This window comes from Phoxinus phoxinus, assembly GCF_949152265.1.
Source record: "Phoxinus phoxinus genome assembly, chromosome: 22".
Lineage (NCBI taxonomy): Eukaryota > Metazoa > Chordata > Actinopteri > Cypriniformes > Leuciscidae > Phoxinus > Phoxinus phoxinus.
The window spans coordinates 22582069-22726247 of record NC_136897.1 but is presented as its reverse complement, the minus strand read 5'-3'; the positions used below and the strand labels follow the sequence as shown (position 1 = coordinate 22726247).

The 144179-nt window shown below is 38.4% G+C and overlaps 2 long non-coding RNA genes across 2 annotated transcripts; one reads left to right on the top strand and one right to left on the bottom strand.

Moving 5' to 3' along the window:
* The first annotated feature begins 63862 nt into the window (after nucleotides 1-63862).
* Nucleotides 63863-112699, top strand: LOC306990479. The gene is made up of 4 exons (XR_013795875.1): nucleotides 63863-64128; nucleotides 64708-64771; nucleotides 73493-73596; nucleotides 112001-112699. It is a non-coding gene; the product is annotated as an uncharacterized lncRNA (long non-coding RNA).
* Nucleotides 112700-117981: 5282 nt separating this feature from the next.
* Nucleotides 117982-118930, bottom strand: LOC306991102. The gene is made up of 3 exons (XR_013796036.1): nucleotides 118862-118930; nucleotides 118299-118409; nucleotides 117982-118095 (listed from the first exon to the last, which is right to left on the bottom strand). It is a non-coding gene; the product is annotated as an uncharacterized lncRNA (long non-coding RNA).
* Nucleotides 118931-144179: the final 25249 nt, after the last annotated feature.

The following is a 144179-nucleotide window of genomic DNA, read 5'->3' as shown; positions in this document are numbered from 1 at the left end:
AATCTTTGGGTGGCTGGAGCACTGTTACCCTTGACACTTAATGTGATTTACCTGTGTAGGACATGTTCCCGGATCAATATCCTTGTCGGTCCTGGAACTGCATTCTAATCAACCAATCAGGCTGTAGGGTTAAGGATGTTTGCTTATCATTTCCATCTGATTTTAGGGGAAGTTGTAGGTTTTGGTCTGTGATTGTTTGATAGGATTGTTCTGAGAAAGAAATTGAAGGAATCAGTCAAGCTGACTGCTTGCATCAAGTGTTCGAATCCTGCTGTGATTTAATTAGCGATTTGACATAATTGCTGAAAATGTATTAAAGGAAATGTTACCCCTGCTGCACAACTCATAACCCCCTGACCAACAACTTTTATCCACCCTTTTAATATGATGTTTTGGTGCAGAATAAACATTTCTTCTTATTATAAATGTTAAAAACAGCTGCACTGCTTGATATTTTTTGGGAAACTGTGATAACCCCCCCCCCCCCCCCCAAGAATTCTTTTGATTATAGAAAGTTCAAAAGAACAGCATTTATGTGAAACTGAACACTTTTTTTAACACTATAAAAGTATATTTTGATCAATTTAAAATATATTTGCTGAATGAAGGTATTAATTGCTTTAAAAAAAGACTCCAAACTTTTGAACGGTAGTATATATTCTCAGCAAATTTGTAGAAATAACTAAAATATACAACTAAACTGAAGTTAGCTAAACTTAATATTTTAAGTCAAACACGAACACATACTTTTTTAAGTTGAAACAACACATTATTTCTTATTCTAATGTTACATCTTAAGTTATAATCACAGCAATAATTTTTTCACAGTGGTCATTTTCTTTCCCTACATTTTGCAAATAATCACATTGTGTTTTATTGTTAAAGACATAAATGAGATTTGTTGAATTGATGTGGCATAATAAATGGTAGAAGCGATTATCTCCAGTATTTCTAGAAAATAAAATATGCGAATGTCGTGAAATAGTCCAGAAACTGCGTAACTTGTATGTCTTTCAGAAAATTGGAATATAAACCTTAATCTGAAAATTACGTTTGCCTAGATAGGAATAAACACTAGCGCACTGTACATGCATTTCATAACACCGAATCTAATAGGACATTCGCACAGCAGCAAAAAAGGCACTAAGACCTCATTATAGTTAACCAGGCCATTATAGCTCCCTGTCCAACAGAGCTGTAGTATCAGTACTGGATCCCAAAATCACAAAGGTCAAGGAGCTTCACAAACAAGAAGGACTCATTAGTTCATTGTCCCATTAGCTTTGGCGCTAAGTGTTTTATTTCTGGTCTTTTGGGGTGAGTATGTGTTCGAGAAGGAGAGTCATAAATCATAACATCATCCTGTATATCCAAGGCTCATTAGTATCCTAACTGTTCTGAATAACTATAATGTGTTTTGAGCAATCTGTGATGTAGCCATTTTTTATCTCCTAATCACACCTATGCTTCGCTCTTATGCCTCATAAAAATAAAACACAATTAAACTGACAAATAAAATACCATTCGAATCGTTCACAGATCAAACATCAGCCTTGGAAACTGCAACTTTATTTGAAAGAATAGATTCTGTCATTATGTATTATAGCCCTCAATGTTGTTACATGCCAGTATACAGTTTTTTTCTCTCTCTCCGTGGATCACAAAAGAAGACGTTTTTAATATTGATGCAGCGCTACATACTGTAGTTTTCATCAAGTTTGTTCTTTTACATGATAATTAATAGTGCCCACTGCTACCGGGAAAGTATCATAAAGGTAGTAAATAAGATGTGCGCGGTGTTTTGAGTCTTCTGAAGCCAAGATATAAGGAACAGACAGAAATGTATGTTGTTATTTTCAGAAAATCTTTCCGTTAGCAACTGTTCTGGGGTGCGTTTCCCATACAACTAAGTAACTCGCTGCTACACTACCATAGTACGATGCATCGTTGGAGAAATCAACTAGCTAGTCACGACTGTTTCCCCAAACCATGCTGTCGCAAAGTGGTCGTTCAACCATCTTGGTTTATGACTTCACGCACGTGGAGGAGTAATAACTTTTTTTAAGGAAACTTTTTGAGATCGAATTAACGCTAAATGTTTTGATATACATTCCAGACACGGCATCTGAGGACTATCTCATTTATCTCAGTTATTTTGCTTTATTTCCAGTTTCAATCATAGGCTCGTTCTTACGTAGTAGAGCACATGCGCACTCTTCAAAAAAACTATGCTTTAAATCTCTTGACAAACTAAAAGACGTAAATGACATTTGTATGTATTCTAAATTAATGATACAGATTGTACTGAATGTCAGCTTGCTTATTTGGCTCAAGATAAGGATTTATTAAGTCCACGTGTCATGCAAACTAGAAACTATGCTTTTAACCACAGGTCGAGAGCTGTCGTCCCAACCACACAAGTTTGCGATGCTGTTTGCGAATGTTCGCTGGAACGATGGTTTCGGGAAACACCGACTCGTTGAACTACGCTGATAACGTGGAACGTGCGAACATAACGATGCTTTTGGGAAACGCACCCCTGTTCGTTTAAACTATTTTTCTCACTTATAATAATGTTCAGAATTAGGTTTGCCTCAGTTCTGATTTGCAGTCAGCACAGTTTGTAATTATTACTGCATAATTTAACAGTTTCTTCAAAGATAGATAGAAATGCAAAGCAATGTCAAAAGTCCAATGTGTTCCAGCCCCATATGAATATAACATCCAATCAGTTTTTATAATTTCATGACCACGTTTGACTGAAAATCAATTATTTACAATTTTATTTGTTTTATTCAACTACATCTTAAAACATAAATGTAATTTTAAATGACAATTTATTTATTTAATAAAATGATTTATGTATTGGTTTATTTGAACTACTTTTAAAACATTAAATAAGTAAAGAGTTTAAAATGTCTATTAATTTGTCCATTCAAAATGCATTTTTTTTATTTCCATTTTAATGTTTGAATTATTAAACTCATTCCTTCATTTTACTTGTGTCACCCCTAGTCTATGCACAGAGATTCCCTGTCCATTTAACAAGATTAAGTTTATTTTTATGAGAACACACTTTGGTCTATTTTTATTGTGCTTTTACAGCTGTTTCTCTCCTTTTTGTAGACAGTCAAAAAAAAATAATCGATGTCTCATTTTATATTCCCCATAAAAATAACCCAATACAGGATGAGTAAATAATGATTTGTTCACTTTTGATTGAACCATTCCTTTAAGCTAAAGAAGCATGACTGTTGAACACGTTCTGAATGTAATGAAGAGATGAATAAAAAGCCAGTCTGCCCTGTCTGCCTTCCGCCTGCAGGTCTCAATCTGCGAGACAGCGAACCCACCCCGAGGAGAGACAGACAGCTCCACTCAGGCAGAGATCTGAGCTCACCGTGGCTGCAGAATGTGTGGTGATTAGAGTAATGTGGGTTTTTTCGGAGCCGGTCGGCAGCCGTGGCAGGTCGGGGAGCAGAACAGGCAGATAAGAGCCAGCGGTGAGGAGGTTTAATTAAATAACGGGACATTATACGGCTGGATTATCCGAGTCTCTAGCGTGAGGACGCAGAGCGGTAGGACGACCGGACAATGGGAATGCTGAGCAGAGCAAGACTGGACATGGGCCAAAAGAAGAGAGAGAGAGAGAGAGAGAGAGAGAGAGAGAGAGAGAGAGAGAGAGAGAGAGAGAGAGAGAGAGAGAGAGAGAGAGAGAGAGAGAGAGAGAGAGAGAGAGAGAGAGAGAGAGAGAGAGAGAGAGAGAGAGAGAGAGGATGAAATCCAGTGGTTGTGTATGTGTGGGTGCAACAGACAGTGAAAGGGAAGACACAAACCACAGACTTGCATGCACACACACACACAACACTGAACCGAGCTGGTGCAGCAGAGCTCTAATGAGGCTGAACAGAAGATCTGGACTTGAGGTTAAATCAATGATGTGTGTGTCTGAGCCAGCGACACACTAAATGCCAGTTACTGCACACACACAGGTGAAATAATTAGCCTCTCCGCTACACACCGTTATCAAAGAAATGGCATCATTACATGAGCACTTTTTCCCCCCCTATGCTACCCATTCCTGCAGCTAGACAAACAAAAGTCCGGCCCTCAACAGGGTTTGGACAAGAGTTTACTTCATTTACATTTTTACTATGCTTTCTCATCGAAGCGACTTAATAAGGTGCACAAGTCACAACAATGCCACCAGGACAGGTAGCTGAGAATGCAAATGCAGCGCCTCGAACAGCAAGAAGCAGCTCGACGCAAGTGTAAATACATTGAACTTCTAATCCTGTTGCCGATAAATGAATACAAAGCTGGGCTGCTACTGTACAAGTGCTGACTTAGAAGATACAAATGAGTCCCTAAAGACGAGTCAAGACAAGGAAAGCGAGGCATTTGCAATGCAAGTATAGAGGTGATTACATTTTATTAACAACACTGAGCTGGACAGAGCAACATCAGTGGTGTGTTAGGGGCCGTCCCGGCCCCATCTCGTGAGAAAACATTTTGCAAGGTGGCGATTTTGAATGCGTTTCGTACAGAAATGTACGCGTTTTAAGAAAAAAAAAAAGCATAGGTTCATCCACCTAACTGTCAGTGATGTGTAAGATCAGGAAATCGTATGGATAAGATTGTACAAATTCATATGAATTAGCCACCAATTAAATGTATGATTAAATTATTTTTACATAGTGCCATGTTGTCTGTTCTCACATCTTGTTTTTCGATGTAGAAATGCATAGACGGACATGTTACGACATCTTTTGTAACGTCTCGTACATGATACAGCTTTCTAAAAACACAGGGCTCAAGTTAAAAGTTCAGCTTTTAAAATCGTGTCTCTAGACCTTTCGTGTTTTTGCATTGATCGGAAATGGAAAAAAGGTCTCTCTTGTTTTAAACGTTCAGCAACACCGTGGTACGCCTGAAGAATGCCTGTTTTAAAGCATGTATCAATAGATATGGGTCATAAATACCCCATTCCACTTAATCCTATATTGGTGTACATGGTTATTTTATGCCACTAGCACAGAGGCAACGGTCTCATGTTTGACATTTATAGACGATGCGTAAGGATTCAAAACTCATCTCATATACAGCTTTGTCTAGAGGCAAATAAAACCAGATTAAGAGGTTACAGGATGTAGTCCAATCTGACGATGGCAAAACATTTACATTATGTGTAGCACTCTATGTTATATTCAATTACTCTTTCAATAGCTTAGTTTTCTCTGAGATAAGATATGTTAAAACTTTGGGTGTTAATGCACCAAGTGTACATTTCAATTCCCTCCGATTTTGCTTTCCTATAGTTTTTCTTGGTTCTCTTGCGTCTGGCCTGGTTCGAGTGCTGAATTCTAGGAATCCAGGGCTGTTGCTGTTCACAGCATGATTGATTATCCATAAAACATGCTTGGCACTGCTGAGTTATGGTTGAAAAACAGCCAATAAATTGTTTTAGATGGCTTATTACAACAATGTTACTGGACTGGCATATTAAATTATCGTGGACTTGTAAACCAGGGTGCTTTTTTTTGGAACGAGCTCATTAAATTGGTGATAATTATGTTCCTTAGTCTCTCTAAATATTACCACTGCTGTCAGTGTGTATTTTTTAGGCTGATGTAAATATTGTCATCTATCAGATATGATTATAATGTGGCTTAGTTAAACACAACCACAAAGCTTTTATATCTGATCTCTGTTAAAAGCCAGTGAACTTAACACTTCTTTCAAAAAGAAGTTTCTAATGTAATTAGTAAAAGTGCACATATTATTAATGGACTAATTATTAATTAATGGAACTGTATGTGACAGTAGAACTAACTTGTTAAGCGGTCGTAACGTAATTACATATTCAAAACAAGTACCTATAGAGAATTTGAGCCGAAGATACAACATTAAATGGCTTCGTTTGGAACTAGTAACATGCCATTAAACTGGTACTCTTTTAACTTCTGGTTAATTTAACTTTCGTGTAAAATCAGTGTCTTGCTGTCTGAATATGAGATATTAAACTACAGCACTCATGTTCGTGTGATAGTGCTTAACTATTTTTTGAGTTGTGTCTGTGAAATGATACTTTTTGAGAGAGAGAGAAAAAAGTTGATTATTATTTATTGTTTCGCAGTGACTTCCAAATCTATTTTTGTAATATGAGTTGCATCAGATAAAACTACTCATGTAAAAACAAAACAAAGTTGCTTACTTTACATGTCCGCCAGACAGTGTCTTCTTGTTATTTGGCTTAGAACAAGCTGCAGTCTGGAACAAGGAACAACAACCCCTTCCTTCTCAAATTATCTCCCCTTCAAACTAATTTGAAAAGAGCAACTGCGTGCGTTTGTGTTTGCGTGTGTACATGTGTGCCTTTGACCCTCCTTCACCCGGTCTGTCCCATGATGAGTCCACAAAGAGGAGGGGTCTTCACCTCCAAAACCGTCAACAGCCCGGCTCTCCCGGGACTATCCTGCAACTCCGTGAAAAAGACATGTCGAGTTTGAAAAATAGAGACGGCATGTAGAGGAGAAAGGGACAGGTGGACAGAAAGAGAGCAAAGGCAAACTGAGAAAAATAGCTGGAGAGGAGAACATTTCAAATAAGACAGCAGAAATGAAAAAAAGCATAGGCCCACATGACAAAGACCAAAAGAAAGAAGCTGACGAAGATTGTGTGGGATGTTGTGGAGGACAAAAATGAGGGAGGGTAGAAAAGGGCGAGAAGGTTACATACCTGGAAATAAAGGGGACCGTGAGCTGAGAAGAAGTGAGTCATACTGTAAGTAACATAGGTACAACGGCTGATTCGCCGATTTCAGCCTTGAGACTTCAAGCAATGAACTTTACCTGCTGTCAGACGTGTTCACAGATAATCTATGCCTTGATCAAAATTCTGCGCATTGTGAACTAAAGCCAATGTCAAACTGAGCAATTGAAATTCATAAATTCGGCTGATGTAAGATTCAGAAATCTGAAAAATGTTCACCATATAAATAAACCCAGACTGACAATGACTTGTGTTCTAACTGCAACAAAAGTATGTTTTAATTGCGTTTTGGATTCAAATCTACCTTTACAAAAAGTACTGTGGTCATGCAGTTATGGTATCAGATTATAATACTATGGTACCATACTTCCAAAAATGCATATTAAAAAACATTGTACTGCCATGTTACCATGTCCTAAAACATAAAAAAAGCATGATACTGTAAGTGTTCAAAAATATAATATTGCTACTGTATCATCATTTATGTTGTTTTGTTAACTGTTTATATTACAAATAAACAGTTTGGTATTAAAGCAAGTGTACTTTTCCCCCTATCCTATCGATGCATCTCTAATTTGAATTCTGAACATTTTCTCTTAGGTTTTGTGCAGCAGAGGAGAGAAGGACATTGTTAAAAAGAAGAGATAGGAAAATCTGGACATGACTGGGGAGAAGTCCACCCTGGGAAGGAAAGGTGAGGAAAGGGCGGAAATGAAAGATAAACAGACAAATTGGAAAGTCAAAAAAGGGAAAAAGTTAAGACTTTTTAAACTGACATGAAATAAGAAATGTTGAGCATTGTTAGAAGATATTGTGGTGAATATTTAACTGGTTAGACGTGCTGATACCTGCTAAACACTAATACTATATTACACAACTTTTTTTTTCTCTTTTTTGTGGTGTTGTAATAGTTAGGCCCGCCCACAGTGAAATCTCATTGGTCCAAGCATAGCAACAAGCTATCAACCACACGATACAATGGGCTTTATTAAAGGGGCCCTATTATGCCCTTTTACAAAGTCTTGATTTTGTTTTTGGTAATCATATTTTACATTATTACAGCACCTCTCTACCCAGTCTGTCTCGAGAGTGCCATCTAGGTCCTGTTTCGATGAAGCCCCTCCCTCTGAAATATGAACTGTGCTGTGATTGGTTAGCTGGCCTAGTGTGTTGTGATGTGTTCTGGAAATGTCCCGCCCCTAACTGCGAGTTCTTCTCTAGGAAGATTCTCTGTAAATATTAAGGATGGTGTCAATTTCAAAGCAATTCGAGTCTGATTCAGACCCTGACAATGTTAACAAACAAGAGTTTATAGAATACATTATAGATACGTTGCTATCCACCAATTAATCGTGATATTTGTCAGAAAACTAAGGTAATTCAACCAGTAATCGGTAACAAAACCATGGTTCATTTTCCTAAGAAACAGTGAACCATCAAACGCGAGAGCTTAGAAAAGTAACAGAAAACAAGCTGTTCTTTATAAAATGTGCAGCGCACAGATACATGTTGGGTTTACAATGTTCAGGAACAGTGTTAAAAAATATATTTTAAACACTCTAAGTTTGTCCGCCTTAAGAAGACCAAACAAAGGGTTTTGCGTTGTAGTTCAAATGAGCCGTTCGTTGTATTTCTTGGAAAGTGGATTCTGTTAACTAAAGCTGAAAAAGTGAAAAAGCATATTAGGACCCACTTTCTTTCTTTCTTTGACAGAGAGAGAACATTTCACGGCGGTTGGAATCGGTGGACATGAGTGAACGGCATACAGTAGAAACATCACTCCTGTCATCAACAACACACATGCACTCAGATAGGAGCACATGACATGTAAAGCTGCAGGGACGTAATGTCATTTGTTCATAGTTCAATTTTGTACTGCTCTGCACAAAAAGGTCGAGGGATGAACGAACACACAGAGTGTTTGATAATGCCGCTCAGAGGCGCATTCGATGTCTGAACACATGTGACAGGCAAACAGGGGGGCCGCCCGTTTGATCCCGTGCCCGCCCGGCACATATCACTCAGTCTGAGCTAAAGCAGATCCCCTGTGGCTTGAATCTCTCTGTGAGCTTACCCTGCTCTGGGGGGCAGAGAGATAATAACTAGGAATGAAAGGCAGATAAAGAGAAAGATCCGTCTATTTTACACATATGTTAAGCATGGCCTGATACGCGGACGTGTCACATTGCAGCCGCATTAGTGTCTTTTGTGCATGTGTGGGAGATGGGAAGAAAGCTGCTACAATGAGACAGTTTAACCATGTCAAATAAAATCCTCCGCTTTGAGTTAAAGAGGGGGAAGAGAAAACCCGCAATAAAACCTCAAAGAACAATGTTTTGTGATCTGCTGTTTTGTGAAGGATATGAATAGCTGTAGGCGAAGAAATGGAAGCATTTTCTTATAAACATTATATAATTATGCTCTCTCTGGAGTATTGTGCTTTTTTTAAGTGTAAATGTTGAAGATGGGAAGCTGAGGGAACAGAGTGAGTCAGTGTAACTTATTTTAAACTTTCTAAGAGAACTAAAAGTACGTAGTATGTGGTAAAATAGGTTGCGAGCAGCCGAGCAGGTTGACTTTAAAGGGTAAATTGAAGATGTGAAGCTATTCTGAATATGCCAGTGTAACTTATTTTGAACTTAGTAAGAAAACTGAATACATTTTCTTTCAGTGTTGGTAACGCTTGCCTTTAAAGTGATTTGCAGTCTTAAAGCCTTAGTTCATCCACAAATGAAAATTAATTTATCAAAGATATCTTAGTGTTTTGTTGTTGTTTTTGTACATACCCTGTTGTTTGGACCCCATTGACTTACAAAATATCTTCTTTTGTCTTCCACAGAACAAAGAAAGTCATACCAGTTTGAAACTATATGAGGGTGAGTAAATGATGAGAGTGTTTTGGCTGAACTATCACTTTAATAGGCATTCACATTACTGGTGTATACACCCATGTTTTTGTTTTCATAGCATTTTATGAAAATGTTATAATTTGCTTCACCTTTTAAACAACTTTTCATTTGACATAATTGATCTCTCCTGTTTCAACCGCCTATCAAATTATCATGGTCCAATCAATACCTTAAGTATTTCCTCATATTTTTTTATGTGTCATAAAAATGTGTCGTATTATTAAAGTAAATTTTTTTTTTGCTGCGATCAAGGGAATAGAAAAAAAAATTGCTGTTAATTTACTTCCACATCCAAGATGTAGGTGACTTTTTTCTTTAGCAGTAAATATTTGTAGCTGAAACCATGGTCCTTGGTGATTCGTATAATGCAAATCAATGGCTACCATCGTTTTGAGTTTCAACGAATACATAGTCAAAACAGAATTAATACCCGTGGCCCAGCCTGTGTTGATAGATTGAGTTCTTATAAAGCGAAACATCAGTCCGTGCAGGACACTAAACATTTCTTACAACATTACCTGTAATCCACAGCCTCTAACAAATAAAAAAATGTCAAATTCACATCATTTCATATTTACATGCAATGCTGGGATTCCCCAACTTTTTTGTCAGCTGGACCTCTTTGATCGAATATATTTACTTGAAGTACCCCTTGAAATGTTAAGTTAAAACAACCGTCAGAATGGCATGTATCTATTGGGAATTTATTGGATGGTAAAAAGTGGGTATAATAAATCATAATCATACAATAAATTATGTAACAATACCATTCAATGAAAAAATAAGTTTGCTCTTTGAAATAATGTGCACTAATGAAATGGTTAAAATAAGGCAACAAATAAATAAACATGAATTAATGACGTAAATATTGTCAATTTAGATTTCATGATTTAATTGTTTAATAAATCTGCTGTTAATTTACTCACCCTCAGACCCCTTATTATTATTATTATTATTATTGCCTTAATTTTAATATTGGCCTAACTTATTAAAGAAGCTTCTTATGTTTACCAAGATTGCTGCATTTATTTGATCAAAGATACAGTAATATTGTCAAACATTACAATTCTTTTTTTTATATATTCTATTTTCATTTATTTTAAGTCTGAGTCAGATCCTTCAGAAATTATTCTAATATGCTGATTTGGTGCTCAAGAAACATTTATTCTTATCAACGTTGAAAAAAGTTGTGCTCCTGAATATTTTTGTAGCTACAAACCGTGATCATTTTTTCTTTTTCAGGTTTCCTTATAGAATTCAAGATGGGAAGTTAGCAAGTAAGTGCAACTTGCTGTGAACTTCCTAAAATAAATCTACTTTTCAGTTTATTAAATGCACCCCCCTTAGTACTGAATGAGTGAGCGAGGTCAGATGGATGCCGGTCGATGTGGCAGTTGTAATATCCTGCTGGAGGCTGCACTCAAACTCAGGGTGAGATGGGAAGATGGTGATTGTGGGATAGCACGATGATAGTCATCTTCCTCCACTCGTAGGTGACAGGGCTGGGGTCACGAGGTCAGGGGAAGTGAGGATGCTCCCTGTGTAGACACATTGACTGCTTTATTTGTAAAGAAATCAGAAAGGCACGACCCATTTACAGCTCTGCCTGTGGATACGCACTCCCATCCTGATAAGACTAGCACTTCACATGCTGGAGATGCCTGTCTAATGCGGCGGCTGGGGAAACAAATAAAAACAAGACAGGAGAAGCACCTGTGAAATTAAAAAAGAACAAAAGAGAGATAGAAAGAATGAGATCCAGAGCTCAGTGGAGTGTGACGGAGGGACTGGCACTCAGTACAGGACTAAATAAAAACTCTCTCTCTCTTCCCTTTGAAAGAGCCAAACCTATTTTATTGAGAGATATTTCACTTCATTTTTCCTTTCAGAAATTTGAATATTCCCACACAGAGGCAGAGCTATGGCCTAATTACAATTGAAAATAAATCAGTTCAGTTTTTTTTATTGTTATTATTATTTTGTTGTGCAAAAAAAAAAAAAAAAAGTTTTGGGATTATTTAGGGGGGTTTTCTTTGGAAGATTATTTCCGCCACTGAATAAATAAAAAAGGTAATTGCGACTTTTTATCTCATAATTCTGCGATTTTTCATTTTACATTTTGCAATTCTTTTTTCTCGATATTGCATGATATAAAGTTGGAATTGTGAGTTACTAAGGCAGAGTTGTGAGTTTATATCCCACAATTCTGACATTATAACTAGCAATTGTGAGTTTATATCTGTTTACATCTGAGATTATAATAAAACTGATAATAAACTATACCACCGGACAGGAAGTTACAGGCAATAATTGTGTTGTTTCATGTTAACCTGCTTCAGTTTGTCACATTAACTTAGCATTTCCAGCAAACACAATCAGTTTATTGCTTCTGACTTACTGTAGTTTAGTTTTTTTTAAACACTGTTCTTACTGACACAATCCATATATGTGTGGTTTTTGTGTGTGGGCACAGTGTGCGAACAGCTCAGATGTACATGTTTTATGGCAGTACTAAAAACAGCCATGGACCGTCTGTTCAGAAAACCCAAGGTCAGGATGTTTATGGCCATGAAACACAATAAACCAGTGGACATCGCCGGTCTATCAACTTTGACGCTCACCGTCCCTGAGGAGAAAATCAGACCCTTCAAATCTCACACTGCTGTGCACAGTCACTATGGTGACCGTTACTAATGTTGCTAAAACTGCTGCTATCACCTCAGATATATATTCAATGTCATACTGAAATTTTACTTCTACAACATTTATTTAATCATCTGGGCTGCATTTTACAAATTTAGAATCGTTGATGAAACGGTACTGGTGTTTTTAGCTATTCCCTGATGGTTTGTTGGTCTCCTAACCTGGCCAAGCAGGTATTAAACTGGTTTGACAGCTGTTTTCCTAGACTGACCATTTACAAGTGTTCATGTACTGTAACTGGTCCTACGCGATTTGCTCCGAGCGGGATTCGGACCGGGGTCTCCGATGTGGGAGGTGCTGCTAGCGCATCTTTAGGCCAGGGGAGTGAGGTTTACACGCACAGCTCTTACTGGCCTACATCCCTTATACTCACACCCCTATACCTCACTCCCATCCGGGTCACGGCACCAAATGCAGCCATTCCTACTCGACCCGCTCCGAGCGGGAGTCGAACCGGGATCTCCGGCATAGGAGGCGGGCATACTAACAAGGACACTAAAGACCGCAGGCGATGGCGCGCCTCTTGAGGCCAGGGGAGTGAGGTTTACACGCACAGCTCTTACTGGCCGACAGTTCCACTCCCCCCCTAAACCTCACTCACATCCGGGTCATGGTACGAAATGCAACCAGTCCTACTCGACCCGTTCTGAGCGGGACTTGAACCGGGGTCTCTGGCGTAGAATGTGGGCGTGCTAACAGTGTCGCTAAAGTGATCGCAGCCATCCCTCTTGAGGCCGGGGACATTCAGCACCTGTCTCAAACCATCAACCTAGACTATCTAGGCCATTTTTGTTATTATGGAGGGTTAGTATATGCAGTGTTTTGCTAACATAATTTTGTTTGAAATCTTTAGAAATACATCATCATTAATCAACACCGATTTTCACAGTTAGAATTTTTAATTTATTTTATAACATTTGTAAAAAAAACATGTATTTATCATCTCTACATCTCATTAAAAACAGAAACATCTAATTCCTCATTCATGCCATTAGGAGCCAGTGGTTTTCATTTATTAATCCAAAATGCTTCTGCTTTCAATAATTCTTTATTTATATTACCTCCTGTGATCCTAAGACTTCCTTTCCACCTTATTCCTGACGATCTCACTGTGTTTTGAATTATGGGTGGCACTTCCGGTTTGGGGAACTTCCATTCAAAAAGGCTGAAACTAATCATTTCAAATCATAAGTTTGCCAAACAAATAAAGCTTATCTGTTAGTTTGACTGGATGAGCTGTCAATTTCCCTTCATGGTTTATTTTCAGGCATCATGAGAATAATTGTGACATGTTATAACAAGAATATCTAAGGCAAGAGCTCTTTTCAGTCGCTGCTTTCTTTTCCTCGTGATCATTTTCTTTTTTCCTTTTGCAATCCGCTGTAAAAGTATGAAAAAGGACAACATATACTGCACATTTGTGGTAGCCTATGTTCTCCCGAATTTAATTTACGATATATTCCATTAATAATTCACTGGAATGCATGAATAATCTCTCTGGTTATTCTCATCAAATCCTCACGTCTCTTTCCAGGTTTGTTTTCACAGGTAAATGGGATTTATAATCTGTCAAAATGACGGAAAAGTTACAGATATATTACAGTGATATTTAACCAAAGACTCGCGCTTTTGGGGTTATTTGGTCAGTTGAAATTACCTTGTTGATGCTTTTACACTTTTAAATTTCTTTTTAATGTTCGATGTTTGAACGGTGAGTAGATTAACGTCGTTTTATGGTGACACTTTCTTAAATTGCGTTCATAGAGCGAGCCTTTTCACTGATTGTTTACAGCTTAACGGAAGTTACACCCATAATTCGCGCAAAGCGTCATGGGGTGCGTGCAGGAATAGTGTGGAACTGTGGATATTATAATATTATAAAATTACATCCCAGCTCATTGGAATATCTAGCTACTGGAGAAGTTATGCCGTCTAAAACTTGATCTATGTTCATTAATCCATGATTGATAATAATTGTCGTGATGATTTTCCAATAAATATCTTTTGGCAAGGACACTTTAGCATATAGATCACATTGTGAGTACAGGTGATACAATATTTGATTTTGATATTTTCCAATGATTACTTTTTGTCATTGGATATATAAATTGATTACATTTTTATCAATTCCTGCCACACGGCACCACTTACATTTTATATTTTACATATCAAATTACATTGTATCAAGTTACCAATTTTTTAATTTGATGTACAATGAAGCATCATGCAAATATCATAATTGTGTGTATGTAATTATTTATTTGGCAAGGACACATTAAACTGATAGAATGTGACTGTAAATACATTTATAATGTTACTAAATTATTAAATAAAACAATAGTATTTTATTTCAAGTAAATACTATTCTTCTGAAAGTACTATTTTTTTAAACGTATTTAAACGTGCCATTTTTTTTACTTTTCTAAATTAAGAATTGTATCTAATTAAGTAAAAATAAAACCACAATGGGTCTCAGTCAGATTATGAGCATTTGGACTTGTGTATCTGTATATTTCTCTCCATGGATATTTTTTTTTTTTAAAGACGACTGTACGCAAATATCTTTCTTTGTGTTTCCCACACAACTAGGTGTGTGCCGACAGGATCAAAGTGTGTTTTACAGTTCAGAGCAGACGAACTTAAGACAAACGTCTGATAAAAAGATCAACAGAGCCCCCTCCGCCGAGGTCACCGCCTGCACCTGCAGTGCTCCACTTTTTGCACTCTTTGGAACCCTTTAAAATAATGAGCCAAAGAGTTGACAAAACTTCAAATCAGACGCTTTCCTTTTCACCCCTTTCTCAACTGAGATCAAAGGAGAGTTTGAGAAAGAGTGCCGTGTCTTATGACTGTGACAGATATAAACAACGGCTTGTTTTCGTCTGCCTTTGTGGCTTTTTGTGTGTTAGGAAGAGTGATGGGGAGAAAAATGGACTTCTACAAAAAAAGTGCCATAGTATTTTTGGACATGAAGCATGGTATTATTTGTAGTACTTTGACATATTTGTACATCAACCTTGCAAAGTACCACCATGGTACAGATTACCATCTGATACAATCAATGTATTACATTATAGCCACATTTCTTTTGTAGGGGAACTTCACAAGTTTGTATTATCATATAAATCACATAGAGATAAACAGAGAGATGTGTTAGAATAAAATCACACCGCATGTGTTGAGTTTGTGTTTTCAGTGGTTGTTTGGCCTGGATCCCTTGTCCCGTATGTAAGCTGCACTGAGGAAAGCAGTTGATTTATTTGGCTATAATTACCCAATTCAACTGGTGTACGTTCACTCAGAGAGACTCGTCCCCTAGTTCACTGTCTCCCTCAGTGGAACAGTCCACCAATGTAACGCTGTCAAATCCAAATAGCGCCTGCTGTGATTGATCACCTCCTCTCCCGCTTTACTTTCCGGACAACAAACCGTTATTTCAACTGAAACCTGGGGAGTTTAAGCAGGAGCTGTTGAGAGGAATGTATGAGTCCCTGATGAAAAAGCTTCAGTATGTGTTGATGCAGCCTGTCCAATCAGAATGCCTGAAGGTCATTTATAATAATAATTTAAAAAATCATATTTGGTGCAAAAAAAAATAATTTCGTGTGTGTGTGTGTCTGTGTTTTACATGGACTTTCCATGGACGTAATGGTTTTTATACTGTACAAACTGCATATTCTACCCCTTTACACTAACGCTATCTAAACCCATCGCAGAAAACTTTCTGCATTTTTACATTTTCAAAAAAACATCACTTAGCATAATTTATAAGCTGTTGTCCTCATGGGGAGCCAAAAATGTCCCCACAAGGACAAGGATTTTGGATATTGCCATATTTGTGGGGACATTTTGTTCTCATAATGTAGGGTTGACTCAACTTTAGGTGCTTTTTAGGGCACTTTATGGGAACACAATATAAAATCGTTTTCATGATTTATCATCACAACTTTTCACAAATATTTTTTTTCAAATCAGCTTAGGTTCACAAACGGCTTTCAGATGACATAATATTTAGAGTTTAATAAACTAATCTCTTTCTTTGTATCAACTCAATTTTTTTAAGGCAACCAGGTTCTACTTTTAGTTAAACCAACAAATAATTTTTACTGTGCAAATAAAAATCTCAGAGTCAATACAATCATTAAAATATTTATGAATTTGACCGTGCTATTCTTTAAAGCACCTTATGTATAAATTATATGTCAGCATACCATGGTTTTACCATTTGAAGCTGTACCCATCATAGTATGTTTTTGTAAATGTTTCAGGACAGGTCCATTGCCATCTGATGTGTTTCCAACAGCATACCCAGATATTGAGATTTGAAGCCCTTGCACTGGGATTGCATGTTTATTCAACTCCACCTGAGGCTAAAAAGAAAAGGTGGAGGTGAGGGAAAATGAGTGAGTCACGAGATAGCCAGATCTCAGTAGTGATTTCTCTTGAGCTCTGTGCTATACCTTCTGTCTTTACCCAACTTCCTATGCCCCTCATTTACATTTCATTATTTAGCCTGGAGTGCTGTTTTGCAGCATGGGCTGCATCTGCCTCCATAGCAACAGTGAAGCGCTGTGTTTGGCAAAGTGACTGCAGGAATCAGGAGCATTATTCAGCCTCCCATCTGTCAGTCAACCGCGTATGCCTGACTCTCTTATGGACTCGTGTGTGTAGACCTCCATTTCTCTTTGAGCAACATCCCTCTGAGGGCGCGACGTAACGAACAACACAAAGCCATGAATCTTCATCAAGTTGAACAAATAAAAAAGGTACACATCACAGTTTTACTATAATATAATATTTGTTCGCTACTCAAAATAGCAGTTAAGTGAATCAATTCCAAACTAAAAGAAATCATCATATTACATTGTAACATTATTACATCATAACATTATTTTCAGAACAATTAAGCACATTTTACCCCAAAATTCTTAGTGCATATGTTATTTTTAATGATGACTCTCATTACTCTAATTGTTTTACAGTAAAAATAAGATTTTACAAAAATAAAATAAAATTATATTCAAGACTTTACAACAAATGTTGTGTAAATAGTTCAAGTTGTTATATTAGACTATGTACTGTAAATACATACTTTCTTTGTGTGTGTGTGTGTGTGTGTGTGTGTGTGTGTGTGTGTGTGTGTGTGTGTGTGTGTGTGTGTGTGTGTGTGTGTGTGTGTGTGTGTGTGTGTGTGTGTGTGTGTGTGTGTGTGTGTGTGTAGCCTATATATATAAAAATATCCTTTTGAAATTTGGGGTAAAAGGTGAACTGGACTACTGAACTGTATATTCACACGTTATATTCACACGTTCACATGTCAATATAATTCTTAAATAGAATGATTTGAATTGCTGTCCATCATGGATTGAAGAAACGACACTGTAAAAATGTTGTTGGTTTAACTTAATTTAAGTAACCTGGTTGCCTTCAAATTTTGAGTTCAGTGAAGTTCATTTTGAGTTAACACAATGAAGGAGACTGGTTCAATCAACAGAAACTCAAAATATTATGTTATCTGGACCACATAAATGATCTCATTGCATTAACTACATTTTTAAATTTCTTTCAACTCAAAGTTTTAAGGCATAACATACTTTTTTAAGTTAAACCAACAATATTTTTTCACAATGGCAAACACATTGGTTGAGAAATAGATGTGTTTAGTAGTATGAACAAGTACTTCCCAGTCCATTGAAATTATGGTTTTAACTTTTCTTCAAATTAGAGAATTAAATGTTATAAAATGTGCCACACAGATTTTAAACTGAATGATAACTACATTTGAGTTACATGAAAAACAGTTGTGCATTTATTAAAGTGACTTTTTAATCCATTTCTTCACCTCACAAATACAGCAGTTCTCGCACTTTATTTTATTGTTTTAGCACATCTGTGTTCATGCAGCATATTTTCATGGGTTTAAATCACACCTTTATTTCAACGATTTGTCACACTGACTGGCTGCCGTCTGTCGCCTGGATCTCAGGAGAGTGTATTAGAGTGAGTATGAATGATATTTCTGTCTGACGAGTACATCTCATAAACTTCAGTGGAAATGAGCCTTTCGTAAACCAGGTTACGTGCCTTTAGAGGGTTAGTAGAGCTACAATTGAGAGAACAACAGAAAGGTACTTAATATTAATTTTATGATATATTGTTTTGATAAAAATAAAACGACATTTAAAACGCCATTCTTTGAACCTAAAATTGACACTCTTAAATGACCAAACAAACAACTGCAGTGTCTAGGAAGTCAGCCTGCGTAGAAAAAATCACCTAGTTTTTTTCTTCTTCCAGGTTTTGACAACTGAACATAAAATGTTTGTTAATGTCATCGAACATCTACTGCTGTGCATGTGCAAGTTTCTCAGAAACCCTGACGTTCCTCTTTCAGCATCATCCTTTTCCTGAGTCACACGCTCATCTCCTCCTTCTCAGAAGGATCTCAGCCAGTCAGAAGATGAATTTATGCAATGTGAAGTTCAACATGCCAGCCTTTGCGTGCATGTTCGCAAGTTCTTATGCAAAACCATAGCCTGCCAAGCTGATTGAGTGCTTTTCACAATAAATTAGCAATTGTAATCTTGAGCATTTTAGAGGAACAAGCTGTTGCTTCCTCTTCATTTCTCTCTCTCTCACACACACTTTCCAATCTCTTTTTTCTTTTTTCCCTCTCTCTCTCCTCCACTTAACTCTGGGTCTTCATACATAATTAGGGCACGCCAAGTCACATTACCTGTCTGGTTTTTCAGCCCTCATTTTCTTTTTCTGTCGTTGACGTGTCAGGGAATATTCGTCAAAGTACCCTACTAATGGAATCGAGGGAAAGCTCAAAATTAAAAAAGATTTATGACATTTTGCTCCTGAACTTTTTTTCAGTCGTCTTTCTTGTCCCCCCCACCCCACCCCCTCTTCCAGCCAACTCCATTAATTCCCTCTGTATTTGATAAGAATATAAGGGCTGTATTGCGAACCATTCGCCACAAGGTTGAGTTGTTCTCGCCTGGAGTGTCAGTGTGTTACTGCTATTCATTCGAGAAAGTCTCAAAATGGCCACCAGTACTGACTGACTTATCATTTTAGAGCCCAGCGGGACTCATGTTTTGTGTCTTAGTCACAAAGGTGCAGTGCTATTAAAACACTACTCAGAAGCACAGTATGAAATGAATGCTCAGAGACTCTTAAATATATAGGCATTTTAAACTCAAAAGAGTTTGTCTTGTGTGCAAGGACTTTCAAACAGCCCTGGATATTTCTGACCTGTCTTAGTCAAACATACTATCTATAACAATACCGCATTTTATAGGACAAAACAGGCCAATGGTAATTTATTCACTTTCAAATCACACCAAAATATTGATCAACATCAATTATGGTGACGCGAACTTCAGACAAACCTCATTGGTTCTCGCATGTCACATGACCTAAAGTAATGAAGTTTGAGGTTTGTTGGAATATTTGATGCTGTCAGGTTTTATTATTGATATTTTTGTTCATTGAAACATAGCGGAAATAAAATTAATTTGAAGAAATTCTTTAAATTAGCTTAAGTTGAAGTGCTAAAATAGTAATGTTTAAAAATTATATATATATGTATGTATATATATATATATATATATATATATATATATATATATATATAAGATAAGATAAGATAAGATAAGTACCATGAGATATATATAAAATAGTACCATGCCATATAAATGAACACTGGCATGTTTGTGTGTGTGTGGATCAGTGTTTGGATATTAGTGAAAAAAGGCTTTAATTACAGTACAAAGTGATTGTATTGCTTCAGAAGGCTTTTTCTTCCATTTTGGTTCTCATTGTCATTCATAATATGGACAAAACCAGCTGGAACCTTCTTTTGTGTTTTGCAGAATAAAGAAAGCCATACGAGTTTAAAAAGACATGAGAGTAATTTATTAAATAATACATTTTTAGTTTTGGAGTTTTGGATGAACTGTCCCTGCATGCCACCAATGCACAAGTTATAAAACATAACATGCTTCATTACAGGAAAAGCAACATCAATATATTTGCTAACTGTCACCATTATGTTCAATCAGTTGTATTCAGTTCAAGGACTTTTAGTTTGTTGTCATTCCTGTCTCGTGTTCCTTGTTCCATTTTGCCGCCACTCATCCGTCACCATGGACACTGACACAATCATCACACCTGTTCATCGTTTAGTTAATCTTCTCTGTGTATTTAAGTTCCTGCCTGTGTTCTGTTCATTGTCCTGTATCGTCTATGTTAAGTGTGCAGATTATTGTTAATAAAACTTTGTGATCGATTATATTCATCTCCCTCGCCTGTTTGCCAGCAACCTCTGTGACACTAACATTGACAACAGGTTAAGAGGACACAAGCCTTGTCTGTAATGTTATGAAAAATCTGTTCATTTAATTTGTTCCCTCCATTTTTTTTGGTCCTTTTTGTATTTTCCTCTTGAGTGCTGCAGACTTAGTTTTACCTCCAGAGAGAGAGAGAGAGAGAGAGAGAGAGAGAGAGAGAGAGGTGCAAAGAGAATATTTCTCATGTCTGCCATCGCTTTGAGACAAAGCCTGTGTGTGTGCAGATAGACCTCTCTCTCCTCACCGATCTCATACACAGACGTGTGTGCGAGCACGCAGGAGAAAGCTGATAGGACAGGGGAATGATGTGGGCCAGTGGCCATTGTAATGCTGTGTGCTGCGTGTGGCAGTAACAGCTTCACCTCAAGGTCAACTTCCTGTGAGGAGAATACACATCAGACCAGTTGGGCTAGAGCCCACCTTCTCTCCTTCTCTCTTTATCTTTCCAATACTAAAGATGAGCTGTGCGCGCAGGTAGTCGGAATAGAGTGTAAACTATGGATTAAGAGTTCATGTTAGGAAGGGAGAATTTATTGCACATTATTATGTACGGTGACTGAACATTATCCCTGTTTTTACACCAAAAAGGTTCTTAGAAATTTATACTTTAACTCTGAAAAAAATGCATTGATCATTGATTATTTGTGTACGTATCAAAGTTCACACACACACACACACACACACACACACACACACACACACACACACACACACACACACACACACACTGTTAATAAGAAATGTTACTGGAGCACCAAACCAGCATACCAGAATGATTTCTGAAAGATCATGTGACACTGAAGACTAGAGTAATGATGCTGAAAATTCAGCTTTGCACCACAGGAATAAATTACATTTGAACATAAACAGTTATTTTAATGTATTTTTACTGTATTTACACTCTTGTTGAGCATAAGACGCTTCTTTAAAAAACTTAAAAAATCTAACCGACCCGAAACCTTTGAACGGTAGTGCAATTAAACATGAAATATTGTTCATGGATGTTATCGGATAGCTTTCCACAAGGTGTTTTCAACTCTTTGGCTTTGCATGTCTCTCGTAAAAATAATAATAATGGTAAAAAGGAAATAATTAAACTCAGTTAAACAGTTTGCAACACGAAGGTCATGGGTTCATTTTCCAAGTAATGTGCAAGCTAAAATGCATAACTCGAATGCAATGTTGGTCACTTTGAATGAAAGCATCTGCCAAATGCATACATGTAGCAATTTGAGATAAGTTGTATTATATATATTTTTTTATATGAGAAGACAAATTACTGCATATAGAAATTCTACATGGAGAAAGCTATATCGCATGTGCTTTCATCTCAATCATAATAGCTTGGAAAGGAGTCACCTGGAAATACGCAATAGTTTCACTCTTGGTATTGAAACATTTTTTGAAACTTATCACTCTAAAGGCTCAGGAAAATGAAGGCATGCTCACCAGCCAAACCTCGACATCTTGCTTAGGACAACAAGTTTAAATTTAGAGGTCGTTGTAATTAAATTTACCACCAAAGCGATTGACCAATCAGAATCAAATATTTTACAGACTTGTAATGAAAAATGGAAATGGCTTCTTTTACCCTTTTCTCTTGTGCTTGTTCGAACCAGGAAAAGGTTACTTTTGTTTTCTGATATGTACATTTAAAGAAGCCCATAATAACCTGGCTCCAGCTGGTGACTCTGTGTCGCACCGGGGCCACTAGACCACCTGAAACCTTAATTTGTTGTGATAGTAATTTTCTCTGCTCCATGCTGGCCTAAGATACAGTCTGTACCTAAACTACCGTGAACATACAAAGAGAATGAGGGGAATAAAAATAAATAGAAAAAATATTTATGTAACATGGGTTATCACAATCTGAGTAATGCTACACACAATCTGAGTTATTAAAAAATGTCCTGGTTCTTCCAAGCTTTATAATGGGAGTGAATAATTTTTTTGCATCCCATCATTTGCATCCATCCATCATAAAAGTAATCCATACGGCTCCAGGGGGTTAATAAAGGCCTTCTGGAGCGAAGCGACGTGTTTTTTTTAGAAAAGTATCCATATTTATAACATTGTAAACTATAATAACTGGCTTCCGTTAACAGCCGTACGCGAGTCTAGGTCCGGGGGAAGAGTGACCTCTGACCCGACGTATGACTTTGAGCCATGATATATTTCAATATAACTCCGGTTATGTTTGGCTGAAGAAAGTCATATAATGTTACACCTATAATGGCTTGAGGGTGAGTCAATTATGGGATAAAAAAAAATCACGACCAAAAAAAAAAAAAGGTTTTAAAAAGTTGAAAAGACTTCAGAGAACATTCTGAAAACAAAGTTTCCATAACTTAATGGGAATATTAACGAAATGTTCTTAGACCATATTTTTGTGAGCTGAGTTGTAGAAGATAATAGATATCTTTGCAGATTTTAAAGGAATAGTTCATATAATAAAATAACGTTCTACCATCTTGTTGGCACTTTCATTTCATTTCATTCCAAACCTGTGAGATTAACTTTTTTTTCTCTGAAGCATTCAAAACAAACAGATTTGATAAATGTTCACACTGTTCCATAAATGCAAGAATATGGACCAGAGGCTGTTAGTTAGGACAAATAAGCATAAAAAAAGGGAGTCGATTTGGACAAATATGTCTGCTAAATGAAGTAATGTAAATGTAAATATGACTCAAATGCTTTTTCTTTTTTTTTTCAAATCTTCTGAAGCCGTGCGATAGCTCTGTGTGGGGAACGGACTAAAATTAATGTCATTAATCACTGACAACTGCACTTCTGCATATTCGAACAGGTTGCAAGACATGAGAACACGCAGCGTTTGGTGTCACCAGGAATATGAAAATGTTATTGGAGAGGTAAGATTGTACCATGACATTTTTCAAGTGCCTTGCTAATGATATATGTCGAAATACCATCCTGTTATTATCTGATAGCATCACTGTACCGTGGTATCTCTGCAGTGCTCTTTTGCGACGAATTGTATAGTCCTTATGCTTCATATAGGCATTCCATCTTTCATCTTTTTCCTCAATGAGGATTGACAGCTTCACATAGCCCAAGGTAATTTCCCCCTGTCTGCACTGTAGGTGTGCATTTGGCATGATAATAACCAAGCAATGTTGTTAAGGGCTTATATGTTACGGCTGAAATATGGGCCCTTGAAAGCTCACAAAGAACCCAGGAGAAAAAACTAAACACATTAAATAATGGTTGAATCTGCTTTCACACATTCTCTCTTGTATAGCTCTTGATTTAGATGACCTCATGAAGACATTTTGATGTGTAAAAGCTACGTAGAGTATGTCAAAAGTCAGATTATCTAACCAAAAACATACCTGAGTAAAAGTACTAGTGTAAAGATTTGACATTTAGACCGACCGTGGTCACACACAGTCAAGTTAGTCCATCTCAAGCAATATCTAAAGCATTGCTTTAGGTCAAAGACTGTTGTAACTGTTGTGTTCCTGTTGAGTCTTGTTAGTCACATGTCTTTTGTTTTCCCGCCACTCATCCGTTGCCATGTCTACATCATTAGTTCATTATCATCACCTGTGTCTTGTCAATCTTCTTCATCTGTGTCACCAGTTTTATGTTCATCAGTGTCTGTATTTAGATCCTTCTGTTCAGTCACTCCTTGTCCATGTAACATTGTTATTTGTGTGTATCCTGCCTATCACTAAAGTTATATTTGTAAGTAAACACTTTTGTATTGGAGCTTTCTCCCTTCCTCGTGTCTTTGAGATGTCTCTTAGTCTTCACAAGAACCACTGACCTTGTTATTGTCCAAATACAGCTTTTTAAAGTTGTATTAATATTAGTATTATTATAAAATAATTGAATTTGCAAATTTACAAGTGTCATTTTATGGAATTTGATAAATGTACAAATTTAATTAAAAACATAATTATTAATATAAACGCATATTTGCATTTGTAAATGTACTATATTGTATTGCAAGTTCTTGTAGGTTGAGTAATGCTTGGAAAACTATTGATTCTGAGTCTGACCTCACTAACCTTGAAGTAGGCCTTAAAATGTAGCTCAAAAAATTCACCATGTTCAATTTTTCATCCCTTTTAAAGTAAAGAACCCATCCAATAGCGCATGAATATATTGGACGGTCTCTTAGAGGAGATTAGATACTCTCTGTCGCTCTCATCCTGAGCCTCTCTGTATGTCAGCGGGCCCAAAGCTTTTGTGTCCCGTTCTGAATTGAACTGGCGTGCACATAGAGCTTCAGTCTGGCCACAAGAGGGCAGGACGTCTCTCCAAATGCCCATGCAGGTCTCAGAAAGTTCCTAATCCAACAAACGTCTGTTATTCGCTGCCTCTGACGGACAACCTGTCCCCAACAGTCAAGACGGCTCTCTAATTAGAGACTTTGTAGAAGATTGGTAATTCAAATTCAGAAAGATTTTAATTGCTGACATGTTGGTGGTTTAACAAGCAGATTCAGTGCCTGACTAATGCGCGGCCATGAACACACACCCTCTCGCATGCGGACGACGTGCTCACAAACCCACGCACTTGCAAATGCTAAAAGGATGCAAATCTACTGTGAGAAGCCCACTGACCACTACAAGCCCCCTACACAAACACGAGCAACTCTTACCATGTCAAGATAATGACATTAGAGGAAAGAAAACATCAGACAGGCTCTCTGATCATTTTTCCTTCCATGACTGAGCACACGGTGCTGAACACTTCATATGACTCGATGTTTTTCATTGGAACCCCGGTGCTTCAAGTGAACTGGAAATCAGAGAGGTCCGGTAATTATTCCTGAGTCCTAGCAGCTCCCATGCTGTCTTTAGTATCAAATGAGAAGCTTATTCTGGCCATTAATCATCCATTCTAATATGAAGAGACCACATGACTGACATTATAAACCAATCACACTTTACTTGATTTGATTTTTTTTTTTTTTTTTTTTTTTTACAATTGATATAAATTGTATTTATGTACAGAAACAAAATATTAAGCAGCCTATAATACATTTAATAATTTAGCATCATTTGCAAACAAAAATGTTACTATTAATCAATTCTTTCTCACTTTGAGTGCTCATTGTCTGCCTTTCTGTTATTTCACTTCCTCTGAACTGTGCTGAACGGAAACTTCTCTCATTCGGTAAGGTTGTGCCAAAGCTAACTCTCATCCAGGGAATCCAATGACCTTTTCCTGACCATTTATTCATTGGAATGAGCCTCATAAAAGTGGATAGAGGCAGAAACATGGCAGAGAGGTGCTAAAAATGTCAGGCCTTAGAGTGAATTTTCTCTCCTCGTTGCTCTGTTTCTCAAAACTTTACCCTGTAATGATTTTTTGGAAGGTAGACTGCTGCGTTTGGGCCAGAGGGGTGCAAGTGAGATCAGAAGGTGTGTGATAGGATGTGATGGCTAACTTTTCCTCTCATTATTTACTGCTCTGTTTCTTTAAAGGGTTTTGAACTCTTATAGAATAACAGCTTTGAACTTTCACTTTAGGGCAGACTATAAACAAGAGTGTGGATTTTATGGTATTCATAACTTTGTACTGGCTTCCTGTAACTCACAATGCATGAACAGAAACCTGCCATCACATAATTTATAAAACTGCTTTATGTTCTAATTGTCTCTCTTTTCATGTCCTAGATGCTGAAGCTAAGCTGAAAAACATGCATATAGACCAGATAAAATAGTTTAGCTAAACTGGTGACTAGTTTGAATGACCAGCAAACCGTTAAAATATATGTTGGACACTTTCGGGTTTGTTTTAGCATGGCTTCACTGTCCAGTGTTTGTTTACCTGCAAGAATAGCATGCAAACTAACTCAGTCACACTTTTTTAGAAGGGATGCTAACGTGTCTTCATATGCTATCTTCACAAACATAATAAATATCAATATCACTATCATGTCTGAAACCAGCCTAAACTAATATTGAAACTTTATGCCGTGATTATATTGATTTAGACCACCAAATAATCTCTAGAGTTCCCACTCCCTCTGAACCAGTGTTAGCGCTATGCTAACTTCTGAGTTAACCCAATTCTCCAGTTGAAGGCGGTTTTGACTGATGTTTCTCATCATTAGTGTCCTCTCATGGGGCCGGATAAATCGCAGGCATTATGAAATCCATGCAGAGAGTGAACCTAATCAGAATGTATTTCAGATTTAATTTCATGAGGTAAAATATTATTCTCCATTTGCGTCTCATTTTGTCATATTAAGCAGGCGCGATAGCTAAAACAGATTGACTTCAATTAGAGGGACGGGATACAAATGTTCAGCAAAACGGTTAATAGAAGAACAAAATGTATTAGGGATCATTATGACATAAATATGCCACCTCTTCAAAGTCTTTTGTCTAAAAACAGTTATCTACTTAGCTGGGGCTCCACTATACAGTATAACAACATGTGAGGCTAAACCCATAGCGCCATAATAATCATAAGCTGCTACACATGTAAATTATTCAAGGCAGACTTTTTATCTGAATTTTTAATGTGCCTATTAATGATGTCGAGAAGGTATGCTAGAAAAGATTAAATGATTTTTACTTAATTACATTTTAATTTATTTTGATCTCGACCAAGTAAAAGTGCAACTGTATGGTAGTCGCATGACTTATATACTTTAATAAGTATAACTATAATTCATTTATTTTGTGATTTTATAATCTTATTTAAATAGATCAAATAAAATGGTCATTTATGTAATTTGAATGTTTTTAAATGATTTTTTATACATATTAATCAGGTTTAGATGCACCCCTGCTTGTCAGTGAAAGCCAAGGCGAACGATGATACCAGGAGAATACAAAAATGTGAGCGCAACACTGACAGACGAAAACAACATCAGCATTCATGCTTTGGGTATTATGGCTACATGGGAGAACAGGAAGTCCTCCCGGGCAGAAAATCCCTCCTTTAGCATCCTCCTTCTCCAGGATCCATGGCAGAGCCTGAAGTGTACCTGCAGGCTTATTGGCAGTTCTAATCAAGTTAAATATCTTCCAGGCTCTTGAAAAAAAAAAAAAACACATTGCTGATTTTGGATTCGTGCTCAAGTGTAAGTCAGCCAACAGCATCTCTCCTTGCAGCAACCAGAAGGCCATTTATGTTCCTTTTGTGCGAGTTGGCTGCAATTAAGGGTCAATTCCATATTGACAGTTTGACTTACTCTCTCTTAAGCTGCAGGTTTGTTCACTGCCCTGCCTCTCAAGGATGGAGTTTGTCAGATGGAGGACTGTCGTGCCAAGTGAGGGCAAAGGCTCGAATGTGGAGGAGGCAATCGGAAGTTCACGTTCAGATAAAACCATCAATATCCTCCTCTGCATTACCTGTCTACCAAACACTGCAGAGGAGGCAGGAGAGGAAGACAGAAAAAGAGCAGCCACTTCATTACAGAGAAAAGATCAGTGGTCAGAGCAAAGATCATCGACCCGAGCAAAGATTGGTAAGTCAGAGCAAAGATCACATTTTGTGTGATGTGCATGTGTGTTAAAAACATGGTAAATGTTGCCTTTGGATACATAAATGAACATTTCAAGGGGTGTGACACTTGGCCTTTAAGTTACGGCCTCGTGAATACAAATATAAGGAGTATCAGCTTCACTAAAGATATGTAAAAGAGATCTAAAAGGGCTTCGCACTTCTCTATGACTCTAGACTTGCATCAGCATCTAGAGGTGACAGCAGCCATAATATTATCATGTCAAAATTCAAGTTTGGGTTCACCTCGTGTCAACCTACGACATCCTGCGTGACTCGCTTAAAGTGTTTATGATTTACTTCTAGAGGTGGCAAGGCCACAGTCGAGCATGAAGTGAAAATTACTCAGCGCCATTAGCAAGAAAAAAAAAATGGAGGAATATTTCAGGTTTGTGACAAAATTACACTCCCCCAGTTCTCATGGCATTACACAGCACTGCATATAAAAAGCGCTCTAAGACTGCGACTATTTAACATTTTCGTACAGCTGCACTCGCAGACCTGTCAGCATTGTTGCATCCAGGGCTGAGGTAAGCAATAAAATCCAAACTGCCTATAAAGCTTGGTTCGAAAGGGGGGAAAAGTCTGGATTTCCTTCTCACATTAGCATATAAACCTCATTAATGACCATGTTATTGTTCGGTTCAATTTAAATTGCCAGGCTAAATCCAGTGAATGCGCAAACTGCCCTAAATGATAAATGTACTCTAAAACTGTGGTTCTCAAATGTTTTTGCTACAAGACCCTTCAAGAGGTTTTGCATCGGACAGCGTTGAAGTGGTCCAACAAAATACCAAACCTATAACCTATAGAATCTGTATGGAAAATAAAACAGGAAGGGTGTTAAGAGTTGAGAGTTTAAAATAAATGTATTTTATTTAATTTTGTTTATAACATACCCTTGTTGGCATCTATTTTATAGTATTATTACTATTATTATTATTATTAATAATCTGCCCATGGTGACATGTTTTATCAATCTGCCCATTTTTACTTTTTATTTAGGTTATTTTTTTATTATTAACCTGCCCATTTTGACACATTTTATTTATCTGCCAATGTTGACATAAGTTTTTTTTTTTTTTTTTTTTTACCTGCATGTTGGGACGTTTTATTATTGTGCCTCTTTTAATTTTTAAATAATATTTAATTTTTATTTTATTAACCTGTCTGAGTTGACATGTTTAGTATTTTTTTTCCCTTTTTTTATTTTATTTTATCATCTACCTAATTTGACTAACTTCATAAATACAGTTTGAATAGTCAATGAAGTTGATCAACTTCACAGATCGTCAACATATCGTTGATTTTTCTTTCAAATAAAATACACAATTACATGTTTAGTTGCATTGTATTATATGCATTGACATTTTTTCCCTCTCTTCAACAGCCCTGTTGATGTAGGAACCGTTAGGTAGGAACCACTGATTTAAAAAGTTTGTTAGCTATTTGTGCATGTGAAGGATGACATTTAACTTCACCATCATGTCATCAAGCTACACAAGCAAACCCAAACAAATGAAAATGCCTGTGACTTTCATTATTTAAGCCTCATCTCACATCAAGTACATCTCAGTTTTATATGCGTTCCATCACTGAGCTTCAGTCTTTGTGACATTGTGACATCTTTTGTCTTGAACTAATTAAAGAAGAAACAGCAATGACAGCTCTCCCCCTCCCTTACGTAGCTATTAGCATCCGCAGAGACCCAGGGAGAAAGGTTTCCCTTCATTAACAACAGTGGAATTGTTAATGTCTAATAAAGGAAAAAGAGGAAGCTCTGTTAAATGCAACAGCCAGAGGGACAGAAAGCAAGGAGAGTGTTTTGGAGACACGCTCCCAGCTCTGCTTGCATGGCACATTAATACATCCCCTCCTCTGCGTTCGGTTGCCAGGTCCTCGTGTACAGAACTAAGTCAAAAGGAGGCAAATCATATGTTCCCATGTAATCAATTATTGAAGCCCTGCAAATGTGATTTGGCTTTTATAAAGGAGCAGCCCGGGAAGAGGAGGATGGAGTGATGAAGTCCTGTCTGTGGAGAGGAGCTTCCGTGTGGGAACAGTCAACACCGAGCACAGCGGTGTAATCCCAACATTACACGCTCCGTAATGGCTGATGTTAGCGCCACAGGCTGGAACGGTGCGGTCCGTTGGGGAAAGACCTGTGAGGCAGGAGCCGAATAATGGATGGATGATGAGGTGATGAAGAGAGGAACGGATTGATGGATGGATAGCACACGAATGGATGCGTGTACTGGAAGCCTAAGTGCGTTTTAATGCATGGCTGGTCACTTGAGTCCCGCAAGACAGTGTTAAAAATGCACAGCATCCCACACCTTTTTCTTTTTTTCTCTCCATTTCACTCTCTTTCGCCCTTTTATGCATCCAGACCTAGTGGTAGAGCAACGAAAGGCAGGTTTGACCTCGTCTCGCGTCTCTCAAAGCAGCCCGGACCCCGCTTACGATATCTGAACTTGGGGAAAGTGCCGTCTATCCGCAAACCAAACAGACCTCTGGCCTCTGGCTGAACGAAATGATTTCATTTCTTACAATTAATAAAAACAATCGTTTAATAAGGGAGCTAATGCATTTTTTGATCTGTTGAAATATTCATTCAAGACAAAAAAATAAAAATACCACTGTGATAATGGTGGCTAACTTAAATGCATCATGGGATACTTAAACCTTAAATGTTCCACAATGACCATCTATGTTGCCTCCAGCCAAACAGCTGGACATCAGAGCATAATCATTTGCCAGCAATATTCAGATTATGCATCTTGAATAGGACTATTATCTTCATGGGCTGTGATCCAAAACATTGAGAGCTGCCTGAGCTCAGGATGCAAATTCTTCATTATATAATTATTTTTATCATTATATATATTAAATAGTAAGTGTTTTTTAATTTTATGAATTACAATAAAAATATTAATAATGTTTAAAATATATTTTTATACATTTCAGTACATCTTAATTCGACATTATTACTACTAATAATGTTAATAAAAAAATTATATTAACAGAAAATATATAAGTGTAAACTACACAGTGTCAGCATCATTGAAAGTAAATATTTTACTTATATTTCACAGTAAGGCAGCATCATATGTACCTTTTAAGAAAAAGCCTATCCCACAATGCACCGTGACATGGTCAAGGTTTTAGAAAAGAGCTGTAGAGTCTTAAATTCATATTAATTGGTCTTAAATAATGAATGTGCAAATGTATGAAAAAAGGGTGGCAATTTACTACAATAAAGTGTCTGATATTTACATAAGGAAGCAAAAATATCTTTAGCCTCGTTCACAGCACCTTTGTCGCTTGTCATCGTTCCTAGTGTTTTCGCTCTAATGTTATTGGGAGAGAGTTGTTTTATAAACTACAGTAGTGCTAGTGTATTACCAAGATGAACAATCAATCAAAATACAATTTAAACTCACTCATTCCAAAAAAATTCCAAAACATCTTTAAAAAAAAAAAAAAAAAAAAAAAAAAGTTTTCTTGTCCATAATAAAGAAGATTATGCAGAAGAAACTGTTTTGAACTGCATCAGTGCTAAATTGCTCATAACATCATATGATCAACAAGAACTATCAATGTATGAGGCAAACTTACTGAGACTGCCGTCACTGCCACGAGACTGCCATCACTGCCACGAGACTGCTTTTTCACACTTCTTTTTATATAACAATGTAATGCGTTTACAGACAATACATACAGAACAGATACATTTCTCCATAAATTATCTGTTCTGTCTTGCTTGCACTCGAGATGGGTAACGTGTGACTGACAGTCTTCACTTCTATTAGTTGTCGCCCCCGAAAGTCGCTCTTCATTTGCATAGAGTTAAACATTTATCAACTTTGTTGCCTCGTTGGACACGCCATCATCCTGTTGCCAACGGTCACTATTATTTGTGTCACCGGAAATCAGCTCTCCATTGAAATGTATGAGATCTTGACACTGGCTGCATCCGAAATCGCATTCTTCCCTATACTGTATAGAAGGTGAAAAACTGTGTGTGACAAGAGTAGTATGTCTTCACAGCACTCATAAAAGAGCAGACGAAAAGTACCCAGGTGACTTGAAGATTCTGAAGTGTGCATACGATGCACACCTTACTATCCCGTGAGGCCACGAGAGAGGATTTGTGAATGGCAGTGAAGCGACAAAGCTGATGCCGTTGGTCCAACGCTATCTCACGACCAATTCGGACAAATTTGTACGAGTGATTAAAAGGTGGCTAATTCGTACAATTTGTCCAAATCCACGTGATGGGTAGGTTTACGGGCGGGGTCAGGGGTAGGTCATTCGTATGAATTCATACGAATTTGGCAACTCGTAAAATATGTACGATTTACCACAAATCGTGCAAATTCGTACGACTGAGGTCGTATGAATTGGTACGAATTAGCCACCTCGTAAAATTCGTACGAATTGCCGTGAGATTGGGTTGGTAGGTCAAATGACAGTGTCAACATGGCGAATATATGTCCGATTTCCTTTATACTACACACATATAGAACAGTCAACAAGTAAGTATTTAAAATGATTAACAACTTAAAGATATCTTCATTTGTGTTCCGACGATGAAAGAACGGATTTGAAAGGACATGATGACAAATTTTCTGGTGAACTTATCCTCTAAGCAATTCAAAAAGCTATTTTCAAAAATATGCGTGAATGTGTCAAGACATCTTAAATATGAATAATACATTATAAAACAAGCAATCACCTGTTTACATGTGTTTTGCCAATGAGTTGCGTTTACTCATTGAGTGCCCATTTAAGTAAAACTTATTTGTAAGTAATTATTCTTTGTAAGAAGTCAGGGTGTTGTTTTGGGTGTCTTGCCACAAAACACAATTACAAGCATATATTGCCACATGTTGTCAGAGTGAAAATGAAGTCTTATCAGCTGTGTGCGTGTGGAGGTGAGATCTTGTTCTGAAGTGATTATTATTCATTACAGGAAACACCCACTGTGTCTATCAAAACACCGTTGAGAGCAAATGAATACAAGTCAAGTGTCAACACATGGAGGAGAAGGGTGAAGGAAAGAAATTAAGAAAAAAGAAAGTTGGTAAACTGCACATGTATTACTCAACAAAAGTTATTATAAAACAGAATACATGTAGAATAAATGTTCAGTGGTTTCATCAAGAAATCACTGCAATAAGAGTGGACATTCAGCCAAGCACATGTTCTTCAAGGGTTCTTTGCAATACCATAGATTCAAGGTTTCATCTTATCAAGAAACATTTTCTCTGTGCAACAGTCCGGAAGTAAAAATCCCATTATATTTTCTAGAGGAATTGATTTTGAACGATAACTACGCAATTGTTGATCAACTTTTGTAGAAGCCATCAGCCCGCATGATTTCAACTTATAACTTAGCACTTAGCCACTTATTTATTTTAAGTATTTCCTCCATAATTTTAGTTTTATGTCATTTGTAGCGTTTCATTGGATTGTAGCTCTTTCCTTCATTAAATTTGTTAAGTACAAAGTAGTGTGCCTTTGTCTTTTTGTCCGATTTTCGAATATTTTTTTGCTTCAAATCAAACTTTTTAATGTTGTGATTCACCTTGTAGCTAGTTGGTTTGGTTATGGCTTGTTACTCTTTAAAAAAAAATTGGTAAAACATGTTTTTCTTATGGGCACTAATGCACTCTATTCAAATTGTTTTTATGCTTCTTTTGATATTCAAAGGTTTTTTTTGTCACATGCAATTGACCCTTCGCAGGGAGTTTGATTGACAGGTGATCTGACCAATCAAACATTTTGCCATCCGACAAAGAAGTCAGGAGAGTAGATTAACAAGGGAGGATTTGAACTTGAAAAAAACGGAGTGTACTGACACCTTTCCACGGTTAAAACAACATTCCTTCTTATGTTCATTCATGTTTAGTAGATGCTATAAATTAACTAGAAGGAAAAGATGATTTAACTGAGTCTGTCAGACACATTAAAGAGCCACAAAACGGTATTTATTGTTTACATTTCTTTTAAAAAATTACCAAATTTGAAAGGTGAGACTGTTTAATATCAAAAGTAAGCTGGTCTGTCCTGTCTGTCAGCACGTTGTCAGTGTCCTCTCTGCTCCGCGATGTGTTTTTCACTGCGCGAGAACATGGTGGGGCGTGAGAGCGGCGTAGCTTGTCACACATAGCAACAGTAACTAAAGGGGGCGGGTCTTTGCGAACGGACAATTGTTGCTAATGTTAGTTCCTGTAATCTGATAAACCAAACACCATTTAAAAAGTTACAATATTAGTAGGTCCATTGTTTATATTGTATATGCCTACTAATTTAATTGAATCACTTCACTTCTTTAAGTTTGCAGCGCTCTAGACCAAATGTGAATTGTGCAGATCAAAGACATGCTTTTGCCTGTGAGAAGTGCCAGACTGGTTTGTTTGTTTCTGGGTTCTTTAAAGCACCAGTACTTGGTGCTTTAAATATGGTTATACAAACTGATTCTAATTCTTAAAAATCTCTAATGTGTCTTCTACTACCGGTAAGTGCTAAACCTGCAGTCCCCATTGAACTTCATTCATCTGATTCTCATGATCACTCAACGCTGCGTTTCATCTCTACGCGAGACACCTCTTCCAGTTTGAGAGGTTTTGCTCTCTCAGATAGGAGTCTTTGTTCGTTTCCTGACTTTTCTTTTCACAGCTTGGCATTAAAAGAATAAAGAGAGAATTCATTACTTTGATAGAAGCATAATTAGGTGACAGAAAGCATTCGGAACAATTAGCAAACTGGTGAAACACAGAGAACTGACGTCCGTCTCTCTCCTCCCCACCGATCTGAGCAACAGCCTGGTGAGCAGCTGGTACACCCGTCCACTGAATTTGGACTGACAGCAAAGTGACTGAGAGACAGAGCTATCATACGGCAGAGAATAATATGTATTGTGAACGCTATGAGGAGGTGATGTTTGACTGATTCAGGCGAAAGAATCAATGTTACACGGCACATTCGGTCAAAAACGGACCGTGGTAATGTGCCCTTATAAGACAGACGAACAAAACGGGGATGTAGACTTAATCGGTTTATCTGTAATAACACATTTGTGAAACTTGTTACTGTACATACGTACTGTTCTGCCAAAGATCCTGATTGATTTTTGTTAGAGGAAGATTTGAAATGGCATCCACAGGGGGTCATTTTGATGAACAGATGCAGAGGAATCAGACTGGTGTTGAAGACAGATTGGTTCTGCTTTCATTCTTGGTCTCTGATCTACATGCAATAAAAAAGGAAACAAACTGACAAAAAATTGAATCACGGACTGTCAAACCACATCAGTCAATCGTATTAACAGACCTAAAATTCCTTGCACTCATGTGGAGAAAAGCAGTACCTTCTTTAAGGGCATTGTCGCTGGAAATCAAACTTAACAAAGCTGACATTCTGAGAAAGACTAAACCGTTTTTCTATCATCAGGTGAAGACAATCCCTCTGTTATTGTCTGTCTGGACTGTGGGCCAATCAGATGTGAAGAGGAGCAAGAGGCCAGAGCGAGATTTGGTCTGACTCGTTCCAGTGAACTTTACCAGACAAGAGGTACAAAGGGAGAGACAAAGCAATCAATTACAACAGTGCACACACACACAACACTTTGTTATTTCCATATATGATTTTAGACATGAATACACGTTGATGAGTTCAAAAACAGACCAGTGAACTGTTAAATCCTCTTGCAGACCTCATTCATAAGCTCTGTTCCCAAACGTAGGGAGTTGTCTCAATGTGCACTTCTTAGACAGCAAATAAAACGTATTATTTTGTACTTTTGACTGGTTTGGCAGTTACAAGAATGAAACAAGACATATGTGTTTGAGAAGCAACGCTGCATGTGCTTAAAACTTTAATAATGTATCTTTAATACGAGTGTTTTTTGCTGCACTTCTCTGGCAGAAGTTTTTCACTTGTTTTAAGAGTAAACGATTTAAAAACAAGTGAAAAAATCTGCCAGTCAAGTAAAAAAAGATACACTTATGTTCAAGACACAATCTTTGTAAACCTGTCCAGTGTGGAGCACCATAAGCATTGCATTTTTTATGCTAAATCAAGTTAAAAAATAATTCAACACAAAACACATCTCGAGGCACCTGTATTTTGTTCCATGTCATTGCACTCTTTTGTTAAATACAAGAATACCTCATGTGAGAGCGGCCCCTCACTGTCTAGATAGGCAGACAGACCAAGAATAGCTAAAAAACTGTTTTTAAAAATCGTATGACTGAATATTTTTTTTTTTTTTTTTTTTTTACCAAACTCTCACCAAGCTTAGAAAACTATTCGAAAAGAAACAACTCTCTGTGTAGCTGTCCTACGGATGCTTCTGAGTTTAGAAGTGCGGTACAAGGATTTTCCATTGAGGCGGGTTGGTGGCAACAGCGGATATCATGGTGATAAAATCTAGCTGACTTACAATCATGTTCTTTACTTTTCCTGAGAGGTGCACACTTTGTTCCTTTCACATCTACAGGAGAGGCTTAGAATGATCTCTTGATCGCCTTCACTCCTCTCTTCTAAGAACCCGTGTTGAAGCAATACACCTGCCAAAACCTACAGCCTCCCATAAGTGAGAAATGCTTTGAAACCAGAAAGTGCAAGAAACGACATTTGGAATGAAATATGCAGCTTGCCGGAGAGAGTGAAAAGCTGTCAACAATTGTATCGCACCACATGATGAGAAATTAAAATCCGACGTGAAGGTCAGAACAAAAAAGCGGCATAAATATTGAGAGGGGGCGGCTTGTTTTCAGAGGGCTTTATAGTGGTTTTGTTTGGAAAATTGAAATAAGTTTTTCACATACCTGTAGCATGGACTATTCCTCAGTTTGGGCTTACATTGAGCAGATGCCGATAACAAATCAGGGCTCTGTGGTAGACGGTGAAGGTCAACTGTCAAAGAAAAAGATGTGGAAGACAGGATGGACAAGCAGCTAGAATCAGTAATAAGTCTGGAGATTTCAGTCAACCAATCCCAGGAAGAGGTAATTGAAAGAAGGATAGATGGATGGACAGATGACCATGCGTATGAAGATTGATTGGCCATGGAATAGCCGTGGAAGATTGATAACCCTGCTCGCATCCACACGTACACATGGTACAAAAGAGCAGAGGTCAAGGCCATTCAGTCTCGATGATGAGTGGCAACTGTGCGTGTGTTGTAAACCAAAGGAGACTAATCATGAACTTGAAGCATATTAAATCAAGACTAGAGGTAAAGAGACTAGATCACCATGTGCCATGAGACTTGAACTATGATAGATAATTGATAGGCTACTAGGTAGTTGCAAAGATGTTCTGGAGGGTTGCAAAAGTATTGTTAAGGCAGTTGCCAGGTGGTTGCAAGGGTACTCTGGATATTTGATAGGGTGTTATAGACCATATATAGCCCCGCTCCTTTTTCAGCGCTGCTCTCTTTGTGTTCTGTTTTCCAGTTTGTATTTCCATAGCATGAAGGCATGATCTTTTGGATTAATGAATGAACCGCTTGTTTTAAAATCTTCCCAGTCTACTGATGTTAGGACACCCGCTTCGAACATTACAAAGCTCAGGAGAACTTTCATTAACTCTACAATAAGTAAATCTACTTCATCATGCTAATTATCGACAGAGATGCCATAGAAATATACAGAGCTACCGCAAAACGGAAGTTCAAAGACAAAATTCTAAAGATGGCTGCACGCTTGTTTGTCTGGCTCATAAGGTCTATTTGTTGCTGTAAGAATGTTGATAAGAGCTGCCAGGTAGTTGCTATGTTGTTTTGGGTGTTGCAAGGGTGTTACGATTAATAATGAATGAATTTGTTGCATTTATATAGCGCTTTTCTCTGAACTCAAAGTGCTTTAAATATGGAAGGGGATAATCTTCTCAACCATGACCAATGTACAGCATCCACATGGTTGATGCGACGGCAGCCATATTGGGCCAGAACGTCCACCACACACCAGCTTATTGGTGGAAAGGAGAGAGAGTGATGAACCAATCAATATATGGGGATGATTAGGAGCCCATGATGATGGACAGAGGGCAATGGGCAAAATTGCTTACACCCCTACTCTTTTCCGAAGGACATCATGGAACCTCGGTTTAATGTCTCATCCGAAGGACGGTGTTTTTTGACAGTATAGTGTCCCAATCACTGTATGGAGCATTAGGACCCACACATCCCACAGGATGAGCACCCCCCTACTGGCCTTACTAACACCTCTTCCAGCAGCAACCTAGGTTTCCCAGGAGGTGCCAGGCTCAACCCTGCTTAGCTTCAGAGGGCAACCAGTCTTGGTCTACAGGGTGATAGCTGCCGGATAGATTAGTAACTAGGGACATTTTCAGAATGATTCTTATTGGTTGCTGAAGTGCTTTTAGAAAAATAGACAGACGGACAGAGCAAGTGGGAGAGAGATCACAAGTTCAAAGAAATGCCAGGATCCATTAACATGTGTTAGAGACATGTCCCCTGTGATTCTCTCTCACTTTAACTATAGCCTTCAGATGAATGTGGCTTCACTTTGTGGTGTATCTTGACATTCTCTTGCTTTTTTTTTGTCATTTTGAGCTCTGCTTTAATAATTGTATGCCCAAGGCAGTACAATGAACACATTGAAATGGCACTCGTAATGATTTCTGGCAATTATAACATATCTTTCTTCTGTAAATAATGTACTGGTTGCTCTTTTTCACGCAGTGAATGCATGGGGACTGACACTTTTGAAATTAAAATGGAGTGTAGAAGCATCATACAAGGATCATGAACGTAGAGAAAGAAAGTTACCAGTTTGGAACGACTTTTAATTTTTTATGTGAACTGTTCCTTTAAATGATGATGGTACACAAACTCAGATAAATAGTATTAAAAGTAGTTTGTCTTCATCACTCAAGTAAACATATGTTTGATCTAAAGTTTGTTCTTCGGATACAACAGCTGTATGTATGCTTGGATGAGTTCTCATTGATGAAATGAAAAACATCTGTCTGCCATTTCTGATTGGTTTTCTGTCAGACCATAGTGTTGTGCTATGGTACGAGCTTCCAGCTGTTCAACATATGGCCACCAAAGTACATATGTAGAGATAATCCCACATTATAGACCACAAGTGATCAGACTTCAGTCTAAATGCAACTCTGCTCTCCAACCAAAACCGTTTTTTACCAGAACGCATGCAACAAAAGTGAGTGATGTATTGATTTGGTCTGTTTCAGAGAGTTGTTAAGTGTTAAGTCTCAATGCGTTGTAGCTTTAGTTTTCCTGTCTGGTGCCTTTAAAGTCACAGGTCAGGGGTGCGTTTCCCGTACAACTATATAGCTCGCTGCTTAACTACCATAGTACAATGCATCGTTGGACAAATCAACTAGCTAGTCACGACTGTTTCCCGAAAGCGTATGTCGTAAAGTATCGTTCAACCACGTTGGTTTATGACGTCTCGCACGTGGTGGACTAATAACTTATTTTAATTAATCTGTTTGAGATCGAATTAACGCTAGATTTTGTCATATAAGTTACAGACATGGCATCTGAAGACCATTTCTAATTTTTCTCAGTTATTTTGCTTTATTACCAGACTCAATATTTGGCTCGTTCTTACATAGTAGAGCACGTTCGCACATGCGCAGTCTTCGAAAACGGTGCTTTAAATCTCTTGACAAACTAAAAGACGTAAATTACATTTGTATGTATTCTAAATAAATAACACGGGTTGTACTGAATGGCAGCTTGCTTATTTTGCTAAAGATAATGATTTATTCCGTCTACATCTCATGTAAACTAGAAACTATGCTTCTAAACACAGCTCGAGAGCTGTCGTTCCCTTTCGTTGTCACTTCGAGTTACGTCGAAATGACGACGAATGGGGTTCGCTTAGAAGCCTATCATCTTCGAACAGTAATAAAACGAGCCAATGGCAAGCAAATGCCATGGGTCTGCTGAATTTGCATAGCATAACTCCGCCCCACCCTGTGGGTATAAAGGAAGTGAGCTGGCAACATGCAGATATGTTTTCGCTTTCGGAGCCAAGAGCATTCTTCACTCCACAAGCCATTCTGAGATCATCTCTCTTCACTCTTCGAGACGAGCTACTCTTCAGAAGTGTTGGTGTGACGGCGAATTCCAGCGAGCTTCATATTGCCTGCCGATCTGCGCAGTGGTCTGCCAGTCGTGTGTCTCTCCCTGGGCGCTTCAACACTGCTGTTTGAGTTTTATCTCTCTAAAAGAGCTGCACGCGGCGCGTCTTTTTAAAGACGGTTCGCCCGTGCGTTTCTGGGTGCGATACACAGATTAAATCAGCTGATGGGCACGGACGCTGTCTGATGTGTTTGGGCAAACGCACAGACAGCGTTCGTGGATGCGTCATGTTCTCATTGCGGGGACATGACCATCGCAATGTAACGATCGAGACTCGATGACCTCCTCGAGAGAGAGTCCCCTCATCCACACCCCGATCTATTCTCTTCACAAGAGGGAATACTTCGGCTGGTGGCCAGGGTGATCAGAGGCTGCTGTGTGGAACCAACCCGACGATCTATCCTCGGTCCACACACTCCTCTTCACATTGCAACCCGTGTGGTATCCGGATGAGATCGCTGACCAGTCCCGGCCAGAGGTTGCGGGCTGGTCCAGCATTTCATTCGATGCCCCGGCAGATGAAATCTTGTCTATCGCCGCATCACAAGGTGGGCGTGAGTACGCTGGAGAAGACTCGGCTGTGCTGCCTCCTCCGGGTGTGCCAGCATTGCCCGAGTCTGAACCAGAACTCTGCCATGCTTCCCCGGGCAGTCGCGAGCATTTGGGCTTGTGTGGAACCCTCCGCCATGTCCCAGGTGCTTAAAGCTGATGATCGGTTTTTGGGGACGCACCGGCACACGTCGGCCCGCCCCCAATTCCTTTCTTCCTGGACGTGCATGAAGAGGTCATGAGATTACTCAGCGGCCTCTTCCGCCTTCTCTGCCCTCGATGAGGTCGCGGCCAGTGGGTACACTGGGGTTCCCCCTATGGAGTGTTCTGTGGCAACACAACTGTGTCCCCACAGCGCCTCCACTGGCGTGGCGGCCCTAAGCACCCACCCACCCCAAAGCATGTAGGTTTTTGTCTACTCCGGTGGCAGAGATCTATAGAGCTGCGGGGCTGGCTGCCACCTCACTGCATGCTATGCCCATCCTTCCGGTCTACCAGGCCAGGGGTGCTCATTGCTAATGCACGAGGGTAGGGCTGGTCCAGGGCTCTTGCAAGAGCTGCGTGCCGCCACCGACCTCGCTCTACGGGCGACGAAGGTGACCACACGCTCCCTGGGTCAGGTGATGTCCACATATGTGGTCCAGAGACAAAAACTGGCTTAGTCTGGTTGATATGGGCGAGGTTGAGCGAACCCGCTTCCTCAACTCCCCATATCCCAGACTGGCCTCCTCGGCGGCGCAGTCGAGGACTCTGCCCAGAGTTCTCGGCTGCCCAGAGCAGACTGAGGCTCTGATCCCGCGGCCAGCTGCTCAGCCGCCGGCTCAGCTGCCTCATTCCGCTCGCCGCCGAGGGCGCCCTCCTGCAACACTCCCTGCCGGCCCTAGCAGCACCCTTCACCCAGGCCGTGCCGTGGAGGTAGTCGCAGGAAGGCGCCCCAGCCCGTACCAGCCCCGCAGCAATGCGGTGCTCCCGTTACGGGCAGCTCAGAAATGGGTTGCAGTTCTTTCTAGGAGGTGGTTGCAGGGCCACTCCTTCCCCCGGTGGAGGGCCGGGGGAAAAACCTCTTTTTCCAAAGAACTGTCTCTCCCATCTCTGAGCACACAGAGTTCTCGGACGACAGTGCGCGCCACCCTCGGGTCCCGCCACTCTCGCCCTCCTCTGTCACAGAGTTCTCGGATGACAGTGCGCACGCTCACGGGCCTCGCCACTCTCGTCCCCCTCTGTCGCCAGACCCCTGCCAGAGCACGCCCCTGTGGAACGCTGGTCCTTCCCTGGCCTCCTCTGGCAGGACGCGGCTAATGACCGTGCCCCCACACCGGGCCGCTATGCCACCCACGTCTGGGCCGGTCATTCCGCTTCGCTGCACCCCCGGGGGGACGTCTGTCGTTCGCATGACCCCGCTGGCACAGTCCGTGGGAGCCTGGTTAGAGCTTCCCCCCTGTCCCGCTGGCTTGCGCGAACCATCAGGCTCGGCTTGCGATTCAGTTCGCACGGTCTCCTCCCCGCTTCAGGGGAGTCCGCTTCACTATGGTCGGTGGCTATGCCCCTGTCATGAGAGCGGAGGTCGCCACCCTGCTGGCGAAGGGTGCGATCGAGACTGTCCCTCCAGCCGCAATGAGGTCCGGCTTCTACAGCCCTACTTCATTGTCCCCAGGATATCCGGTGGGTTACGGCCAATCCTGGATCTGCGCGTCTTGAACCGTTCCCTTCACAGGCTTCCGTTCAAGAGGCTCATGGCCAAGCGCATTTTCGAATGTGTGCAGCCACAGGATTGGTTTGCAGCGATCGACCTGAAGGACGCCTACTTCATGTCTCCATTTTTTCTCGACACAGACCGTTCTTGCGGTTTGCTTTCGAGGGGCAGGCATACCAGTACGCAGTTCTCCCATTCGGGTTGGCCCTGTCTCCTCGCGTCTTCACGAAGGTCGTCGAGGCAGCCCTTGTGCCGCTACGGCAGCACGGGGTTCGCATCCTGAATTATCCCGATGACTGGCTAATCCTAGCTCACTCTCGGACCAGGGTTGCGAACACAGGGACCTAGTGCTCCGGCACCTAGCCCGTCTGGGCCTTCGGGTCAACTGGGAGAAGAGCAAACTTTGCCCCGTGCAGAGGATCTCTTTTCTCGGTAGGAAATTCGACTCGGTCGCCATGTGCGCGCAGCTTACGAGCGCGCGCGCGCAGTCACTGCTGACTTGCCTGAGACAATCTGAGGGCAAGAGTGTGGTTCCACTGAAACTTTTTCAGAGGCTCCTGGGGCATATGGCATCTGCAGCCGCGGCAACGCCGCTCGGATTGCTTCATATGAGACCGCTTCAGCACTGGCTTTGCGATCGAGTCCCGAGGTGGGCATGGCGTCAGGGCACGTTCCGAGTACCAGTTACTCCGACCTGCCATCAGACCTTATCCCCGTGGACGAATCTCAGCTTTCTCGGGCCGGAGTGCCCTTAGAACGAGTTTCCAGGCATGTTGTTGTCTCAACGGATGTCTCCTCCACGGGCTGGGCCGCCATGTGCAATGGACATGCTGCCGCGGGCTCCTGGACAGGTCCCCACCGCCTATGGCATGTCAATTGCCTCGAGTTGCTGGCAGTACGTCTCGCTCTGCACCGCTTCCGGGCGCTGCTCAAGAACCAGCACGTACTAGTCCCATCAGACAATACCGCGACAGTAGCGTACATCAACCGACAAGGTGGTCTACGCTCCCGCCGTATGTCGCAACTCGCCCGCCACCTCCTCATATGGAGTCAGAAGCATCTGAGGTCGCTTCAAGCCATTTATATTCCGGGAGACCTGAACTGTGCAGCCGACGAGCTCTCACGGCTTCAGCCTCTTCCGAGAGAATGGAGACTCCATCCCCAGGCGGTCCAGCTGATTGGGATCAGTTCGGGGACGCACAGGTAGACCTGTTTGCCTCCCACGACTCGTCCCACTGCGCCCAGTTTTACTCCCTGACCGAGGGCACGCTCGGCACGGACGCTCTGGCGCACAGCTGGCCCCGGGGCCTCCGCAAGTATGCGTTCCCCCAGTGAGCCTTCTTGCACAGACCTGTGCAAGATCAGGGAGGACGAGGAGCAGGTCATATTGGTTGCGCCGCACTGGCCCACCCGAACCTGGTTCTCAGAACTTGTACTCCTCGCGACAGCACCTCCCTGGCCAATTCCTCTGAGGAAGGACCTCCTTTCTCAGGGACGGGGCACCCTTTGGCACCCTCGTCCCGATCTTTGGAACCTCCACGTGTGGCTCCTGGACGGGACGAGGCAGGTTTGAGTACCCTACCACCAGCGGTGGTGGCTACCATCACTTCCGCTAGAGCGTCGTCCACTAGACATGCCTACGCGTTGAAGTGGAACCTCTTCGTCTCTTGGTGCTCTTCTCACTCAGAAGACCCCAGATCATGCCCGATCAGTGTCGTGCTTTCCTTCCTGCAGGATGGGTTGGAGCGAAGGCTGTCTCCCTCCAACCTGAAAGTATATGTTGCCGCTATCGCCGCACATCACGATGCAGTTGATGGTAAGTCCGTGGGAAAGCACGACCTGGTCATCAGGTTCCTGAGAGGAGCGAGGAGAACACAGCCTCCTCGCCCTCCTCTCGTTCCCTCTTGGGACCTCTCAGTGGTACTAAATGCCCTGCAGAGTGCTCCCTTTGAGCCTCTGCAATCAGTGGAGCTTAAGTTCCTGTCAGTTAAGACAGGGCTCCTGGTTGCTTTGGCCTCCATAAAGAGGGTAGGGGACCTGCACGCATTTTCTGTAGACGAAGCGTGCCCGGAATTCGGGCCGGCCTTTTCTCACGTGATCCTGAGACCCCGGCCTGAATATGTGCCCAAGGTTCCCACCACTCCCTTCCGGGACCAGGTGGTGAACCTGCAAGCGCTGCCCCTGGAGGAGGCAGACCCAGCCTTGGCATTGCTCTGTCCAGTACGCGCACTCCGTGCTTACTTAGACAGAACGCAGTGTTTCAGGACCTCAGACCAGCTCTTTGTCTGTTATGGTGGGAAGCTGAAGGGAAAGGCTCTCTCCAAGCAAAGGTTGTCTCACTGGATAGTGGACGCCATTGCTTTGGCTTACAACAGCAGCAAGGTCGACCGTGCCCCCTTGGTGTGACGGCCCACTCCACCCGGAGTGTGGCCTCCTCTTGGGCTCTAGCGCATGGCGCCTCGCTAACAGACATCTGCAGAGCTGCAGGCTGGGCGACACCCTACACATTCGCCAGATTATAGCTATAATCTCCGAGTGGAGCCAGTGTCCTCCCGTGTACTCGCTTCAACCAGCCGGTGCTAGGACCCGCTCAGGTGTCTTCGCTTGCTCGCCATTCCACTCCACGGACTGGATACGTGCGATATTTCCTCAGGTGAGCCTGATAAGCCCTGAGTTCCTCCAGCGCTGTTGACGTCAACGCCAGAGTTATGCCTCCGGCAGCTTTCGCGTTGGCTAGGTGCCACCATGTGCATGGTTCCCCCTCTGGGCGACCCCCACGTGTGTATTCCACTGTAAGCCTCTCTCGAGCATGTGTCTTCCCTTGGCAAGCCAGTCTGCCACCCCTGGGGTTGAAATACTCCACCCTACGGGCTGGACACCCCAGTGTTTTCCGTATGCACCCCCCTCCGGGTCATATGTTATTCTTAAGTCCCCCCTTCGGGCGGGCACTGATTGCATATTCCACTGAGATATGCTCCCAGTGTACCTTGGTATTCCTGTGTTAAGTAGGAGTCCTTCGTCCGTGCTAGTCACGACAGGGAGCTCAGACTTACGCAGGGCACTGGAAGACAGCCGAGGTGGCGTGATTGGACTGGTAACCCCATTCGTCGTCATTTCGACGTAACTCGAAGTGACAACGAAAGGGAACGTCTCGGTTACGGATGTAACCCTCGTTCCCTGAGTAGGGAACGGAGACGTTACGTCTTCCTGCCACTTCCGCTGTACCGCTGGAACAGCCGAGTTCAGCCTTGGCTCCTTCAGCGAAGAAACATATCTGCATGTTGCCAGCTCACTTCCTTTATACCCACAGGGTGGGGCGGAGTTATGCTATGCAAATTCAGCAGACCCATGGCATTTGCTTGCCATTGGCTCGTTTTATTACTGTTCGAAGATGATAGGCTTCTAAGCGAACCCCATTCGTCGTCATTTCGACGTAACGTCTCCGTTCCCTACTCAGGGAACGAGGGTTACATCCGTAACCGAGACGTTCCAACCACACAAGTTTGCGATGCTGTTTGCGAACGTTCGTTGGAACGATGGTTTCGGGAAACACCAAATCGTTGAACTATGCTGATAACGACGGAACTTGCGACCATGGTTGGCTAACGATGCTTTCGGGAAACGCACCCCAGGATAGTCACTAGAGGTTTGGGACACATTTGTATGGTGCCATCAAGGAATCAGCATTGTCATGAAGTCAACCATCACATGACATTTAAAGCTCAGCTGATCCAGGTCTTTGTTGAATATACCCAGAAATGTGTCTTCATAGATATAAAATTGGTTGCAAAGTTTCATAGTGACTTTACATTTTATCATTTTATATTTGCATATATTTATATATTTTTTTATAATATTTCATAATTTATATATCAATTTATTACATAATTATATAAAATGTATATTTTATTATTAATGTAATTTTTAGGTTTTATTAAAAGACTACATTTTTAAATAAACTGAAATGTCACAGAATTTAAGTTAATTCATTTAATTTAATTTGAAATTAGTTTTGATTTTATAATATAATATAATATAATATAATATAATATAATATAATATAACATAACATAATACTGCCTCTATACATTTTCAGTTCTCTGATCACTGTTCTCTCTTTCTAACTCTTGTAAAAACATTTAAATAAATTCATGTAAATAATTTAAATGAATACATTTAAATTCCATTAATTAAATTTTAATTTTAATGAAGTTCTCAGTTTCAATAATATAGTATAATATAATATAATATAGTATAATATAATATAATATAATATAATATAATATAATATATGAATTACTAATAGAATAATTATTGTCTCTGTACATTTTAGTCTGTGCTCTGCTAACCTCTCTTTCCCTTTCTAAGTCTTATTTTGTAAATACATTTAAATGAATATTTTTTTTTATAATTTAAATGAATACATTTAAATGTCATTAATTAAATTTAAATTTGAATGAGGTTCTCATGAGGTTCTTTATTTTATATTTATTTTATACATTATTGTTGAATTAATTTGCCTATGACTGTGCAGTTTCTTTCTAGTTCCTCTTATTTTGCTCCTTCACTTCCCATCTCATAAATGAGGCAAATTTTCCGTCCTGCGGTACCCGCTGCTCATGTTTGGGTTGCTAAGGGACTCACTGCATACGCCGAAATTGTCCTGACAGCCCAAGGTCATATTTTTTTATTTTTCACATCCTCTCTCTCCTCAGCAACAGCCGTAATGAAACTGTCCCCATTACAGGGCTCTTTTATGGGCCTAAAATTGGAATATTGCCAGTGTCGGACCCGGTGATGGTCTTGTCAGGCCCAGTGTGTGTTCGGTGTGTGTTTAGCTGAGAACACCGCGGAGTGATCATTTTTAATGGGAGCGCAATAGTCCACACCGACTCATCCGGCAGGATCCATGAGCACGGGAAAGGTGATGACAGATTATGACAGAGAGAGAGAGAGGATGTATAAAAGTCGTATAAATGAAAAAAAGAACGATTTTATTTACTTACTGTTGGAGGTTGTGGGAATGTGTTGGGCATTTACCTTCTTTTGATTAGTTCTCCTGAGGAAATCTGTGCCGGAAGCTTCGGCCCTGTTCCAGTGTTTGCTTTCAATGGCATTTTCAAGCTAAACATTTAGTTAAAATCAGAATTATTGCAGCTTTACATCGTGTACTAATTAACAAGACAGGACGAGACAGGTTTCCAGGCAATTTGTCTATCCACGCTGAGCGAGAAACTGCTGTGCGACGTGACACAATCACAGCCAAAGATATTTAAGGTTTAATTACAGTTATGTGCAGTGAGATTGTTGACCAATGAGATTACGCTAATAAGGGCAAACACAACAGAAATAGAAAAGAAACGATTGAGAGAATGATTTTTATCTCTCTCTGTCTCTCTGTCTCTGTCTCTCTCTCTCTCTCTCTCTCTCTCTCTCTCTCTCTCTCTCTCTTTTCAGGTACAGTGCAAGCCGGGACCGACTTAAACAAATGCCACATTTATGTGATCTCAACTCTCAAGACAATAAACCAGGTCTACACACTGTAATGACGGCCAAATTGAAGAGGATAATCCAGTAAGACGATGTTACATTGACATTTATCTCTAAACAAGCATGAACGGAAGTTTGTTCTCTCTCTCAGTTTTAATAAACATTCAAACTTCCCTCAAATAGCTGATTGAAAATACATACTGACAGGGCACCACTTAGCACCACGTGGGCATTAGCAATAAATGGATAAGGTAATTGGATTTGTCTTTCACTCCGTTAATTCTTTCGCAGATTATACAAGACAACCGGTTTGTTTATTAAAGCAGAAAGACAGAGGAAGTGATTTAGATGCTTATAGCGAGCTAAACACACGTCCCCCTGAGCTCTCAGTAGATCCAGGCGAGCTTTTGAGCGGCTTTGTCTGAAGCCTCACACTCCTAATTGGTTTTGAAAGTTTTCGAGGGCTAATGTCTGTTCTTGAACTTCCTGTCACCATGATTTCCCACAGAGCAGCATCAATCAGCTATACTTTCCAGAGGATGGCTAACATCAAAGTCCTGCCCTTTTTTACTCCCATCATGCTTTAAAACGGACCCCATTTACTTCCTTAAAGGGATAGTTCACCTTAAAATGAAAGTTCTGTCTTCATTTACTTCATGTCATTCCCAAACCTGTCTGTGTATCTTTCTTCTGTAGAACATAAAAGAAAAGTGTTTTTTTTTTTTGTCCATACAACGTTAGAACCACAACTGTTTGGTTACCAACATTCTTTGTGTTCCGCAAGAAAGATAAACATACAGGTTTGGAACAACAAGAGGGTCAGTAAATAATGACTGAATTTTTATTTTTGCGTCTATGCCTTTAATATACATTCCTAGCCTTGAGGTGAATGCAGTTGTTGTGCAATTGTTCTGTCCTTTTTGATAGTTGCATTTTGATGACGTTTTGACAGCATTTGGCTCTGTGTTTTGCATCATCCATTATGCCATGTTCTGAAGTCCTCATTGACAAGTGTCATTTAAATGGTACTAAGCCAAGCAGGTCCTTCTGCTAGTCTGAAGGATGTTGATGAAAGAGATCATTTGTGCACCCTTTATTCAGTTATTTAGCACTATTTCAACTTTTATCAAAATTTACACTGTACTTATTTCCCTCTCTTTCCCAGGACTTCAACCTCAAATCACATTCAAGACAATTAATCACCCACTAATGAGCATGTAGGTGATCAAAAACTAACGAAACCACCTGACTGTATTCTCGTAAGTAACGCCCACATTTCACAATCCAATTGATTCCTTTGTTGTTGTTTTTAAATCAAGCCATACTCTAAAATGGGTTATGAATACCATTCTGTAGTGATTTTAAGGGAGGCATCTTACACACGATCAATCTCAACCTTTTCTAATACACAAATGAGTAAAAGATTGGGGTCATTTTTTTTTTTTTTTTGATTTTCGTATATTTTTTGAAAGAAGTCTGTTATGCTCACCAAAAAGGCTGCATTTATTTGACCAAAAATACAACATTGTGAAATATTATTATAATTAACTATTTTTTATTTGAATATATTTTAAGCATTAGTTTTCAGTGTCACACGATCCTTCAAAAATCATTCTAATATGCTGATTTGCTGTTCAAGAAACATTTCTTGTTTCATCAATGTTGAAAACAGTTGTGCTGCTTACATTTTTTTGTGGAAACTGATACATTTTTCAATATTCATTGATGAATAGAGAGTTCAAAAGAACAGCATTTATTTACAAAAAAAAAAAATGTTAACATTTTATCTTTACTGTCATTTCTGGATCAGTTTAATGCATCCTTGCTGAATAAAAATATTCATGTCTTTGAAAAAAAAGGGTCTTCCTGACCCCAAAGTTTTGACCGGTAGGCCTACTGCATGTTGAAATCAAAGGCATCTCAGTTGTTCAAATAGACTATTCCACTCCTCTACTGGTTAAATTTGTTCTTCTATCTCTCAGGAAAAGCAGCCTTTTGTTACTTTTCAAGGACCTATATGTTTTGGGCATTCAACAAAAATAGGAATAAATATTTGATATGCAGTGTTATGTTACCGTCTAGGCAGCGGTTGACCAGCTTTCATGGTGTTTCAGATGTCAAATTGCTCTCGTCGAGGCGAGTATGATATTGCAGTAATTGCTCAGTTAGGGAGTTTTGTTCCTATGAATTAATACAGACCGGGGTGTATTCCTGACTGAATAGACAATGCTACATCTCAATGTCTTCACCCTCAGGCTCATGTTGACATAAAATCAAAACCATAGCACAAACTGTAAATATAGCGAAACGCACACACACGTACACAGATTCACAAATAACAGAGAAATAGGCAGACACTATGTGACATATTTTATTCATTTGCCAAATCGTCTACGGCTCAACTCTGCAGAGGCCTCAAAGCATCAGAGATTTCAATAAATGAGAACAACAAAAACAAACACGGGGGGAAAAAATAATACACTGAAGTAAAAAAAAAAAAAAACGTTTCAAAAGATAAAGGTGGGCAAACCGGAGGCGAGGCAGGAGGGCTGAGCGGAAGAAGAAAGCAGAATAGTGAGCTCCTCGATTCGGCCGACGACGCCATTATCACAGAACACCACTGTGGATGTCACACCCCGCTTCGGCTGTGAACATGACACCTTCCCGCTCCTCTCCTAATCTCTTTCTCTTTCTCTCTCCCTCGCACACACGTATACTCTATATTTAGTTTTCCCTTCATTTCCTATTCACTCTTATATTGGCTTTCTCTTATTTGTCTCTGTCATTTTTTTAGTGCTTGTCTCAACGGCTCGTTCCCACTCTTCTCCTTACCTCTCCTCATCCCGCACCGCGCTGGAATATTAATACTGTTTTTTCATCTCGTTTCCTACATCTTTGTGGACTTGACATTTCTTCCACGTTTTTTTATGCATTATCACTGAGCTACGTTTTTCTCGAGTGTCCCGTCAGGCAGGTCGTCAAACTTTCCTTCTCCTCCTCGATGACCTCAGTGGTCTGGCTGGGATCCAGAGAATTATTTATTTATTTATTTATTATGATAAACAGAAATGACTTCTGCCGGAGAATGGTCTGTTCCGGGTTATTTACAGGCTCGTAAACGCAAAACGGAGAGTGGGAATTCAGTGGCTTGTAGAGAAACTGTGCCGCATTGGGAGTGAAACATGTTCCCAGCAGCACACAACGTTTGTACAACATTTACAACTTTGCAGTTTGGTTATTAGTTAGGTAACTGTTCTACCTCATCTAAAAAAAAAAACCTCAATGTAACCAAAATACATTCTTTGGATTTTACTTAGAAGAGCATAATGTGTAGCCTACACTGTTCAAGCATTTGGGTCTGTAAGATTATTTATAGTTTATTAAAAAGTCTCTTCCGCCCACAAAGGCTGCATTTATTCAATAAAAAAAAAATACAGTAAAATCAGTAATATTGTGAATTTTCAGCATCATTACTTCAGTCTTCAGTATGATGCTGCAGAAATCATTTTAATATGCTGATTTGCCGCTCAAGGAACATTTTGTATTATTATCAATGTTGAAAACAGTAGTGCTGCGTAATGTTTTTGATGGGACCGTGATACGTTTTTGTTCCCCTAGGATTCTTCGTTTTTTTTTTTTTTAATGGACAATTTTCTGTAACAATGTAAAGGTCACCATTGATCAAGTTAATACATCCTTTCTAAATATAAGTACACTCTAAAAAATAAAACATTGGGTCAACAAAAACGCATTTCTAAGTAACATGAACTTAATAATTTTCAACATGAATGCAAGTAATTAAGTTGATCCAACATAATGTTTTAAGTTAGGTGAAGAAGTTTTTTCCTACCGAAGCTTCGAAGCTCAAAAATGGTATTCGGACCAGCCCTAATTTTAAATAACACAAATGAAATGACTGACTTTTATAAGGAATTATGTATATTTTTAAACAGCTTTCCAATCACTATTTATCTTTTTAGCACCATTTTTAAATTGTAATATATTTCTCTTTTAAACATACATGTAACATTCATCTTTTAATATATTTCCCTTTCAAAACATTTAAATGAACTATAATATTAATATATAATAATATTAACATAATTAAAGAAGTCGTTTGACATACGTTATAACGAGTCATTAATGTCCTTTAAATTATATGTTTCATATAATAGAACAGAAGCTATATATTGTGAATTTAAACATTTCTCGAGTCGTTTACCAGCGGCAGACGTCAGGAGGACCAGCCGAGGTAAAGGCTGTTCCAGGCGGGTTACATGAGCTCGAGCACCCGGTGATCCCCTGGGTCTCACACAACCCGAAAACGTCCGATCAAATGTTTTAAATAGGCGCTATCTTTATAAATAAACCACAGATTGCTTTAAACAACTACATTCTCGACTGAACAACTCTTAAAACTACATTTCGTGACACAATAACAGTAGTATTTTTAAATTTCCCGCAGTACTTGCCTCTCCCAGAAGAAGCGGATTTCGCCTCGGACGCGCGTCAATTTCGCTCCAAACGCTTGCTTTTTATACGCGTCCATTTCGCTTTGGACGCGCGAATGCATTCAAAATGTTCAAGCGTCAAATTAGACGCGGCAGGCGCGAATTTTACGCGCTATTCGCGTCCGGTGTGAACGCACAGTTATACTATCAACACTCAACTCAAATTTCAGAATAAGGACTTTGAGATTTCGGTATTCGGTTACTATACAGTAGGCTATCACCAACAGAATCCTGAGCGAATGCAAATGTGTAATTAAACATAAAATTACTAACCATTCACCAGATTGAGTTTCAACTGTGTGGTCCCACTCGTCGTCTGGCCTTGAACATGCATGCGCGCGGAAACTGTGGGCCGTTTACACGTCATCAAATTGTATTTTACATTAGCAGAACTTAAAATTAAATTATTTTTGATTGACTGAAAATGTTAAACTCTGACAAGTCATGATAGTATATTGAATCAATAGGCATAATTTGTGTGTCATCCAAGCTCAATAAAATTCATACTGTCATGATTTCTTACTTGTGTTGTGTGGACTTTAATGTTATTTCCTGTTCTGCGCCATGTTTTGTAGTCCTTTGTAGTTTTTCTTGATTAGTTCTTCGATTATTTCCAGGTGTATCTTCTTTGCCAGTTACCCCATATGTATTTAAAACCCATGCTGCGTCTCAATTCGCCTATACGTATACTACGCTCTAAAAGTACTCTTTTTGTGAAGAAAAAGTACTTACTTTTGAGTAGAAGAGTAGACAAGCGTTGAGACATACTATCACGTCATAAAATAGCGTTGCTATAACGATTGCTCTCTGTCACTTAGTTACATGCATCCTGTCACGTAAACTGACCTGTCAATCATCTTGTCAAAAAATAAAAATCCTCCACATTTAATTTCATTGAATTTCCCAATGTATCGGAGAGAAATGCAGAAGCACATTGATCTGCCAGTCACGGGTCTTTCATGCGAAGACTCTCCTCATATTCATGCATAAAGATGCATTTAAAATGTAATGGCCAAACGGATCTTCATAAAAGTTACATTAACATTAATGTAACATTACATACATATTTTAATCAGCTTAAAAGTGGATTATTAGTCACTCAAACCCCTTTATAACCTCTCTACATCTCTACGTTTTCTGAACAATTTTAACTGTTCTTTGTTGTTCTGAACTGAATCCTCTTCCAAAGCGCAATGGGTTGTGTGGGCAATACTAGCCGTTATAGTGAGCATGGATGCACACTTCAGAAATAGTATACATCCGGGGACTTCTGGCTTACTCTTTTCAACATACTATGCTTTGGGACACACTTAGGCCTATTTTAATCTCACACACTGTTGAGGATGGATAGTATGGATGTTGAGACACAGGGCCAGTGTTTCTCATTTTCCATGTTTTATCCATGTTCAAACGATTTGCACAGTAGCTAGTTTACACTGTATGTTTAAACTGCCCGTTCGTCGATTATAAGGATGTTTCATTCACATTCTGCTCAGCCTCACCTGCCTTTTAAGCTTCAATAGCTTTGTCCCCTTCAGATCTTTTTAATACTCTGCACAGAGGGTCTGATGAAAAGGTCAGTCTAGCTGAATTAGAGGGCCAGCTGTCTCCGGTTAGGGTTTGTTGAGCAATCATTTCCATATCTGGTTAACTTGGTCATTCGTCTCTCAGGTGAATGCCTTGTCAGAGAATGAAAGCTGTAAATCTGGAATGAATTCTCACGGGGACAAGCAAGGCATGCTGGGATACTTTAACCTTGACGATGAAAGGCTACGCATAAAAAAAAACGCTGCAATATTTCCATCATTTATGGCGCTATTAAAAAACAGTATTTTGAAACCTGGACATTATGTGGTGTAAATATTAAAAAGTTCCCAAGAAGATCTTTCTCTTTCATCTTTTGAAAAAGGGTGGAATGAACTTTAATGAACCACAGTTATCACAACAAAAGCTAACCTTGCTTGTCACGCCAACCGAGAGGAATTTGCTGAAGCCCCGCTATGAACGAACTAAGCTAAACATCTCTGAAGCACAACGTTGACAGCTGGATATAAAAGTTCCCAGAAACGGTTTTTAAGCATTCTTTACAATATATATGTATAAATGTATGTTAATAGCATTGGCTTTGCATGTTGGTGTCAAAAGGACAAAAGGTGTCCCTAAGGACAAAAATGTCCCCATTGAAACCCATTATAACGGCTATTTTTTATCCCAGGGCCATTTAACTATACAATGATGCAATCTTTGTTAATAGGTTTTCATTCTGTTGGCAAGAAAGAAAAAAAATAATTTGTTCAATTATTATTATTTTTTTTTACAAGATGGTGACATTTTCTCAGGTTTGGCCTACAAAGCAAATACTTGCTTTATTCCTGTTTTTTGCTTCTGCATATTATAGAGATAATTTAATAAATAATGCAGATATAATTGTGTGGGTGTGTTGGATGTCAGAGTGTGTTTGTATGTGTGTAATAAAAAAACCCCGCTGTGTGCACCAGTAAAGTTTTTCCGGCATCAAATGGGGAAAATTTGGTCCTGTGGCCAAACAAAATCTTACTGAAAGCACATTTTTTGAGATATCAACCTCAAATTTGGATCACAACTTGTCTCTTTCTGCGCCTCGATCCTCCTACCCTTCGGCTTCCCCATCATCCTCCCTCCCTCCATCGCTGCCCCGTTCTCCGCCTCGTTCCTGTGAGGCTCCAGCTCCACCTTGGGCTTTCCGTCGCCCTGGTCCATCAGCTTCTTCGCTCTGCCGGTTTCTCCACGCACCCTGGCTCTGCCTCAGTCAGTCGGTCTCTGGGTTCCACCATAGCTCCACACTGGCTCCTCCCGCCGTCGGCTCCACTGTCGTGTCTCTCACTGCCTCCTTCTCCTGGTCCTTGTCCATCAGCTGCTCAGCACCCTCCTCCAAAGCCCCTCCCTCTCTCCCTCCACACTCTCCCTTATGTTTAGTTTATTGGCTCTTATTTTCATATGCTGTTCTGTTTCCCTTAGTTCCTATTTCCCTGCTCTGTTTAGTTTCGGTTTCTGATCATAATAATAATAATAATTCATTACATTTATATAGCGCTTTACATGGAAGGGGAAATCTCCTCAACCACCACCAATGTGCAGCATCCACCTGGCTGATGCGACGGCAGCCATAATGCGCCAGAACGCCCACCACACACAAGCTTACTGGTGGAGAGGAGACCGTGATGAAGCCAATTAGTATATATATATATGGGGATGATTAGGAGGCCATGATGGACAGAGGCCACTGGGCAAACTTGGCCAGGATGCTGGGGTTACACCCCTACTCTTTCGAAAGACATCCTGGGATTTTTTCATCCTGGTGACCACAGAGAGTCAGGACCTCGATTTAACGTCTCATCCGCAGGACGGTGCTCTTTGACAGTATAGTGTCCCCGTCACTATACTGGGGCGTTAGGACCCACACAGACAATAGGGTGAGCGCCCCCTGTTGGCCTCAATAACACCTCTTCCAGCAGCAACCTAGTTTTCTCAGAAGGTCTCCCATCCAGGCACTACCAGGCTCAGCCCTGCTTAGCTTCAGTGGGCAACCAGTCTTGATCTACAGGGCGATATGGCTGCTGGCTTGTTTCATGGGCCTGTTTGTTTCAATGGTCACTTATAATTATCAACTGTGTCTTATATAGTTCATTGTTATCTCCTACATATATACGCCCTGTTCAGTTCAGTCCTCTGTCGGTTATTGTCTTTTTGTAATGTATTTATATCCTGTCTATCTTCTACGTTTATTATTAAAGTCAGTTTCGAATATTCCTATTTTGTGCGTGAAGCCTTAACGACATGTGACGTTATTCTTCACGTTATTTCACTATAGCGGCTAATGAATCAAAAGTCTTGCACATTTACAGAAAACCTTTTACTTCCACAAGTAAAAAAATGAAGTGGATATTGAAACTGACTTTTAAAGATGAACCCATTCTGAAATGTTCCCGTAGCTTTGGTTACATGTTTATGTTTGAGAGTGCTGATGGGTGAACTCATGTGCGAATCTTAATGTTCCACCATTAAGGAAGAGCGGCCTGAAGTCCAATAATGTGATAGTCAAGGTTGAACTGAAGCTTCCAGGGCATTGCAGGATGTTAATGCGATTCCCCCGCGACATTCAGGCCTTGACTGTTTAACATTTATTTTCAAGCATCCTTTTCTTGGAGATACAGTGATAAATCTTCAGCAAATGCCTCTGAATCCGTTCTGAGACCCCTACCAGGCTGATGAAAGAAGGGAAGAAATAAAAAAAAGAACACAAAATGCTTTAATTGGGGGAAATCTCTACGCTGTGTTCTGAGAGCGGTCCCATGATCACAATTATAACTTTATCTTGACAAATTCAATGTAGAGGAGAGTGATAGGGCTCTTTTGGGTTCTCCCATTCCAGTGAACCATTCAGCTAATAACCTAACCGCTTTCAGATTTCAGTATCTGCACTGTGAATCGGTTTCTATTGGTTTAGCTTTCATTTTTTTAAGCCTTAATTATAGCAAGTTTGTTTTCCTTTCCAATCCAATCCAACACACACACATTCTCATCATTGTTCCTGCTAATTTATACGGTGAACAGAATGTGATGCAAAAATCTTGCTCGATCATCTTGGTAGACCTACACGATAAAACCTTCAGAGGTCAAAGGAGTTCTTGAGTCATCAAAACAGGACAGGCAATCAACTGACAGGTGGCAGTGTTTGATGATGTAATTTCCTGCACCTGTCATTCTCGCAGGAAGGTGCCGCTTCTACATTTCATTATGATGGCTCGCTTCATTCGTATTGCGAAGGTCAGGGAGTTTGGGGTATTAAGTCCATGTGATGCATCTTAAATTGAGCGCTTTAAATTTGCAGAGTTTGCCACCGGACCCGGTAATTCAATTTATTCACAGTCCAAACTAGGGCTGTTTTATTTCTTTATTTTGCAAATACTTCATCTAACCTCATTCCTCTATAACTAATGAGCCGTGTGCAGAAACGTGGTAACAGAACAAGAACATAGCATCCTGTGTTGCATGGGGAGATTTATCAGAGGGCATTTTAAGCACAGGAAGTAAATGATCCAACAAAATACATTAACCTTATTTACTAGATAGAGAGGCTTATTAGATCGCTCACCACAATGAGCTCAGCTTGGTGTCTCTGTCATTTCCAGCACATTAAGAAACACACAAATCAGGCGTTTGCTAAAGTTTATTACATTATTTAGCCGAGAGAATGACCTTGGCGTTTCCTTGGAACATTTAACCAACCCCAAGGTAGACATTATAGTGATGAATACACAGGAACACTGACAGCAGCCAAATCTTATCTATTTACAGAGCATGAGGAAGAACCTCTCTCCCTCTCTCTTCCTCTCTCTCTCTCGTTTGCTCATTTGGACCTCATGCTGTGGCCTCTTCACTCATTTGTCATTACACCCTGCTCATCCACTGTCAGCTCAGCAGTGAGTGTCGAAACCCGCCAAGGCTGCTCATTCTCTCCATCTCTCTTTCTCTCTCTCACACGCCCCTCCTTTTCCTCTATCAATAACCAGTTTCCAGGGCCATCGCGGTAATGTTTAATGCGTTCAATCGTAGTCGGAGCGTTTATTAGTCTCTGGCTGGTGGGCTGAGCGCACGCTCGTAAGCCTGATAATTAAACTCCAGGTAAGAGCTCGGTTAAACCTCTATAAAATCCGAACTAATATAACTGAGGTGTTGTGCTTAGACCGTGTTTGTATTACAATCTACAAACTGCAAGGCAAAACCTTAATTATGATGTTTGTAAATCTGTAAGGGGACTGAAAAAGTTGATATTGTTACTGTGGAGTTATGGAGTTGTAACCAAGGCTTAGGTCTGTATTGACCTGCTGAAAACACCAGTTTAGCAGGTAGATTAACATAGCTGTGCTGTTCATGACCACAATATTGCGCTCAACCAGCAAAGTCTTTCTGATGAAGTGGGTTGACCAAGGAAGACATGGAGCCAGTTGCACATTAGCCTCTGTGTTAAAAGCCCATTCACACCAAGAATGATAACTAAAGAGAAATATAACAATAAGTAGCCTATATAAGCGTCCATACTTTTGTTCTGAAAGTGATTCCAACAATATTGTTTCTCTGTGTTGTCATCATTATAGTTGTGGTGTGGAATGTATTTGTTTACCCATGTCCCCATAAGGTCAAAATGAACTGTTATTACTATCATACTATTATCATTATTACTGTTATCACACAATTTGTCCCAGGAACTTTTTTCCCAGCGCCACATTTATAATAAGTATGGAGGAGATTCAAACTGTGCTGCAGTTGTTTGTGATGTATTGGTTTACTAATGAGGTAATTAACAAAACGGCAGAAAAGAGACGAGCACTGATACTAAAGCGTGTTCAGAAAGCTCGTAATGCTAGATATAAAATCCGCTATTGCGGACATTGACCGTGAGACGGCTGGGACGAACGCGCAGAAAATTTCCTCTTCCACAAATACGCTTAATAAAGCCTGAACCTCGTCGTCGGTCCAGCTGTGTTTAAAAAAAAAAAATGAATTACATATTTGCAGACAGACAACTCTCACTGCAGGAAGCCACGAACCGCAATAGGTTTTAAAAAATGGCGGTTAAAATAGAATGCTGCGTGGAGTCATCCAATCAAAATGCGGCGTGAACACAACCAATCAGCATGTTCAGCGCACAAGTCCCATCCCCGAAAGTTCCTGAACTTTGAAAAAGTACTACCTCGCCAGCAGGGACTTTCGGAGGGGGAAATATTTACCCGGAACTTCATTTAGACCCTGGTTCCTGCGTTGTAAACACACAGAGTACCACGCCAATGTTCCTAGTTCCTGGGGAAAGTTCCTGTGGTGGCAACGCGGCTATTGTGAGGACATCTGGTCCATAACCTAGGGAATACACACACACACACACACACACACATATTTCAGGCTTATATTGCACTTTTTAGATCTTGACAAGTTTGGATTTTTGATATTCACAATGAAAGAGATTGTGGCCAATCAAAGAACGATGTCATAGATCAGTCGAAAGGCTAGCAAACCGCACACCACAGAACTTTTGCAATAGGTATTAATGTTTGTTATTCACACGGAAAGTCCTTGACTTTGTTATTATAGACTTCACACGGACATATTGCGTTGTAATTTTAGATTTGCTGATTGCTTTAGATCGCTCATCAGTTCAACAAAAATGTTCATAGTATTTGAAAGCATTTGCTATTATAGTCATTATTCATGATTTTTCTGCATAATGTATTCAGGCATAACACTAATAGCTGTTTAGGTCAGAACAACATTATATTACAACATTTTCTGTTTTTGTGATTCTCACAGGTGGTGTGACACTCATTCTCAGTTCAATTAAAACATTAACTCAAATTAGTACTGACATCTGTCACAATTTTTTAGTGTTTTCCCATATTCAATACTGCACTTGTAACCCATCATAAAATATCTACTTAACTAGTAACTATTTCTCACGGGAGGGTCAGGAAGGCAGAAGTGTGTTTATTTACAGATACCCTTCATTGATTCACACTCACAGGGATGGAGAAACCCCCTCTGCAAATACACAGTCTCTTCATCATCTCAGCTATGTTTTTGTGATCGCCACCCTCGCTTAAACTCACACTGGGATGCGTAACATGTCTCTGACCTCCTTCACCTTGTGTGAGGGAGCCCCCCTCCGCCCCGTTACCTCCATCCTGACTTCAGCGCACACCTTCTCCTGATCAATACGCAATCAGCCGTTCTGTTCCTCAGCTACCCGGTCATCAAAACTGTTTACAAAGCTAACAATTACTTTCTGAGATAGCGCTCTAAATTACTGGCACGAACTGCGATGCTACTTCCAAAGTGCATTAGGATTAAAAATAAACGTGTCTGGTATCTAAGATTTGGTTAGCAGGTTTTTTTGTTTGTTTTTGTTTATTGTGTATATTAAATTAGTTTATTATCCTGCTTTTCATGTTGATTAATTGCTGAGAACTATGGGATTATTTAAAGGAACAGTTCACAAAATGTACTGATTATGTCATTCCTAACCTGTTCATTTCTTTCTTAGACGCAAGCAACTGTACAATTAATATACACTCAAATACATATCTTTTTATTTATTTATTAAAATACACTGAAAGGTATTGTTACAAGGTCAGGTATGCATACCATTTGAAAGTTTGGAGTTGGTAAGAGTTTTTAAAAATGTTTTTAAAAGAAGTGCTGAGAGGTTTCATTTTAAAAATTAAAAATACAGTAAAAACAGTAATATCGTGAAATATTATTACAATTTAAAATAACTGTTTTCTGTTTCTGATATATTTCAAAATGTAATTTATTCGTATGATGGCAAAGCTGAATTTTCAGCAGTCCTTACTCCAATCTTCAGTGTCACATGATCCTTCAGGAATCATTCTAATACTGAATTTGCTGCTCAAGAAACTCAAGAAATGTATTATTATGTTGAAAACAGTGGTGCTGCTTCATATTTTTGTGAAAACTGTGGCACACTTGGATTCTTTGAAGAATAGAAGGTTAAACAAAACAGCATTTATTTGACATTATTTATTTGTAACATTATAAATGCAATTACTGTCGTTTTTTTTTCTTACCAATTTAGTCCTTGCTGAATAAAGGTCCGTTCACACCAAAGATGATAACTATAATGATAACGATTAAGACATAACAGTAACTTCACAGAGAAATTATGTCAGTGAAATCACTTTCATAACGATTTTTTTCCATTTGATGAATGATAAAAAAATTGACAGCCAATCAGAATCCATCCTGCTTTAAAGAGCTTGAGCATTTAAAGTGGCAATGCTTAAAATAAACACGTTATCATCTGCTGTTGTGGATGATACAGTAGTTATTGTTATACTGTAGTTCCGTTCACAGGACTTCAAAGTATTACTTTTTTTTTTTGTATCGTACTGACCTCAAATTTTTTAACAGTATAGCGCCCATTATGTCGGAAAGAAGGAAAAAACTTTATGGTTTTAAAATCCCAATATTTATAGTATATTACTGTTGGACTATATTTGCACAATGATTACAGCTATAACAAATCATCCACTTGACAAGACCTTGAAGTTTACAACAGTTTGGAGTACAACTGTTTTATACAGACAGACAGGCAGAGATAAATCGATAGATTCAAGTTAAAATTTGAGTTTTTTAGATATTAACTTACTTTCCGGTATTAAACGGGAGACATCGCTGGTAGGAATGAATGAAAGCTATGTCAGATATAGCCTAATGTAAAAAGATCACTGCGTTCTAGCTAGATATTGCAGCATTAATACTCTTAAAGAGCTGAATTTTATACGTTGAGGTATAGATTTAATTTCGTTCTCTGTGTTTTGAAGCGAAGGTATTTAATTGCTAGTCATTTCAGAAAGTTTTTATTGATTTTAAAGAGTGGAAGCTAATGCAGCTTCTTTACACTGTCCTGACCTCGTGCACTTTTTTGTTTTTTTGCTGGCTTTACTGTTTGAGTTTAAGTGTTTACCACACTCACCACTTTAAATGAAGGAATATTTCTTAAATGACTGAGTAACAATATCCTACACTAATAATGGATGACATCTCCTAATGCCTAATAATCTCAAATGAGGCAGCTCTATGCAAATTATTTTCGTTGGTGGCAATTTGTGGATGGTTAATTGCCCATTAATATCCATTAGTTGGGTAGCTTATATAATTCATTATGTGTTGTGTATGCTCTTAGTGGATGCATGCATTTCCCTTCAGACCGACTTTATATAATCCATTTGTATGAGCCCAGCTATTCTTATTCTTAAAGCTATTTTCAATGAAGAGTAAACTATTATAATCAGCATCATTGCATGGTTGCATACTATAACTGCACAACACACTGGCAATCATATGAGATGGGTTTTATATAAATGCATGGAATATAGGTCCATAAAAATCAACATTTGAAAAGCAGCCAGAATCATGCAGCTGTCAGCATGGTGGCGTTTGCAGTTACAAGGCTCTAAAGGGTTGTGTTTTGGAAGCACACTTCAAAGATCATGTTCTTTGAAATGTATCTTATTTTCAGATGTTCTGGGAATGACTGAGAAAAGGGAAGGGTGGAATTCTTGTTTATTAGAATAGCCTGTTAATTTGTGGAAGCAAATAATGAGTTTGAGAAGGAACCTGAATCTGAAAGATGCAAACTTTTCTCCTCGTCTTAAGACTCTTCCAATGGAGGGAGGTTGGATTGTATTTTTCTTCCCCTTCACTTTTCTCCATTCATTTTCATCCTCACTTTGGAGAAAATATAAAACTGAGAAAGATACTGAAATTGGATGGGCCTAATTAAATTAGATGAGGGAAAAGTGGAAAATGCATTTCAGTCATTACACTCCTCAGGTCAGGGTCACCAGATCAACACAATCTGCCAGCATTTTACAGATCTCACTGTTCAGAATGAAGTAATTGCAATTCCATTCAAAGTTAATGGCAATTTTTCTGTTTTAAGCACCTCAGCAAGGTTGTAGGTTTGGTTTCCAACTGTGGTCGGGACATTTAAAGTCAAACTAATAGGATTTTTCACATTACCATTTGTAAATGTAAGTTGTATCATATTTTACACTGTTCACACTGTATCCTGGGTTAATAATTAATCTATAGACCTATTGATTAAAATATATTTAGGTTTCGTAATGTAATGTTATAGCCTACACAAACCCTGATTTAACATTTGTATAATTATCAGCTCAGTTAAGAATATTTTTTTGTTTAATATCTGTTGAAATGTCATAAATTATAACAAAATTTAAAAAAAAAACTCTTTGTGTTTGGTGGCGTGCCACCGTTTAGTATTTTCATATCAGGCCAACTGGGTCTGTGATTCTGCAACTTTACAACGCACATGAATAATGAGGTAAGATGATTCGATGCCACTCACTGAATGTGATGATGTCATGTTTGATAACTTGCCAAAATGGAAATGACTCTGCTAAGTTGTAATTTGGAAAACGCATATAATATTAAACTGTTTGTGGAGACTCACATCCTCTGTGTCCCAATTCTGAATCTGCATCCTTCAAAGGACAGGACAACTGACTCACTTGTTGTTGCCACATTGCCTAATGGCGCAACAATGCATGAGTCGAAAGAATCAACGAATTAATAGTTATGGTGAACAGATTCAAATGATTCGAATCATTAAGATGAATCAAACTCCACCACCAATCAATCACCGCTCAGTCGCACTCGCAACCATTTGAGAAAACTGTCAAACGCTGGTGTATACTTAATTTTCCGCTATCCGCTCCGTCTCCTGCAAAGTTGAGAACTCGAGCCTTTCAAAGTGTAGCCTACTCCTTTGGCCATGAGCGTGGAAAGACGCATTCGGCGTGGACTTTGTTTTAAAACGCTCAAGTCACTCGCACTGTCTCACATGCGCTGCACTGTTGTTGTCCGTGCAAAAATTGCGATGGAATGACGGATATTACGTCGCATCCATATCCACTTTGGGCTTAAGGTAAGATGTAAACATTATCTGAATTAAGGACCTCTGTTGTATAGATTTTTTTATAACAGCTTCTCCAACTTTTAAACACATTGTTGTTGTTATTTTGGCAAGAGAAGTAGTATCAGTAGAACTTAAAAAACGGGAGTCTATTGATTGAATCACTTGTTGGAATGTGAATTCAACATGTGTTTTGTGGATAGTCCTTGTCTACAGACAGCATGGAATCCATTTAAGCAGGACAACTTTACTTTTTGAAAGTCCAGGGAGGATAAAGTCGTGAGGCAGGATAACTTCAGTCTGTCTGCAACATGAAGCAGCTCTAGTCTATTTCTCATGCTTCCCTCAGTCAGTCCTGTAAGTGTAAACAATCACATTCCCCAGACCCAATTCACAAACGGAAAACAAAGGTTGATCACATCAAATGGCAGGAGAAAGTGAACAAAACAGAAAAATGCTCTGTTTCAGAAACTAGTGAGCTGCCTGTAGGCAAGGAAGGTTCCAACAGGTAGAGTAGGCAATCTAATCATGCTGCCTTCTTAGCCTTGTTTTTGCCAAATACTAAGGCAGCAACGCATGTGTCTTTCACAGAGAAAGCAGAATGCGGTTCAACATGCAGTGGGGACAAATAAATAAATTGAAGATGATGGACGAGGTGAGCCAGGTGTCCATTAAACATATATATTTTTCTTTTGACACATTTAATGCATTTGGCTGGCTAGACTTGCTAGTGACATGCTCTCCATGTACTGTACTACATAAATGCATGTTCACTACCATTCAAAAGTTTGGAGTCAGTATATTTTTTAACACAGTGTTATTCAGCTAGGATTAAAATTTATCAAAAGTGACAGTAAAGACATTTAGAATGTTACGAAATATATATATTTTTTTCAAATAAATGCTGAATGTTCTATTCATCAAAGGATCCTGAAAAAAAAAAGTAGGCTATCTTGATTTCGACAAAAATATTAAACACTGCAACTAAGTAACGGCTGCTTAAAATTCAGCACAGGAATAAGTCACATAAGATTAGGCTATATCAAATCTTTAAATCGCATAGCAACATACTAATGTCAAACTTATTTGAAATCTATTGTATCATCTCACATGCCCTTTGCATGAGGTTACAGAAATGATAAATCAGTCACTTATGAGGTTTAGTGCTGGTTACATTAGAAAGCAGGTTCCTATTTAGGCAGCAAGGCTGCTATCTAGGTTTTGGAACGGAACTAAAATCGGAGATGAAAAGACATGGTCAGAGAAGTGTATTTATCCAAGTAGAAAGAACGTGTCACTCTATTGAGAGCAGATGGCGTAATCCCCTTCAAACTCAGCAGAAAATATGATGGAATTAAAACATGTCAGTGTGTGCTTTCAGAACAGGAGAGTTGGGGATTTATGAACCAAATATCACCAAGAGCAAGGACTTGTGTTGGGCGATTGGTGGGTTTGTGAGTGTCTGGTCCTGTCATATGTTTAGGAATGTATTGGGTTTATTCACCCAATGGCGGTTTATTCACTCAATAGTCTGCGGCGCTTCAAGCCCTGGCGTTGCTCTGTAAATCATCCTTTATTTCTCCAGCTGCCCGCGCTAGTCCCCTCCAGTGCGCTTCTGCTATTTACTGTTCCCGATCCGTAGCCGTCCAATCTCTGCAGCATAGCAAATAATGTGAAAAAGGGACACGGGGAGAGATTTTGAAGGTAAAAACGTGGGGGCTGGTTTTTTTATGAGATTTTGTATAAATCTAATTCATACATAGCGGAGGTAATGGAAGGTAGAAGAGACACCTGCTCGGATTCAGAGCTGTCATCTCCACATCTCCCAGAACAGATTGGATGATGGCATGGAAATGTTTGCTGCAATTTTCCTTTGCCGTACCACTCCCTCTCTCTCTTTCTCTCTTATCGGTCTCTCCCCCACTCGTCCTAGCCGCCGCTCGCTCTCCCTCTCTTTTGATAACAGTTCAGTGTGACTTGTACCATTTATCAAAACACCTTGCAGAGGCACAGAAACTCAATAAATTATTCTGACAAATTATGGCATCAGCGGAGATGTGTCTCTGCTGTTTTCTGGGTTTGCAAAGATCTGTGGTCAATGTCTAGAAACCTGGATAATATTGCTTAGCAGCGGGATCTGTCGAATCACGTTGAACATCGTTGGGGAGTAACTAAATAAAGTAGCAACTTTACTAACTTAAAGTTCCATCAAATGGAAATGCACCCTATCTATTTTCTAAGTGCATGTAATTGATCTTTCTGTGAATAATTGATCCATGTATACTGTGTATTTTTCATTTTTTTGTCAGCGTAATTTTTAATGTAAATGATGTAATTTGGAACTATTGATTCATCCACAATAATCCCACCCTTTTTTTTTGTAATCGACTGCCAGTTTACATTCAAATCTGCCTCGATCCAATCAACAGTCTCCCCCCTATATTTGTATTTTTTTGACAACCTGCTTCCCTCAGATGTGTGTCACAATACGGAAGAAAGGATCTGTTGCTATTTCCGTTACATCTTGACCATAGTAGCCCTTCTATTTTAAAAACAGCATAGTTTTTTCGCTATAAGTTTCACCAAATTTTCATGGCCCCCAGAATATTTTGTTTTATATATTATGAATATCTGAACATGCAATATATCAAAAGAAAGAACAGACCCTCTGCTTTAAAAAAAAAAAAAATGTATATATATTAGCTTAATGCATTATTTTTTTATCAACACTTGAATGTAAGTTTCATAAAAATACAAATAAAAAAATAAAAACAAAAATTGAGCAAAAAAACGGAGAAAATCACGTTTTTGTAAAAACGACATCAAGATCATATTCAGACCGATGATCAAAACATAGATGGAGTAGATCGAGTCCATCAACCCCTAATGCATGCACAGTCCTATAGCTCATCCTGCGTTGACACTTCATTCAGTAACATTAGGCAGTTTCGATTTATATGCTGTTTAATGTTCATGATCGCGTTATTTTACATATGTATATGATCACACATAAGATCGCTTGTTCCTGCATTTTCTTCGCCTGTGTTTTGATCAGGAGATTCAGTACTCTTTCAGAAGATGTGTCATAGCGCCCCCTATCGTATAATAGTGAAAACATGGAAAGCCAGAAATTTCAGTCAATGGCGGGGACGCATTTTCTCACAAATTTCGGAAATTTCCGTCATTGGCGGGGAAAGAGTTAAGTGGACTAAATGATTGAAGAAGTCCTTTAATTTCACTGGAAGTTTGAGTTTTTTTTTTTTTATTTCGTGGTGACTTCAAATGTTGTGAGTAGCTTGTTACTTAGCATGCTTGTTTGAAAATAGCTAACACTTGTTAAGAGTTATGCCTCATTTAGCAACCCGTTACTTTAGCCTATTAGCCATTTGCCAGAAAGTTTGAGTTTAAGTGTGACAATCTCTTTTCCTTTGTAATCAACTATATTGTTAGCCCAGTTTCTTGGAAAAGGAGGGCCAGTGCTACAGATGATGACAAATGAGCAAAAATAGTGTGGGTGTACACACATACAAACTAGATTTGGCATAAGTGTTTTCAAGCGCTTTTGGCTGGAAAATGTGCATGGAGCAGAGGCGTTGCTGCATCAACCCCCCGGAGTTACAGGAGAAATTATGTGAGGAAGGGATTGATATTGAGCAAAAAAGAAGTGACAGTCTCATCTTTGGGAAGAATGAGAGAGGGGAAAAAAACGAATAACTCTAGTCATGTACACAGACAGCGAGAAAACTGTGAGGGGCCAGGTTTTTTTTTCTTTTTTTTTTTTTTTACACGTAAAGATTTTTATCCATACTGACAGCAGCAAAACGATTAAGGGAGTTCTTAAATTAGTGAGTCTTTCTAACTCAGGTTGTCTATTTTTTATTCATTTACTTATTTTCATCTCTTGCCAGCCTCACGTGATATCTCTCAAATTTGTGGAATGTATTTTGAGATAAGTGCATCCAAACACAGAGGCAAATTATGTTTCTAATTAATTCATTTACTCCGATACCAGCTGAAACATAAAAGCGTGCATTTCAAATATTGCACTGCATGGCTAAAAGTTTATCTTAATCATCACTCTTGAAGGAATTCTCATTGTCATTCAGAGAAATCAGGCACCAATTAATATGCTAATGAGAGATGTTTCAAGGACCCTTAAATGGTCAATTATCACATTTTCTAATACCTGAAAATCCTCTAATGGATAAATAAGATGCACATAATAAGGCATATATTTGTTTCTTTCTTTCTTCCTGGCATCCATGGGACATTAACAACATTAACATCCATGGGAATAATTATTTTTTGAGTCTGTTTGTCATTTAGTCCTAACCCAGGCATTAATTTGGCTTTGATGCAATGTATCTAACATTGCTTGCTTTTATAGATTATATAAACGCAGTAATGAACCTAAAAATAGTACATTAATTGAAGGGCAGCTTTTCATATTGAATTCCTATAGTCCTTCAGTAACTAAAGTAAACTAATTTTTTTTTCATTTTCTGAACAAAAGGAGAATGTTGGATTTTTGCTATCTGGTTTTTTAACATGTTATGTGGTTGCTAGGGTGTTCTGATTGGTTGCTAGGGAATTGCTTGGAGGTTTCAATGGTGTTCTGATTGGTTGCTAGGGAATTGCTTGGAGGTTTCAATGGTGTTCTGGATGGATTAAAAATAATTGTAAATGTATCTCTCAGTTAAATTCATATTTAATATTTGTTTATACTTAATTTTTTAACAGCCCAAGCATACAGGCCAATATAATTGTGTATAAAATTAATTCATATGGAAAAAAATAAAAATAAAAAATAAATCAGCTTCATAGCAGATTCCAAGTGACCAAGGGCTTAAGGTGTTCAATTTAAACACATTGCAAGGGCTCCACCTGTAGTGGGCACATCCGAGTGAACGAGACTGAGGGAAGTTAGCGAGGCAAGGGCATTAAAAATTTGGCTTAAACGCAACCTGGTGTCATGACAAATCGGGTCCTCCCTCGAAATCGGGTCTCTATCAACTATCAGTCAATGATACTACGAATGCTATTAATTTAAAATATGTATACAGTAGGTTACTTACTAGTGCACAATCAAACAAATTAAACGTTTATTTATCTTGAAAAACTGATTTATAATTATAAATAAAATATATAATTATAGCCCATTAAGTGAATACATGATTATCATAACATTCTTTGTATAACTGAAATATTTGGACATTTAACATGTAATTATTAAAGATGATTGTTAATACACGTAGGCCAAGAGCAAATGTGTGTATAAACTAAGCTATCAAGGGAATCTGTATGCTAAGCTAGGACATAAGCTAGCTAATACAGACATTATTACGTAGTTCAAACAACATTTATCATAACATGATTTTGTAGGAATTGTAATCAGGTGCTAAAGAGTACTACCTATTAAAATAGATTTGAGCCAATGGGATCGCTTGGGGTCCTAACAGAGACCTGATCTGCAACCTTAGTTAGACATACTAATTTCTATTTATAAAACAGACTTCAGCAGATTTTGCTAAACTAACAATAAAACAGGATGAAGGCATCAGCTAACACAACATTAAAAAGTTATCATGATAAATGTAAAAACATTAAAAGTACCATAGTAAAAACATGTAATATTGAGTTAGTACATATAAAAACACAAACCAACGCATTCTCACCTGTGAAAGGTTATCACATTTATTTGGGAATTTAAATCTTGCCAGTTTCACGACCAGAAGCTGTTCAATGTTGTGGCACGATACACTGACAATTGCAAGATGGCGGGTGGACCGACGTCCCTTGAGCGGTTGAATGTGGAATCTACATATGCATATCTATGACTCAGCACGTTTGAGTATCGGCTAGAATCAATGATTTTTTTTTTTTTTTTTTGCATCAAGCAAGTACGGTTGAGCTTTTTTTGTTCGCTGATCAATGTTTACATGTGAATAAAAGCCCAAATTTAATCTGTTAATCATATAAAGCGATCATGTCTCCAGAAAATTTGACAAAATACTTTTTGAAGCGCTAAAGTGGTAGTTGTGTATAGCTGTCAATGGAGGGACAGAAAAAAAATGTGTGACCTGAAGATGAATTAAAGTCTTACGGGTGAGTAAATGACAGAACTTTCATTTTTGGGTGAACTAACCCAAAGGGTGAGGGTGTGCAGACTTGAGAGTTTGACGCTTTTAACATGTTGACATTACACATTTTATAGGTTTTACATCAGAAAAACATGGGATTTGCAACTCTAATTTGTTTTAAAGTGTATCATGTTTGTGTAAAAATGCATTTTATGTGTGCATTTTATGATTAAAAGTAATTCACATTTCATAATGTCTGTGACAACAAGTCCCATATGTTGGATAAAATGTAATGGGTTTTTTGACTGTGCACAGGCTAATTTTTTCCCCTTATTTTATTATTACATGTATATTTCATGCTAGTTTCCTTTCACTGTTCTTTAATATTGCTGTGAGCAGCATAGCCTATTTGCAGCTGCTTTGGGTATACAAATGTAGCAGTACCGGTATTTGTCTTTCCAAAAAAGCAGAGTGAAACCGAAAGAGAGGGAGAGGGAGAGGGGAATGAAGTGTAGTGAGTAGTGATATTACTGCAGTAATCAGTAAGCCTCTCTGTCCTGTGGGATAAGGCTGCTGAGAGAGGGAATGAGAGGAAAGGAGAGCGAGAGGAGATGCTTGTAGTGGGAAGTGAAGAAGGGGAGGAGGCTGAGAGGAGAGGGGCCCGGGATAATTCATGTTCTGCATCTCAAGTGGGGCGGCGGAGAGACTATAAGCGCTGAATAATGAAACCTAGATGAGGTATTAAGTATGCTGTGGAGGCCTTTGTCAGAGAGCTCTCAGAATTATTTAAAAAGGTTAGTCTATGAATAAACATGGCTCATCAAGGTTCTATACATGGCAGAAGAAACAGACTCTAATGCCTAATAAGGGGAGGGATGTGGTCATGTATAAAAAGCAAGCGTTCTTTCTTTTTCTCGCCCTGCATCCTGGCTGATGGTGTAATGTGTCCAGGGGGGTTTCTATAAGGCAGGACGACAAGAACCGCATGATGAAAGACCGCACAACAAATTTGACTTCCATAATGTGAGCAAAACGAGTAAATATGTAGGCGGAGCTTAGTTTCATCTAAAGAGGTCTATATGCACCACAATAAAGACAATAAATAGGGTCGGTTTTGAGCTCATGTTGACTGTAAAAAGAGAACTGTTGCTATTGAGTTGTTCTCAGATGGTTTTCTGGGACATGATGCTTGCATCATTGGTCAGCTGACAGCTGTTCTCCCATGTTCTCCTTTTTCTGCTTCGCCCTGCACTTCTAAATTTGTTTGTGTTTGTTTCAAATGTAGGGTGGCTTGAGTTTTCTTGTGTTCCGATTCATGTCATTGATGTTTTCTTGTATTTATCTGTGCATATAGTACCAGTCAAAAGTTTGACGCATTTCATTCTAAATTATTACTGTTTTTCTCACATTTTGTAATACTGGTAAAGTCATCGAAACTGTTAAATGGCACAAGTAAATTGTAAATTATGTTGTGAAAAAAATACGCAGCTTCAAACTGTATCGAAGGAGTTCACGTGTGTACTAGACACTTGTCTGCTTTTCCTTCACCATCTGGTCCAACTTATCTATTTAAAAAAAATCTAAATTTTACAGTACATAAATTCAAAAGTAGGGCACAATTTATCTCTACAAAACTATTTTCAATTTCATTTTAGCCTAAGTATTCATATCAAAATGTTTATAAGATCATATGAAAATGTATTCAGTAATGGGAACTGTTTGTCACAAATATGCAAATAATTTTATTTTAATAATTTGGAAATGGTAAAATAAGAAAGTAGCAGATGATAAGCTAATTTGACCTTTTCTTACCAGTCAACGGCATTTTACATTATTTATATATATATATATATAAATGGTAACACTTTACAATAAGGTTCATTAGTTAACATTAGTTAACTACATTAGTTAACATTAACTAATAATGAACTGCACTTATACAGCATTTATTCATCTTTGTTAATGGTAATTTCGACATTTACTAATACTTTATTAAAATCTTGTTAACATGAGTAAATGCACTGTGAACTAACATGAACTAACAATGAACAGCTTTATTCATATTAACTAACATTAACAAAGATTCATAAATACTGTAACAAATGTATTGTTCATGTTAGTTAATACATTAAATAATGTTTAATAAATGAACCTTATTGTAAAGTGTTACCATATAAATATATATACATTAAATATTTGCATTGATAGTCGGTGTTACTGGTGTTACTCGGTGCCTATTTAAGCGAGTTTTGTTTAAACAGCACTGTTTTGCTGTTGTGTTTTTCATTAAGAATAACAATGAACCCACCATTCAAGCAATTGCCGCCCCAGAATTCCCGCTAATTCGTAATGACAAAAAAAAGTAAAATGCGTTCCAAAAAGATGTTCCTTTTGTTTTTGTAAAGTCTACTTAATGCTTTTCCACTTTAACTTTATCTTCCACTATGACTTTATCTTTTGGGGGGTAATTTCTCAGCCAAATTTAATGTGGGATAAGTTTTGTTTTTAATTGCTTGACAGCACTAATATTAATATATATATATATATATATATATATATATAAAAAAACTATGATCCCGTTGTTGCCCAAAAATGCTGTGGCGATTTTAAGACACAACCTTAGTGTGTATTTATACTGTTTATTCAGTAAGTTGAGTAATTTTTTTTTTCAAATTTTTTTTGTATTCTAGATTATTGAGGCAAAGCAACTGTGTTTATATATAGCCAGTAATTCCTTAAGAAATGGGCATATAGTTCTGTCAGACTGTCAGATAATCACCTCACAGTTCAGTGCTGTTTCTTCCATTTTGTCAGAGGATACATTTCAAAACACTTCTCTCTCTCACTCTCTGTCCTTTCACTGAAGATATATTCCCCCTGCGCATTAGACCCTGACAGGTCAGCCTTGTTTCTCATTCAGCCCCAGTGTTGTTTGTTGCGCAAACGCGTTGGATCGCGTACCACAAAACAAGCTTAGCATTCAGCACGTGTGCTGCTCGCTCAAGCCTGTCTTGCGTGGTGCGTCACATCACCCGTGTCTTTACCTTACCAATATTAATGCAATAACACCACTCGGCCCAAGTCTTACGCCTAGGAGAGAAGTGTATTGCATTTTGGAGTGCTGTGTCACAAAGGGCAGGTGCACATGCTTGCATTTGGGGATTTGTTTGTGTTTTTGTGCCGTTGTGGTGTTTATAGAGTAGGTATACGAGAGCTGTTGTTTTTTAACAACAACAACAACCCTGGTAATTGAATGCCCTGGATACTGAGTGCACACTGTGTTGTTTGATTTTCAGATGGGCCAGGTGTCATTGTGAATAAAGCACCGCTGTAGAGAAGGTTCATCACCAGCCCAGGAGAGGAGAGAGGGAACGAGAGGAAAGGTGGAAGAAAAAGAAAGGTACACAATCAGAGAAAGAGAGAGAGATTTATATTCTCAAATACACCCAGAGACTCACATAATTAATCAGCAGTACTCGGACACAGATGTAGGAAAGACAGAGAATATATTTCTCGTTTAACCCAACAAGCTTCATAGCATACAGTATTTTATTTTATTTATTTGAAATATTAAAATGTTCATATATTATGTTAATTGAAAAATCTGCTTTTTATATGTATAACAATGTGTATATATATATATAAATTCCGTTAAATGAATCAGTTATATTAAACACAGAAATATAATATTAAATATTCTAAAAATATAAAATATTTTCTTACTGTGATAAACCATGAAATTATATTAGTTATATGGTCAACCTATTTTTAATCATTACTGTCAAACAAATTCTAAATGCTATTATTTTTAGTGCAATACTTTTTTTTCTCCCCATCAAAAGTAACATTGAAGCAGCAGATATATTTGGCTTTAGGTAATTGGGCAAAATTTGAAAGAAAATAATGAAGAGATGAAACACTTAGCCAACACTTCCTTTTCATCTTTTCCAGTAATTTGTTTTATGTACGGTAATGCTAATCTTCCAAATGCTTTTGTCTCACATTGACACAGGACTAAATATTTAACATAAATCAATAATTTAAGTCCTTGAAAGCCCTTATAGATCCTTATGTTTATAAATGTGTCACATTATATCTTGAGTATTTGTAGTGTGCTGTAAGTGTTCCTAATGACTTTCACCCATCAAATGATCTGTGCACTCATGAGTGAAGGGTGGGATCTATACCCAGCCTGAGAGACTTTAAGACCACTTCTTGTTTAGTTTTTTAATAGAAACACACTTACGTTTTGATTACCATGCATTAAGATGTCGGTTTAAAGCATAAAGTGCATGTAAGTGATCCGATTTGATGAACATTTTTGTCCTAAACATCAACCATTTAGGGCAAACAGGCCTAATAAATAAATATACACATGTTTAGCTACCCATTGTGATTTTAAAAAAAGAGATTGCACATTTTGTAGAATGCATATTAGTGTTTTCTACATGTCTCATCATGCCGGGCGTCCATCACTTTAATTAAACCTCCTCATCAATCCATAAAACACACAATCAGTGTTCCAGAGCCTGAAGGAACTGATGAGCCAGTGTCCCCTCTGATTGTACTTGAGCTTGATGTTTTTGCCAGATGGACCACCCTTTCTGTCCGCCTGTGAGGGATTGATGCGCGTCTTTGTCCTTCGTATGGATTTACAGCCATGTAACTATTTCCGCCACCTTCACTGTTCTTTCAGGAAACATCCACAAAGTAACGGCAATGACAATGCCTGCTTAACTCCGCGCACTTCTGATAAATGCAAGTTACCAGGGTGTTGCATCAGAGAATCACTATGTAGACGAATTAGCATTGGAGGAAAAACAGTGGATGGAGGGGAAGGGAGGGATGGGTGGGTGTTGTTGGTGTGAGCACAATCCACGGTAATGATACCTAACGGATAATGCGACTCATTAAAATATGAGTGTCACTCATGGAAGTGACTGTTTTGACAGATGGCTAAACACCTTAATTGGACTGGATTCGTTTGAAGTTTACTCTTTCCACAGTTTCCTTGAGCCTGGCAATTCATTAAAAATGATAACACGGTAAACACAGGTCATATCTGTCGCAGTTCGGCTGTGTTCTCTGGAAAATAAAAGGAGAAGGTATTAAAAAGATGTCAGAAATAGCTTTGAGTGCAGCGTCGCTTCTAATTGCTGATGGCCCGCGCCGCATGACGCCTTAATTCATCGCTTAAAACCTACTGATCGCTGATAAGTCGGGAAATAAGAGGGAACACATTAAAAAGTCATCAAGAAGGGTTGGTTTCTGATGTTAAGTTTGTGATAATCGTCAAATAATGGTCAGGCTAATGAATTAAAGAACTGGAACCAAAGAAATGTGTTACGTCTCATTAGATTGCCACAGAAAAGAGGGGGGGGGGGGGGGGGGGGGGAATGGAACTTTCCAAAGCAATATTCAAAAGATTTTTCCATTTGAAGGGGACACATGATGAATGATTGCTGAGATAGAGGACCGAGAGATGGCTAACCTTGGCGTAATGGTCTGTGGCAGAGCCTTGACTCTCTGTGTTATTGGTGCTGTCAGTCATAACCAGGAAAGAGGCGAAGCTTAACTGCTCCGGTGACCTGACTAGTTGAGAATTTCAAACATGCTTGGTGCTTTACATTTTGTATCCAGATTGTAACGTCATGTTTCAAGTTTACAAGGTGCACTCAGTGTTTTTTCACTCATTAGAATAGTTTTACCCCTAAAAAAATTTAATAATCCTTTGGAAAATTGTGTACACTTTCATGAGATGCTTTATTTCACACAGAGCTGGTCCTTGGTCGCTGACATGTTGAGATCACATGACCAGCTGAATATAATTCTCTTTCTTTATAGCAGCTCTATCATTAGATGCTTCCATTTGTGGAATAAATTAATCATGGTTGATCATGAATAGCACATTTCTTTTGTGATATTAATAACTTTTTTCCTGGTTAGCTTCAACAGCTGTAGATGCCATAACATTATGTGACAAAAAAGCATCAATATCCCCACCACAAAAAGTATATTATATTTGTAGAAACATATTTTTTTAGTATTAGGAAGACATATATTATACAATTTTATTTTAAATTGTTTAAAAAAACAAAACAAAAAAACTATTTCCAGCTATTTCCATGTATTATTTTATATCTGCATTTTTATCACACCATTTTCCTCCGGCTTCAGTGTGATCAGTCACATGGCATTCACGAATCAAAAATGGCAGCAAACTTTAGGTCAGCTGGCTCTCCAGGAATATTTGACCTTCTTATATAATGTTCTAGATTTAACTTCGATTTAACGTTCGATAATCTACAATATAAACCCATTGTATTTTAAACCCAATTGAGACTGTTGCACTGCTGACATGTTTTCACGAAGACATAGTAAATAAGATTAGATGATCCGTTGAAGCAGGTTTAGCAGAGTGAAATCACACAGAGGAGCTGTCTGTTGCATTACATACTTTTAGACCAGCAGGATCCAGCTGCCAGGAGACAGCAGACGACTGCAGTGACAACCAGCCTCGCTGTGGCGGGGTAACACATTGTCAGGTTGGGCTAAAATGTTGTCACGGATGTTGCTATGCGAACCCAGGCCAGCTGCTACTGGCAAGTCGGGAGTGTTTTGTTGCAGACTTGCCGTTGGCCTTGGCCGAGTCGAGCCATAAGGAGAGGGACACAGGAATATGGCAAGCCCCAAGGGATTCTGGGAAGGGGACAACAAGGATTGAGGTCACATGCCCACACACCAGAAGATATTCAGCCATGCGAATCAAAAATCAGTTATGATATAGTGCTTCTAATTGTCAATAATGAAATCGATCATGAAAAAAATTGGATTTGTTTGCTGAAGCCCGCAGAATCCATCAGTGACGCCAATAGTACATTTCTGTAACAAAAACCCACATTTTAACAATAGCAAAAGTTGGAATGAAATGGACGTTGTGGTTCTTTTTCTTCTTTGTGAAGAAAAGATTTGGCGTCGCAAGAGGGAGGGAAATAATTTTGATTAAATTACAAGGGCATATGAATTTATAAAATAATGATGCACACGGATGAACAAGGATTTTTACTTTGTTGTTTAACTTTGTTGTTGGAAGTTACAGGCTTTGAATTGAGATTATAAAAGCAATGTAATATTTGACATAAGAACAGTAACTGTAATGGGATTATAATAAAAATACACTTGAATTTTCTGCAATAAGGAAATAGAGTATTGCAATACTATGTTCAGAGGAGGTAATGTGGAGTTGCTTGTGATCAAACAATTTTTTATTGATCATGCGTCTCCAGTGAAGCTGAACTCTCCTGTCTGCGTTCATTTCAGACGGATCAATCGTTTTATAAAGAGAGTAACACGCGTTCGTGCAGTCTACACATGCACACTTCAGAAGATCTCACAGCTGGATTCGACTAAGTCTGCAATGTTTGTGAAAATAAATGTTTATTGGATATTCAAAGATTTGTTTTAATAATATATATACAGCATATGCTGACGGTACATGAGAAACTATTGTAGTGTTTGCCTTTCTGTTACTAATAATATAAAAGAAAACGTTATAATATTTGCTTAAAGGTACAATATGTAAGAATTTTGTAATAAAATATCCAAAAATCACTTGCACAGTGTGATATATTTCCTGCAGTTGTGTACTTACAATATCCCAAAAGTTCCCAAAGATTTTAAATTTCAGAGAAATTCCAATTTTAAATAATTGGCCGTTCCGGAAAACCTGTTCACTTGTCGCTTGCAATGACGTAATATCCACGTTACCCCTGGTTTCCGCTCGTAGTACTGCCATAGTAACCATGGCGACAGTCGTGGACAACTGCGTAGTGCGTAACGTCTAGCTGCACGCTGTTGTTGTTTCGTTCAAATATTATGGACCATGGCAAACAGACTTTGGGAAAAAAGGAGAACTAAAACGAGGATCAATATCAGCGTGGCGTTTTCGAGATGCCTAGAGCTCCACGTCCTTGACAAACTTCGACTTGACAGAGCTCTTGCATGTAAGTTACTTTATTAGACAGGTTTATTAGACTTTATTGTAAGAGGTTAGTGTCCCCTAGCGACGGAAAAAAAAAACGTATTGTATCTTTAACGGTTCAATTAATAACATTAGACAGATCTGTTAAACAGAAATGGTAAACTAATGAAGACGGAGAATGGGAGCTCCATGTGGTCAGGTGCTGGCGTTCAAATAAAAGTCCTGCTTTGACACATTAGCCAAACAGAAAAACGTATTGGCATATGCCGATTTTTATTTTTTTTAAAGAGCCAAAATCGGCCGATATATCAACTTTGGAAATATATCGACACTAGTAGTTGCATCAAAACTGCAAATTGAATTAAAAAATTGTGAGAACAAAGTCATTCATTTTGTGGATATTGGTGCAAAATGGTAATTGTAGACAATGGGAATGTCACTATGGCTCTTTTGTTATTCATTGTTTAGATGAATGTCATGTTTTCCAACGATCAGTGACAGATGCCTTGTCTTTAATGTCACTTTTGAGGAGTTTAATTTATCCTTGATGAATAGTATTAATTTCTTTAAAAAATAGTTTGAATGTAAAATAACATCTGTAGGTTATCATCATGTACCATCATTAAACACGTTGAGTATGGTTAGGTCTTCCCTGTGAGATGACTGTACGGTTAGGTAACTCTTCTAGATATTATAGATCTTCTAGAAGAGACATTCGTAAGGACAAGGGCCATTTCTGTCCAGATAAACACTGAGGCTTCATAACGTTTGTGACTGACATCTGTCAGTTCAGTGATTTCGAACTTCGGTAACTAGCGCTGGATGTGTAACACGTCTAACGTACGCTGCCACCCTAACCCTGGCGGCAGGGCACGTTTTACCTAAACTTGGCTCGCATCCCAGACTGCTTCCTCGGAAAACAAGACAAGTGGAAAATATCCTCCACCTCCCGCACAATCACACCATCTGCTGCTGTCGCCGATCCCTCGTTCCACTGGGGGACTGACACAGCATCCTCTGTTCTTGTCCCCCGTAAACACAAATCCACGAGCCCCCTCGTACTGCTCCTCAGAGGATATAATGTTTGTGTTTATTGTGATTTTATTTTTTATTTTTATGTAGTTGTGATGGTGGTGTTGTTGTTTTTGTAAGTGGTGACAGTGTGGAGCTACTGACAGGACCATATGTAGGCTAATGTTGCTGTTGGCAGTGAGGTGGAGGTAACAAGCCTGTTGACTTCATAATGAACTCACCTGGACCAAAGCCCTGCTGCTTCCATATGATACAGTTTTTTTTTTAAATAATTGTGATAATCTTTTAAAAACAGCAGTATTGTGAAATATTATTACAATTACAACTGTTTTCTTTCATTTATTCCTGGAATGCAAAGCTGAATTTTCAGCAGCCATACTCTTCAGTGTAACACGATCCTTCAGAAATCATTCTAAGATTCTGATTTGGTGGTCAAGTGTTTTTTTAAATTACTATCATCAATGTTGAAAACGGTTGTGCTGCTTTATTTTTATGGAGACCGTGATACATTTTTGACACTTTGATACATTTTGATTAAAATCAAAAGCATTGATTTGAAATATAAATATATTTTTTAAACATAAGTGTTTTTTTTCCCTCTTTCGTTAAATCAGTTTGTAGCATTCTTGCTAAATAAAGTTTATTTTTTTATTTTTTTATTTCTTTATACTTTTTATATGCACCATACTTTTTATATGTACCAAATATGCACCATATTTTTTAAGTTTTTAATGCTAGATTCTTAGAAGAAAAAAAAAACAGTGGGGTTCTATATAGAAACCTGGGGTTCTTGACTTTATATAAGAAGAAATGGCTTTAATTATTGCATAATGCATTCATTTTTAACGGGTTCTTCAAAAAATTCCCAGTGATAAAGTATGTTTATGAGCTGTTTAATTTAAAATAAATAACACAAAATTAATTGATTAAAACTAAATCCATAAAATGATCCAATGATGGGCACCCCTAAAGGTTCTATACTGTATATGATGTGCCTGACAGAACTCTTTAAGGTACTATACATTTACATTTAATAATTTAGCAGACGCTTTTATCCAAAGCGACTTGCGAATCAGGATAGCAGTAGAAGCAATTAAACTAACAATAGGTCAACAGTATGGAAGTGCTGTGACCCTTATAGAACTGTGGAGTAGATCACATCACAATTCAAACATTGTGGATATAATATAGTATGAATACAATTTCAGACATGCACATGCATTCTTTTACTTTATTAGTTTTTCATCAAATGCAGTGTATACTCTTGACAGTATGCAGTTAATGACTGTTTTACACACCAAACTTATGTCATTGGTTGGATGATACATCGAGACAAAGAAATAAAACACTTCACCTTTAAGAGAGAATGTACTGTAATGCAAAGCCACAAGATAAATTATTCTAAGTAGCAATACATTAAAAGCATTTTTGAATTGTTATTTGGCTCGCAGTGCAAATCTATTTATTGACAGTCTTGCACAGCGTAATTATTTAAAACTAATTGTTTTCTCTCATACATGCTGTCCTATTTTAATTTGTTTGGATAGTCCCTTGATGGTTGAAGTAGATTATGATGATTGTGTTTTGATCACGAATACATGTGTGAGTGACTGGGATAGTATTAATTAATCTCTTTAAGGTAATTACATGAAAGCACTTGGGGTGAAATGACTAAAATAATTCCCATATTGCGTTCCACATCATTCCGAACAGATTTTTAGTTTCCCAGTTCTCACAGATCTACTTACTAAACCTTGTGTGAGTATGTGCATTTATCAATGTGTATGTGTTGAGGATGACACTGTTCATGTACGCGTGTTTAAAAATGTAGGCTCGAAAACAATTACCCCCTTATTTAGATGCAAATTAAGGAAGTTATTACTTTTTGGTGATATTAAAATCTCTTCATGACAGAAGCAATTAGTTATAACACTCTTACACTTTGTATCTCTGCCTTATTTGCTCAATTAGCTTACTTCTTTATATGGATCCTATAATTGAGACAACATCTGGTGAGACATGCATGCTCATAAACACGCATCCACAGTTGGCTTGCACGGTTTCATTACCCACAATGCCACAGGTGTGTTAAGGGTCCGTTTCTGTTTGATTATTCGATATGCTTTATTTGGCAGGTACAATTGGCCGGAATATTAATTGAACACTCACAGATGTCATGTTCAATTTTTCAGGAGAGGAACGTCGTAAATACGTCGCAGAACTTTATTCCTTGTGGCGCCTTTTTCTCAGCTGCAGAAATCTCATCAAAACCTAAGCTCGAGTTATTTTGGTACTCAAACTAGTTTTATTTTATCATCAAGTGTAATGCTTTTTGCTTTCCCACTCTGACCGGTCTGTTTCTATCAGTTGCACAAAGCTAATTAAGAGCTGGTTCTCTGAGCCATTAAATGAAGCGCGCAGCAGGTTCCCCCTCTCTGGCACTAATGTTGCTATGATAGCATAGCTTTATATTTAGAAAAGTGTATTTGTCTCAGCAGGCTAGATTAGATTGATGCCCACACACGCATCTATACACATGCAAGTGCGTTCTTTTGGGAGATGAGATATTTCCTCCCTCCTCACCAGGTGATATTAAACCGTAACAGTTAGACAACACCAGTTTTCTCACCCCTGTAGAGACGGAAAACATCATACAAATGAATGCGTAAAACTGTAAATAAATACATAGACAAGTAGGAGCCTATCCGGACTCTTTTTCGAAGTGCTTATTAAACGTGATATCTTTTTGCGTGCCTATGCAAATGTCACCTAGTAAATGCTGAGCTGTTTGTCGTATCGAAGTGGCTTGTCATGTTTCTTGTGTAATGTGTAATAGTCACAAAATGCAATGTTAGGAGAATAGTTTAACCCTCTAAGCGCCAAAGTCGCAAAATTGCGACAAGACGTCATACTTAATAAAACAGGCTGTAGATCCTAATATGGTGTAATATCTCATTTGTATTCCCTACCACTAGATGGCAGACATGTAATACTTTGATTCAAGACCAAAATGACGTCATGTTCCTATTCAAAGTATTGGAGAAAACAGCAGAGCAAGTGAGCGCTCGTGTCATTGATGCGGAAGCAGTTCAGTTCAGAGCGTCTGAGTAAATTGTGAGATTTGTGAGAGAAAATCATCAAATGGCTAATAAAAACTTGTATCGTGAGGATGTGTTGCAAATGTTATTCGCCGATTCTGACTCTGAAGGGGAATATTTGCCTTTTGAAAATGACGATCGCGCTTCTCCCGGTACATCTTTGCCGCGAAATGGTGCAGCTCGCGCTTCTCCCGGTACATCTTTGCCGCGAAATGGTGCAGCTCGCGCTTCTCCCGGTACATCTTTGTCGCGAAATGGTGCAGCTCGCGCTTCTCCCGGTACATCTTTGCCGCGCAGTGGTACAGCTCGCGCTTCTCCCGGTACATCTCGCGCGCGCGTGAGGCAGATCTGGCCGCGCCCGCGCTGCTCGTAGCAGGAGCAGAGGCGGTGTGCCACGGGGCAACCAAACAGGTCTTGTCTACTTGTGTTTGTGTGTCATATGAATAATATATATGTGCCCCATACATGGAATCAGAGTGCCTACTGTATGTAAATGGAAAATCTCTACAGCCAAAGGCCAACCGCTACATGCATTCGGTTTGTTTCTTTGTTTCTATTTATTAGTAATGATTTACAGTTTGTTTACTACTTACTATTTACCTGAGCATTCAGTATTGTGCAATATAGCATACAGAAGGCGAGGGACATTTTGGGGTGAAAGAAGTGCTGCATTTTATCATTTAAACATGTGACTTTTCATGAAAATTATATAATCCAAGAGAGCCGCCACCATATGACATCATAATATGCAAATTAGATGGGAAAATGTAATCCCTACATAAACTTTGGGTCATCCTTAATATTTCTCTAATTTACAGAAAGTCTCTATCTTTTATCACTTTTAAGATATAGCCTTTTGAAATTAAGATATCAAAATCGAACGTTTTAGGAAAAAACCTCTGGCGCCTAAAGGGTTAAGGCATAAGCTGGTTTTAAACAGTTGACTCATGGCTGGTTTAGCGAAACGAGAAATCAAAGTGTCAGAGTATTCAGAAGAGGAGTTGAGCTTAGTGCTTGGAGAGGTGATTTAGCACAACACCACAAGTTCTGCATCACAGTTTTGTTTTTGGATAACATTGTTAAACTTCCTTGCTGTAGTCAATAAATACTTTCTAAATGTTTGAGGAATGAGACAAGTTGCCCAACGTGTCTCGGAATAATATGTTTGTTGCATCAGCATTGGGGTCTGGGCAAACTGCAAAGGCATCAGTTTTGTAATCAGTACTTTTTCAGTCTCCCCAAGACCTGTCGAAGGTTTAGAGATTAATATTGTGGCAGTTCAAGGTTTGAGTGGAAACTACAGGAGATTGAGGTCTGATTCAGCTCTCTTGTATTAATTGTTGGAGCTGTCAGTTTCAGTGAAGAACCATATGCTTGTGAGTATATCAAGGGCTCATTTTTGACAAAACAAGTTTATAATAGGCTAACCTATGTGCTTGAAGAGTCTTCCAAAGAGCCACTCGCACCACTACAAAGCTAGAAAGATGGCAGGGCACCAGGAATTGATGGGCTTCCCATTGATTTCTGTGAGGTCTTTTGGGAGAGTCTGGGGGAGGAGGGCTTGCTGGCAGTTCTGAATGATAGTTTGGCCAGAGGTGAGCTGCAGAAGGGCCGTCTAAAGAAAGCCCATCGAAAAGAGGTCAACAACTGGAGGCCCTTGGCATTATCATGTACTTGCTATTCTGTCAATAGTTTGCTGAAGTAGGCCTATGTAGTTCAAGTGTGCTCTGTGACGGGTCTAAAGTACATAATGTATTCTTAATGAATTATATTTTGGATGCCTCTACTTTTTGGCTCAGAGTTTGGTGTTGTTTTTAAGGATTGAGTAGTTTATCTAGTTTTTTATTTATTTTTATCTTAGGCGGCACTAATTCATTTACTTCAAAATGGTTGAATTAAGAGATGCATCTTCTTTTTGAGGGTTTTAGCATGCTTTAGTGTGCTAATCAGTGTGCTTTAGTGTGCTAAAACCCTCACAGAGATGTTGCATCTTTTAAAGCTCCACCGTTACAACAATCAAAAGCTCCACTTTTGAAACAAGTTTAACAGCTTCAAAATCAAAAGATTTCAAGGCAAAATCAGACTTCAAATTTGCTATTTGTATGACAAGGTTTCATTGTTTATTAAACTTTTGAGTTTTATTAAATCACTTTTACAGCCTAGACATGTAAAATACAGTGAGTAGCCCTATATTAAACTGCCTTTTCATCCTTAATGCACATGATAGAATACTTTTTCTAACTACTTCCAAGTGTAAATGGGAATGTGTCTGCCTCATCAACTTGTGATCTTATCGACCAAAATGCATCTTAATACCAGGAGTAAACAGGGCGTAATGCTCACTGCAGACTTTGAAGTGCCGTCCTCTATCCCACCTCAACAGCCCAATTGAGCACGTAGTGAGTTTAGAAATTTTAGATTAAAAGAAATAATTTTTTTTCACTAAACGGCAAATGTGGTTCTTTAATATTTTCGGCATCCGTGACAGATCTACCACACTTAGCGAATGACTTTAAAGCACTGTTTTTTAGACCCACGTGCTGACATGTCTAACTTGACATCATTGTTTCATATCAAAGGGAGACAGTTTCTAGACTTTATCTCAAAGCGACTGCGCCTCTAATTTACGGATGGTAAAAACGTCTTTGCCGCTTCAAAGGCTGCCATTTTTCAACGCTGACAGAATGGCATGCTTTCATCAGGGTTTAAAAGAGGCTTAAGACCAGCAATGAGAGCTCTTAAATGCACAGAGATTCAAGAAAATCAGCCACAATGATTTTGAGCTATTCACACCCCGTTGTCACTGTCTGGCTGGAAACTTCCAGTGAGCACATACACATCTACAGCAATTTGAGTTACATTTAGAAGGAATTTTGTTTTCTATTTAAAGCCTAAAGGCCAAAGCACACAGGTAAATTTCAAGGTAATGCACATTGGTAATTTTATTACTTTATGGAGCTATTAATTAGCACTTGAAACCTGTAAATGCATTTCCCTCCCTTCTCTGTGATTACATTAATTTGCTGTGCACCATATTTTTAGCACAAGAGATTGGATGCATGCTGGGTACTAAACATACAGAATTTTTCCAAAATAGCACCTCTTTTACTGCTTACACTTACAAATGTCCTCTCTGATATAGTAAATCTTAGTTGGTGATTTAGGGGAATAAATAGTGGGCTGAATTTTGCAGTTTATTTTAGCGAAGCAGAATAATATAATCATAAAAGTGGTTAATGTGTTTATGATATGGTAATTATGTGAAGGTGTGTTTTCTCAGTCTAATGTGATTGAAATGTGTTTTTTGGTCATCTTTCCAAATGTGACTGCATTGTATTGTATTTATATTGGTTTTTATTTCTTAATCTGCAGTAGGCTGCACTAAAGTGGCCATTCAGACCATCAGTGCATCAACCATACAAATTAAAACATATTTTTTATCTCATGGTCCTGCAAACATTCACGCCACAATGACATAAATGGTCTTTTTGACCACCTTTATTTCCACTGTAAATCAACTGTAAATTGGCCTTGTTATGGATCACTTTTCACCTGAAAATGTCTCACCCTACCGCGTTGTAACAGCATTGTTACTCTTTCTGGCTCATTTAAAAAGTGGTGACAAAATAAATAGTCATAACAGTTCAGACATAGTATGATCATAACCTTATAAACTCATTGTCATTTACGTCATCTCACTGTGATATTGGAAACTCGAAGACAACTCACAAAAGACAACAGTATATTCCCCTGCTGTATGCTTTACATTGTGCTGTCAGTCTGGTTGGAAATGTACAGCTGACTGATGACAGAATTGAGAATAAGCTTTGCTCTGGTTATATCCAGTTTCGCTAATGGAATATGTCTTTCTTGCAGCTCACAAAGCCTCGGCCAAGATTGATGCTCTCTGTTTAATTAACAAGAATTATTTACTGAGCGCAGCTAGCCGTCTGCAGCCCAACTCATGTAATGGATATATTAGCTAAAGACTCAATGGATTAGTGGCTGCACATTTAGTGAACTGTGAGCAGTCCATCGTTTGGGAAAAGTCACGAACAGCTGTATGCTGGTATGTCACTGTCTATTGAAGTTGTAATAAGTGTGAGTGTATGCATGTACAGTGCGTGTGTGTGCTTTTGTGCACTGTAGTGTTAGTTCTAGTCATATCCAAAATGTGGCCTTGGTAAAATGTGCTGAATTGGGAGAATGCAATTTGACACATCAAGTCTGCACTTGCTCAAGCCCAATAAAAATCAGCTGGGAAAATGTAAGGTTGTGTAAAATCATAATTTTCTACTGCATAAACTCGGCCCAGCAACAAGGTAAACCAGGGATTGTAACAACATTTTATTAATGTAAGATGGCTACTAAATGCAATAATAAATTCTGCCTGCTGTGAGAAAATATAGAATAATTGAAGATACTGTAATGTGTAGCCTGCAAATAGCTTGAGGACAATAACAGGTTGACAGATGGACAATATCATATGGATATGGATAGAAAAGAATACGTTTGAATTTTATGGAAACACAAGGCTCATTGTGTGAATCTAAGTAACGTGTCCAGAACATGTCCCAGGCACGTTTCACCCAATCTAAAAATAGAAATGTTTCCTGCCATTTTGAACTTCATGATTATTTATCAAAGCATCAATAGTGTACAAGTGCAGTTATGATGAACTTAATAAGAAAACTATAAATTAAATCAATATATATATATATATATATATATATATATATATATATATATATATATATATATATATTATGATTTAAATTTATGCTATTTAAATTAAGGTAATGAGGGTGGGGGTTATGCAATTTCGTGTATGTATATATTTTGGTTTTGGGATGAAATGTTTTTTTACATATACATGTCTGTCTGTCTGTCATTTGTGGGCAGTGTTCAGTGTCCACATACCCTTGGTCATGTTGTAGCTCTCAAACACCGTCCTGCCTTGTAGCGATCTGAGGACGGCTAGAGGTGGATGATGTTATGCAAAGATCTTTTTCTGGTGTTTACAAGCATTCACTGACCTGCATCTACACTTCAGCATTTTTCTTCCCGGTAAACTTTCTTTCAACTGCGTGCCAACTGAGGAAAAGATTGCTCTTAGCACACGCTGGTTCCCTTGAATATGAAATCCTTTTTTTTTTTTCTCGACAAATCCTTTTTTCTTTCTTGAGAGGAAACACTTGAATCTTGCATTCATATTCCAACATTGTGGTGAAAGAGCCTTTCCCAAGACACCAAAAACGTGATTTTTTTTTTCTTCTTCTCACGTAAACACTTATTTCCGTTCTTTCTTTAACCTCAAAAACCCTTAAATCCGTCTATTCTCTGCGGGGTTTAAAAGCAATACTCATGTGTGTTTAATAACGAACATTTAACCTCTCATAAGCTTTTCCCCCCTCTCCGTTTAACCCATTTTACTGTGTTGGTTGGCTAGTGGTACCAGTCAGCCAGTTAACGGTATGCTTTTGGAATGTAATTCACATGCAGCCAAGGACTCTGAGTATTAAACAAATCCCAGCGGTGAGGGAGGGGTGGACCGAGGACAGTGGTGGAGGGGGTGCATTGATGAAATGACCAGGAAAGCCTAATTAAAGTTGCTGAGCTCAAATGCATTGATGTATTGCATCCATTATGGCCCAGTTCGATAGGTCTGGCCCTCAGCACTGCTGCAGACACTCACTCCGCACCAAACACTCTGAATAACTAACAGCAGCACGTGAGGAGAGCGGCGATAGCCAAAGATTGTGCTGTCTCAAGTGGCTGGAGAGATTTATGAGCCTGCGTGTGCATCCATGTATTCATAGGTGCATATTAAAGGGGAGTTGGAAGGAGTCTGCCCCAAATTATGTGTCTGTCTTTTGTTGCATATAACATGACGATAAACCATCTTTAGAATGTGACGCTGCAGGATTGAATGCTACGTGGTCTCTGTTAGAGAACACTCAACTATTCATGATTACTTATCAATAGTGGACAAGTGCAATGTCGAAGAAGTTAATAAGTGAAATATAAATATAAAATCACTCAAGTATCTGTAGCGCAATGGATAAGACACATGCCTTTGGTGTGAGAGACCCGGGTTCGAATCCACTCTGAGACACCAATGTGTCCCTGAGCAAGACACTTAACCCCTAGTTGCTCCAGAGGCGTGCAACCTCTGACATATATAGCAATTGTAAGTCGCTTTGGATAAAAGCGTCAGCTAAATGAATAAATGTAAATGTTAATGTAAATGATATCGAAGTAAACGTGCATGCGTATGTGAAGGCCTCATCAACACGACAGCCATCGGCACTGATCCTCAACAAATCGTCTCCATACCGGCGTGATGACTTCGACTTCCAAACAGATGGAAATGGATAAATACTCTAAATGTTCTGATCCAATCTGACTTGTAATGCTGCCCGAATCATATTCATACACTGTTCGTTTGTTGGCCAGAGGAGAACTGTCCCTCCGACTGAGCCTGGTTTCTCCCAATGTTTTTTTCTCCATTCTGTCACCTGATGGAGTTTTGGTTCCTTGCCACTTTTGCCTTGGCTTTGGCTTGCTTGGTTGGAGACCTTTAATATTCAACAATATTAAATAATTATTTTCATGTTATCACTGTGAAGCTCCTTTGATACAATCTGTATTGTAAATAGCGCTATATAAATAAAGGTGACTTGACTTGACTTGCATATGTGTGTGTGTCCAAGGATGCATACTAATTTCCTTGCTTGTCATAATGCTTGTCATGTTAAAAGGTGAAAAGCAAGGATGTAGATAGACCGTTGACCGTTGATAGCTCTGGTTCTTTGGCTAACACTCCACATCTTATAAACTGCTGCTCATTCATCAAGTCTACATAGTGGGTGTGATACTGAATTAAAGATGAGAATGTTAAGGGAATTGAGAGAGAGAGAGAAAGGGATGGGCAGGACGACTTTTACATGTGTCCCTCATAGCGTTGGTACATGTACACAGTCTCTTTCTGACCCATCCTGAATGTTGACTGTGTGTGTATCCTACTGGCTTTTCATTTGTTAATGTAAATGTATGAACATATTGTACACTTTCACCTCTCCCCTTGCTTTATTTTTTGCTCTGCCAAAAACAGAGCAGAACATAAACCACAGGGATTAGCCACGCTAGCCCGTGGGCTAGCATTACTAGCTCCATCTCACATTGCGCTTCATCAGCGGCCATCATAGGCCTATGTAAAGCATGTGGGGTGAGTTATGGCAGCTGTAACAGGCAGGCACGGGTGTTTATAATGTGTGTTATGGTGCCAGGCCTCCGGGGGAGAGAATAAAACACTGACTAATGGAGGCGGGAGCAGGAAGGAGAGACAGCAGCAGCAGATTGTGAAGGTCATTGCTCTGAGTGCCACGCTCGAATGAAGAAGGACTCGGTTTTATGTGAAGATTTACTGTTACAATCGTTGTTAAAGGTGATGTAATGTTGCGTATATTCTGTTTCCGAATAGGTCATAGGTAACATTGCACTTTGTTCATAATAGACTTTTAAATATAATCAAAGGACATAATGACGTAAGCCACTTGGCTTTATGGCTTTGTGAGATGTGTGTTGAAGTATATTTGTATTTAAAGCAAACACACACACACACACACACATAATTGTGTTTTCATGTTTTTTTGGGGGCTTTCCATAGACATAATGATATTTATGCTGCACAAACAGTATATTCTATCCCTTTACACTTTCTTTAGCACTCAGTTGATTTAAGTAACAATTAATTCAGGAAACAATAAAGCGACTGTCCTTATGAGTAAGTCATTTGAATTATTTGCTCAACTGTTTCATTCAATGCACTGATTCATTTAGCAATGAAACAAGTTATTGCCTAGTGTTACTGAGTAACACTGAATAATTTAAGAACAAAACAACTGACTGCCCTTAAGAGTAAGTAATATGAATCATTCCTTCATTTGATTAAATAACAAAATAAAAAAAATGTTATTCAGGAATTTATTCCTCTGTTGATTCAATTGAACATTGATTAATTAAGTTATGAAACTATTTAAATTATTAATTTAGTGATTCAGTTAATAACTCAACAATTAATTCCACTGTGGTATGTTTGGAACTGTTTCCATTGATAGAAACAGACAAAGAAACTGACATTATTGATTATAAAATGTAAAGTACTCTACTTTAACTTATCGTAAACAACAGTTAATATAAAGGTAATTTTACATTAACATTAAAGGTAACTTTCAGTTTTGGAACAAGATCACTCTTGCTTTTGATTCGTCAGAACAGAATAATTTTTTTTGACCAGTAACAGATGCAGTCTAGAAGACTGACACGGTTTTCACAAAATATAAATGATGTGCATGTAGCAAGATCTGAAAGATTGTGACACGCAAGAATAGAACTCCACCTTCCCATTGGGGATACCTACACCTGTCACTATCACACACACACACACACACACACACGTGCACTCCGTCTGCCAGTACTTCGCTCTGCTAGAGTGAGCGACATGGTGGATGGTCCGCCACTAATTGCTGCAGTTACGACAGCAGAACTTACCTCCGCCGAAGAGCTACCTAGTCTAATGTGCTGTATAATCATTATGCTGTTTGTGGAGATCCTTGTTCGAGTTTTCTTCTTCTTTTTGCTTGGGACAGGACTGTTGACATGGATGCCTGGCTTGCACTGGAGTGGCTCCACTTTGCATAGTGTACATCACCCTTAATCAGCCCCTGGAGAGCATTCCCGAGTATCGTTCCTGAGCGCACCTAGAGTGAGGGAGATGCCTGTAAACACTTTTAAACTATTTGCAAGTTCCAGGGTTAGTTGTCACTTCGTTTATTCGGCAGAAAAAAAAAAGTTCCGGTATCTCAGGAGTCTGGTTAAAAGCTACCCAGCATCGCTTTCCCGCTGTCAGTCAAAGAAACATAGTTTTTTTTTTGTTCCGCAAAAACGAGACTTGGAAGGAAGTGGCAATAACAAGCACGAGCCAAGGTTGGTTCGTGCCCTGCTTGTTTCAACCGCTTGTGTATGCATGCGTGAGCCTGTATGAATGTGCAACAAAGCTGAAAGGAACACTTGGAAGTGTGAGAGAGCACAAGTGGTTCATATCCTGTCTTTGGAAAGACGCCTTGCAATAAAAAACAGTCCCCTGTAGAGGAAGCCTCTCAGTCGGATGCTTTCTTTCAAAGCCGTCTTGCTATTTCGCTTGGCTTTCTTTTCACCCCGGTCTCTGGGGTCTATGCGAGGACATAGTGCTGTGGATTTGTTAGTCCACAGTAATGGCCAATCACCAATGCAATTAGCATGCGGCAGTAAAATACTCCCAGAGTTTTAAAAGCAAGCCTAGGGCAACATACTGTTCCCCGGGCAGCCAAATTCTCCCCCAGAGGCCAATTCAGCCAGGCTAATCCTGCCTCTAATTAAGCCAATTGATGGAGGACAGTTGTTGTGTACAGTTTATTTGTATGTTAAAATGCCACACCGCAAAAGAGCTTTTGGAGCAGGGTTTGTTTCTCTCCAGAGTAATTAAAAAAATAACCGCCCCAAACCCAAAGTCTTTTACTGGATGACGATGCGAGTTGATTTCTACAGTTCCGTATTCAGATGAAAGATGACGTGGATGTGTTTGCCACTGACTTTAATCGCCGCTCCCTCTATTTCTCGTAAACGCAAATCCAACTCTGCCAAATGAAATGGCCAATTCCTGGAAAAATTACACGCACAAGTGGCTTCTTTTGTGACACATTCACACAAGGCAGCAAACAAGGTCAATCTACCCACAGATTTTGTGGCGCTGACAGCAGCTGAGTTGTTGATATACAGAGTAAGAGATTTTTAATAATGTTTCCCAGGCAGGACCTTTCATTCCCCAGTGATCCTCAGGAGGGAGCTTTGCTCAAGGTTGAGGATCTTATCTATTCATGCTGCGCACCCCGGCAGCGCTGACTGAAGTGCTCCCTCGACTCGTGCTAGGACTTCTGATGCCATTCTGGGAAGAGTGCATTTTGGGAACAGAGAGAAAGAGGGAAAAATGTGGGGGGAAATGTTTCTAATGTCATTCTATAGCTTAAAACGAATTGGAAAGGAACATGTGATGTATTCTGAGATTGTGTCCTTTGACTTTTCACCCCTTCAATATCTGTTGATTTACTTATGGCACTCTTTCCCCTATGATACATGCAACGGTGGGTTTTGAATGCCTGCCCAGTGATTTAACATGTATATATATATATATCCATATAACATTTTCAGAATTTATTTAATCCAAAATACATTAAAAACAGTAATACTGTGAAACATATTGGGTAACATTTTATTTTAAGGTGACGTAGTTGCACATTATGCATAAATTACAGGTAACTAACCCTAAACCTAACCGTAACTCTATAGTAAGTACATGTAGTTAATATTACTCAGTACGGTAACACTTTATTTTACAGTGTCCTTGTTACATAAGTTACATGTACTTACCATTGTAATACCAGTAAATTATGCATAATTACATGCAACTAGTCCTCAACCAAATCCTAATCCTACCCTTACCCTATAGTAAGTACATAGTTGCTTAATATTACTCAGTACTTAAACATAATAATAATTACTCTGTAACAATGACAACTTAAAATAAAGTGTAACCCTCAGTACTTATTTGTGTAAGTACAATGTAACTATGTCACCTTAAAATAAACTGTAACCAAATATTATAATTCAATATAATGTAATTTAAAATATATATTTTTCTATGTTAATACAATTAGAAATATTTTCTAACATTGTATTTACTGTCAACCTCAATTAAAACAATTGTTTAGTTTTGGGGATCTGAAGATTCTTCCCGATACAATGATGGCACTAAACGGTGATTGAACAACTAAAAAAAGCATAATTCACCTGTTTCTGCACATGCCCTAACTACAGCTTAGTGTATTACACAGTCTACACCAGACGCGAGCCGCGTGATGCAGCGTGACATAAAGCAAATAGAACCCATTATAACCAGTGATGCAGTCTCTGGTTGTGATGCGACCGGTTTAGATGCTGTGTTTTTCTGCCACATGCTGTATATAGCTATGTTGAGACCTCAGTTGATCAGTGATATTCTCTCTCCCCGACAACGTTGGTGTCACTTTCAGTACATTGATTGACTGATCTAACTCCCGTTGCTCATGTCTCCCGCTATCTTGATTAGAATTAGCAGAATTGTCCAGGGGTGCAGTTCCATCTTCACAAGATCTCTTTTGATCAGCTTTACGCGCAGATATGAAAAATGAAAATATGTCGGACCGTCTGCGACATTTAGGCGATATTAGCTTATTTTTAATAGAATAATTCGTCATGTATCCTCTCCAAAACTTTCCGCTGCTTATTGTGTGCAAACAGCAGTGGCCTAAGCACCAACAAATGAGTGTTTTGAACTGAAGTAATTGGTAAAAATATATAGATGTTTACGGCCAAAAGCAAAATATACCCTCCAAATACATCTGCATAAACCCTTGCTCACCCCATCTCTCTCACATTAATGCACGTACTGTCACCATGTAATGCACTTGTTATTGCCAGACCGTTTAAAAACAAATGCCGGAAAGCAAAAATTCAAAATCGTATATTTTCCAGTACAGGATCCGGCGGGATCAGGCTTGAATTAAGCACTGATAGCAACCCCTGGCAACAACCCAATTTATAGGCAAAAACTCCAATATGTTCTCAACTCATATATGTGTGGCTGGTCGGTCACCTCTACAAAGGCGAACCGTGATTTACTTCCAAGAAGCACTTAAGACATTGTGTGGAGGGAGAGCATGTCTGTCCCACAGGTGCTAATCTATTAAAAGCGTAGGAGCCACATACAGGCTGATCAGACCGCCGTGGGGATTCTGGATCATGTTGATTAAGGTGTTTAAGAGTGCGGTGTGTGACCAGTCTGACAACCATAAAACTAACATCACCTATTGATTATGCTTTGATCAAACTATGTCAATGAAATCACACAGACGGGGTGAGATTGATTGACTAAACTGGCTTCTACAGAAATTGGGCATTTGTAAAGGGTGGAATAGGTCAGCAACAAAGAAACGAAAAGAAAATGAAAAAGTGTAAGTGGTGAATTGATTTGCTTTTAGTTGTTTCCTCTGAAGTCAACCGGTTTACTTCCAAAATAGGACATTCTCAGTGAAACTGAAAAATATTTAGGGTAGGACTTAATTTTTTATTTTACTTTTAAATGTACTTTTATTTTTTTAAAGTAAAGGTGCAGTCAAACTAAGCTTTGAGCATATGAGAAACTGGATATGATGTCACACTCTACGACCAAGGTTATTATAGCTAAAGGTACACTATGTAACTTTTGGCTCTCTAGCGTTTGAAAAACAAAACTGCATGTATTTTGCGGAAGAGCATTGTTTTAGCTGTGCTGTGCTTCAGCTCTGTGTGACTGCGCGGATGAATATGACCCTTGACAGATAATGGCTTACAATGAACTCTGTTAGAGAGCTACATATGGCAATTTGTTCTGTTCAATATAATACCTTACGCTTTTACAACATTTCAAATATCTTAGTTCTCGCCACCTCTAAAAAGCTAAGCTAATGTTGATTCTTGTTTTATTACGAGCTCTGTCACATTCTCCTTTTGCCAACAGACTCTCTTCTGTTTTTTTTTTGTTTTTTTTTCATGGGTGATTCCCTGAAGGTTCAAGATTTTGAATGCTTCATGCCAACATGTTCACTCATTGTGACACTCCCACACCATACACCATACAAAGTAGCCGGAGCTTCCCTCTATTTACGAAATACGTGAGTGACGTACACTTTTCCTGTGAAAAACATCCCAACAGATCTAAAATATAAACACTTATAAAAGGCTTACCATAGTGAATCAGGGTAAGACAAAAGGACATTTTGGAAGAAGGATTGATGATGTATTCACCCATTATTAAAATATTAATTTTTAACAAAAAATAAGTTTAGCTACCGGTAAGTCTTTAGCTAAGACTAAAACTGTAACTAAAACCATAAAAAACATTTTTGTTACTTGAAATAAACAAAATTAACTGAAACTTATTTCAGTTAGTTGCCAATGATACATTTCTCAATTTAATTTAGTTTAACTTGATTACTAAAATTAAAAATGATTAAAAACTATATGAACATTAAAACAACTGTTAAAATTACATAAACAAAATACTTGAACTAAAATTCAAATGAAATGGAAAATATAAAAATAAAAACATAATAAAACCTATAATAGTGTCTAACACTTTCAGGCGTCTGTATTAAATAGAATCACATATACGAAATAATAATTAATTCAAAATGTTTAAATATACTATATACTCCACATTCTAATAGAAGTTAATAGTGACTCAAGAGGTAAATTTGTGGTTTTCAAGGTGCATTCACGCCATGTTGTATTTAAGTACCGTAATTACGAGATTCCAACTTGAAAAAAGTATTCACGCCCTCGTAGAATGTAGTATTTACAGCCTGTAAACTTGGAATTTTCTGAGAGCTCCTACTTGTACCATCTGACTGCTGCAGATCATTTCTGCGTTGATAGTGTTGTCATAGAAATGCATAATTCCCAGTCCGAGGACATTAACAGCTTCAAGTAGAAAATGTTGTCATCTCAAAATAATGGTTATGGTTATGACATGGCGCGAACACAGCATTAGATCCACCATTTGTCTGATGTATTTTGGCTATGCAAATTAGCAGGTTACACTGAACACATTTTCATGCGTATGGGAGTGAATGGAGCACAAAGTCTACTGTGTGCAGGAGCAATAGTAGAATAACGTGCACCGATGTATTGTTCAAATAACAGAGTTAATGGGGTCAGTTTTGTTTTCATGTTGACTGTAATGATTTTGATACATGAATCTCCCATGGAGAGAAGTTTCAGCAGCATCATTAACCTGACATCTTTTTGCCAACGCAAATGCACAAACAGCAATATGTCAGTCTGTAGCTGATAAAGCCCACTGTCTCTTGTACAAACTGATCTATTATCATATTTTCAGAATATTACAAATATGGAGATAATGTTATGGAGGAGGAGGAGGAGGAGGTGTGATCTTAGTTCAGTATTAAGGATAGCACACTTCTAAGGGGTCTGTTCCAGACAGAGGGGGTAAAGAAGAGCCAAGGCTGAACAACACACCTGCATTCAGATTAATGCCCAGCGCCTGCCGGGGAGCTGCTGGAAATGAGTGGGCTGGGATTTTTTATTGACCCACGATTGACATAAAAGAGAGTGCGAGCAAGTGAAGGGAAGACAAGAAAGGGAGAGAGGAACACACAGAGAGAATCGTGGTGATTTCTGCCGGTTGTGAGCTAGCCTGCCTTCAGGGCACATAGCAGGGCCTGCAAAAATTATTCATATTTCACCGCTGGGCTGCGCCGCATCGTCCATCTCTTCCAACAACAAAACTCTCGCCTTCAGATTTGGCAATGAATGCGGGTGCCATTTCTTCTCCTAATGTGATCAGGCCTCAATGATGGCCACAAGTCAATCATCTTCAAATCAATAGAGCTTTAGGGGACAACGAGAGTGGGTATTTACCAAAAAAGAAAACAAAATCATCAGGACCCTGCCACTATTAAATCATATCCTGGCAATAATTTTGTCTTTTACAAAGTCTTATATCATGGAATATAAGGAACTGATATACATAGTATTTTGAATAAGCTTTACATATATGTATGTGCTTGCATCCTTATATATTTCATATCAATTATTATTTAGTAATTTTGCCATCTTAAGCTTTATATATATACAGTGTATAATCACTGTTTACTGAACTGAACTCATTTCATGATGGATGAACTTTACATAGTTATTGAACAGAACTGAATCAACACTGAATTGACTTCAGCATCATTGATCATCATTTTCCTGTTTGTCACTGCAAAGCTGCTTTGAAACAATCTGAATTGTATAAAGTGCTATATAAATAAAGGTGACTATAATACATCTGGCCAGAATATTTGATATATTACGCCGTTTGGGGAAAATATTAACCTGGGGCCTAATGGCAGAGCTTTTTGACCCTGTTTAGAGATCCACGGTGGATTTTTACTTCTCATAAGAGGAAAAGCTATTATACAAAACACATTCACCACCAGAGTAGAATACGTTGTCCTGCTGAGAAGATTGAGATGGTATATTTGAATCAAATAGAATTTGTCAGGTTAGAGTAGACCACAGGTCACAGCAGAAGGAACAGGAAGTCTTTTGTATACATGTTCTTGACACTTGGAGAGCAAATGAACTTCCATTTGACAGGAAAAATGTGATTGAATGTGAAAAACATGCATACAGTATATAGACACGCATCAGAATATATTTGTACTGTTCATGTATATTTCTCTATGCAGTTGCATCATGTTTGCATGATTTACATACATTTTAACAGTTGAGTTTCATCTCTTTTCCAGTGTCTGTGCTTCTGCCATATCGTGACTTTTTTAGTCTCAGATGAAAAGTATGGATCTTCGTCACAGAGAGGTGGATTATTGGTGTACTCTAATTGGGTGGTGGGGCCACTTAGCATCGTTCTGCAATCCTATTGTCAATGCTGGGGCAATAGGCCTGTCCACTCAATGTGTTTCCATGGATACATGAGCATAATGGCAGACACTCATCGAATGGAGAGGCCAAGTAGGCGATTATTAACTTCTAGGGCCTTTAATGTCAGTGCTCTGTTAATTACTAATTGCTAAATTACAGAGTTCGTTCTGTGCACTAATGAGTTACTGTAGGCGTGGTGGATGTTTGCTTTTCATCAGAGATGATTCAGAAGACCTTAAAATAAGTTACAGCAGACTACTCACTTGTATGAATCAGAGGAATCATAATTCATTGTTTTGACACAACAAAAAAACATTAATTAATATCTATTGTTATTATTTACAAATTTACATTACATTTACATTTGATCACTTAGCAGACACTTTAATCCAAAGCCACTTTCAAATGAGGAGAGAGATAGAAGCAATAAATCCAACAGTAGGGCAACAATATGCAAACTAGTCTAGTATCACACTAGACTAGTCTCAGTTAGTCTAGCACAGTAGACGCAGCAAGGTTCTATAATAGATATAGAATAGTAAGTGTTAGTATTAGTGGTGGTCTTTCATCCAGCAAGAAATGTCTACCGTCGAATCATCGGGTTGGAATGAGAGGTAGAGTTTTCTGTCATCAGCATAGGAAAAAACATGTTTCTGAATGACAGATGCTAGTGATGACATGTAGATGGAAAAGAGAAGTGGTCCAAGCACTGAGCCCTGAGGCACAGCAGTAGCTAGATGTTGTGACTTATACACCTTACCCCTCCACAACACCCTGAATGACCTGAGAGGTAAGACTTAAACCATTGGAGTGCGGTTCCCAGAATGACATCTGCCTTGTGGGTTGAAAGGAGGATCGGGTGGTTAATTGTTTCAAAAGCAGCAGACATACCAGCAAGATGAGTATTGAGGATTTGGAAGCTGCTCTTGCCAGTCTCAGAGCTTTAATCAACGAGAGCAGGGCAGTCTCAGTTGAGTGTCTGTTTTTGAAACCAGACAGGTTGTTGTCCAGGAGGTTGTTCTGTGTAAGAAAGGTAAATACAGATGTAAATCAAATGCAGTGGATTCATGTATTGCCATCATGTTTTGCAAAACTATACCCAACATCAAGATTTTGTGTTATACAGTGGTGGCCAGTATTATTCGATCACTTGGCATATTTAAGGTTTCAATTTTTATTTTCCAAGAAAGAGGACAATGACCCTAAACATTATTCTAACTTTTGCCGGAACTACCTGCGACGGAAGGAATCTGCTGGAACATTGAAATTGATGGACTGGCCCAGTCTAAAAAATGGTATACTAAATTAGAGATATTAATGTTTTTGAAAGAAATCATATGCTCACCAAGGGCTGCTTCTTTTTGATCAAATATACATAAAAAAATAGCAATATGTTTAACTGTTTTGTATTTTAATTTTTTTTTTAATGTAATTTATTCATGTGATGGTAAAGCTGATTTTTTGGCATCATTACTCCAGTCTTCAATGTTACATAATCCTTCAGAAATCATTCTAATATGCTGATTTGCTGCTCAAGAAGCATTTCTATAACACTTTCAATTTTAGGGATACACCCAAAAATGAAAATTTGTCATCATTTACTCTGGGACGGAGATGGGTCTTGCACATGTTGCCCAGTTGGGACCCACCTAGTGGCAAGTGCAATCCTGCATGAAATCCATGTAAGCAACTGGCATTGGGCCTTTATGGAACCCACAGACAATCCTAAATATGGCCCTGTTTTTCAGCCCATTTCATACCCATATGGGCCCATTCACGTTTTGGCAGGGCTGTATGAGTTTCTTTCTTCAGTTGAACATAAAAGAAGATATTTCTTTAAATAATTTGCAACCAGACAGTTGACAGTAGGAAAAAAATACAGTGAAAAAAGTCAATGGGTGCTATATATATAACTACAATATATAGCTATGTGTATACTATATAATGAATGAAATCGTATTAAAAAAAATCAGATAAATCCTAAATGATATAACATATTCCAAAAGATTTTCAAGTCCAGTATTTTTTTGAAACCATATTCTTTGAATCTGCAGTTTCAAATGAATTTACAAGCTCTGCTCTGACATAAAATAACTGAAAAAAACACCTTTGTACATGTCTCCCATACCTCTCAGAGATTGACTACATCAGTGAAATCTTCCATCTCACTCTTGTCATGACAATATGGTGATAATGGTCACGGTTCACTTGTTTTGAACAGGCGTAACTGAAAAAGCGACATCTCTTTCAAACGACAGAGCCCAGAGCCCCGCATCCTGTCCGACCCCAATTCACATGATAAACAGGAGATGAAAATGACATCTTGGTTGAATTACACACGTTCGTCACAATCAATGATGTCAATCCCCAACCCCGGACCGGAGCTTAATGAAACCCTCGCAGTGTCAGGCTGAATTTTTCAAACACAGACAAGGACACTTACTAAATACAATATTACTGCAGCTAGAAGCTTTATTTTGTTTGTATTTTTTCTGCTTGTCACACACTATGAAAGGGAGATATAAATAATTTCTGTTAGTATCTTGTTTTATAGAGGAGGACAGGTTGATTTTGTAAAAAGGAATTCTTGGCTCAGATTTAAGTAACTCTGGAAAAGATAGGGATGGAGGGGTGACCTTGAGCTGAAAATGATGTGCCTTCCAAGTTGAGATGTAAGCTCTTGCACGCTGACCTCCATAAAACACATTTGTATATTTAATCCGTTTGGTCCGGGATATGTCGCTGGGTTTTTTGTCAGTGGTATTTATGGTTGGCCCTCTGTGTTGTCAGTGAAGGTTGTGAAAATGGATGGCAGGCAGCAGATGTCAAAGATTGTTTATTTAAAGCGGAGAGGTTGAGTCTTGGTGCTGACCTATGCCATTCACCCTCTTCTAGCCGATTTAAAGACCTTCTTCCTCCCGGGACACGCACACACAAGATAGTACCTTTAGTTGTACACATCAAACCTTTAATCCCAAGGTTAATTTCGTTGTCTGTCAATATGTGGTTTATTTGGTACTTCTATGTTTTTGTTTAGCTGTTATCTGAATTGTCATTAAATAGTCTCACTGTCTGCCCACTTCTCCAAGCAATTTCCAATAATATTGCCTTGATGCCAAATGGTTCTTACTTGTTAAAGTTTACACTTGCTTGAGGTTTAGAATGATAAGAACATGCTTTTGACACTAGTCCCTCATGCAGATAAAGACAATATTGTCCATCTTGAAAGCTCTTTTGTGCTTTGCAATTTTTGTTGTTATTAAAGCCAAAATTAAGGCCATGGCTTGTAGTAGCTATAGTATTACAAAAAAATTCCCTACCAGGTATAATAAAATACCTATTAAAGTGCCCTAACTTTAAAGCAGCTACCTCTACAGAGAAAAATCAGAGAAAACATAGAAAAAACATATTACAGAGAAAAATCTCAAATATTTTCCTGATGACTACATCTCGCTTACATGAAGTGCCTCTCACTCAGATATACTGTAATGTCTACTCTTTGTTTTGCAGTCATTTGAACTGACAAGCTTGACCAATAATGTATGTCTGTGCATACTACTGCAAACCTCTTTGGTAAGAAGGCATCTTGTAAAGTCATAACACACTGCATATGTTAATATTTAAACACAGAATATTCATCCGAGTGGGACGCTATTATCTGTCCCACCGGGAGGTGAATCGTAGTCTTTGCTCATGAAGGGGTGTGTTCAGTTGGGAAACCACTTTATTATGCACTTAATGAGAATGTTAATAGCCAAGTTGTGAAGACTGGTCAGTACATGCTCTTGAAGGTGACCACTGGACTAATGTGTCAAACAACAGAATAATGGTCTCCAATTAACTTAAGTCCATTTGTGAAATTAATAACAAGGGAGTGAGCGTTCACATGTCCTCTACAGTGTTGGGGGTTGATGGAGAGCTGAAATATGGCAGGGGAATTTAGATCGTGAGCCGCTAGAAGCTATTTAAAATGATGTTTTGAGAGCTATTGAATTCACTTGTAATGTAATCATTGCATTGAATGAGAAATCTTGACAGAGTGTAGCCTGTGTTTGCTGTTCTGTGATCTCGCTCGTCTTCTTTGCTTGTTTGTTGTATCGTATGTGTATTCTCTTTAATGTGTTTTTGCTCTGTAACTCTCACACTGGTTCTTCTGTCATACTGCTCTGCAATTAGATTAGCTTCACAGGTAATTGCTTGATTGTTCTTTTTGTGATGTTTTTACAGGTCGTTCTTGTTTTCATGCATTTTGTTCATATGGTACCATTTACTCCCAAGACTCTTCAAGTGTGAGTGTGTGTACTGTAACGTTTCTGTGAGCTTAAAAGAAGACCTGGCATGCCTTTCTGTCAACATAGCTGTAATTGCTTTCTGCTATGGCCACTCAAGCAGATGATATTTGCTTTTTGCATGTCAGGTCAAATTTGAGATGAAGCTTGGCCTGTTTCAGATAATGTGAGAGTACAGATCAAAGCTGGACTGCTGGTCTGGTCTGCTGGTGTGCAAATCTCACTATAATATTGCTTTATTGACCTTTAGTTTTTCTCTTCTATAGTAATTTTGTTCTGGTTAATTGATGGATGAAATGGCCTTCACATCTTATTTAACACTGTTTTATATGGCTTGATTTTGACAAATTGAGTCTGATGACTTTAATATTTGATTCTGATTCTGAGCAATTGTAACATTCTGTGGTAAACAGTACTGTGCAAAAGTCTTAGGCACGTTAGTATTTTCACCACCCCCAAAAAGGTTTTCAGCCAGTTATTTATATATTTTGCTGTAGTGTGTCAGTAGGAAATATCAGTTTACATTTCCAAACATTAATTTTGCCATTAATTGTAATAATCCAATGATATTTTTGTCTACACAAGGAGTCTGATAACAGGCGGGCGGCGTTCCACACAGAGATCTGATCTCACCACCATCAAGTCCGTTTGGGATTACATCAAGAAACTGAAGACAGACTAAATCAAGAAGAACTGCAGCAACATCTCCAAGACGCTTGAAGAAATCTTCCTACATAGCTACTTGAAAACTGCACAGGTGTACCTATAGGACAAACGCTGTTTTAAACACTAAATCTCACTGGATTATTACAATTAAAGGCAAAATGAATGTTTGGAAATGTAAACTTTCTTCTCCTGCCCTATTCTTCTGCAATCCAGAATGGCAGCACAGATGAAAGGGTTGTTTGAGCTGCGCCCTCTACTGTAAAGGTGTGAATTTGCACTTCCCTCAGCCTGAGGCTTATTCATTTCTATTTTGGTGTGAAAGGGCCTTTACTTTTGCCACAAGTATAATTTTTTTTTAGTGTGTTATTAAAAAAACATACAAGCCCAGCCGAGGTGAGAAAAAGTAACGCAAAAGTAACGTAACACCTTACTTCCATAAAAAGTAAGTAATTGTATTAGTTATATGACTATAAATAAGTATTATATTACGTATATTATAATAACATTATTTATTTTACATTTTTTGGGTTGTGTGTTGTGGAGAGGAACCTTGGTTCATCCTTTTTTCCCCCTCTTTGATCCACCTAGAGAGGGATGGAAAGAAATGAACATCGGAATCACCGTGGCCTTATGGTTAAAATATCTATTCTATGTAATGTTCTAGTGAACTCATGCAATCCGAGCGAAATCTTATGCAGGCTAGGAAGGCCCAGATCTGTGAATAGAATACCAAGACATAAAGTGCCTTCCACTCTCTATCTTCCTTTCTTCATTTTATTATGTTCACAAAGCAACAAGGGAATGACAACAAGGGCTTGCAGGGTAATAAGGGCAGACTAATGCGGTTTGGGCCCTTGACCCGCAAACATTCAAATATGCGAAACACATTCAAAATTCAAATGAAAAAGAATCTAGCAATAAAAGCCTCTTGCTCGCCCTCGTCTCAGCCAGACAGTGCGGTCAAGTCCGAGTGCAAGTCATGCTCAGACAGTTTGATTATTTATTTATTTATTTGTTTGTTTATTAATGTATTTTTCCATTGTGTTATTTTTTAATGCAGTTTTACAATTCTCCGCAAAGAAAGTGTCAAGAATATTGTTGCCTACTAGCGTTGCAGTGCACCTTGGGAGTTCCTGCAGGTCAATGAGACTTCAACACAATATATAAATGGCATATGCATCAATAATCAGAACTTATGCAATCACTTCCACTCCTTTTCATACTATAGATTTTTATTTTTTATTGTTAATGGTGTATAAATATGGTAATCATTAAGTTTGAAGGCATCTATAAAACAAATACTCTGGTATTATCATCTGATACCATCACTGTATCATGACATTGCAAATTTAAAGGGTTCCGTTAACTTCTCAGTGAACAATTAATGCCTGTCTATATTTTATAAAACTGCTGTATTGTGTAGCAGCTAAATGTGAATATTACAGCATTGCAGATAAAGAATAAAATGTCTGTGTCCATCCAAAGCTCGTTTATAGACTTTCTTCCATTATGACTGCATTAAATATGCTGGAAGAGTTCAAGGACATTGTAGAAACTACCCTTCAAAATATTAAATATGGTTGTCACAGGGAAACTATTATTGCAGACTTTTAAAATGGCCCCATCTCGGGTTGGAGACAAAGAAGTGGGATCTACAGGGAAACAGGAGGGCTTTATAATGTATTGAATAGTTAAATTTGTACAGATCTATGCACTTTCAGGCCATTTAAAATGACAAAAAAATAACCTTTTCAGATAAAAACAAAAATATTAGTAGAGGTTTTGTGATGTTTCAGTGATCTTGATGTACCATTAAACCTTTTCGCATCATGTCTATATTATTATTATTATTATATTTTTTTTTAAAGCAAGTGCCAAACCCTTTACCAAGTTATGTACCATTCTGATGATGTAAAAAAAAAAATAGGTAAAAAATAACTGAACATCGCCAGACGATGAACTTGAAAAAAAAAAAAAAGGATTAAAGTTAACATGGATGTTAGATGCTAACACTCTTGTTGGCTAATAGTCCGGCTAACATTTACGTGCAAAATGTTATCTTGGCTGAGAGGTTGTGGACCACTGTAATGCTAGTTACATTTTAATAATACATTAAAATGCATTATGAACATTATTTCATCAAAGTTCAAGACTCGCCAATAGGTCTCATTACACTTTTGCTTTAAGCAAAAAAAAAAAAAAAAAAATGCCAGTAATACGTTTTATGATATAATTAGTTTTTATATCTAGAGTTGCTTTAAGGGGGAATATTTTAACACTCTAACATTACAAATAATATTGCAATCCAGACTGTATGATAATATGTCTGTTAAAGTAAGAGCTATGTACAGCAATGTGTCTTGTGCCAAAAGATGGCAGGTCAATTTGTATATTTAAAAAATAAATAAATAGTAATTTAGTTGAACACTGACCTTACTTAAGATGAAATATGACACTCTTTTCTTCTAGAGCTGCTGTACAGGCAAAGCAAACTTTGTTGCATTATTTTCCTGTTATCACTGTAAAGCTGCTTTGAACTGTATTGTAAAAAAGCGCTATATAAATAACAGTGACTTGACTTTTAGAATAGGTTCAATTGGGTCTATATACTAGTACCCCAGGGTTCTTGACTCAATTTAAAAGAACCCTTTATGCCAAACAGGCACTATAAAAAGAGAAATGTCTTAAAAAATTGCATAACCCCTAAAAGGTTCTAAATATATATATATATAAAAACTTTAAGGTTCCATATAGAACATTTTCTTCAAAGAGAGGCACTTTTTGTTTTTACAGGGACAATAGCTGATCTAACCTGTGTTGCTTTAGGACAGCTATACTTTTAGAGATCGAACCTGCAACCTTTCAGTTTCCCACTTAGCACTTCAACCTCTACACCACACCACAAGTGTGAATATTTGAATGACTGCTCAGCTGAATTTCAGTCAGCGGAGTCTATAATGAGCATGATTGAATGCGTTTGAGAGTGTGGTCACAGCCCTTGTTAAGATCGCGTAATGGGCCTTGTGTTTTCACCGGCACATCTTTACAACGTTCACGTGTTGACCATAAGGTCGTAGACTCAGAGCAGAGTACACGTTGCCTTCTAAGTGGTTTCATTTTGCTTTGTGTGTATAAAAGCGGAGAGTCATGGCCGCTGTCTTTCAAAGTTAAATTACGGGCAGCTAGATGGGTCCCTTTTAAACTCTTTTAACGTACACATTGAGCGGATACAAATCTGGCTATTTTAAGACTTTCCCCCCACTTTACATTCACTTTGCTTCTTTAAATCTTTCTGAAAGTGGATGACTCTGGATGAAAAGAGTTTCACGCCAATCGCAAACACTCAGATGCTTTAAGGTTTTTTCATTCAATAATTCAATGAGCTCTTTGCCGTTGTGAATCAGCATTAAATCGCAAGGAGTCAGCTGAATTTTCCAGTAATACAAACTCAGTCATGGGGACAATATTTATGGATTTCATCCTTTAGGACGATGCAAAGGTGTACGGCTCCAATCCACCGCTGGAGAGTTATCTGTTCTGATTGTGTGTGTGAATATGTGCTACGCCGCATCGGCCCAGCCTAATACAAACCCATATCAGGGGACTTTTCGAAATACTCAGTTACTTTGAAATCCCCGCATTAAAATGATTTCATGCAGTGTTGGCGTAGATATGGCAATGGAGCATGAAATTGAGTCACTCAAAGAGAGAGAGAGAGAGAAAGAGAGAGAGAGAGAGAGAGAGAGAGAGAGAGAGAGAGAGAGAGAGAGAGAGAGAGAGAGAGAGAGAGAAAAAGAGAAAGAGAAAGAGAAAGAGAAAGAGAGAGAATGAAAAGGAGGAAGCAAACAACTCTCTTTTTTTCTACCGGCTTTGCTCGCCCAACGGTAAAATACACTGAGGCTCAATTTCCTCCTTGTTTTACCTTTCCATGTCTTATTTTGTCATTTGCCGTTGAACACATAGCATCAGTGCTGTCTTTTCTGCGTGGCTGCCCTCTTGTGAGTGAAGGATCATGTTCTAGGCAAGCTTAAATTGTGCCCCTCTTAGGCTTTATTTTACCTTCTCTAAAGTTCATAAATTAATATGAATCCTTCTGTTTGGGAGGTTAGGTAGAATTTCTCACAGCAGATGGGTACTTTAATAATTCATGACGTTTTATTAATGTGGTGTTCTTGCCATGTTACTTAAGCTGACAACCATACTTAATAACGGAGGGACCTGGAATTATGTCTTTGGCTGTTTTCACTCTTTTCCCTGTCGTTATTATAGTCATATTGCTCTCTTTAAATGAATAGTTCAACCAAATAATCTGTTATAATTTGGCCAAAACCATGTCATTCCATACAACCGGTTTGCTAAATTGTGATGTGCTTGTGCACATTCAGTCCTCCCAACTTTGGTGAGCATAAGAGACTTTTTAAGATCAATGAAAAAGCTTACTGACCGACTCCTATATACAGTATCTTTTTTATATTTTGATTCAGTCAGTCAAAGTCAACTTTATTGTAATTCTGTCAGGACCACTATCGTCAAATACGATTGACAATTAGCATATAGTTTGGATTGGCGGTATGGTTCCGTTCTGGGCAAGAACTCCCTGCGCATCCATGCAGCCTAGCAGGAGAGCAGCAATAACCCCCTTTAGAGTAAACAGAACAGAACCAACATGAATGTATTGCAGATATCATTAATTCAAGATTTTAAAGTACAACATAATTCGAGAATTTATTCTGATTCAAGGGGAATTAGAATGCCAAATCCTGACTGACGAGAGGTAGAGGTAGAGGTGGAGCTGGGGATGAGGGAGAGTAATTCGCTCCTGAGAAATGTGATAGCTGCTTTTAATACTGAAGGAGCTTATATATACAGTGAACTGTCCTTTTAAGCAGTCATTCTTTTGTCCTCTTATAATTAAACTCATAATTCTATTTTTACTTAAACCAGTGTTTCTCAACCCTGCTCCTGAAGGACCCCAACACTGCACGTTTTCTTTGTCTCCCTAAAGCCGGGTGCACACTGTGCGATTTTGGCCGCGATTTGTCCGTCTGAGACAAATTTAGCAAATCCTAAAAAGAATCCTCTGACCCTAGGCTAAAATCTGAAGTCTTTGAACGTTAGATTGACATGTCCACCGACAGCCGATAAATGACCGTTGCGATCAAATTTGATCTCCGACAAAATTCTGGCCGTGTCAGAAGATTTGACTCACAGTCCTGCAGCGTGGCTTCTCCCTAGACGGCCGTCAAATTGTCTTTATTTTTCAAGATAAGCCGTGACCAAAATTAACATTTGAGATTTGTTTGCAGCAACCATTTCAATCCCTGGTGTAATGCAGCTCAAATAACCGAACGCGTCATTGATTGATGAGGTAAAACTCCGGACAAGTTTCCTTGCGTGCGTCCGTTTTTAACGCGTCTTGACTGTCGTACAGTCTGACATTAATGACAGTTGAGATCTTACAGTGTGACATGGCTTACAGCGAGGATCATGTTCATACAGTCTGACAAGAAACAATCGTAAAGGACGATAATAAATCGCACAGTGTGCGCCCGGCTTAATCAAACGCACCTGATTCAACTCATCAGCTCATTAACTCTAATGAGCTGATGAGTTGAATCAGGTGTGTTTTTATTAGGGAGACAAAGAAAACGTGGAGTGTTGGGGGTCCTTCAGGAGCAGGGTTGAGAAACACTGACTTTAACCAACCCTTTGAAATTATTTAAAAAAATCAACAATTTTACGTACATTTTACTCTGTCCATAGAACTTAAAGGAGAACTCCGGTCAATTTTAACATTGAGCTCAATTTTTAGTAAATTTGGAGTGCTGTCAATACAGAGAACAACGACAAAAATCGGTGTTGCCTACACTGTGTTATCCTATTTTTAAAATTTGCACCCTATTGACTTGAATGGGGCAAGTTTTAAACCTGCTTTTATCCTCTTAACATCTTTGATGTGTCATACAAGTGCCCAGCCATGTTGAGTGATTCCTTCAGAGTGAACACGAGTGAAACTGACTGCAGTAGATGTGAAAGATATGAATAAAAATGATGTTAATTCAGCCAGCGCAAATACCTGTATTTACATCCTGTTTTCGGTCGAAGTCCAAAGTAGTCGATTGTCAAGTTCACGCGCGTGATCATAGTAACTAAACCAATGCGCGTGAACTCAACAATCGACTACTTTGAACTTCGACCGAAAACAGGATGTAAATACAGGTATGTGCGCTGGCTGATATAACATAATTTTTATTCATATCTTTCACATCTACTGCAGTCAGATTCACTCGTGTTCACTCTGAAGGAATCACTCAACATGGCTGGGCACTTGTAATGACACATCAAGGATGATAAGACTAAGAACTGGTTAAGTTTAAAACTTGCCCCATTCAAGTCAATAGGGTGTAAATTTTAAAAAGAGGATAACACGGTGTAGGCAACACCGATTTTTGTCGTTGTTCTCTGTATTGACAGCACTCAAAATTTACTAAAAATTGAGCTCAATGTTAAAATTGACCGGAGTTCTCCTTTAATCCAATATTTCTCACCTGAATGTATCTTGCCAACAATGGCACCTTGAAGGCTGAAACCTGCTGTGGTTGTTGTGTGATGAGTGCTGCTGGGTTTCAGCTACGCACACATTTGTCATATGTTCAGGATTGTAGATGAATAGCAATTAGCCTTCTGGGACAGGGTTACTGGACTCAAATGAGAAGTATGAAACGCATCAAGCAAGAGAAATAGTTGTTTCTCACAAGCAACTGTACGTTCTATAAATTACAGACCATGAGATCGCATTTTCTGAGCTCTGCAGTATTTCACTCTATAAATCTCATTATCATATAGACCAACTTCAACACACAATGGTCACTGATCAGTCATAAATCCAAACTCCAGTTATTTGTTTAGAGATGGAGGAAGTCTTTACCCTTATGCATTAAACATGAAATAAGTAAACTTTTTCAGCTGTCATGTGCATAAATTACCCTCTCCTGAAAGCGGGGCAGAGTGCAGCCAGAGATATTGTTTGGAAATAAGGTATTGGGAAGATCAGAGTAAATGAGATATACTCAATCGGAGAGCAAAGCAAAACAAACCGCACAGTGGAACAACGCGTACAGTCGAGTGTCTTTAAAGGCCATGGAATGCAAATGTGACAGAGGTAGACCTTGTGAAGAGCATGTATTCAAGACACCGTGCTTCTGTCTGCACTGTCCTGAGATGCAAAAAAGCAAATGTGTCTACAAGACATATTTAGACAAATAAAATGTCATTTTTCCACAGTATCTTTATCCCTATTTTTGTCTCTGGATTTTGTTCTTTCTCTCTCGTTGTATAAAATGCATTTTCATCCCCCCTCCCTCTCTGTAGCTCTTTTTTCAGATAAAACTGCAGTTGTTCAAATTTCAGTGTATTTGGAATAACTCTGCAGCAAGGAAAGTGTTTGTTTTTTTTATTTCATTTTTTACCCTATTCATTATAGGGTGTTCAACTGAGCGCATTTGGTCTTGCAGACTTTTTGAAAATAAACTTCTTTTTTTTCGCCAAAGCTGAGTTTTCAGCATCATTACTCTAGTCTTGATCCTTTAGAAATCATTCTAATTTGCAGATTTGCTGCTGCTTATAGGTACAGTAAGAGATTTCTGAGAAACACTGTGGATATTAGAAATCACCAAAACAAACAAACACATCCCTACCCAAAAGGGTCACACCCCTATCTTAAAAGCTCCGCCCCCAAATTCATGAACACGATATGTACACAGGCACCTACCCCCTAATGAGTGTATACATCCTTTACTGCTGATTGGCTACAATAGTGTTTTGTGCTCGGTCCGACCCACTTTCAACAGCGTTTCTCAGAAATCGCTTACTGCACCTTTAAGTAAATGCAGTCATAAGAGACTTCTTTACACTACGTTCACACCGAACGCGAATTGAGCGTCTGGAGCGAGTGATTTCCATGTTAAGTCACTGTAAAGACCTTGCGGCGTGATAGACGCGTTTAGCGGGGCGCGACGAACGCATGGAATTGAGCATCTGGCGTGATACAGAGCGGTGTCTCTCTCGATGAATGCTCGATCAACCTCAGCCATCTTGCAAACAGACAACCAAACAAGCCTACACATACACAAACTCTTACATATATATACAGATATGCAATCACCCCCCCCACCCCGAATCCCTCGCCTTCACCGCTTTATACCCCCCGGCCTGGCAGGCGGGTCTGTGACCAGCGCCGAAAGGCTGCAGGACCGGATGGCTGCTTGCCTGTGCTGGGTCACCTCCATCCCCCACTCCCTTCCCCTGTTGCAAGTCTTGTGGGTTCATGTACTGATTATGTGCTAATGTTGCTGAGGTGTTTTTTTCCTGTTCCCAGACTGTACTCCTCACAGGAGCATAGTCTGGGAGTTGCCTTTTTTTCCCCCTCACCTATCCTTATGTTACGCTGTATTATTTTCCTCAATGCTCTGTCTTCCTGTCTTGTCTACCCCATTGTCATATTGTATGTATGTTTGTGTATTATGGACAGGTTGATGGCTAATTTCACTGGTACTTGTGACTAGCGACAATAAAGGCTACTACTACTAACCGCCTAGGACTTGCCCCTCCCACAAGAAGCGAATTTCATCTCGAACGGAACACCGCGAGTGGATTCAAAATGTTCAAGCGTCCAACTAGGCGCGATAGAAGCGAATTTGACACTCAATTCGCGTTCGGTGTGAACGCAGCATTAGACAAAAGCTTACCAACCCCAAACTTTTTAACTGTTGTGTGCATTTTTTTTTCACAATTAATATTGACATTTTTTATTCCAATATTATACATATTTTAGGATGGATTTTCATATTTCAAGATTGAAAGTCTAGGTCTGGTATAAGGGTAAAACAATAAAATCTAAACATTCAATCATTTTTGAAAAGTAGCTCAATTAAATGATGAATGATGCATAACATGTTTCCAAGACAGTTTTAATGTGACCTTTATGTAAAAAAGAAAAAAAGTTGAAACCCCTCGGACATAAAGTGTCTGAAGTTACACCCTATTATCTTCCCTGGCCAGTGTTATGGGTGAAGTGGAAGCTGTTGTAAAGGAGTAGAGAGGAGATAGAACATGACATGTTGAGTGTGTTGAACATATTGGATCATCATGTGGTCTCTAAATACACTCTCACAGGTGCTGGTGGAGGTCAGGAGGGAATAACTGGAGATTTACCAGCCGAGCAACATCAGAGACTGAGGGGGGAAAGGGATGTGTGTGAGGCGGGGCCAGTGCTTCAGGTTTAAACTCGCTTTTAAACCGGGCTTCCACTTTGACAGTGTTTTTTTGCAGTAAATGTTATCTAAGCTTCTTTTGTCCAGCAGAAAGAATGGCTCCCCTTCTTCAGACTATGTCATTTATGAAAAATTCATAAGTGAAAATGTTGAAATGTCAAATGGCAATTTTTGACATTTCTGTTTCAGTCATAAAGACCAAACATGTGATTTGCGTCAAAATGCACATAATGGACGTATGGCAGTGTCCACAGACTATTAATGTTTATACTTTTATGATCATGTGAGCCATACGTGTGTTACATACATCACCCCAAAGTCATTTTTGTTATTTTTTTTTTTTTACATTTAATGTTTCTGTAACATTATATCTTTTCAAGCCATGTTTATCTTTCTTTCTTTTTTATTTATTTCCTTCTTTGTATTGTTGAATCGTGTTTCTGGTTTGTTTAATTAACCTAAAATTTGTCTTATCTAATTATGCATGTTCTGATATTTTTCTTTTAATTTTAATGAAGAGAGTGGGCTGTGAGTTTTTGCTTTGACTTTATGTATCAAAATCTTCGTTAGAATTTATATTCTTTAAAAACTGTTACACTAGTTCCAAATCGTTTGTTTCAAATCTTTATTTTCAATTTAATTTAAAATGGCACTTTTAATTGTGATTATAAGTGCATTAAATTAAATAACATATTTAATATTGTATTATATTATTACATTCAATATGTTCAATGTGTATGTATGTATATATATATATATATATATATATACACATACATATACAGTATATATTGAACACATTGACACAAATATTTCTTATTGTCCGAAAAACAATAAAGGAACAAAATGTTAATATATATTGAAATAATTAAACATCTGAAATATCTGTTTAAATAAATATCTGAGGAGTTACAACATATGAGAGTAGTTTAGTTATCTGGCTCTCTTTTTTAAGCTGCAGTGGCATGTCTTCATGTCTCTGGTTTAAAGGGCTCCCGTGGTGTGTTTTGATAGACTCTGTCAAAGCCTGCGGTTCGAAATTCCTGGAAGAGCAAAACTTCAGAAGAGGGGGGGAAAAAGAAAAAAGGAAATGCCCGAATCCATACCATTTTCCACAGCCGCTAAAGCAAATTAAACCTCTTCCCCTGTAACTCTGCTTTGGGTCAGGCTTTGAGGGGGATGACAAATTACCTCTGAATACACAGATTAAATATTTATTCGCTAAGTCATAATTGGTTTTGTGCAGAAGTGTCTCCAAAAACAGATTTTTAATTTATCGTCGAAGATGGCGAGCGAGATGTGCCCAGGCCGCAGTGGACTTGTGCGAATGGCTGCACGGGGACATATACTGTGTTTTAGATCATTGTAATTACAAATGGCCGCCGCATTTTTTTGCGCAGCTTGCCAGTTGCATTATTCATGGGACGGGAAAGGGTTGTGAGAAACGTGGTCACGTGGCAGATAGACGGTCCTGATCGGGAGATTAACCAGGCACAATCACGAACGTGTCACGCCGGAGCGCACTGCTCATTTTAAAGACATCATATGAAATGATAACGACAGGGCGCATAACGTTCAGGGAGAAACGGCTGCCACTACACGATTCTACCCAAATGGATAGTATACAATGAAAGGTGAAGGACCGATATTTAAGATGTATTGCACACGCTTGCGGGACTCCCAGAGTCACACTGTCTCATGTGAAGGCAGTATGGCTCCTGTGTTTTTAAGATATCAAGGTTTTAGCACATCTGGTGGTGTGGCATCATTGAGTTTATGATCTGAACACTATATGGGATACTACACTCACCGGCCACTAGGTGCACCTTGCTAGTACCGGGTTGGACCCACTTTTGCCTTCAGAACTGCCTTAATTCTTCATGGCAAAGATTCAACAAGGTCCTGGAAACATTCCTCAGAGATTTTGGTTCATATTGACATGATAGCATCACACAGGTGCTGCAGATGTGTCGCCTGCACATCCATTATGCGAATATTTCATTCCGCCACATTCCAAAGGTGCTCTATTAGATTGAGATCTGGTGACTGTGGAGGCCATTTGAGGATAGTGAACTCATTGTCATCTTCAAGTAACCAGTTTGACATTATTTGAGCTTTGTGACATGGTGCTTTATCCTGCTGGAAGTAGCCATCAGAATATGGGTACACTACGGTCCTAAAGGGATGGACATGATCAGCAACAATACTCAGGTAGGCTGTGCCATTTAAATGGTGCTCAATTGGAACTAAGGGGCCCGAAGTGTGCCAAGAAAATATCCTCCACTCCATTACACCACCAGCAGCCTCAGCCATTGATACAATGCAGGATGGGTCCATCCATGCTTCCAAGTTGTTTACGCCAAATTCTGACCCTACCATCTGAATGTCGCTGGAGAAATCGAGACTCATCAAACCAGTCAATGTTTTTCCAATCTTCTATTGTCCTAAACTGTAGCCTTTGTTTTGTAGCCAAAGTTTGACGTGTTGTGTGTTCAGAGATGCTCTTCTGCAGACCTCAGTTGTAACAAGTGGTTATTTGAGTTACTGTTACCTTTCTGTCAGCTCGAACCAGTCTGGCCATTCTCCTCTGACCTCTGGCATTAACAAGGAATTTAAATTTTTGCGTGAAAATCCCAGTAGATTAGCAGTTTCTGAAATACTCAGACCAGCCCGTCTGGCACCAACAACCATACCACATTCAAAGTTACTTAATCACTCAGTTTGAACTTCAGTAGATCATCTTGACCACTTCTACATGCTTTAATCTTTGAGGTGCTGCCATGTGATTGGCTGATTAGATATTTGCGTTTATGAGCAGTACAGGTGTACCTAATAAAGTGGCTGTTGAGTGTGTGGTTGCATCCAAAATAGCATGCTTTACTACTATATATTAGGTGAAAAAAAGTATGTGACAAAATAAGTATGTCCGAATTCACACTACTCATAAAAGAGTGGGCAATAAGTACCTGGATGACCTACTTCTTCCGGCAAGATTCTGGATACTTTACTATCCCATGAGTTTCCATATTTTCATGGTTTCCACAAAAATATTAAGCAGCATAATTTTCAAATAAATGGAGTCTTGCATTTAAACTTTCAAAAACATCTTTAAACATAAAAAAAAAAGTTTCCGACCCCAAACTTCTTTTACACTAAAAGAATTTGGTGTAGAAACAATTTCCGCTCATACATTTCACAATTAATTACAGAGAAACGACAAAGAACACATTGATTTAAACATTACATTTTAAAGTAGAAATACTGGCGTAGTATTTTCCTGTAAATAAATACTCCAATAACTATACCACGACTTCACTTTTTTAAAGTGATGGTGTAATTATTAAACAGCAAAATTGTAAAATCTAATATGCACACCGGCGTTTTGGCCATGTGTCCATTTGTGACAACTTGCCTCGATCTCTGAAATATATCTTGGAAATGTCTAAATTAACTTTAAAATGAGCTGGTCTTTTCTGCAGCTGCTGGTTGGTTAAACTGGTTACTGTAATGAATGTAGCTGTCATGACGTCCCCTCACAGACCCCACTTCGACATGTAGCTGGGATACTGGGACGCTCTCAGTCATTACTCTATGACAAGAGAAGAACAGTGAGGGCTTGAGAGAGGATGTATTACACATCTCCCCGTGGGGTCTGAATTAGATTAATTTGAGCCCGGGCCGGGTTTGAAGAGATCCTTTCAGTGAATTAAGATGGAAATGGATTCCTTTCATGAGTGGGCGTAAAAAAAAAATTCATTGTGATACGGAGCTGATCTGAAGTCTGGGAGTGAATCTCTGTGTGAAGTGATGAATGTCCTCCTGTCCTTTTGAAGGAGCGAGACACAAAGCATCACAATAAAGTCAAACAACAAATTGCACTGTTAGCCCGGACAAGTTGAATCTACTTAAAAAATGTGAGCAAACTGGTTGCCCTAAAATATTTCAGTAATGGTAACTTTAAAAAATCAAGTTGATTTAACTTAAAATCCTTTGTAATATCAATTACTTTGCAGTTAGTACACATAGTATATTTAAGTTCAATGTACTTGCCCGTATACTTAAAAAATGTGAGCAAACTGGTTGCCCTAAAAAAATTAAGTAATGTGTACTTGATAACTTCAGTAAAATTAAAAAAAAAGCAAGCAAATAATTTTCTCTCTCTTTTTATTTCAATTGAAACATTTTCATTTCAAAATACAACAGTGAAGAAACAATTTCTAGCCTTCAAGTTTAAGAGGTTTCTAACTTTTGTAATAAGACTGTCTACTCAGAAACTAGCTGTGGACTTTCTGAATCCAGGCATAGGATTCCCACTGGAATTTGGTGGTATGAGTCCTGGTCATTGACATCCTAACAAAGAAACAGATTGACACGGCATTATAATGACAGTAAGATAATACTGTGTTGTCAACTAAAATGTATATCCAATACAATGTAATACAATGTAAACTACACTGAAATGCATTAAAAAAAAAGTTATCACTTTCTTCATTAACTGGATATTTTACACACTTTCAGCCCCAGTTGTGCACAAGCTTTTATGGTTAACTGCCAAGCCACATTCACTGCACTTTTGCTACAAATACTTGTAATGTATAAATCCATTTATGGTAGCACTGTACTTCAAAATCAAAAGACATTAGTAAAAGGTATTACTTTCAGTTGTACTTAAAGGCTTCGTTCACCCAAAAATTTTAATTCAGCCATTAATTACTCACCCTCACATCATTCCAAACCTGTAAGACTTTCGTTCATCTTCAGAACACAATAAATATATTTTTGAAAGATATTCAATATCTTTGAAATCTGAGAGTTTTCTGTTCCTCCATTGACATTCTGCAAAACTATCACTTTCAAGATCCATAAAGGTAAAACCTCATTAAAGTAATCCATATGACTCCAGTGGTTTAACCAAAATTTTATGAAGTAATGTGAATGCTTGGTGTGCACTAAAATAATAAAATGTTGTTATTTACAAAATATATATTTCCAATGCACATTCACAAGAGCACCATGACGCATGGTTAAACCACTGGAGTCACATGGATTATTTTACTGATGTCTTTACAACCGTTCTAGGGCTTGGAAGTGGTAGTTGCGTAGACTGTCACTGAAGGGACATACAGAAACCCTCAGATTTCATTTGTGTTTGAAAGATGAACGAAAGTCTTACAGGTTTGGTAGGACATGAGGGTATGAGTAATTAATGACCAAAGAATGAGTAATGAATTTTTATTTCTGGGTGAATTAATCCTTTAAACTGCAGAAATAAATATTTTATTTTGAGCCTATTTCACATTTGAAGACAAATATTTTCAGTTTTTCATTTCATTAACCAATATTACAGATATTCCGAAATATTAAAAATACTGAAAATAAATGTCTGGGAGATACTGATAAACTATTCTGAACATTAGTAGCAGACAGGACTCTAATGGTAACAGTAACATTTAAAACCTATTAAAAACTTACAGAGCAGGTCTTAAAGAATGCAGAAGGGTCATCCCCCAAAATGACCGGCAGTCCACGAAGGCAAAGGGACCGAACATCTGTTGGCTTGGTGGTCTGGAAGATATTGGAGATATTGAAGTTTGTTAGGGATGCTCACCCAAATTTCCCCCAAATTTGTCAGATTTTGGTAAGTAAAGAACAGGGCAAGACAAGATGACAAACAGGAAAGGAGAGAGCAGAGAATGGAGGAGTAAAGGAAAAAAGACAAAACAAGAAAAGTGGAAGAGTATAGTGGAGAGGACATGAGAAAGAAATTTGAGATTTAAGAATGGAAAGAAAAAGAAAGTGAAGTCCAGAGGAAAGAGGAGAAGAAATTAGAGAAATTACAATAGGAAAAAGAGAGGGTAGACTGATGTAGACAAGTAAACCCACCTTTGTCTGGCGTAAAAGCTCAGCCAAAATCAGATTTGGAGAGTAATGATCAAGTGCATCAAAGAAGTTCTCTCTGAGATTTTTCCCCACCACTCTGTTGAACTCATAATAAACCTAAATAAAGGTAAACATAGCAAACAATATTGGCTGTCACCACATCTATGACCACAACATGATTTCAGTCACAGTTTATGACCTAAGTGGTCATAAATACCCATTTTCATTTATACATATGTTTATTCAAATACTCAATTTAAAAAATTAAAAACGTAGCAAAATGTACGTTTTTTTTCTAACTTAAGCTTAAATTCACTCACCAGATTAAGTAAACTGTGGTCGGTCGTCGTGTCTCACTGGAAATCTCGTTGTATCTGTGTCGAACATGCAGGGGTTAAAATGGGACCGCCGTGCACGAGTGAGAAAACCACCTAGTTAACAAGTGAAAATGTCACGACCTGTTTAAAGCATGTTATTGCTCACAAACAGCCCCTCAATAAAATAAAATAAAAACTCAAACCAATAACGTTAAATAGACGAAAAAAGTCAGATTAATTCGCCAGGAGATCGAGCGGGCTTCGTGTTCGCTGCACTCAAGTGAAAATGGTTTTATGGGGCATATTTTTGTCCCAAACGGTTTAAAACAATGTTTATAACGTTACACTACTCACAAACATCATTTTGATGGAGAGAGAGAGAAAAAACCAAATGAACAGACGAAACTATGTCTGCTAAATTCGCCTGTGTTTCAAGTTCAAGCGGGGCTAACGTTAGTGAAAAGAAGTCCAAAATTACTTAAAACAACGTTTTCACAACTCAAATAATAATCGGTGAAAAATAGAAACAATAAACCTGACTAAAACATTTGTTTTAAACTACTTACCAACAGCTCTACGAATTTGCATGCACTTTTCAACCACGAGAGAAAATGGCGTTGCTTGCCTGACTTGAAGCAACTGTGTGTGCGTGCGTCACGTGTTTGTGTCCTTGTGGCGAGTGGGGGTAAGGGGCGTGGTCAGTACACAAACTCTACAATTTTAATCCATTAAACTTAAAGTTTTCCACACATTCAAATATGTCTACAAAAGTAGTAGAATTCACTTACATTTTTATAGTAATGCATTCAAAATTAAATAATTTAAGTGTACTGTAATTAAATTGTTAATTAGATATAAAATCCGGGCTAACAGTGTGGATAGTTTAATTTGAATGTTTTGTATTCAAAATTGGATGTTCATTGGGGTCATCAAAGAAAGTAAATCAAAGGAAAAAAGTGTCTGACTACTTGTAGACAAGTCACCCTGTTACCAAATGTGTACAAATGTTACATTCATGTGAATCTGCTTTCTAGCATCACTACCGTTAAATACATTTAGCCCAAATTAAGCTGTAGTTCAAATGCAGTACCAAATGTTGATTTTAATTATTGATACAGTAAACATATATGTATCATACAAATATTTGATGAATATGTTTTTTTTTTTTCTCACAATAGTTTAAAGCAACAAGTTTGATAAGTTTGAGATTTGTACCAAAAAGTAATGGGACACGGAAGTTGGTTAATATGGATTTTGCAGGAGTGCATGAGGAAGTAAAAACTGCATTACCCATGATGCAGAAAATTCCACCATATTCCATCAGAGATTAAAAACAAAAACATATTTTTTGCTCCGCCCACTCACATGAAGCAATGTAAATGATGTAATCGAATCGGTCTCTCTACGCTCTCAAAATACTTAAATATACATGCATATTTTGCAATAGTTTTCAATTTCTCGCATCATTTTTAATTTGATTATGCTGTTTGCAATGCTTCATGGGATTGTAGTTCTTTCTCTAAAACCATTAAGTACACAGTCTTGTACCTTTTTCCTTTTGTCTGATTTTCAAATTGATTGTTTTAATTCAAATCAAAGTTTGTGGTGTTCTGATTCACCTCATAGCTGGTTGGTTTGGTTCATGGCTTATAATGCTTTAACGAAGACTTGAAATCTTTCTGGGTGAAATTAATGGAAAAATACTGGAATCAACGTCACTCAAAAAGTGGGTGGGCACTGTTGTGCTTTACCACAGATTACACTGCCCATCCAATCAGATTTCAGATTTGAGACTCTCTGTTTATAAAGAATATTTTATTGTCCTTCATTGTGGCCATGGTACATTGTGTGCAGTACAAAGGCTGTTATTCCTGCTGGAATACTTGAAGTGCCCCTCTGGAAACAGACACAGGGACAGATGGAACTGCCAGACTATTTGGCAACTGAGTGAGAGAAAGAAAGAGAAAGAAAGAAAGAATTGTAATGTTTATTATGTGTCATCTGGCAAATTTGTATTTATTAAGTAGATATAGTGTTCTTTGCTTGGGTTATGCTTTATGAGGCATAGAGATTTCCGTTCAGGTCCACTGCTTATTAACACAATGCACAAAGTTTTCTTATTAGCATCTGTCGGGCTGTGAATTCTGAGAGGTGTCTCGTTTCCAAGGTCTCAGTCACATGACAACAGGTTTCTCATTATGCTGTACACAGTTCATTAAACTCTCCCTCACACACACATACAGATACGCAGTATTATTATTAAGGCTAATTCAAAACCAACATAAGCGCTTCCAGTGATGTACACATATTGGATTTTCATTATTAAGAGAGTCTGTCCGTGAGGTCGTGACTGCCCGCGAATGAAAGGTGAACGTGCGTGGCCGGTGGGTTATTGAGAGCGGCGCTGTCATTGGTCGAGGGGAAATTCTCAGCGCTCTCCTCCCCTCATATCTTGCCCATGACTGTCATACTCTCTGCCATCTGTGAGACCTCAGCAGCTGGACAGTAAAACCATTGCTCATAAAAACACCTTCTGCTCTCAACTTTTTCTCTCTCTCTCATCCCTCTGTCACATTCTTTCTCTCTTTTTTGAGTTGTTTCCAACGCTTTCTCATGTCACTCCACGCGTCAACTATGCCGTGGAACAAACCTGATGACACATTTCCAAACCCAGGATCCAGCAGTTGAACAGCAAATAAAAAGCGAGGTTTGAATGGCTCAGTGACGTCGAGAGATTTCCAAAGCGATTAGACCTGCCATTTTGAATCAGATTCGACTGAATTGAATCTAGACCTACAGTAGCTAATGCAAGACACGTCCGTGCACATGACCCTCTCTAACCCCACTCAAGACATCCCATATTCATTATGCATTGATTACAGCCTCCTGTTTAATAGACTCATTTACCTCTGTCCCCCTAAAGGACTGTATTGATTTTTATGAAAAGGAATTAAATGGGCTGTATTGGTTGCGCCCCGTGGCAGAATGAAGGGTTTGCAGAATTAAATGGTTCACAATCGCACAATTATGGGAATGACAATTATCTCGCTACATCCATATATTCAAACTTGTTTGCCCTCTGGGTAGAAACAATAGATTACTTCATTAGGCCACGGAAGAGAACTGGCACAAAGGCGGCGACTGCTTTTTCCCCCCCTAATTCTTTTCTTTTTGTTCCACCAGACGAAGGTTACAAACGTTCTCTCGTTCTGACTTCTCTCTGACAGTTTTATCTGTCTTTACGAGGACTATGGTTTGCCTGGAAAGGCCTCTAATGTATTAAATGAGTCATTTAGTAATGCAGTACAGGATCGTGGTGATTCATTCTAATGTATTCAACCTCAGAGATGTCCTTGTTGTGTGAGGAATAATCGCTGTCTCAGGGATACATAAAGGCATTTGTTCCGCACCTGATTTAATCCATGCAGTCGCTGTAATTATTAGGTGTTGAACTGCTTCAAACGAGATCAGTGATGAATACCAGGGTTCCAGTGCTGCATTTGGCTCAATGGCTTCAAGTTACATTAGATGATCAAAGTTTAAAAATAAATAAATGACTTTTAATTATTAGGTGCATTAAGGGAAAATCTTTGCACTCAGTTGTAGTCGTTGAACTGAAGTTTGCCTTTTATTCTTTGAACTCATTGTTCTTTATTGTGGAAGCCCATTTCTGCCTCGGGGGAAAAAATAAAAGATCCTATTGTGAGAGAATTTAAAAGAAAGTGTCACATTGTGAGGAATAAAGTATGGAGTTGAGTGTTGCTACTATTGACTCTCAATATTCTGACTCGCAGTGGTTTAATTTGTCTAGTAATAATACCCAACATTATTTATACTCACAGATAATAAGAGAATTCATTATTTCTTACTTTCAAATGTTTGTGAAAGGAATGAAAAGTCATCCTAGAGTTTCATTTTCTTCACATCTAAAATTGTATATTGCGTTAATTGATGGTGGTAGAATAAAATGCCATTTATCTTGCTAATGATAATTTCATAGCTAGCTTTTTATGTATTTCTTTTTTTTTTTTTTTTACAAAAAAAAAATTATAATAATAATTTTCACACCAGCATTTCTGTTTAGAGTATTATAATTTTAAATATGCAACACTGTTCTTTTGCCAGATTTCATTGTTTAAGATTGAACATCTGGGTCTGCGACAAGGGTAAAAACAATACAATATGTACAAAAGTAATTTGAAAAGTAAATGCAGAAGGCATGAAAAAGCTGTCATAGATGTCAAAGATGTTAGTTTCATCAACCCATGGGACAAGTGCAGATGAAGAAACATCCAATTGAGAGATATTAATTACCTTTTTTTTCATGCTTTACCCAGGCGTGTTCATATATCTACTTTAATAAAATTATCTTTCGTCTGTAGATGAAGCTGATACCAATTCAAAGACCCCATTGTGACATTTGCCACAACGCCTTTCCTACGCAGAGCCTTTTAGATGTATTGATTCAATTAAGGTTGCCATATTACCCCTGGGTACGTATAATACGTTTAATATTTACACGGGAGAGGGGGCGTATGATAAACAATACGTCAAACACGCTTGCAAAGTTTTCTTGTTCACCCACACACACCTAATTTCAAGTATGATCGGTTTAAAGAGAGATGTGTTCATAACCAACAGTAGCCCGCAGCCAAATCTTGACAATCCATATGAGAATATGCCCGCATTTGATATTTACAGTGCACTACAAAGGTGTTTGGGGCTGTCAGCGCATTACCTGAAGATGTTTAATGCTCGTGACAGTCCAATTAGTCAACAGCGAGCAGGAATATAATTGCTTTTTTGAGCGTTCAAATTAAGTTCTCTCCTAATCTCTTCGGCTGTATTGATCGCGCTGAGCAGGAACAAACAGTCAGCCAATGGCGAGCCACTCTGGAGCAGCAAAAGGTGCTTGTTCCTCCAGCACCCATAGCGTCTGTCTGCCCCGCGCTGATTTCTATCTTGCCAACAACAGATAAACCCCAAGGCCTCTCAAAATGGAGAGAGAAAGTGAAAACTCGTACTGACGCCCAGACCTCCAAAGGGCAAAACAACATCCAGGAGTTTGAGAGCCTCACCTGTGCTTCAGCGTTTAGTCTCATACTGTATTTTTTAACGGTTGTTTACCCTGCTAGCCTCGAGCGATCTCCGTCTACACGGCGTACAGCTTGCCACCTGCTGACATTCAGCATCTGAAGATCGCATCTCATGTAAATATTCATGTAGACTCATGCATGCACCGCGATCACCATATTCATGCACAATTAAAGGGTCTCGTTGTTCAGATGAACCTGATCAGGTCTGCGGATGACCAGATAAGCCCTGGTCGGCTCACATCTCAATTGGTCAGCGTTATTCATTATTAGACAATTGTCACGGTCTTAGCGTGGACGGAGACGGTCTTTCCTGCAGACGTCAGGACTTGCAGGCCTTCTTTTTAGATTACCATATTAATATATACAGTATTCGCCCACACTTAATAAACATGACAGCTAACGCATTACCAACGATTCCTGCTTTCAAGACAAATCACTCATCCGTGACCCATTCGTGACCTGTCGCTGACATCGTAATCCTCGGATTGCAGAAATTCATTAATAGTGTCTGTGACTAATGCAGAGCGTCCTAATGCCAAATAAATCGCAGGCAAATGAGAAACCAGTGGCGGAGAAGGTTCAAAGACAATTAACGGGTGTCAAAGCAACAAGGTGAGGGTGAATCACCTTCAATGGCCTTTTTCCTCATTTAATGCAGTTTTTGAAGTCCCTCTCGCCCTCATGCTTTCCTTTAAAGAAATTCAATATTTTACTTGTCAGTTGGTCATTTTTTAAAAACCATTCATTTATTTTTTCATTTGCAGTGTCTCTGTGGTGCAATCAAAACATGTTTGTTTGAGTATCTGACCAGCAACAACAGCTCAACCAATAGCGGTAGTTTGGGGGCGGGGCTGTCTGTTTGGATGGCCAGTAGTAGAAGAGGGGAGTGTTAACAAAAAACCTTTTAAAACACTATTTAAACCACTGGCATGAACTTTAAAGCAAAAGTTGCAGATTTTCAGGAAAAAAAAGAGACGAGCAGAGATTAAAGTGACAGACTAAGGGAAACAAGGAGAAATATAATACATTTAGGATGGTAGAATGAAAAGATAAGGAAATAACTCACTGTATTGGTACGCTTAGGTTCATCTTTCTTTATTTCTCCTTGTCCCCTTTACATTTTCTCCTCTGTCTCCACTCCTTTTAAGCTTTATTTTCCACCAAATATTCTACTTTCACGATTCACCTACAATTCCTCTAACCTACTCTTCCATGTAAAGTCATTAAAAAGTGTTTTTTCTTTTTACTGCATCAACTGTATTATAATAAAAGACATACGTTTTTAATTAAATGATGTGTTTTTTTTTATGTTAAGTGAAATAAATGGCATCATGACAACACTGCTTATGACAAAGTAATTCAAGAACCCCTTAAATTGTATGTTGTTTGAAAAAAAAAAAAAGTTTGAATATATGTCGACTATGTAATGGCTGTCAAAGGAAATGGCTTGCTCTCAAAAAAGGTGTAGTTCCAACATCTACCAGTTGGCTATCATTTTGAACAGCTTTATCAGTTTTATAGTCTTTCTTTTATCTCAGGAATGTTTATTTTCTGCCTATTTTTCCTTGTCTTTTTTTTTTTTTTTCTCTGTGGGGCAACTTGAAAAACACGAAGTTGTGTGAGTGTGTGTATTTGTGTCTCCTTGGGTGATATATGAATGCAGTGGTGCAGATCAAAACAATTATTTCCTTGGTCAGGCTACGCTTGACATAAAAAAACGTGTCAGAAAATTCATTCAGTCTGCGTAATTAATAATGCTGTAAAAAAAAAATATTCTCCTGAACCCTGTTGTCCTACGGGAGAGGGGCGTTAATAATTTTTCTCCTTAATTAGTGGTCTGGAATTGTATCTGATTAACTTGCAAAACATCCCATTGGCTCATTAAATTTGGACTGCAGCGATCTTAATACATTGCACCAGTGACCAGTCACTGAATAATTTACAATATTAAACAAGAATGACAAGCCCGATACCAGTTGGTGTAAATGTATTTCCCTGCTATCTGATTGATGCAGTGATTCAGTGTTGGGCTTTTATATTAGTCTGCCAATGGCAATTTATCCCACAATGCAGATGCAATGGTTGTTAAACATGCAGTCGCAAACTGTTTACACTTTTGGACTGTTGCTATGAACTAATGTCAGTGCCAAAACTTTTGATTTGGTTAATTATTCAAAGGAGCACTTAGCAAGAGGTCACCACATGTTCTGTGTGCATCTCTTGCCAGGTTAAAAATGTTTGCCTTCTGAGGTCCTAATAAGTTTATAAGACTTATAGACACTTTTGTCATTTTACCTAAAAATGTATCTTGCAGTGGTAACATCTAATTACTGCCTTTATTCAATTCACAGAAAATCATTAATATTATTGAGTAAATCAATTGACACTGGATTACACCAGTGGTTATTTTTTGGTCTTGCCTCCCTTTGAAACTATTAACAACATATAAAAAAAAAACATTACATATACATTTTCCAGTTTTTCTTTGACTTGAAATGATTTCCATTTTGTAGCCTAATATTTTTCATATGAAAGATTTGTCAGTCTGTACAGTCAGTTAGTTCAGCATTTAAATGCCATCCACAAGACGATTCCCGTCAAACTGAAGAGCTAATTTTACGTCCCATGTGCCTTTATTGTGTTTACACACGTTCTGCTGTCTTTCAGCTGGAAATATACAGTGGTGGAGGGAGGAGGATGGGGGGTGGGGGGTAGCCCTTTCAAAGCACATTGATTTTTGGATCTTTGGAGACGGCCCCTCTCGCCCGCTCTTTAAACAGTTCGCGCTCACTTTCAAGTCTCTCTTCGCCGTTGAGAGGGATATGTGACGGTTCTACCCAGCATTCCCGCTTTCCGTCTCACCTCAGAAAGGCAGGTTCAAAACCATTTCGGAGCGAGAGAGGGGGTTAATGGCATGGCTCTCAGCTCGTCTCTCAGGGCAGACACTGAATGGCTCAGTTGACACAACTCTCATCTCTCCCAAGTGGCTGAAACAATCTGCTTGGAGGATATTTGAGGGCTAAATCAAGTTATCATTGTGCTGCCGCTTCTCAGTAAAAATTGGGCGGCGTGAAGCTAAAATGGCAGATTTTAGTGGGGGGGCGGTGGAGCAGAGAGGTCTGGAGGTGTTTCTCTGCGGGTACAAGGAGTTATGCCGGCGCCGGGTGAACTTCAGACAGCTATTTGTCCAGGCAAGAGCGATGAGAGGATTGGCTGTGCGAGGGATGAGAAGGAATAGCTTTCAAATCTATTTACCTTTAGGTGTGAAAAATAAATGGAAGTGAGAGACAAAGGAGAGAAAAGCAGCTCGAGGTGTGAATGAATCTGAAACATATACGTGCAGTTATGAGTGCGCTGTAAAAACCATGCAAGAGTACCAAACACATTATGAAAATAATGAATCATTAGGATGATTGTGAATTAGTTTTCATTAATCGAATGTGTCTCAGACAGGAAAGGCACCTTGGACTATTTCTCTTGTCAAACTGCACAAAAACCGCACTTCTGGAGTCTGTTTTGGGAATTATATAACTGTTAGACTAGAATTTATTTGCAAGGTGGTAAAGAAATTAATGACTTCATGTTCTATCAGAATTTTCGTAAATATTAGTTTCCTTGTCTGAAGTTTGAAATGAACACCCTCTTAAGTTAAATTTAATACTGGGAAACTCTTAGATCATTTTGATAGCCTGAGGCCCTGTCCCAAGTGGCACCCTAAACACTCGCGGTCTTCTTACGAGTCCGCACTTTCGTGACATAACGCCGTTTTGCCTGTCGGCAAGATGTCTGGCAGAAGTGTGCATCGAGGGCGCATATCGACCGCAAAGTGGGACACCCTACTGTCTCATGGACTTAACGGACACGTGCGCACGGCAGCCATTGAGCCATTGCGCACATAGTAGACAAGTCCACACGACCGAAAGTGCATATGAAGTGTGCCATTTGGGACAGGGCCTGAGTTTCCGGGTTAGCCGAATGGGCCGTACAACTTTAAACATGGCAAAGAGGAGAACGATTGCTGCTGTGACTGGTATTCTATATGTTTTTTACACAACAGCTACATTGCCTTGTCTTGCCATTAGTGCATAATTACATGAATAACAATTTGAAGCATATTGTGTGTTTTATACACTGCGAAAATAGCAATATTTGAAATTCCATTAAAAAAAAATTAATTTGATAGAATATCATTATAGACTCTTCCTTTTTGGGTGAACTTTACCTTAAATATGTAATAAAATGTATCTCATGTTCTCTCTCTAGCTCTATATTCACACAAGGGAGTATCCTCCTCTCAAGATCAGTTTCATTAAAATATAATTTGATTCATTTTCCTTGAATAAAATGCCTGCTGTATTATGCCTCTTTATTTATATTTTATCTCTCCCAAAATAATTTCAGAAGGTTCATATTTCAATTACTTAAGTACTAAAATCAACAGAGGGTTGTTGTGGCAGACCTAGGAGACTGTCACGGCAATGTCTTGTGTTCTTCTTTTTTTTTCCAGTCAAAGAAAGGAACAAATGTAAGATGACATTTTCTTAATATTACTGTCTCCAAAAGTCTTACAACTATGATAAAAGAAATGCTTAAAATAGTCTGGATCTGGCACTCTGCTGAGTGTGAATAAAGAATGAGAATGGCGATGAAGGATTTCTTTCATATTGCTGGTTTGGGATGAAAGAAGAGTGATGGGGGGTCAAGGTGGGTGTTTTGAGTGTAATAGAGACAGACTGTTGACCGCTTCAGGGATCTGGGGCCCTTATTGGAAGAGTGGTGGCAGGTCACCCTCACCTCGACTCTTATAAGAGCGCTTTATGAAAGAAGAGCCACGCCAGAGGAACCTCTCGCCAAAGAGGTTAAGGTGACCCTCGAGAAAAGACAGAACTGATGATTTAGAAACTTTTCTTTATGCATGACTTTATCTTTAATGCATACACATACTATTCAATTGATAACAAATTGAACACATGATTGCATATTTCATATACAGTGTGCATTGTTAATGATATCAAATGTTCTTGTTTATATATTTTAAAATCTGTTTACTTACAAAGGTTTAGTTTCAAAATGCTTGATTTTATGTCACATTTAGGTCACACTTTAGTTTGGGAAACACATGTTCTATGTGTTAACTATGACTTTTGCCTCAATAAACTCCCAATTACTGCTTATTAATAGTTAGTAAGGTTAAGTTTAGGTATTGGGTAGGATTAAGGGATGTAGAATATGGTCATGCAGAATAAGGCATTAAAATAAGCTTTATAAGTAATAAACAGCCTAGTAATATGCATGCTAATTAGCGACTAGTTAAGCATTACCCACATTTACATCATTAGAGTGGTTATACATTTTCACATAATTTTGTTAAAATAATAGAAAAAGTTTGAGGTCAGGATACTTTTTTTTTTACAACAAAATGTATACTTTTATTCTGCAAGGATGTATTAAATTGAACATAAGTGACATTAAAGACTAAATAAGTGACATTGTTACCAAAAATATATATATTAAGTGTACGTATATTTCACAATATTACTGTTTTTATCTTATTTTTTATCAAATAAATGCAGCCTTTTAAAGGTTTTAATTTATGGTACTCTTTCTGTTGAATCAACAAAATAAAAAACTATTTATTGAACACAATTAGGCCTATATTTTTCTGTTATTTTATGTTCTATATTATTAACTTATATTCTGTATTATCAATTATATAATTGATAATGATCTTTAAAATACTAATACATTTATAAAGCTTTGCAGGAATGATATTAAAGGCATAATTCACCTAAAAATTGATTTGGGAAATTTACTAATACTTATCTTTTTCCAATCCTGTTGGACTTCCTTTTCTACTGTGGAAAATTTCGATTTTTACTCCAAAAAGTAATAAGAAAAAACATCAAAGTAGTCTGTACCAATATTTCTTGAGTGTGTCCCTGCAAAGTAGTGTGTACCAATATTTCTTGAGTGTGTACCTGTAAAGTAGTGTGTACCAATATTTCTTGAGTGTGTACCTGCAAAGTAGTGTGTACCAATATTTCTTGAGTGTGTACCTGCAAAGTAGTGTGTACAAATATTTCAATGAGAAGCAGCACCACAAAACGCATTATCTGCCGTTAAAATGGTTTGTAATTCGCCATGTCTTCCATCTTCAGCGCACTCTACCAAAGTCTCTCTTTTGTGCCGGGCTGAGGAAAGATTATAAAATATGTTTTACGTGGCCTCCAAAGCAGCTTTTATGTTTGGCACAGATGAAATGCCCTGCGCTTGTTCACCCTCCTCTATTATAGCTGAGTTCAGGATCCACAATCAAATGAGAAGATGTTCTCTCTAAAGGTAGGGGATTAAATTCTATTCTTTGCATTCTAAGAGCTTTCCTCTTTGTCGCACTACATTGCTTTGTAACATATGCAGTGTTTCATCTCTTGGCTGTGGTACAGGTCTTTTGGAGTATAACTTGTTTCTGCCATTAACATAAGAAAAATCACAGGTGTTTGGTTTGATAACTAACCATGGTGGAATGAAAATAAGCATGCTTTACAGCAGCTGTGGTGCCACTCAGTCAGAAGATCAGTTATATGCTGACAGTATAAAGAATTCGGTTACATTATTGAATGTTGTCCAGAACCATAATTAATACTGGCTGTTTTTTGCTGTTCCAATGTTTATCACAGAAGGAGATGTTTTGAAGAAGGTTCGTCCTGCTCATTTGCATGCAACGAAGGTAAATGAATATGGTGGTTGATGGGCTCCAAAAATGAGAAAAGGTCCATCAATGGAACAGATTAAATTCAAGTTTGACACGTGAAAAGATATTGAACCAGATGTGATGTCAGTGATATCAAATTGCCATTGATTTCTGATTTCCAGAAAACCTAATCATCTTATGATACTTATGTGGTAATACCCTTTTGAAGCAGAACAGCCAGATTCAGAAAAGAGCAGCCAGAACAAACTGCAAAGTAACTCTTTCTGTGTTACACGGAAGGAAGTCATTCAAAGTTTGAAAGGTTAATCAGTGTTCATTTATGAATAATAATTTAATATTTATAAAATGTATTAATATTTTAAATTAGCTTTTATTTATATATTTAATTTAATTGTATTTTTTATATTTAATTTGAATTTGCTATTAATATAACTTTAATTTATTTTTATTTCAGTTTTAGGCCCTTTCACAGCAAGAACGACAACTATATTAGTGTCCAGACCAGCGGCCAATATCGTTTTGTTAAATTAAGTGACAGTTTTGGCTGTCAATGTTTTATCGTTCATTAGCTGGAAAATACGCGTAAAAAAAAAGTTGCTGCCTTAGATTATGTACAGTCAACTTAAGGCTGAGTAAGTAATTTCAACTTACATTTTTTTAACTGACTTTTTTGATTTTTAAAATGTTTTTGAATCTTGTATAACTTATAAAACAAGTTGAAAATTGTTTAACTTATTTTATTGAGTTAAAGCAATGTAAAAACACATGTCATAACTTATTGATCATATCATTTTTTACAGTTTATTGTTCTGAAAGTGATTCCAATGATTTCGTTTCTCTGTGCTGTTACGGTTATAGTTGTTTTTCGTTCTGAAAGTGATTCCAACTATTTTGTTTTTTTGTGCTGTATTGGACGGTTATAGTTGTTTACACATATAATTATTATTTTTTTTAAATATCATTATCGTCCTTAGTGTGAATAGGTCTTGATATTTATGTCTTAAAGTTGGAATGAAACTGGAGGTTCTGATCATCTTTTCTTCCTTATTGTGACGTACATCCAATTGAAATTTCTAGTTTTCCTTAGAATATTTCATTTGAATTCAGCTTCAAAACTGATTTTTAGTTTTAGTAAACAATAACAACACTAAGGTTTATGAATAATTGCTTGATTTTGGGTTAAGCACTGTGGCACACGGTTTGAATTCCAATTCCGGCCTGCAGCATATTGCTGTCTTTATACCCATTTCAGCCTTTGACTTCACCATGAGGTGTTTTTATTGCGGTCTACAGTTTCAGTGACTCTTCTACACCTTCCAGGAAGCATCATTCCGTTGTTCTCAGTGCAAATCCCCGTCGGCCCTTGGCAATGTGTTTATGCCTGGTCTCATTAATTAATGCTGGGCATTGCGCCAGGCTTGTTAATTTGCCCCAGACAAGCGGCAGGTAGATTTGCGATGCTCACAGGGTCCCATCACGCCCTTTTGCTGAATCGAGTCGAACGTATCAGCGGCGTCAGACCCGAGGTCAAAGGTCAGCGCACCCCACACTGAAACGACAGATTTTTTTGTGTGTGCTCAAATGCAAGGCATGAATTATGCAAATATGCAAATGGACACAAGGTCAAATGTCTTGTCCTGTATCTAGTGGCCTGTGTTAAAATATGGCAATTACTGATGCTAACATTGTTATTGTTATTGATGACTAAAACAATCGCATAAGCACCGTGACGCACACTCATCGATCGGGCGGCTGATGGCGTACAGTCGAGGGGGGAGGAGAGACGAGACGTGCGACCCGATTATCGACACCATTGTCTTTGGCCTGACAGTGTTTTCCGTCACACTGAGTGACAGAATGACATTTCTGAAGGTTAGTCATCTGGCCTGTCAGCGGCTCACCCCTCACACTCACTGATGATGTCATTTGTCAAATAGATTGACGGGTTTAAAAGGTTGCGTGATTATGGACGGCATAAACACAATGTTGATTAATTCCAGGAATACTTGATCACTGAATGCCATGAGACTGTGAGCTGTGTCTAAATGTATGATTTCAAATGCACACGTGGGTCTGTTAAGCTCAAAATCTCAATGCTAAACGCCTCTGATAACCACCCGTTGCCAACAATAGCCTTTATTAGCCAGTTACGTCCAAATGAAGAGATCCTAATATGGACCGTAGCCAAGTGGTTATTTCTGTGAAAAGCATTCTTTTTGACAACCCAAATGTCTAATTTTCATTAGTAGGGATTCACAAATCTAATCCCATATTATGCTGTTTAAATCTTTAAAGCTGTGTAGCTGTTCCGCAAATAATTTGTATGTATTTAAGCACAGAAACACATTAAAATCCAAATTCCTAAATTAATATTAATGCGCATGCACTTTTGTTTTGTTTCTTTCTTTCAGATGAAGAATGAATTGGGAAGCTGTGTATGAACAGCTTCTTGTTTATTTAAAAGTATCAGATGAGTTCTCTCATTTCATTTTTTAAATACAAAAAATCAAACAAGCTTATTATAATTATAATTATTTGAAGCAAGTTTTGTTTCTCAGTACTGTGGCATCCACAAACCAAAAAGAGTCTTTTTCATTGTAACATGCCACATGTAGGATTTGATTTGATCTTTAAAAATAATGTTATTATTAAATCATGAAAAAAAGAAAGAATTGCATCAAATATTGATTTAACGCTAAACTGTGCAACAGTTTTCCAAGAAATAGTCAATCTCAAAGCATGCCAGGCATATTTTAAGGTCCGCTTGCCATGGCTTTTAGATGTGCAAAAATAAAGCAAACTGATCATTTTAATGCTTTGACTCATTCTTGTTTTGAATGTGCTGTAATAGATATATGTGATTGCATAAAGCAATCACAAAAGGATGGTTAGTTTGTTATGATGCTAAAATGGTTTTATAGCTTTCAAATGCTCTACTCAAAAGTCTAGTGAAAACTTATTCTTATTTATAGTGCAAGTTTTCCAACATTGTGATGTTACATTCAGGCCACCGGGTATGCTCTGGTTGTAACCTTTGACCCTTACCCATAATTTTATATGACTGTCCTCTCTATGTCATTGTGGGAAGGTTTCATGGTTTATTTATGGCAGCACAAATTCAAAATGGCTGATGAGATTAGATGTGTCACTCAAAGAAAGATTGAGAATTATTATATTGTGGTTTTGAAAATGTAAAAGTCAAAAAGAAACATTAACTGATTTCTCAAAATTAATATTAATGTTGTCACAGTTATGGTCAGTTTGTTTTAATTTTCATGGACTTTTAATTTGTATTCATTAGTCACATGTGTTCCTTTGTTTGAGTTTCCTGCCACCCACCAGTTTTCATGGACACTAATCATCATCAGCTGTTTGTCATTTAGATCATCACCATTTGTATTTAAGTTCCTCACCTTCACTCAGTGTTTGTCCGGTCCACATGTATGTTTGCATCTGTGTTTGTAGCATACTTGTGTTTGTTCTAAGCCTTCTGTGGATTACCTTCTGTGTTTTGAATCAATAACCTCTGCCTCTTCATCGTCTGTCTGCACCTTGCTGACAAATATGATGTTCTTGACTATGTACTTCAGCAATTTACCTGATCTTAGCTGGTCATTTATGTAATGTCACATTGTTTCGGTCAAATTAAACAATATTTATGAGTTGATTAAAACCTATTAATTTAAATGTTACCATGAATCTCATATTTAGGTAAGGTTTGGATTATCTGCAGTGCTATTTTAGCTTGCTTAGAGTTCTATTCATATTTTGAATTAGCTTTTATTTTTAGTTTTCATGTTAATTTTGTTTCATATTTAGTAATTTCTTTATGTGCTTTTGTCATTTTATTTTTTAAAGTGCTATTTAAGATTCATTATTTTTTATTTCAGATTTAGTTAGGCTTAGTTTTTATTTTTTTTCTAGTTAATCATTTTAGTGCTTCAACTTAAACGAAAATTAGAAATGTTAATTTCATTTATTTATTGTATTTTATTTCAGCTTTATTTAAATTAACAGGCACATCTAACAGCATATAATCTTCATAAACCTTTCAGTCTGGTTTCCGTTCTCTTCATATCAAACAGCTCTGGTTAAGGTTCTTAATGATCTCCTCCTAGCTTCTGATTCTGGTGCTCTTAGCACTCTCCTTCTGTTGGAACTTAGCTCCGCCTTTGACACCGTAAGTCATTTCACAGCCTTTCGGCAATTGGAAATACTTGTACAGCTTTTGATTGGTTTTCCTCTTTTTTGACGGGTAGGCAACAATTTGTTGTATACCAGAAGCACAAATCTCCCACTAAATCTATCAATTCTGGTGTACCCCAAGGTTCTGTCTTGTGCCCTCTTATTTTCACTATCTGCTACCACTTGGACAATTCATCAGACTCTATGGGTTAAATTTTCACTGTTATGCTGATGACAACACAATTTATTTTCTCCTTGAGCACTACTCCTGTTTCCCCCTTCTGTGTTAACAACTTAAATTAAAGAACTCAAGCTTTGGCTGGAGCCAAATCACCTTATATTGGTTTTTAAATCTGTTGTGTTTAAACTATCTGGCCAACTGATATATTTGGATGGTGACCTGATTATGCCCTATACTACAGTTCAAAATCTTGGTGTTCTTTTCGATTCAAATCTTTCATTAAATGCTAAAAAATTGTATACTGGTAAAGACAGCTTTTTCCTACATAATATCTCACATATTCAATCCTCTTTTAGTCAGTAGGATGCTGAAACTGTTATACTGTACATGCCATAGTCACATCTCACCTTGATTACTGTAACTCACTTCTTTATGGCCCTTCAACTAAAAACATCAAATGATTACAATGTTCAAAACTCGGCAGCCCGTTTGATCACTCTCTGAAGAAAGAATGAGCACATTACTCCAATTCCTCATCACCTTCACTGGCTTCTGAATTCCTTACATATAAACTTCAAGGTACTAACCCTCACTTACAAATCTCTTCATAACCTTGGTCCTCCATATTTATCTGATTTACTTGAACCTTATGCCCCTGTTCGTTCCTTAAGATCTAGTTCCTTAAGAAGTGTTAGTGACTCCTACAGTTAATTTAGTTTGCTCACTATGGGTGACAGGTCTTTTAGTGTTGTGGAATGCTCTTCCTCAAGACATCAAGCATCCTCCATTTTTTCTTTCAAAAACCTCCTAAGAAGTTTATTTTTCTCTCTGAATATACTCTTCAGCTCTTTGTCTGTGAACGGTACTCCGTTATGGATGTTTGTTATTTGTTTTTGTGAACTTGGGCTTTGGAAAGGCACTATAAAAATAAAATGTATTATTATTATAACCCTAACCTGATAATAACCCAGGTTACCTGACAGAACTTTTTTTTTTTTTTTACTATAACGTGACAGTTATCTAGTATTCATCCTCTACAGATGGAGAGTTTTACACCGAGTGAATCCTGTAGCTCATCCGGACAGACTCTCTCCTGCTCCGCTACGGTACCGTCTGTGGCTCTCCGCTCCCCTGGCTTTCAGCCGGCCTGACCTCTCAGCAGTAATTCTACTCTTACATGTAGGCTGAATCGATTCCAGAGCACCAGCACAGCTAATTCAAGGTCATTTTCACGTTATTTCATTCTCCGGCTGCACTAGGCCAATCTTTGCTAGCCTTTCCCAGCAAGGGACTATGCGGGGCTCGTTTGAGTCAGCCAACGTGTCATAAATATATCACCTTGGAGGATTTTTGACATATCTTTTCTTTGCCCTCAAGCTGTTTTAGATTCAGTCACAGAGTGATTATTGCTTCTATTACATTTTAAACATTTAGGTGTGTTTTTTTTGTTTTTTAAAGAAACATTTCATATCGTTTTATTTGATTATTTGTTCATGGCATGTCCCTGGTGGTCCTCCAAGCTGGAAAAGAGAACTGACAGCAGTGACACCTAATTGCTCTGCAGAAAGTTTGAGCTGGACTTGCTCAGCAGTTGAGCTCACTTCTAATCAATAAATCTCTATTTTCCTTAGTGTATAATTAGCCACATGAAAGACGTCTTGCATTACCTGATCTATTCCCCAGGGTCCAGAGGCCATTGCAAGAATGAACAGCCTGTCCAAAATTCAACCAGCTTTGTCTTTTGTGTAACGAAGAGAGAATATTTCAAATGCATTCCTGTTGTTTCACTTTTAATGAATCATGAAACTTCATAGCCTCAGAGTAATACTAAATATTGACGTTACAAGCTTTTGCTAGATGAGTGATGAAATTGGATATTGTCGTTTACTCTGATTGGTTTAATGCAGAAATTTAAAAACCAACCAAATTCCGCTCAATTTTAAACTATGATTTGAAATGCATGGTTTTCTGAGCTGATTCTTTTAAATTACCTTTTTAAAAGGGGGTCCATATCAAGCACTGATATGAACAGGATTTATTTGCATATGCAAATCAGTTTGATTGTGATTTTTGCTGTTCATCCAAAATCAAATCTGTTTAACACATAAAAAAATGGATTTGAACCACATTCAGCCCGGCAACTGTTTGAAAATAATCAAATTAAAAATGTACAATGTTTTTTATGGAAAATTGCAGCACTTCTTATATATTATTATTCTATGAACATCTTTTTTTATTATTATTCATTATGTCCAACAGTCACATTTTCTAGTTTGAAAAGCAGTTTAACTTGGATATACATCACAATAGCACATAAAAGATGCATAAAAGAAGATTGCAATGTCCGTTTAATGCTGACTTTAAAGGTGAAGCATTTCATTTTTGTACCACCAAGTGGAATTGTCAAAAAAAGAATGACTGTTTTCTAACAGATTCTCTTCTAAAAAGGTTTTAAACAGATTGTTCCTAAATGCACGCTATTGGTTGAGCAAATGTTGGGTTGGTTGGGATAAATAACAGCAATGATTTGATAGTGTTACTGTGTGTTTTTTATAGAGAACTTATATAGTCATCTCTGTATATTAGGCTGGGAAATGACAACGTTTTGAACATCGAAAGAAACTACACACATCACCTTTAACTTTCAATTCATACAGTGTGTCATTTGTGTTGTGCTACAGAAACATCACACTACAAAAGCTTGCTGTGATTGACCCACATGTCCTTCTTTTGAAAGCGTCCTCGCACCTCATAGTGTTCTCAGATTGTGATGAGATGTCATTTTCGCTGAATGACATGGCGTTCTGCTTTCAAGAGCCCTTTAGAGGCATATGCAAAACAAGATGTCGACGCTGACAAGCGAGCAATACTTTGTACGGCTCATCTTTGATTCCGCTCTCCCTCCCTTTTTCTCTCTCTTTCACACACACATGCACAATTTACCACAGATGTGTAAACGGCGAAAGCACAAAGCCGAGGACTCAGCCCGTGTCACCCCTGACATCTCCAGACTGTTTGCGTAGCTGACGATTCTATTTGCTCCGCGGAAAGCAATAAACCACGTACTTTGTATTCTATGATGGGAATTATTTTATCAGGCCAGCTGGCACAACGGAGGCACATTAAAACGCAGTAGCCGAGCACCAGGCTGACGGTACCGTGGGGCTGTGTCACTCCCCGTCCCAGTGGCACATGTAAGGACACTTCCAAGGAGACACGTAGGCTAACGGCACATGATCTGCAATATGTTGAGGCTCACCCTTTGAAATGAGCAGCGTAATAAATTAAAGGCTCACAAAAGCCTCGATTACGGGTGGGAAGGTCTCTTGGCCAAAAGCACCGGGCAGCATTCTGCACGCAATTAGGACAGAGCTTAAAGGTATGATGAACTGGCGACAACTCTGTGTGCTTTTCCCCCCCGTCCACTGCTGGTTAACGCTGCAGGGAACACTTTCGTCAGTCTTGCACACAGCTTGTCTATAATGTTTATGAAGTGGCTCGTGCTATAAGTGTCTCAGAACTCAATTGGCATTATTCCGTTCTTACAAGCTGTTTGGAAAAGCACAGGAATGGAGATTAATATCGTGGAGGCAGATTCGTTGATCGGGCCAGCGGGCTAAAGAGTAAATATACTAAATGGCAGTAATAATAGTAGACTGTCACTTATCTCCTCAAGCTTTACAAGCTGCCTCGGTTTTATGTGATGTTTTCAATTTCCCCACGGACACCAGAGACACAGCCATGCAGAATACCGTAAGTGTCAGGAAGATAAATTACAGTAACAGACAGCCTGGACCGATGCACAGAAAATGGATGTCCATTATTTAAAACCGAAGGCGGCATGTAAATAACTGTGGATGTGTTTGTTATATCGGGAGGTGAATTAGTGGAGGGTTAAAAGCTCAGACAGGTTGGCAACGACCTTTAGCCATTCATAAGTGCTGGCTTGCTGAATATTACATCACCTGTGTTTGAAGAAGAACATCAGGTCTGTGGGTTTGTGCAGAATTCAAGATTTATGAATTGGCTCCAACAGGTAATGCATTTTGAGAAATCAAGTGTTTTCCAAACTTGACTACACGAGTTAAATTGTTAAATATGGCTACTGTCTATCTGTCTGTCTGTCTGTCTGTCTTCCTTACATCTGTTACTTTTCAATCCAAAATTGCAAATCTTGCATCCTGTTTGCTACCTCAACTCAAATTGAGGAACTGAAATGGAATGTAAAGGCATTCTAAATTCAATTCAGAATGGTGCACAACCCTGACACGAGCAGAGAAAGCAAGGACGATTGAATGATGATGGAGAAATATGCGTCCACGGTACAAGTCGGGATATCAAAAGAGCAGTCTGATGGGGTCAAGTACAATGCATGACGCCTGGAGGGAGGGAGCCGTAAATGGGTGTTCACGGGTCACAATAAGCTGCTTATGCTTGTTCTGCTTTCTGCGGTTGACAGCGATTTGATGCAAATAAGGCAAATGCAGGTTGAGTGTCGCCAGTATGCAGCCGCTGAGCGGTGTCAACAGTGTTTAGGGAGCTCGCAGTTATGCCATCACTGACCGTCTGTGTGACACTTGCAAATCTATTCAGACAGCTGCGGCCATGCCAACCGTCCCTGGGGAATCTCTCGTACCAAGCACATCAAGAGCCCCTGGCCGGGATTACACAGGGCGGGAAGTGCTCCTAGACTGGGGAGAAGGGCATCAAAGGGACTTCATTCCAGCTAACTGTGGCTTTGCTCGTCCATTTTGGAAATAGAAAATTGTGGGAAATATTCAAGTCTGTGATTTTGATTAAAGGAGAAGACGTGTTTGATTTAACATTCAGTTATGTTGCACAATTAAAAGACTGTCTGCAACAACCACAGCACAAGTCGAAAGATACTTGCTACTGCACTGGCATTAGCATAGTTATAGTTACCCCCGATCCAGCCATATGCAAAGCATGCTGGAAGTAAAAATACACCACCAAGTTTCAGTTAATGCATCAAAAAACATTAATGTAATCCCAACACAAATGGATTCAGTAAACTTCAATTTTGAATGAGTTTAAGTGGACTGAACACAATGCAATTAAGTTCGGACGAAATAAATATTAATTCTGTTGCTTCAGCTCATTTTAATTAAGTAATTTGAACAGGCAGCAAGTGTTTAAATGTCAGTGGGGCATGTTTGATCTGATTTCTTGCTATCACTGAAAAAATGTATAAAATGGGTTTAGGGTGTTGTTCGTAGGTTTGTATTTGTATCTGTAAAATTACATGTTCTGTAAGTGTGCTACCGTTGTTGCGCTGTATAGTACAAAACGAGTAGTGTCTGCTAGCCATTAGGCTATACTTAGATTTGATTCTTATATTAAAATGGCAACTGCATTTAATTAGAATTTAAAAAGGCAGTATAAAGTAAACTGAATCTTTCACAACCCTGGTGACAACACGCAGATCTGTTTTCAGAGGATTCGTCTTTAAAGTTGTTTACATTTTAAAAGGGTTTAAGCTTTAGATGTTGTCATTATGTATTTCACATTTATAATACTACGAATATTTTCTCAGACATATTTTTGGATTACCCGGAGAAACTGCATTTTAGGCCCTGTGGACAAACTTTTGCTCGCTCAACTTTTTAGCGTTGATGCTGGAAATCTTTGTCCACTCCTAGATCATATTGTGATGTTTGGCCAGAGCTGATGGCACATAATGTCAGATCAATGATAGATGCTTCATAAATGGAGTCTAAATGACAATCCCCCCCTCCTCCTCCACCCACACCCCACATCTCTGTCTGGTTCCATCTCAGTGCGGAAGGTTACCTCCAAGCCAATGACAAACTTTGACGAATAGCTTGTCTGTACAAGGGCCCACGAGATGAATCAGACATTTCCTCTCTCACCTTTTCCTCAGCCTTCAGCAATAAGTGATATAGGACATCGCCACTCCACCCACCCTTCCCTGCCTCATTCATTCCTTCGCTGGCTTTTTTCCTCTGCGACGTCTAACTCTCAATCCATCACAGGGTCGCCATACACCATGTTTTGAGACTTTGCTGAAAGGTCAGTCTAGTCTGGTGTAGTCACAGATTTGGTGAGGGAAGAGCAAGTAATCTCCCCTGGATTTGAAGGCAGTAAATTGTTCCCTTTCCTTCAGCCGCTGTGTCCTCAGAGCTTCTGTCTAATATTAGTCTGACAAACTGGAAAGGACACAGTCAGATGTCGTGCCGCCACTCGCTGGGCCAAACCAGGCATACTTGGATTTTTGTAGACTTTAGTACTGAGTGCGTTTGGATTTCCAGGATCAGGAAGTTGATCCAACTTTCTCCTGAGTGTATTTGGGTGGCAAATGCCTCGTGTGGAGATTCTCCTGCTCTCTGGTTCTTTTAGTGTTGGAAGTAGATCAACGGCTTGGAACATCATAATTGAGCAGTTGTTACTGTAACCGCTAGCCTGACAAAAGTGCAGTTATCCACTAATACAGACTAACAGACATTAGTCAAGGGAGATGCCATTTACAATACAGTGTTAAATTATTGACACCTATCAAATAACATCAGAGTAATCAGATAATAATTAAATGGTCAATTGTTTAATCGAATTACCTTCACAGTTACCTTCACAGTACAATATATCATAAAGCCAATATAATCAGAATATGACTCCCCTCTCACTGCTTATTACAGTTTCATATTGAATTCTAGCTTATGCAATGCAGCTTACAATCCAATGTTAATATGTAAATACAGCATACATTTTCTACACTGCTTTAAATATTTGTAGAAAAGTAATAAATACATATTTACATTTGTCTGTCTGTCATTTAAAAAAATGTTTTTTTTGTTACGATTATGTGATTTTGCTTTTGCACAACAGTTCAATAAACAAAGCATTATTATGAAGTAACCTACATTTAAAAGTACGGTATTACCAGGTTTTTTTGTGTTTGCTCTGCCAACAAAATAGTTATTGACCTAATTTGTTTTTGAATTAATTGGTTGAATTAACGATTAAATTACTCATTTAATCATTCAAGACAGTCAATTGTTTCATTCCTGAATGATTCTGAATATTGAACGAATCTGTTGAATTATCCATTCATTGGATGCATCCGAAAATGCATACTCTCTTGAGTATGTACACAATTTGAATACATAATTACTTAAGTCATTAAAAAAAAGTATCATACTAAATAGTATGAATGTGTGTATAAATGTAATTCGGATGTACTATCACGTGACCTACCAGAGCCAGTTACGGTGCTTCACTGTCATTCATAAATCCTCATGGCATAGTTAAGTGTCTTACACTCATCGTCTGCACACTTCAGAATCTCGCTGGAAGAAGTAGGTCACTTTTTGCCCTCTCCTCTGAGTGTTGTGAATTCTGACTACTATATAGGGAAGTATGCGATTTCGGATGCAACCATCGACTCATTCATAAATCACTTATTGCCACCTACTGGCATATTGATGAACTTGCAGAAAGTGTCACTGAAAGCTATATTTGTTTTGTTTTAGGTCTTTATTCCTATATCATTAAATTCCTTCCTATCTGCTGTCATCCATCCTGAACTTAAAACCCTCTCACCTCTACGTATAGTGCAGTCAAAGAATATTCTTATCAGAATCTATCCATTCTTCTCACACTTGCTCTTTTGACCTTTGCAGCTCACTGTTTTCATTAGTTTGACAGAGCTGGCCTGCCATGACTTGCTGACGTACATTTCTGAGAGGTTCTAAGAGCCCTTCATGTGCTTTAACATAATGTGTGTTCCTTTGCTTTTCAATGTGCATGTGTAGCTGAGGTCACATTCGTGTGTTTGGCCAGTTGGAGGTCAGAGTGGTCATTATTGTGTTGTACTTTGTTCATTATGCCAAAGTCTTTAACATCCCCTCAAGCTTTTATCATAGCTATGACTTTGTGTGTCTGTGTGAGAGACGACAAAAGGCTGCTTGTTTTAAATCCAGGTGACCTTATGTGTATTTAGGATATACTCATTTTCTCCTACCTACAGCTCTCGCAAAATATGAATAAATAGAAGCACGTCAGCCATTTTTATAACTGGGTATGACAAGTGTTCACAGACCGATGCACAGACTCCAGTCTACTGAACGTCCCCAAGGACACGTCATCTCTCATGGGGGCTTTTTAAAATAGAATCACTTCCCTAAACTGCTTTCAGGTTTCTGACCAGGGGGAAAGAGTTGCAAGAGTGTCTTCTCCCTGCTAGCACAGCCATATATCAGCCAGTCGGCAGACAGGAGGTCAGTTCATGAACACAAACGCCTTCCGTACAAACAGAACTGATGCAGTGAATGACACTGATTGGATAAAGATTGCACAGTGCCAAAATGTACAGTGACTGGACTCTGAATCTCATGAATACACCTACGATCAAAAGACAAAAAAGTTATATTATTTATTCTACATAAAGAAGATAAAATCATTGTTTTTTGTAGTCTGACTAATTATCTATCTATCTATCTGTCTATCTATCTATCTATCTATCTATCTATCTATCTATCTATCTATCTATCTATCTATCTATCTATCTATCTATCTATCTATCACCAACCACCCACTGATCGTTCCATCTACTGAACAAACCAAACTTCCATCCATCCATCCATCCATCCATCCATCCATCCATCCATCCATCCATCCATCCATCCATCCATCCATCCATCCATCCATCCATGTCAAGTCAAGAATATTTGTATAGCGCTTTTCACAATACAGATTGTATCAAAGCAGCTTCACAGTATTAAATTAAAATAATAATAAAACGTCCATGTTTGGTAATGCTAATCAATAGTATTATTGATTGATTCATTAAATTGAACATCCCCAACTGAGCAAGCCAAAGGCAACAGTGGCAAGGAAACGAAAAAACGTTTGGATGGATGGAAGCATCCATCCATCCATCCATCCATCCATCCATCCATCCATCCACCCATCCATCCATCCATCCATCCATCCATCCATCCATCCATCCATCCATCCATCCATCCATCCATCCATCCATCCATCCATCCATCCATCCATCCATCCATCCATCATACTATAATACAGTATTTTCTGCATTACAGTCAAATAAATAACTTGTATTATTTTAAAGGTATTTTTATGCTTAAATAAACAAGCATACACTGAAGACAAAACCGGAAAATGATCATTGTTTAAATATTTTAGATTTTCAAATAATTATTAAACATACAATAATTATTTTTATTTTTAACTACAGTAATACGGATACGGCTTTTGTTTGTGTTTGTTTTGCAGAAAATAGAACCAATTTAAAATGTCTCACTTTTGATTTTTGGGTGAAACATGACTTGAACTTGTACCATGGGATTCGTGAGATTCACCCAGTGTTGTGCGAGCTCTAAAAGCAGACAAAAGTTTAGATCTGCCAAACAAGTTTTTATTTACCTTCCAATCAGAAAACTGAAAGGGGAAAAAAAAGAAAAGTTTCCATCCATTTCAGCTCTAAATGTAGTTTCTGGAAATGCTCAGGGGAATGCTGTTTCCAAAGTAGATCCAATCGCCAGAACATAACATCAAAAAACTATTACAGTGAACATTTTCAGCAACACATTATGTTGATATTATAATATGATATCTGAATTATTTGAGCTACAGAAGGTTTTTCAATACAAATCAGATCCTAATTAGGTTTCACCGGTAATGATATAACTTCCAAATGACTTCATTTACAA